This window comes from Ochlerotatus camptorhynchus, unplaced genomic scaffold (genome assembly GCF_037179485.1).
Source record: "Ochlerotatus camptorhynchus isolate MF236.1 unplaced genomic scaffold, CSIRO-AGI_Acam_v1.1 ptg000592l, whole genome shotgun sequence".
NCBI lineage: Eukaryota > Metazoa > Arthropoda > Insecta > Diptera > Culicidae > Ochlerotatus > Ochlerotatus camptorhynchus.
The window spans coordinates 75,629-219,807 of record NW_027041072.1 but is presented as its reverse complement, the minus strand read 5'-3'; the positions used below and the strand labels follow the sequence as shown (position 1 = coordinate 219,807).

The following is a 144,179-nucleotide window of genomic DNA, read 5'->3' as shown; positions in this document are numbered from 1 at the left end:
AATATTTTGCTGGAAGGATTGCTGGATTTCCAGCTCGGCAAAATCCAGCAAAATTTTGCTGGTTTATGGCAATAAAAAATGGGTGTGCAGCCCTGAAACTCAAGAACGTTATTTAACCCCCTGATGATAGGTAATGGCATTCATTCTATAGCTGCGAGTCAACAAAATATTTTAGTTTAAAATCGATTTCTCTGCGTGCAGCTTTGCTGAATTATTCATCAACTTTTCACATGCGCTTGTACCAAGCATCAATACAAAACTAACGATTTTAAATTGGCTCGTTACTTGATTAGCCCATTGGTCCTAAGTACGTCTATAAGTGTACCCCATTTCGTGCTAGAATCTGTCAACGTTTGTGTTTGTTTTGATTCGCCTTATACATTTGACAGGGTTTAATAAGGGGTTCGTGGATTTTCCTATGCTTCGAGTGACACTTCAATTAGCTTGACACTTACGTTGATTTTAGTGTATTCGAAGTTCATTTGACATTTATGTGACAGCATTTAGATCTAACAGAAGTCACGAGGAAATGATTTTAGAGGATGCTTAAATGTTTCTGTGATTTATCACGTAGGATAACCACCAAGGACACCAAGACGATGTAATGGAAACTTTCACTTTTATAACGTTTCTACTCTCGTTTTGCACTTTTGAGGTAGTGAAGATAATTTATGTTTAGGTTGCAACAAACAATATTGATAAACTCAGTGTCCCCCGCAAATACGACAAAATCAAGGCCGGATTATTAGATATTGACTCGATAATTTGACTGCCAAGTCCATACTAAGAACTAAAGCAGACAGAAAAGTGCACAGCATAAATGCGAAATTTGACAGCACAATGTATTCAAATACACATTTAACTTTTTTATCCGACACTTGCTGGACTAACAACATCCACATTATAACGTTTCGGATTAGAAGGGAGATATTACATTATACAGTGTTTAAAAACTATGCGAAACAGTGTTCAAAAACTACATCAGGTGACAGCATACAGTTTCTGGATTCCCGATTTAACAAAGGTATTTCCGACATTATCCCGGAGATTCTCGGTTGCCGTCTTTTTCACGTATTTACCGAATGGGTGGCCATCCTGACTATAAAATGGTGTGAATTAATTGCCGAGTTAAATGTAACTCGTGGTTAGAAATGACAAATAGAAAGTTATCGAATAACCCACGCTAAACTCATTACATGTACCCAACCGCACAATATATCACGCGCGATCGGGGTTATCCCGCCGGGTAACAAACGAAAATCAAGAACAATGATAAAAAGATTATAAGAAGGATTTTCAACTGGAACAAACTCACCAATTCATCCAATGGTGCGGACCCACCACTAGCCCGATTCAGAAATGCCAGAAAACGAACCGCAACTCGTCCAACAAACACGATATGTATATAACCACCGACAAACGGACATGAATGATCACCACTCCGCGCAAATACTCCTCCATCCGATTACTGCTGCACAATAGATATGATTATTTTTGTTCCATACCATTCTCACTCTGGCACCTTCATCAACAATTCGGATCAATCACTCCGCTCAGCCAAAGGCCAAGCTCAAACACTGCATCATCGAATGTGTTTTTGGCATCCATTCTTTTACACCACACCCTGTTAACAAAGCCGTGGCTCATCGTAAAAACCGAACAATAAATCAGCGCGGTCGAGGTCATATCGCGTAATAAAGGTAAATGTGAGATCACACTATGAACCATTGCATCAAGATGAAAAAAAAGTATTTCAGCTGCAAATAGGGGGCCTAGGTGTGAAAGATCGAGAGAAATATACAAGACGTACACAATGTTTCATACAAGACGCCGATTTCTCCGATTGTCTATACGATAATAAACCTCGCACGCTTCAAGATGTGAGACTGCTTGGGGACGCTTACCTCACAATTCTCCGCGGTATTATAGGTAAAAGATTTTTGTCGTTATACCTACCTAGCTGCAAAAGTCATTTGTCTCCATTATGCTAGGTTTCTGATTCTATAGATGCCTCTATTGACGTTAGCCTGCAGCAAAGCGAATGACAATGGAACTATTTCGGATGAGAAATTTCCACGCTTGTTTTTCTTACACTGAATTGTTTTTTTAATTAACTGTATCATTTTTCTGTGTTTTCCTGATATCGGGTGTTTTGACGACGTAATAAAATCTACAACACAACTGAAACCGTAAACAGTAGACAATATTGCTTTGCGGGAACCAAACGCAAAAATTGGGAGAACTTCGTGCGTACATTGTACAACCCGTGTTTAGCTCACGCTGAATTTGCTTACGAGTAATGGGCTATTGTTGTAAGTGTAGTAGCTGTTGTGTTTCATAAAACTACGGTTTGTCTAAAAACTAACCTGAAGTGAAACGTCAAGCCATGCCGACGCGCAGACCATTCGTGTCTGTGGTTGATTAGTTTCGCTATACGTCAGTCTTTTCTTTGCATCTACGCGGGATTACGATAGGCGGGGTTGTTTAGAGTTAAGCATCAAGCATGGGTATAGTCACTTCAAATTATTTTTTCGTTTCTTATATGTAGAATCTTAGGCTAGAAATTTTAGGGCATTGTAGCTTCAATTCGGCTTCCTTCCACATGGGGCTAAGGAAAGGTTGCCTTTGATTGTTTAAAAGGATATTCCATCTACAAGCGGAACGGTTTTAGTGTTCGATCTGACATGCAATGGTACAATACTCTGTGCCAAGCTAACACGAAAAAGGTTGAGAGAGTTCCATAATAGGATAGACATGTTTTTTTTTTAAATATATAAAAGTGACAAACAATCTTTAACTAAATACCAATAATCACCAATATATAATAATTTTACACATAAACATAATAACTACCTTTATTTTGTTGGTTACTCACTCACGTCCAGCAGTGGCGTTGTATTAGTCTTGGTCCGGTTCTAGGTCTGGCTTTTGTCGGAGTTTTTCCTGACACAGATCCAGTGCGGACTTAAAAGCTTCGGCCAAATCTTCGTTCTTGAATCGGGCCGCAAGTTGCTCCAGCTGGGGCCCTTCTTCGGCATGGTTCATGGTGGCCCAGACGAATGCCTTGCCTGAGTTGTTCATCGGTGTCACGTGCAAATCGCTGGTGATTACATGATTCAGCACTAGCTTGAAAATTTGCTCACGTCTCATCAGTAACCGATAGCTGTTACGACCTGGGTGATGCAAGATTTTCAGTTCTCCAACACCTACAAAGAAAAATCATTGAATAAATGTTGCTTCTTGCTCTAACGAGTCTATCGATTACCTCGTTCCTTCCATTCCTTGGTATCCGAATCGTATCGGTACAGTTTGGCTCTCTCCCCAAACAGCTTGATCTCTTCCTCTTCTCCCGTTCGGACTTCGATTTCATCTGGCAACTGAATGATAGGTTCATAGTGAGGGTCATAATTTTCATCTACACCTGCCGCTTCATCTTTATCGTCATTTTCGCCGGTACTGTGGTTCTTGCTCTTGTTTGCCATTCTGGTGAAGATATCTTCCTTTACCGTCAAACCGACGAAACCACTGTTGGATGCACTCTGTTTATTAAAGAAGCTTCCAGTCGTTCCAGAAGCAAGTGTTGCGAAACTAACACCCGCTTCCGACTTCATTAACAGGTCCGGTTCCGCACTCGATTTTTTGTCAAATTCTTTGGCAGCATCGGCGAAGCTGAAGCCACTAGTAACAGAAGCGAAAGGTGTCGACCCTCCCCCGCTGACTGACGTTAAATTTGTGGTAAGGGTTGTCGGTATGCTGGTCGCACTTCCAAATCCCCCAAACATGTTGGAGCTTCCTCCAAACACAGGCGTACTAGTTACGGTATTAGCCGGGATTGCCGAAGGCTCCGACTTTGCGACCGCTACAGAGCTTGGCGTTCCTCCGAAAATACTATTGGTGCTGGAGGTGTTTTGTCCGAAACCGGAACCGAAGAGTTGCACTCCTTCTGCCGACTTGTTCAGGCCACCGCCGGGAGCAGCTGAACCGAAGACCGAGGGCTGCAGTAGTGGAGACTTTGACTTGTCAGCTTGCGAAGGCAGAAGCGCTGTTTTAGGTGTGGTATTGAGAGAAGACGAGAAAATGGAACCGGTTGCTGGAGAGCTTGAGCTAGTTCCGGATGCGAGTGCTGCGGAATGGAGAAGGAATTATTGTTATTGGAATGGTTCTGAACATTTTTTGCTCTTGATGCGAAGAAATTTTGAAAAACTCGTGGACATCTTTTTTTCCATTACCCTGTTGGGAAGGTAAAGCAGCAGGTGTCGTCTAATATTTTATGACGGAATCAAAAACAAATGTTTCCTATGCATTTTTTTTTTGCAAAATGTAGATTATACTTTTAGTAAACAAATAGGGGAATTTACGTATTCTCGGCAACCTAAGCAGCGACCTTCTTTCTATAGCCTTTTTCTCTATGGAACGCACACATATGCAGTATTGGTTTGTTTACAATCTTTTGCTGCCAGCTGCTCTAACTATTTCAGTCGAAAGAATTGTCAAAAACTGTTTTGAAACGCTTTTACAAAGCTCCAATCTTCTCTAGTGAGAGCGAGTATTGTCGGCAACCAGTTTTTCTTCGGCAACCGTTTCATTTGAACTGCATGTAAATCTACTGTTCTATTATCGGCAACTCGAAATCAGCTACAATTTGTAGTGCGTGTGTTTCATTTCAAGAAAACCTTGCTAGATTGCTTTTTCTCAGTGGTAAAAATATAGTCAAATTGAAGCTGAAAGCATAAAGAATCGTTTGCATGCATTCAGCGAAGTGTTTTCGTAAGAAAATCCAGTGAAAATAGTGTTTCAATTTGGGTTGCCGAAAATAGTCTGTCATGCCGAAGCCGTCATTTCCCCTATCACATTTAAAATTGTAAAAAAATACTTTTTTTTAGACACAACATTAATTCTAGTTTACCTGTCTTGATCTTGACAAATGGTCGCGAACTACGACTCGTAAACTTTTTTGGCGTAGGATTACGTCTTTCGGCGACATATTGGGGTGCAATTTCAAACAACCAAAATCGACCGCGTTACGAAAAGTGGTGAGGTTTTGATCACTTATAACTCTGTCAATAGCGGTTGGATTTTAATTCTAAGCCAATCGATTGGAAATTTTTCTATGAAACTGCTATAGGATTTAATTAAAACGAATTTATTTGCTTCCGTATTCGATCGTAGCTAGCTTAACAATGTCTGCCTCGAGTGGGAGTCGCCTTCTCCGCGCTATTACTCAGACACTGAACTGAAATGTGTGAGGGGTATGAAAATGGAAATGAGGGGTAATAACTCCGTAATAACTACACTGAATGTTTTCTCTTCTACAGCTCGGCCATCCTGCGGACTTTTCTCCCACTGATACCTAGTCCCTATGCTGCGTTACAAATGATTGTTTGATCTTCGTTTTCCAGTCGTTATGCTATTCAAATTCATGTTCGTCCTGAAATAGATAAAAGCTAGCGTTAATCCTCTCTATCACTGCTTTCGGATTCAACTTCTTGATCTACATCCGAACTACTACCAGCTTCATGTGACTTATACATTCGCATATTCTGTGGATCAAAAATTCCCTCAAAATGTTTCGTCGACACTTGATACCCATCTATATCTGACACAATATATCTATTCTGATCAAGAACCTTTTTCACTCGGTAAGGCCCTTTGAATCGAGGCCTTAGCTTTTTGTTTTCCCCGACTACTGGTACACTTCTAATAACTACCAAATCGTTCTCCTTGAATGTAGTCCTGAGACTTCTACTATCATGACACTTCTTATTGTAATCCTGCACTTTTCGTATGCATTCGGCTGCCATGTTCCGTGCATCTTCCAGATTTAGCCGATCAGATGACTCCAGCAGGTCCTGGAAGTATTGAACGGCATCATGGTTAATTTTTCGGTGTTGTTGCACTCCATACAGCAGCTTAGATGGAATCGACCCAGTTCCTCGGTTGATCGAATTGTTGAGAAAATACTCAACATCGATGAGCACAGTATCCCAGGACGTCTTAGAGGACTCAGCAAGTTTAGCCAATACTGGAAGCAGTGTACGATTGTACCTCTCGACTTGGCCATTTGCCTGAGGACATGCTGTTGCTACAAGAGTATGCGAAAATCCATGGGAATCCGCAAATTGCTTGAACGGTTGCGATATAAAACAAGATCCACGGTCAGTGATAAGGATTCTTGGAGTACTGTAGTTGATGAAATATGATTTCAGATGTTTCATTACTTCTTTGGAGTTGGTTGTTTTTGTTGGGTACAGCTTCACGAACTTTGTGAATCCATCTACCACCGCCAAAATATACTTGTTCTTCCCTTTCGTCATCTCTAGCGGACCCAAATGATCTGCATGTAAAGTCCAAAATGGTCGGTTTCCTTTGGCGATGTTTTGAAGCACACCATCATTTTTCCTTGCCTTTGGATTAAAAAGTATACAGGATATACACTTTTTACAGTGTTCAGCTATTTTTTCTGACATATTTGGAAACCAGAATGCTCGCTTGATCAATTCTATAACTTTATCCTTTCCGAAATGCCTCATTGAGTCGTGGAATCGGTATACAACAGAATCTTCCATTGCTTGAGGCACGTACAATAATAAACGGTTTTTCTCCTTTCTGAACAACAAGTTATCTCGAACCTCGTATTTTTTTAAGTCTCCATTTGTTGCTGATGCTTTCAATGCGCAGATGACAGGATCTTGAATTTGAGCCACGTACAGAGCGTTCTCGAACGAATTATCTTCATTGATGTCCTTGGCCAAGTCAACTGTGTGAACGTACATCCTTGAAAGGGCGTCGACGTGCTGCATTTGCTCCCCAGAACGATGCACGACCTTGTAGTTGAACTCCTCGAGGAACATGGCCCATCTTGCAATTTTCGAGTTGATATCCTTTTTCTCCAGCGTTTGCTTCAGGGATTTACAGTCAGTTACTATTTCAAACGGAATACCAGTAACATAGTGTCTAAAGCGCTTCAACGCATATACTATTGCCAGGGTTTCTAGCTCAAAAGAATGGAGCTTGCTTTCTGCGGAATTTGTTTTACGACTGAAAAACATGACCGGGTGATATTTATTGTCAATCCGTTGACGCTGCATCAAAATACCTTCAAATCCTTGCGATGACGCATCTGTATGCAACTGCGTATCAGTATTTGGAGAATATATGCAAAGCACAGGACGCGATATCAACAACTTTTTAAGCTTTTCTACAGCTTCCAACTGCGGTGCTCCCAAAAAATACTCAGCATCTTTCTTAAGAAGATCGTAAAGAGGACTAGCTATCGTAGAAAATCCCTTGATAAATTTCCTGAAATAGCTCATCAATCCCAGAAAACGTTGCAAGCTCTTCGCGTTTTGAGGAACTGGTATTTCGCGAACTGCTTCCACATGCCGGTCACAAGGGCTGATTTGATTGAAGCTGATGCTGTATCCCAGGAAGTCAACACGAGTGACTAGAAAACGGCTTTTCTCCAGATTTAGTTTCACTCCGTTATCTTTGAGAGTAGCAAAAACTCGACGCAAAAGATCTAGATGCTGATGCACAGTTTTTGAGCAGAGCATTATGTCGTCCATAAACACTATCAGTTCTCCAGACTTGACAAAAGGATGCAGAATCTTAGCCACATAGCGCGAAAAAATGGCGGGTGCGTTTGTGTACCCAAATGGAAGCTTGTTGAACTCAAATTGTCCGTTTTCCGTGACAAAAGAAGTGTACTTTTTTGAATCCTCGGTAAGGTCCACATGGAAAAACCCATTTTTCATATCCATTGTAGAGAAATACTTCATTCCATCTAACTTTGCAATCTGGTCCTCGATTACCGGAAGAGGAAAATGATCTCGTTCAACTAACCGATTCAAAGATTTGAAATCGACGCACAGTCGGAAAGATCCGTTTTTCTTTTTCACCAGAACAATCCTACTGGAATAAGGAGAATCGCTTTCACGTATAATGCCTTTATCTAGCCATTCAGCCACTATTGACTCTACCACCTTTCGCTCTGCGTGACACAACCGTTGTGGTGAGACGTTATAATATTTCTCTTCCCGCAAACGAATTGATGCTGTAAATTGTACCGCTTTTCCGTAGTCCGACTTCTTGATGCAATAATTGGTCTGATAAGCACGCAAAATTTCTTCACGGAACTTCACAGTCTCCTCGTTATCACCAACAATCAAGCAAAGTTCTTCTTCGACCGACTGGTTTAGAGCATTCTCTCCGAATGCTGTGTTCATTAGTACACTGTCGTATTCACTTTTAGGTTTTTCTTCTGATTTCGAGAATCGTATAACCGATAGATTGTTTCGTTTCATAAAATCTCGACCTAGAATTGCACTAACTTCCATTGTCTCATCAGGAACAACATAGAAAGAAACGTCATAAACTAAGGACCTGAATAGAACTATTTTTGTTTTTAAACAACCTTCAACACATATTTTCGAACTATTCACACCTATTATTTCTCGATTGTTTGCTACCTCTTTATCCAATCTAACTAGAGCTGCCAGTGCTGAATGCTTAATTAGGCTTACCGCACTGCCGGAATCCACCAACAGCTTGAGTTGCTTGAGACGTCGTCCAATAATCGCTTCTCCTTCCATCATTCCGTCTTCATCCGTATCGATTCCTTCGTTTGCCGCCGGCTGATCCTGATTAGATGCAGAAATCATAGCGACTCTCAGCTTCGGTGCAAAAGTTGACGGCTTCTTGTCTGGACAAATATCCTCCTGATGACCAACCTTGGAGCAGCAAGCACACCGAGAACGACGTTGCGGTTTGGGGCAGTTAACGGATTTGTGCCCTGGCGCGTTGCAATTGAAACAAACCCAATCACTAGACCCAGCTTGTGATGTTACTGGTACCAGTGCTGCTGTTCTTCCGTCGTTACCTGTCGGACGGCTTGCTTGCGAAATGCGAGCCACGTTGTAGTTTGGTTTCTTCATCCGGAAATTTGCTTCGCACCACTTCAAACGCTTCAAGAGATCCATAACTGTTCGGTATTCCGCCGATACTATTTGCTCGTAAAGCTTATCACGAGACAGCCCACTAATGATGTATTTGATGAGCGAAGACTGTGACATTTGTCCTTTACTCGCAATGTTCTGCATTCTGAAGACGTAACCTTCGTAGCTTTCCTGGTTGCTTTTCATGGCTGCCATCAGCTCTCGATGGATATCGGCATCATCGACGTAGTTTGGGAACGTTGCAGCTATCATCTCTTTGAAATCATGGAAATTGAAAATGTCCTCCTCCACAGAGTTGTACCACAATTTTGCTGATCCAGTCAACCTTGTGGTAGCGTACAAAAGAGCAGCTGCATCGGTCCAATTGTAGAGTGTTTTGTAATGATCCAGTTTGCGTAGCCATGACGTAACAGCATTTTCGCCATTGAATTCGCTTATCAAAGCCTTCACTTCCTCCGGATGGAGCGGACGGGATTGAGCTTGCGGTGCGTTCCTCATCAGCCAGTTTTCTTCTTCCTCCTGTGAATCGTATTCTCGTTCGTCGACGCCATGTCGTCGTCTTCGTCTGGGCATCCTTCTCAGTCAGGTTTTTACGTCTTAGACAGAGAATTAGCCTCCTCGTAACCGCACACCGTTTAAAATCACGTAATCCAACTAGCGAATCGAAGCTCAACGTATAAAGCAGCGGTGTATCCCACTTCTGAAATTTCTATAGGATTTAATTAAAACGAATTTATTTGCTTCCGTATTCGATCGTAGCTAGCTTAACAATGTCTGCCTCGAGTGGGAGTCGCCTTCTCCGCGCTATTACTCAGACACTGAACTGAAATGTGTGAGGGGTATGAAAATGGAAATGAGGGGTAATAACTCCGTAATAACTACACTGAATGTTTTCTCTTCTACACTGCTAAATTGAATACTTATCAAGTTTCAATAGGTCACTATTAAAAATTACACAAATGTCCAAATGTTGCAATGGTGATCAAAATTATCACCGATTGCCTGCAAAAATTGGTTTCCCTAACACAGTTGCCAAATATTGATACCGAGCACGTAATCCTACGTCAAATCTACGATCGTGTGTTGGATACAACCTCTTACTTTTATAGGTAGGGGACCCATAACTCGTAAACAGTTTCAGGTGATAATCAGTTTAATTTTATGAGTGTTCCTCCATGAATTATCAATTTATGTTTATTTATCACATTGCCATTGAAAATACGGCGTTTATATCTTTTCTTGAGATTTAATGTGATAAATTATGAAAAAATTACGCAAAAAAAGTTTATCCACCCCCAAACGGATAATACGATTTAAGTGTGTTTTACAGAGTTTTAGTGTGTATTCTGCTACTTTCTCAAATGTAAACATTGTGTCTAGCTGTCATTTAGTGCTCTTGAAATTTTCGAGCTCAAAATTGCAGTTTCGTTTTCAAAATTGGAAGTTATTTGTTGCAAAATGCCCAAAAAAGCACAAATCTCGATCAGTATCCGAAATTTGATTATTGAACATCACAAAACTGGCAAAAGCTACCGTGATATTGCCGATATTGTCTAGCTTCACGAAGATACGGTCGCTAGAATTGTGCAGATGTACAAAAAGCGTGGTTCTATTTCACCAGCTAAGCGATCGGGGCGTCCTTCAAAGACAACTGGCCGAATTAACAGAGCTATCGTGAAGAAGGCGGAGCTAGACCGGGGACTATCAGCTCCGAAAATTGCGAAACAGATTGAAAGCGAGTTTTCCATCAGTTCCATCAGAGTTTGACATCACAATCCGTATGAAATCGTCTTCATAAGAAAGGTCTTAAGGGCAGAGTAGCTCTTAAGAAGCCATGGCTGTCCACAAAAAATATCAAAAAAAGACGGAATTGGGCCCAGGACCACATTTCATGGACCAGTGATGACTGGAATAAGGTGATCTGGTCAGACGAGATGAAAGTAATGCTATTTGGGTCTGATGGTATCAATGTTGAGTACTTGGCACTGATGAAGTCTGCAAGTAGTAAACGAAATACGCGTATCTGTAAAAAGTGTTACAAGTTCCCCGGTAGCGGTAGAGCAGAACTACCATACCCACGCTCTTTTGCGTGCTGTTTTCACGGGAATCTTTTCACTTCTGCCTTTCGCTGTGTTCGACGGATCCGGTACAGGCTGATGTGGATGTGTGTGTGCGTGCGGAAGTACAGTCAGCAGACTCAATGCTGAATCATTATTTACCAAAACAATTTGCGTTGCTCGTTCTTTGTCGAGCGATGTGACCTCTGCAGCATCTTTTGTTTATGCACGTTCGAATGTGTTTAAGCAGCAATTGTGTAAAATTACTCGTTTTTACCAAACACAGGAAAAAATTACAACTCAAATCTAAAACGTAACAAAAGATAAGCAATTATAACGGAATTTAAAGGAAATAAACCAACCCACTCAAAGCTCTTCATAAAGGGATTCCGTTAAGAGGTTCGACAAATTTAAAGGATAAATTGATAAATCATGGAGGAAAACTCAAAAAAAAAATGTAAATTGGTAGGGGGTGGATAAACTTTTTTTGCATACTGTAAGTACATCTATAAGCGGATCCCACTATCGATCTGTCAAAGTTTGGGTTTGTTTTGATTCGTCTTATTAAATTTGACAGAATTAGGGATTCGTAAATTTTTACGTTTCGAAGGGTGCTTCAATTAGCTTGGGACCGAAGGTCTGGTACTTCCTGAGCCAAAATATTAAGCATTTTTCTTCAGTGTCTTTGTGTTAGTTTATGGTAATATCGTATAATATAAATTATTATAAATTCCGTTATAATTGCTTATCTTTTGACAGATACGCGTATTTCGTCTACTACTTGCAGACTTCATCAGTGTAAAGTACTCAACACATTTTCAATGCTATAGCTCACCCATGAAACTAAGAATGGTGTTCGTATGCAGCATTATAGAAAGTTCTGTCCAAAATGAAGTCTTACAAAAATTACAAAACATCATTTTGTGCTGATGTGTCGAAAATCGAAATTATTAATAATAATTTGGTATAAGCCAAACAGTGGATTTATAGGAGTTTGTACACCGTATTGCAAGTTTATAACATTGCGCTGCATTGTCTTGTCCCGCCGTGGGTGTAGAGAATGACAATAACGGGATCAGAATGCGTTTAGTATGCATTTTTGGGGTGCAACCGATGTGCAATATATGTGATTTTTGGCGATGCTTGTACCGTCAAAATGGCACCCTAAACGGGTTCAGAAGTACTTGTAACCATTCTAGCATGCTGCATTGTCTTGTCCCGTGGGTGTAGAGAATGACAATAACGGGATCAGTCAGTCCCATCTGTAAAAACATGGAAATGAGAAAACATTTACAAGTTTTCTGATTTGACACTTATTTTAGAGGGATAAATTTAAAAATAAACGTACAATGTGATAGAATGCACCTATAAAATGCAAAATATTGGATAAAATTTCGAGAATTTTTTATTTTATGGCCAAAATCTGAGTGGGACTGACTTGCGATTACCTGTAATGTCAATGAGAAAAATAACCGCAAGTCAGTCACAATTCCATGACGATGCTGCATTAGTTTAGCACAGTATTGAACAGTAGTAAGATACCATGGTCCCATAGAACGCTGGTTCCAGAACAATGACCAATGCACTAAGTTGCTTTACTAAAGCTCTGATGTGCTTTCCAACTCTGCATTATCAGTTACGTGGACGTGAAGACTTTTTAGAGTGCAGTAAAAAATATGCGTAGTCTAAAAACAGTGAAGGGATGGAACTCGACGCTTCAAATTTTAAAAAGATTCGTAACTGAAAATATGTCACCTGGGTTTTTGTGTCACGGACTTACCTCCGAAGATGGACTTTGGGGTGCTCTGGTCTGAAACTGCTCCACCAAAAACCGTGGCAGCCGACGACTGCTTTTCGGCACTCACAAAACTACTGATGGTGAAAGGCAATTTGCTCTCCGATTTCGTTGCCGTCGTCGTCGTCGCCGTTGATAGCGATCCGAACAGATTACTCACTTTATGGTCTTCATTCGTCTCGGAAAAGCTCACTTTCTTAGGTGACCGGGTCAAATTCCTAGCAATTGGTAACTGCTTGACGTCGCTCACATTCACGGGCAGGGGTTTATCGTCCTGAAGATCTTTGTTCACCGTAAGATCATAGGTCGGAAATACGAAGCTGTCCGGATCACAGCCACGGCAACCGGTGCAAGTTTGCTTGGGGCTGTCGAAAAAGTTGGCCGGAAGCTTGAGCTTGTCGATAAGTTCCTTATCATCCAGCGATATATCGCTCAATTGGGAATAGTTGAGGTTGCTGGTTGGCGTTGAAATGGTAGAATCCAGTGTGGCGTTCAGTTTACTGTCCGTCTTGGCGGGCGATGACGATAGCTTGATCGCATCACCGGAAAGAGATAGATCAATAGCGTTCTTAAAATCGCTCGCAATTTCTGCATTCTTGAAACGCAGCGAGAAGTTCATCACTTCTAATGCACCTTCGGAAAAATCATTCGCCACGAATTGCCATGATTTGTCGTCCTTCTTTTGATACAGGACATCGTCATCCAGTACATGGTTCAGGCAGATCTTGAGGACTTGATCACGACGCATCACCACTCTGCGCGGAGAAGAGATTTAAATTTTAAATGAATCGAAAATGCAGTCTAGTAGAGAAACGGTTTTCTTACCTCAGTTTGCCATTGCTTTTGTGCCTCAATATTTTAACATCACCGATTCCGCGTTCTTTCCATTCCTTGTCCACAAAGCGATATAGTTTTGCCCTATGCGAATACAGAACCTCCTCGTCCTCCTCGCCGGTTTTGACATTAACCTGTTGAAAAAGATAAATATTAGCGACGATTGCCACATGGTGAGAGCAATGCAATCCTACCTTGTCTGGAAGCGGAATGACCGGCGTGAAGTAGGTGTTGTTCTCTTCCTCGGCACATTCCTCACCATCCGCGTCGCCTTCAGCATCATCGTTGGCGGACCCGGTGCTCAATGTACGACCAGGGCTTTTGGGTTTTCCGGGTGATTTGGGTTTGAAAACGAACTCGAATGTTGATTTTTCCGGAGCTGCCACCCTAGTCGATTTGTCTTCCGTGGGTTTTGTAGGTGAGGGTCCAAACGACATGGTAGGTTTCGGAAGTTCGAACTTGAAGGTGCTGGTCGTGGTCGTAGTGGTCACCGTAGCGCTGGTATCTGCTGAAACTGTACCAGATGTAGTAGTCGTGATCGGTTTGGCAAGTGGCGTTCCGAAAGAAAATCCAGAACCTGGTGCCGATCCGAAACTGAAACCTCCTGTAGTGGAGGTGGTGGTGTTTGTAGCGGCCACAGCAGGTGTTCCGAAAGAGAAGCCACCTCCCGAAGTGAAACTGAACTTTGGGGTGTCACCTCCCAGAACTCCTTTGTTCTCCTTCTTAGGCACGGTTGAATCTCGGGGCGTGTCACAAGCCACACAGTACAGATCATCTGCTTGATTGTTGATGTAACATCCAGAGCAAGACCACGAACCAGCTTTTGGTTTGAACTGGTCGCCAAAGCCGGAGGAGGCTTGGTCTTTATTGGCGGTGTCAGCGGGTTTGGCAGGTGCAGGGGTGCCTGCGGGTACACCAAAACTGAACTTGAGAGCATCGGCTGGCGGTTGCACACCGAACGTAAACTTGCTTGCGGTCGTTTTCGACAAATTGTCCAGCAAGTTGGTTTCCTTCTTCGGAACTGTGGAATCCTTGGGACTGTTGCAAGCCATACAGTAGAAGTCGTCCGTTTTGTTCGTTACATAGCAAGATTCACAGTTCCACGAGCCGGCTTTAGGTTTGAACTTATCGCCAAAACCTGTTTGTTCGGGTTTCTTGTCCTCTTTTGTTGCGGCCTTTGCCTCGACTGCCGCTTTGTCTTCCATGGCAGCCTGAACCTTCTTTATGATGCTGTGGAAATCTTTACGAATCTCGGCCGTCTTGAAACGGATGGCAAACGTTTCCACAAGCAGCTCACCTTCGGAGTAATCGTGCCCGATCCAGGTCAGTGTGTTGTTCTTATCATTCGGAGAGAATTTCATGTCTTTACTGATCAGTTGATTGCAGCACAGCTTCAGCACTTGTTCCCGCCGCATTAGCAACCGTGCGATGTTGTTATCGTTTTTATTGACCAGCACCCGAATGTTACCAATGCCACGTTCCTTCCATTCTTTAGCCGCCTTGTCCATGCGGAAGATTTTCGCCCGATGCTGGTACACGCAATCGAAATCTTCCTCGCCGGTTATTACTTCAACCAGTTCTGGCAGTGAAATAACGGGTTTGAAATCTGCCGTCGGAACAAAATCTTCCACGACGTCTTCACTGACCGACGTATTTGATGGATTCTCTGGAGTTTTTCCGGGAGCAGGAACAGTGGTGGATGTCACAACTGTCGGCGTAGAAAGTTTGTTCAAACTGCTGAAGATGTCGGTAAAGGATTTTTCGGTTAGCTCGATGGTTGTGGACGAAGTAGAAACAGCAGCAGCAATAGTTGGGTTCGCTCCACCGAAGCTAAACGAGGCAAACGGACTTGGCTTGGCAGGTTCTTTGGGTTTTTCCTCGGTGGTGACTGTGGCCGGTGTTTTCGGTGCAAAGTTGTTGGTAAATGTGAAGCCTTGGAAGGGTGAAGGGGTAGTGGTGGTGCTGGTTGATGTGGTAATGGGTGTAGCGGTTGAAGTGCTGGCTGCCGATCCAAAAAGTGGCTTGTTTGATGGCAAGGAACCGAACAGCGGATTGTTGATAGGAGTTGATGCGACGTCAACCTTAGGGGTACTGAATGCAAAGCTTGGTGTTGTGTTTGGAACGACAGGTGTTTCCTTCTGCATCTTCAGCCGAATGATTTCGTTCTTAGCCTCGTTAAACTTATCGTAGAATTCCTTGGCTATTTCGGCGCTGGCAAAGCGAGCGCAGAATGTTTCCTTCTTCGGTTCCTCGTCGGCAAAGTCCATAGCGGCCCAGGTGTAGCATTTGTTGTTTGTCTCAATTGGTTTGATAATCAGCTCCGGCGAGATCGAGTGATTGGCGGCGATCTTGTGAACCTGATCACGCCTCATAACGATCCTGTACTTGATCGGATCGGATTTACTCTTCAGAATCTTCAGATCGCCAAGACCCCTTTCCTTCCACTCTTTGTGAACCATGCGCAAGAGTTTGGAGCGACCGCAGAATATCTGTTCTTCGTCTTCCTCACCCGTTTTCACTACGATTTCGTCCGGTAGATCGATGATGGGTTTGAAATCCGGACGAGGATCGTACTCGCCGGAAACATTGGCAGCGGTGTCTTCATCGTCGTCCTCCTCTAAGGCTTCGGCAGTGGTGGCTGCACTGATGCTTTGGCTGAACATTCCAGGAGTAATGATTGGCAACATTGCCTTCGGAGCTGGAATTGGGAATTGTGTGTTAATCAGTTGTTGCCCCACCGGGGAGATATTGTCTATACCGGAAACTGTAGCGGTAGATGCCATTGGAGGGGCTACTGAGGCCACGGTTGAAGTATTGCTCATCACGCTATGTTTAATATGCTGTGGTGGAATCGTCACGCTGTAGGTAGGTTGCGTGGTGCCAACGGGAATGTTCGTCGGAAGGGGATCCGAGTTGGTTATTACCACATTGACTGGTGGTGCTTTTTCCAACGGGGCTGCTGTTACAACTACTGGAGCAATCGATGCTGATGGGATCATTGCATTGTAAGTGGAATTCCAGGTGTTTAGAAGAGTAGGTGTTTGAAGAGCTTGTTCGATCAGGGATGATCCTTTCGGAGTGACGACTGGAACCGGTTGCTGGGAAGGAAGAACAACTGATGGAAGGTTAGGTTGTTGTTGCTGCTGTTGGTAGTAAGCAGCCGGCGATGCCTGTACTAGAAGGTTATTGTCCTGGTAAGTGTGCATAGGCGACGCAATTGCTCCCATCTGTCCTCGTCCTTGCTGCTGTTGAGCGTACTGCTGCATGTACATCGGATAGGAAGTGTTGTAGAACTGTTGGTAGGCAGCTGCATTCGATTGTTGCATGGCAACTGCGGCGGCAGCGGCTGCGGCTGCAGGATGCGTCGGTAAACGGCCGTGAGATTGAGCCAGATTCGGCGTTAATTGTTGCAGTGGCGCATTGTAGGCTGCTTGACCTGCATAGGATGGATTTTGCAACTCGTCCAGAATGTACAGGTCATTCAATACGGAAGCAGTTCTGGTCGCTTCATCTTCAGCCGGTTTCTTGTAGATGTTTTCTTCGATTTTAACCAACCTTTCCTGCATGTCACCCACATCGTTCCTAATGTTCAGCACGTCTTCCTTAACGATGTTCAGGGTTTCCATCATTTTCCGGATTAAATTCTCCAGTTCATTTGTCTTGACAGCAAAGTTGGCCGCCTCACGCTCAGATCTGTTCAATCCGGTATTGGCTGAAGAGCTGAACGACTGGAAATGATCACTATCATCTACTCCAACAGCGCCAAACCCGTTAATAGAGGTATTCAGGCTACCATCCTCCAACGACTCGTTGAACTGCAGACGCTTAATTTCACTGTGAACCACAAAGTGCAGCGGGTGACTCTTTTCAATGTACGGCAGTTCCAGATACTTTTGCGTCTGCTTAATACAATCCCGCGCTCTTTCGCTGTAGAACTTTTTCGTCTTTAGGGGGGTTTTACTCGATTCGTCAAGCTTTTTGAACGCCTCAGCTCGGAAGTAAGCGGCAAATGGTAGCGGGATTCCACCAAAATCGTGAGTGAACTCTTCGTACCGTCCATGCTTGAAATAGACACCCGCCAGATAGGTGAGAGCGTCTTCGGCTAACTTGACCGCTTCCTGGCTACAGTCGAACGATTCAATGCCATATTTGAAGAAGACGTTTGTACTGCTGAACGAAGCTTCGTTACGCATTTTCCACAGCAGCACGCCCGCCTTGTACACGCATTCCGCCCTCAGTTCCAACTGGCGGCGCTCCTCTGGCAGCATCGATGCGCTTACTCGCTTGGCAAGAATCTTTCCCAACTTCAACAGCACAATCACGTCCGTTATCGGTGTTCCCGTACCTCGAACGGCTTGAATCCCATGCTGTAGGAGCTGTTTGTTCGATGTCATGTTTTCCATTTTGGTGTTCTTGAAAACTGCACATGCGGCATTCCACCAATCGGACTTGTTCTCTTCACAAAGCGTAGGAATCATGTTTGGCGCAGGTAGAATCAGCGGTTTACCAGTATCGATCTTATCCTGGTATTTCTTTTCGCCTTCCAGGCAGCTCTTGGCTACCAAAATCGAACAATAGAGAAACGAATCCACATCCAACTGGTTCAGGGTTTCAACGCCGCAGTTGTCCAAATTGTTGGTGGATAAGTTTAGCCCGTTGAATGACTTACATTTCAGTTCCGACAAATCTTCTATGCCCAGACCCAGATATATCTGATAGGCCAGCGACGACGGAAATAGGTACTGGGCAATCTCCAGATACATTTGCATGTGCTCCCGCTTCGGAAGCACATACTGCGGTTCACCAGTGGATCCGTACTGCATGAAGTAGGAAGAGGACATTTTAGACATCTGATCCCCGTTGTTACTATACAAGGCGCGGAATACGTTCTTCTTCCAGTTGACGTCGGAACAAAACTGACGGACCTTTTGAAAAAAAAAAATCATAAATAAATCACTCTAAAATATAATCAATTAGGACATCTCACCTGATTTACCAGATCTTCCGCCGTGTTCCAAATCTTGTTCTCCGTGACGCTTTGGATCTGTGCGATTACCGACGCGTCGACGCTCTCGTCAACGCACGACAAAATGGTACCCCCGGCCTGGCAGCATCGGAAGGCGGCTTGTTTGTTCCAGTACGCCATCAGCTGCCGGGTGGCGTCGTTGGTGTGCTTGAGCCACGGTTCGTCCGAATCCGGAACATCGCACTGGTACGCTAGAAACAACAACGGTAAACATTTGGCCGTTACATCGCGAGCCTTGCCGCCCTGTTTTTCATGTTTGAATAGCAACGACGACGAGTGCAGCAGCAACTGTCCACGGTAGTGTCGGAGAAATTCTGCAGCGAGATCTTTTTGCGGGCATGCGTTGCGTCCCTTGTCGGCAAATTTGTGCAATGTTAGATCAAGCTCGAATAGAAGAGAAGCTATTTCTTTCATGTTGCTTTGTTTGATTGATTGAAGCGAAGAATCGGCCAGCAAGTTGAGATAAATTTGACGATCGAGAGTCATCACCGACAGAAGCCAGTAGCTCCAGTTGGACTGGAATGAGGCAGCATTTACTTCCGCGTACTTGGTCAACATTGAAGAGATTGCATTGGCCCATTCGACCGATTGCTGGAACGTTTCAGTGAACTTGATTTCTATATCGTAGCAATACTTGAATGCATCATCTATTTTTTTCTCGTCGATAAAGTGCTTCACAAGACGTATTCTCAAACCAGGATCCAGTGGGCGGGCAAAAATCTCTTTCAAAATAATTTCCTTGACCAGTTTGTTGTCGGTGGCGACATCTTTGTTGGCCACTTTAAGCTTCAGATTCAGAACGGCTTCGTGGTTGATTCGTTCCGTTTCGGCCAGATCACACCAGTGTTTGGCTTTTGATAGATTTTTACTAAAGTTATCATCGGATAACAACAGTTTACATACTTCCGTTATCAATCCGGTTTGCTTGGAATCGAGCTGCAGCGATCGCTGGTAAGCGGTAATAGCCCTGTCAATTTTCTTCTGCTTCTCATAACACTGCCCAAGCAGTTTGTGCGCCTGGGCACTGTCTTCCTGAACTGACAAGAAACAGGAAAGCCAATGCTCGGCACTTCCGTATTCACCTAGCTTGAAATATTGACGGGCAATCGCCAGTCCGCGAAGGTATTTCTGGAATAAGTAAAGCCAAATTTCGTTAAATATCGGGAAAAGTCTAATTTTAGTTCAATCTGAATCCGTTGTTGTGATTACGATTACTATTTTTACCCCACCATTAACAAACATAACCTCAACACAGACGTCGAATGCCGCTACACTTTCAAGGTCTTTTTTGCTCGGTCCGTCATAATTGACAGTGTCGCAGTAAAATAAAAGTTAAACCAGACCTACAGCGAGCCAACTTTCGACGAATATTATTTCCAAAATTGCTCCCCAAAAAGCAAAATCCCTGCTCAAAACCTACCTCATGTTCCGGCAGCTTTGCGAGAGACGTTTTTACGTGTCGATCAATATCCTTCTTGGTGGAGAACATTTTCACCGATTTCAACACCGGGGGCCCCCTTCGATGTCAGCAAAATTCAAGTCGAAACGAAAAAAAAAAATTTCGCACTACTTTACAGTGAATGGACAAAGGGCTACTTTTCTTTCCACCGAAAATCACTATACGTATGGAATAATTCCTTTTTAATCACAAATTTACGAAACTGTACGCACGGAAGCGAAAAATCCTGCTAATTTCTTTCTTTTCCCGTGTTTTGCTCTGACGACGGTGTGGTTTTTTCGTCCGAGTTTTCTTGCGATGCCTCCTTCACTTATGGCGGTCGTTTTCGGTTTGAAAGTCGTCGTTTTCGTGAATAAAATGAACACTCACGAGGGAGAGCCGCCGGTTCGATCAGATAAATTCTCAACCAACAATTGAAAAAGGCATATCAGCATTTGTAAACAAAACTTTGTAAGTCCTTTTATTGCAAAGCGTAGGCTGCTTACGCAAAAACCAGCATCATCGGGTAGGGGCAACTTTTTCCTATAAGACGATGCCATTGATTTACGTGGGCGGCCTTCGATTAGCAAGGAAAGGGCTTACAAATTTTTGTTTTCAAAAAAATTATAGGCTCTTTTCAATTGTTGGATTTGACAGATAATCTGAAATGAATTTTCGAAGATTGAAGGAACGCGTTCGTGATTTGGATGCACTGTTAACACGCAAATTCAAACAACTCAAAAATGGGTGAAAATATACCTCGTTTAGTAATTATATATAAACACTCCACTGTTCCATTTGGTGAATTTTTATAAATTTGACGCTTCGAAAATCAATTAAGATGTTCAAAAATCCCTCTGTTGTTGATCTTCCTATTTTCGAGAAGGTGGTTGTCAAAATTTATTCTTGGTATGTCAGAAATAAGTCTTGCACAATAGTATATACAAAGAAGAATACTAATACCACAAACGAAGTTACAGACGACTTTCTCCGAAGAAATGAATTAAAATAATGTGGTTCTCTGTAATAGAATTTTAGTCCACCTTCCGCCCCTCACCGCCAGGTTCGCTAGTATTTTTGTTTTGAATTAATTCAAGTTGGTTTTGTGTGCAATGATCTGGCAACTCGTGTCCTTGCTCGTGTTGACGGGGTGCTGTTTTCTCACTCATCGAAGGAAATTTTGTTTAGAGTGAGAAAGTAAGGAACAGTCAGCGCGGGAGCCGTGTGCGTTACTATAGGTGCGGCAGAAGGAATGTAGTCGACTCTGTCGTTCTCACGGTGTTCTTACGCATGATCCAACGTTTCGTCACACTAGATTATGCATAAGAACGTCGTGATAATGCAAGTGCTGGCTTGTTTCCTTCTGCCTCACCAATCACATTGATCACAGCACATACGATTCTCCGTCGGTTCGTGGTGCATTGTGCATTCTTTGTGCCATACCACCAGTCCAAACACTAGAAGTTTTGGAAGGTTCTCCCTCAGTACCTGTAAGCAGTGTGATACCAGCTGACATTCGCATGGGTAGAGAAATCCGGAACATTTTCTCGCTTTTGAGCATCAACGTCAACCCGGTCTCGAATCGCATTTCCGCTTGAGGTGGCACCGTTGGCAGTAATCTATTGCGCCGTGGGAAAGACCTGCTTAGTGCACTAGTGCTGGAAGATTCTGCAAGTTCGTCATTAAAATTAAATCAACTTTTCTTCGCTGTAACGTACTCCGGACCTGGTGGAACGTTTTCGTGGGACGGTTTTCGACCCAAAAAGCTTCAGTTTGAACTGCTTTCCAAAAGATTTCTGGGCAGGCGTCTTGGGACGCACGATCTCCACAGAGGCATCCGTTAGCGTGTTCGTGTCGGAGCGGATGACATGTTTGATCGGCTGCAATTCTACCATCGATTTTCGGCCCTGCTTTTTGTTTAACTTCACACGATAGTTGAAATCGAACACGGTCGACGATCCGGCGGAGGATGCTTCGTCTTCATTCTCCGAAGAAGTCAACGATTTGATCTTTTCCGAGCTGAGCTTCTCGAGCCTTACGACCGGTTTGACTCGAAGTAATTTTTCGACAGAAGTTCGTCGTGGCAGTGGAATCTTCTTGACCAGTTCCTCCAGACTGATTTCTTCGTTTCGAAGAAACGAACGAGGAAGAACTAGATGAAGACGTGGACAGCCGTCATTTCGACGTTGGTTTCTTTCGTGTAGAAACCAGATCGGAATCGCTGTCGTCACTGTCTATTGCGGTTCGTCTTTTCTGAGATTTGCGTTTGGTCGTCAATGCAACTGACTCTTCAGAATCTGAATCATCCGATTCAATCTGACGTCTGCCACTAGATCGGCCCCTAGAACTCCCCTCTCTGCTATCGTTACCGGCTTCCCCCATCTTGCTGCTTCCACTCTTCGGGAAGCCTCGGCTAGCTTCAAAACCGCTTCCGGCGTCTTTCGGACAATCGGACGACAAAAGGTGAAAACATAGTTCTTCGAGGGAACCTCCATGCACTGATCTTGGCGACAAGTCGAACCGCACGTTGCACAAAGGATCAGATCCCAACGCTTGCAATCGTCGTAATCTCGCCCATACCGACAGCGACACTCTTCAGCGTCACACTCCGAAGGACGTTCCAACTGATCGTTGAATACATTCGGTTCCAGCTCCCACGAGGCATCCCTCGAACAATTAAAATAAAATATTCAGTATTCAAATACCGATTCACCCACCTCCGCCGCTTCGCTTAATTTTCCGGAATATAAATGCCACGCTGATGGATCTGCTGACTAAAGTCGTCCTTGTTGCACAAAGGGCAATTGAAAAAGTACCTCGCCGATTGGGCAAACTGTGCCACGTAGCTCCGATGGAACCAGCCATTCTGACAGCACAGGTCACGAATCGATTCCAGCTTCCTGTACGGTCCCATATCATCGTAGCAAATCCCACAGGCTTCGGTCTCGGAGTGTTTCACCTTATCCACCAGCGCTACGTGCTTATCGCACCACGACTGGAACGTTTCCACGTAATGCGACAGGCACTCATTCTGCATCCCACAAAGCGTATGGAATGAACGGAAGCACTTCTTCGCGCAACACCAAACGTTTGCATACCGTTCCTTGCAGATGTAACACTTTTGTCCTCGGATACGAGCTTCCTCATTTCTGATGTCCTCCTCCATGAATCCGAAGATTCCCTCCTCGTCTTCAGGTAACAAGGTACGCGTAGCAGGTATAATGACTAGTTTTGCCACGTCTAGTAGCCCGGTCCAGAATAGAGCATCGCACCATCGTACCGCAATCATGCTCAAACGCGTGACATACAGCATCTTTAGCCGAAATAAATAATAAATTGAACAAAATTGGTTTCATCCGATCCTCCTTCATTCTCACCATCTCACCTTCAGCACGGCGATCGATTCGATGGATTTCGGCATGATTTTGGAGTAAATTTTCCTTCTTCAGATCGCCCTCGTCGAGAGCTTTCAGTTCCTCTACGGAGGAGCAAATGCATACCGAGTATGGCCACCCGAAAAAAAAAAATATAATAAAATAACGAAATTACAATGATTTTTACGGTTGAATTTCGGGCACATTATAAATTTATTGTTAAATTATTGGACGGATGAAAAAATAAATTTCGTTTTAAAAGATACAATTCTCAATGAAAATTAATTTGATGAGATCAAATTTGTTCGAGAAAAATCAGTTTTTTTATTGTTAAGATGCTTAACAACCCCCCTTTTTTACTGTACATTTCTCATATACCGTGATTTTCGTTTTGATTTTATGATAATCAACAAAAATCTCCATTCAAAATCATTGTATTTTTATTGGATTTTTTTTTACGGGCGGGTCCTGTTTGGCGTCCAACAACGATATCTTCTCGGTCGCGAATGACCATGGCTTTGGTTAGGAGCACCGACTGATGAAATCTTTAGCAACAATTGCCGCCAAAAAGCGCGAGTCATTGACAGCTCAACATCGTTTATTTGTAAGCAAATGTTAACCCGATAGAGTTGCCGTGAGGTACACTCGAAAATTTCAAATGTAAGTGCGTCAAACCAAATTTCGAGCCGCTCCGTCTGTCACTTCGTTTGTGCTATTAGTCTGTTATTTGAAATTGGCATCTTCAACCACACACTTAGAAAATAGTACCGAACTCGGTTCAATAACAACCGAGTTTTTATCTGCTGAACGCTCGGTAGTCTTCTCGGTTCAAAAAGAAACAACCGAGTGTTCGTTAAAGTTTCTTTTCCCACAACCTGTCAAACTAACCGAAAAAACTCGGATGACAAAAAGTCAATTCAAGCAGGAATAACCGAACATCGGTTTACCCAAGTATTACCGAACGCTGTCAAACAAACCGACTAACCGGTTGCAATCACGGGATTCGTTTCTTTTTGACAGCGCTCAAATCCAAAAACTTACGATGTTTCGAATCAGAAATAAAACAAGTTTTTTTTAATGAGATGCATGATTTATATTATATTTGTCAGATGTTGTTTTAATGCATAAATATGCTTTGTATTAACTATTGACAACAAACTTGAGAATTATGGCTCAGCTGTGCGGGGGGAAAGAGAGGGTTAACCCCCTTGAGGGAAACAAAAAACTTCTCACACGTCGTGATAATGCCTCCTACATGGAATTCAATCAAACATGCAGTTCCTCCAGAAGTTTTTCCATTTTCAAATCAATTCACCGTGTGACACTAACGAAAAAACACGTCTTGCGAAAAAAAAAAACACAACGCGTACCCGCGAGAAAAAATGGCTGACGATATTTGGTTTAGCTGAAAACCGAGTTTCGGTTAAAATTTCCGTCGTGAAGTTGAACCGAAGTTGTGAGTTTAACGTTTGAGAAAGTTTAGCGAATATTCGGTTCAGTTTACCGAGTTTTCTCGGTTTTCAAGTACCGAACTGGTAAATATCGCTACTTTACCGTACTTTTCGGTTCAGTCTTCATTCCTATCTGTCAAATTTAACCGAAATTTGGGTTTGACTCGGAAAATACGCCTAAAAACATATTTTTACACGAATTCTTCGGTTCGTTGTTGGTAACCGATGTAGTTCGGTAGAAAATTAAACCGACTTCGGTATTATTTTCTAAGTGTATGTGCATGTATAGTAGTTTTGCCAGAATCATAGTTAATTTGTTAACATTCATACACTAATAAAAATTCAATGATTATTTTTATGTGTCCCACACATGAATTTTTGCAATGTGATAAACAAATGATATATATGTGTTGAACACATAGTTCTTAACATAAAATTCATGTGTAACCACACATAATATTCATTTGACTCATAAATTTCATATGTATTTCTGAGTGGATTCTGTTTATGTGTGGACACATGATAACCATGTGGAATTTTACACAGAAATTCGTCAATAAAAATGTGTGGAATTTTATGAGTGTAGTCAACTATACTGAATTCATAGAAGATTTAACGGTAATAAGCGTGATTATATTGAAAATAAGTGTTTTCTGCAAAATAGTATTCCTAACTATGGCCCTTAAGTTGTCTCACAGCTGTCTACAGCAGCAGTCGATTTTTTATTTCGGTGTGAACCACCCTGTTTTCGAGACTCGCTATTATATAGTTGCTCTTTGTTCGTTGCTAGCAGTTGCTATGGTGCAAGATGTGTGAAATAAAAAACACCATCAAGTTTAGCTTCAGCCATGATGATGCTAAACCAAACCTCGGAGAGATTTTAAATTTCACTAAAGCACTCGTCGCGGATCCGGCTGAAATGGAAGCTGTTTATCGCATTGGTGAGGAAAGGGGAGTCTTCATGAAGTTCAAATCAGAGGAAGCGATGCTCTATGCTCTGACATACAATTCGGAGGATTTAATCTTCCATTGTGCGAATGGAACGACGGCAAAGGTACGCATGTCGCTGCTGGTGAATTCATCCAATATGTGCGTGTGTATGACTTGCCACCAGAGGTACCCGAAACGAGCTGGATAAATTCCTGGGGAAATATGGAAAAATTAAGCGCATCATCCGGGAGAAAATTCCAACTGATCTGTGCTTTAAGGTATATACAAGAACAAAAATTGTTGCTATAAAAATAATGCAATTTCAATTTAAAAGTTTCGCAAAATTCGTAGTTTCAACTGCGAAAATATTCAAAATGAAAATTATTTTTTTGATTTAAAAGTGTTTCTTTCAATTTTGACTTGTAATTATAAAAGTGCATTTTTTTAAAATAAAAGTTGTAGTACTTTCAAAAATACTTCTTCAGAGCAAAGTTTTTGGCAACACTGGACTTATGTTTACCACCACTTTCGACTAAAAACAAGTAGATTCCCACACTTTACTTTCACCGGTTTCTCCTAGCCCCCGGAATCGCGTTTCTGGCATGCCTCTGCTAGCTTATTTTCGACGAATTGGAGGCAATTATCACGGCAGACGGAGGGAACCAATCCAAGCAATCCAGGAGGAAATAATCAAGGTGAGAAGTTTTGGAAATGGTTCGATGATGATTTTCATTCGTTTTACTTTTGCAGTACCGTAACCAGAATGCTGCTTCCGAAGACGGTTCGCAACAGTTCTGATCCTCCTAGAAGCTCTCGATGGATTTGCTGACAAATATAGCGAAGTTTAACGGATATCGGGCATCGGAATAGATTCAGAATCTAGTAATCATGCATTAATTTATTTCAGGAGTTTGATTTAAACATGTTTATAATTTTCAGTGGAACCGATCATCTTCTCATTCCTGGAAATGACCAGCACTCACCCCAGTAGAATGTTCTACCAAATATTCCTCGCTTAAGGCTGTTGCGATGCTATTGATGTCACACCAAATGCCCGTTACCGATTCCGTTACACCATCCTCAATGTCTGTTCCGGTGTTCCCCTCATGTGGATCGGAGGAGTAAAAATGGCGTGAACAAGTTGAGCATCAGCTCATCTTGGTATCGGGAAGAGACGACATACCTAATGAATTTATTTTTACTGTTATATCGAGTAAATTTTTTATTCAAGTTTTATATTTTTACTTCTTCACCAATGACATTTTAATAGATTTTGAAATGAAAAACGATGTTATTAAATTGAAAACACTGGTTTTTTTTAACTGAAAACGTTTATTTTTAACAATAATAATGCAACATTTCATTTCAAAAGGTTGAAAAAAAATTCAGTTTTAATTTTTACACTGTCATGCTTTTCATTTGACATTAGTACAATTCAGTTTGAAAGTTGAAACTTTTAAAAGTAGTGATCGAGAAACTTTTGATTTGATAATGTATTGACTTTCATTTTGAAAGCTAACCGCTTTCTACCAAAAAGAACCAATGCAAACTTTTATTTCTATCAATGGTTTTTTTAATTTTAGCAACGATTTTTCTTTGTGTGCAGGGAAACGCGGTACACTGAACGAATTTGACATATTCCTGTTATGTGGAAGTCTAATAAATTTGCGCTATAAGATAATCCATTGAATATGATATGATTGAAAATGTGTCAGGTAAATTCTATATGAATATCTGATACATTTACAATGCTGATAATTTGGTAACTTTTATATGATCGTCATATGATAAATGAAAATCGATTAAATTATAATAATTAACTGAAATGGATTTGAAACCCATAAACTATAATAGCTAATCTATACTTTTCACATAAGCTATACTTTTCACCACAATATAATATATGTGTCATAAATCAATCGAAGTAAAGTTTATGTGAAAATAACATGAAATTTACTTCTTCTTTTGACACATATATTTAATCGATTTCTAAAAATAAATTCGAAAAATAAACATCAGGCAGTGGGAGCACAGTTGTGCCTTTTTTTTATTGTAGCTGATTTGGGATTCGATCAAGATCTGTTGAGGTGTGATGCTTTCGGTGTCTGTGCTCGATTCCACTGGGCCACGGCTGACTTCAAGATTGAGCTCGTTCAAATAGCATGAAGTAAGAACAGCTCTCCCGACATGGAATGTAGTGCAACTTTATGCTCGTTTTGCTAGAGTGAAGACAAATAGCACTGACAAATTTATGTTCCGTTTCGGTGGTGTGGTTTGTTCAAATCTTTCTTAATGCACCTGTGTGCAATAAATCAACGACTAAATTATATGATTTGACAGAACTGGCTCATGAAGTTCGAGTACTACTTAGGGCTGGAATCTGAATTAGCCGTGTAGAAGGCTTACAATTAGAATCATAGCAAAGTAAATATTACAGTAGAATCATTTTTTTTTCAATCTCAATACATTCTTTTCTGGAACCAATAATCATATGAATGAGTGTACGTTAACATCGTTGAAAATTGTTTCAATAATTTATAAAGAACAATCATGTAAGATGTAATTATTGGGAGTGATATTCATCCCAGAAAAAAACATGCAAAAACAAATGCTTGCTGTTGGATTTCTTAAAAGGCATTTCTATATGACTATTTAATGATTGGTATAGATCTGTTTACAATCTTTAAACGTCAAAAATCAAAGCAAGCTATTACAATGAGATATACATGTTTTCCTATACTGCAAAGTTAAATGACAGTCCAATAGTTTCTACATGTCTATTTACACGCGACATATCAACAAACGTCAAAAATCAGTAAAAGCAACTCCAATAAAATATACATGATTATCTTATAAGATATATATTTTAGTGAGCAATATTCATCATGAAAACAGGTATATTTTACTGAATTTTCTCATAGTGCAAACTTATATGATTTTCCATTAGTTTCTAGATGTCTGTTCCCACTCATGACATATCAACAGTTTTTCACCATGAAATATATCAGACAATATTCATATACTTCTTACCTTCGCTAACCACGTTCGAAGCAAAGTATTATCAAGTACTAAGTATGTGAAATTACGATAGAAATCATTCCATATCGCAGTCATAGTTTTTAAGTGATAATCCAATGGAATCTATCAATCATCACATAGAATGAATAAATATGCTGACATTGCTATGTTATAAGATGGATCCAATAAACGGTACATGTCGATTTGTTTCAGTGTATATATGGATGTGAAGAAGGAAATCCCTCGGGAAATCCCCACGTCATTACATTTCTTCAATCGCAAAGGAAATATATTTTATGATGGCAACAAAGATTAATATTTTCTGTGCAAGGCGGATGGACACCGGAAGCTTTCCTGCCCCAAGGGGAAGGCTCGGAAGGAACCGAAGAAGCAAGGAAGAAAGAAAGCAGCAAATTGAAAGAAAACAAAACAGCAGCAGTACGTATGCTGGTGTAGTGGTGGAATGTGCGTCGTTAGCAGCGTTGCCAGGTAATTTTAGAAAAATCTGGACCAGGTAAAATATGAAATCTGGAAAAATCTGGAATGCTCCAAAAAATCCTCTTTTTAACATAATGCTGTTGATATCAAAGTGATGTGCCAATCTCCCGTAAAAATAGGTCAGTATGAGCATCTGGAATTTATTTAAAGTACTAGAATGGTTATAAATTACATGTTTAAATAAATTATGTAAAGCAAATAACTTTTTAGCATTGCTAAAATCAACCAAAAGTTGAAAAGTATTGACACGGTGTGCCTAAAAAGTTCAAATATCCATTACGCAGCATTTCAAAAATTGAGTTAAATGTGGGTAAAAAACAGCAGAAAATATGGGTCGAATTGTATTTTTAAACTACAACTTTTATAAAAAGAATGAGAAGCAAAGAATCAAGGAAATTTGATGGGATGGATTTTTTGAACTTAAAGTCGATGTAGTCCTTGCTAAGTGATGCAGTAACAGAATTTAAAAATTTTGTTAGTTCTAAATAATTCTAATAATTACTCTGCGGTTGATCAGATTTACAGTTTAATTCTTGAAATCATACAACACACAACGCAGACCAGTAGGAAATTTTATGTTGAAGCAAAATTCACCGGGCTGAAGTGGGAATCAAAGCCTAAGATCGTGGAACTTAACCAAAGTTTACCTAAACTACGGGTAACTCCACAATTCGCATGACCATTATGCCAAAGAATAATTTTATTATATTACTAAAAATTAAAGTCTGATAGCTTCATTTTTGAAGTCTCAGGATCTTGCAATGATTCTAAATTCAGGAATTTATATTTTTCCTGCGTCCCAGATCATGCATTTTTTGTTAGTCTGAATTTACTTGGAACTCTTCACAGGATATCTTCGCCTTTTTTTTTAGTTCAATTTGAATCATCCTAGAATTTCATCATATTTCTTTTCTATATCCCCCAAATTAATCTTGAAAATATCTAAACGTTTTCAATAACATTCTAAGAGTTCTTAGCATTACCTCTTGAAATCTCTTATAAATCACTCTCCAATTCCACAACTCCCTTAAATTGGTAATAATTCAAAAAGAATTGGCTCAATTCAATCCATTTTCTCTATGAAATTCTTAAAATATTCTTAACTATTTTCTTTGTGCACTCTTCAGAATGACCGTCACACTCTTCTCAGACTTATCCGATAAGTACTTTGCCAAAATGGTTTTGAAAGTCTCTCAAAAATTGCGCTTAAAATTTTAATAAAATTAATCTCCATAGAAACATTGAACAGAATCCCTGTTCCCGTAAGCGACAACAAGAGGCGGTAAACAAATTTCCGTAAACTTAACGAACTTTATTAACAGTTGTTAAATTTTCCCTGTAGGTTAAATTTTCATCAGTTTTAAGCATAACTACTACTACTGTTAGATGTGTTCTGTGACTTACGTTTAGTGTTTTCCTTTTAATTCCGCAACGTCCGGAAAGCTGTCTTGTACGGTAGTAGTTGTTTGGGGATCCTTGAACTAACGATTCTGCCCTGACCTTTGACCTCCAACTAATGGTTTTAAGTAATACGGCAAAATCTGTGCCATAGTGTAAGTTTCAGGTTAAATTTTGAACGAACTAATAAACAGCAATAAATATCTTTTTAAATTCATTTACCTTGATAAATCACTAAATCATTTATGCTAACCAGCTAACTAACTAATTAAATTCACTATTTAAGCTCCGACTAGCTTTCAGATTAGTTTTTAACTGCATAAATATAAAGAAGTGTAAGCACGCGTAACTATGTTCACTTCTGCTGGTGTTGTATATTCTTCGCTTTTTGACGGCTCTCCATTCCACCGAATCGTACCAGTGGCGGTGTGTTCCGATGGGGTTCTGCTGAGAGCGGAGGCGCGTTCGCATATTCCGTAACACTCCCCCCCAGTACGCAGGGTCCTGGTTCCTGCTTACTCGAATTTGCGCCGACGTCCAGAACTGCAAGTTTTACCACAGGTCGTTCGTATACGTTGAGTGTAGTCTTCACCGTTGCGCTTCGTACTTGTCCGTCCTTACATTTGACGTCTACAACGCGTCCTTTTGGCCACGAGTTTCGTGGTAAATCCGGATCCACGATTATCACAACGTCGTCGATCTGGATTGGTTTCACCGGATAATGCCATTTTATCCGACGGCATATTGACGGCAGGTACTCCCGTAACCATCTTTTCCAAAAGTGGTTGGCGTAGATTTGAGAAGTTTTCCAAGTGTTGGTTAGCGTAGCGATGCTGTCGTTGTATGGCACGAGAGGTTTCGAACCATTGGACGAACCCAACAAGAAATGATTGGGAGTTAGAGCTTCGTTTTCACCGTCTTCAATAGGCACGTATGTGAGGGGTTGCGAATTAATAATATTTTCCACCTCCAGCAAGCTGTTCCGAAGGACTTCGTCGGTGGGAGATCTTGGAAGCTGCATGTTATTCAAAACTTTTTTCACTGACTGCACCAGTCTCTCCCAGCTTCCACCCATGTGCGGACTGCTCGGAGGCAAGAAGGTCCACTTGGTAACTGGTGTCACGAATTCCTGCATAAGCTTATTTTGATCGAGAGACCGGAACGCTTCGGTAAGTTCCCGCTTGGCACTGACGAAATTCGTTCCCCTGTCGCTGAAGAATTCCAAAGGAGAGCCTCGTCTGGCCACGAAGTTCCGTATTGCCATGATGCAGGAGCTAGTGTTGAGATAATGTGCAATTTCAATGTGGATGGCACGTACCACTAGGCATGTAATCAGCACGCCCCACCTCTTTTCAGTTCGTCTACCAACGACGACTTGCATTGGTCCGAAGTAGTCGATCCCGACATAAGAGAACGGTCGGAAATAAGCTGCTAGACGAGCCGATGGAAGATCAGCCATGATCGGCGGCTGCGGTTGAGCTCGGGCGTTCTTGCAGAACTGACACTGTCGACGGATTTTGTTGCACACACTTCGTAGCTGCGGGATCCGATACTTTTGTCGTAGTTCGTTGACGATGCTTTCATGGTTGAGATGGTGATAGCGTTGGTGGACAAATTGTACGACGAGTGTCGTAACCGGATGCTTCTTTGGCAGCACGATAGGATGGGCAGCATCTGAATCGATGAATTGACAGGCAGCAGTTCTTCCTTGCATACGAAGTACTCCGTAGTCATCAAGGAACGGCGAAAGTTTGTAGAGTGAACTACTTTTAAGAATAGGAATCACCTTCTTCTCGCTTGCCTCCTTGTGACAGATCAGCGACGATACTTCCTCACCAAACGTGTCTAGCTGGGCTTGTCGGTAAATGCAACATTCCGCTTCAAATAGCTCCGATTGATTGAGGATTCCGGTAGATGGTGGTTGACGCTGTAGTCTAGCTCGAAGGTTTTTCATGAATCTGAGAACGTACGCGGAGACCCGTAGAAGTTTACGCCAGTTGGAGTATTTAGCGAAGTTAAGAACGGGTTCGCCGGCCACGTGGACGTTGACCGAAACTTTCATTTCGGAGGTGGTTTCTCCATGGTTTGCCGGCTGAACAGGCCAAGCGCTCCGCTGTTCCCACAGAAATGCTGGTCCCTTGAACCAGCGGCTTGATGGTGATAGGTCGGGAGTCCGCTGCCACTTAGTGCCATCATCGGCCACGTTCTGCTTTGTTGGTACCCAGAGCCACTCTGCCTGTTCAGTGCTTTCCAAAATTTCGCCAACTCTAGCACCGACGAATTTGCTGTACCTCCTGTGATCGGATCGTAACCAGCAGAGCACGTCCCTTGAGTCGGTCCAGAAGAACCGTTTTCGGATTCCAATGCGATGGGTTTCTCCTATAGACTTCGCCAGCCGGGTTCCGATCACCGCTGCTTGTAGCTCTAATCGAGGTATCGAGACATATTTTAAAGGAGCGACCCGAGTTTTCGCTTCAACGAAGGCGCACTCAACTGTGCTGTCCTCTTCGAAACGGAAGTAAGCAACCGCAGCGTAGCCATTCTCGCTCGCGTCTACGAAGACGTGTAGTTGAATTTCGTTGAACTCACTGGACGAAGTTGTCATCGTGCGATAGCACCGAGGAACGGAAACTGTATTCACCTTGTTCAATACACTGAGCCATGTTCTCCACTTTTCCAGCTGCTGGTCGGGTATCGGCTCGTCCCAACCAATATTAGAGCGCCAGATCTCTTGCAGCAAAACCTTCAGGTACATCAATACGTTGGCAAGAAGTCCTAGCGGGTCGTAGACTGACATGAGAATCCGCAGAACTTCCCGCTTCGTGGGAACTTGCTCTCCGGATAACAGCTCCTGTCTGCATCGGTTCGGGATTTTGAACGTTAACGTGTCATTGATCGTATTCCACCACATCCCTAGAACTTTCTCGGTCACCAGCTCTCCGGTCTTGTTTAGATCCTTTTCAGGAGCTCTCTGCTCGCCCATGGAATCTACTACTTTCTTGGAGTTTGACAGCCATCCTCGGATTTCGTACCCACCTTCTGCATGTATGTATCGCACATTTTGCGCGAGCTTTACCGCCTCTGCTTCAGATTCGACACTGCTGAGCATATCGTCCACATACGTTCCTTTGCATATTGCCTCCACCGTTCCGGAAATAGAGTCCTGAATCGTTCTGCATTTCGCTTCATAACGTACTGTGCACTACTAGGTGAACAGCTGGCACCGAATGTCATCACCTCCATCACGTAAGTCGAAGGACCTTCTCCGGGAACGTCATCATCCAACAGGAATCGCTGGCAATGCTGGTCTTTGGGTCTCATCCGCACTTGATGAAACATTTCACGAACATCCCCTGACACAGCCGTACGATATTCACGAAACCGCTGAAGCACATGTGGAAGGGGCGTGACTTGGTCAGGACCTTTTAGCAGAAATGAATTCAACGAGAGGTTACCCACTTTGGCGGCGGCATCCCAGACAATACGCAGCTTGCCGGGTTTGTTGGGGTTAACCACTGGAAAGATCGGCAGATACCACGAGCGTCCAGCGTACGTTGCTTCTTCCTGCGCCGAAAGCTTGCGGATATATCCTTTCGTTCGGTAATCCAGTATTTTTTCCTGAAGAGCTTTACCTAGCGCAGGTTCTCGAACCATGCGTTTACTCAAACAGTCATGTCGCTTCAGGGCCATGCCTTTGCTCTCCGGTAGCCGGACTTCTTCATAACGCCACAGTAGGCCAGTCTCGTATCTCTTATTCTGGAGAATCGTGTTTGTCTGCAGCAACATCATCGCTCGTTCGTCGTCCTTCGACATCAGCGGTTTCCCAGCAAGTTGAACCCCGAGGCTGTCCAGAGAGAAGTAATTTTTGACTGCAGAATGAAGCCCATCACACTGACAGATATGGTAACTGTAGGTCACGTCTTTTTTCGCCATCGTTTGCTCTGACACCGAGCACGGACCGTATACCAACCACCCTAGCCGTGTTAGTACCGCGGTCGGCTGATTCTCACTCCCTTCTCTGGAATCGAACGGATACTCCAACCTAGCGTTGTCGACACCCAACAAAATGCGTGGTTTGACTGCGACGTACGATTCGATTGGCAGGCCCGACAGATGCTGGAAATGTTTCGTTAGATCCTTCACCGACATTGACTGTGGAGGAAGGTCTAGGTTTCGCACCGTGTGCACTTCCGAAAGCTGGAAACTTTGGCCGGGAGTCTGAGCACCTGCGATCTCGGCGGAGAATTTCACCGAGTCTTCTTCGTATCTTCTTTGTCCGCCAGTCCATGACATGCACAATGGAGATTTCTCACCGTTCAGATTCAATTCCTCCCACAAGCTGTGCTCCATTAACGTCGAGGTCGATCCTGCGTCGAGGAATGCGTACGTCGTGATCGATTTACCCTTGCCATGCACCGTGACACGAATGTACTTCAACAGAACTCCTCCCAGCGAACTATGATGCGTGTTACAAGATGCGATCTGTGCTGGAATGATTGACGTCTGTTTCTTGTGTTTACTGTCATCATGCAATAGCTGGTGATGTAGGAAGCTGCACCCGTTCCGATTGCATGGAACCTTCCTCTCACAAGTTTTAAAGTGCTTAGTTAGACATTTCCGACAGATCTTCTTCTCATTTACCAACGCCCATCGTGCATTCGGTGTCATCTTGAGAAAACTACTGCACTTGTCGAGGGAACTGCACTCATTTCTGCACGCTAGGCAAGCTTTGCGGTCCACTTGCTCCGGTGAGTGCGTAGAATGCACATGTATATACGCTTCTTCTTTCCGACCTTTCCTCTCCGGCTTGTTCTCCAACTTCTGTGATTTAGTCCACACAGCCGGTCTGATCACCTGACTGAACGCCTCCACCATGTCTCCGAGCCAATCGTTGAAATCTACCAGTGTGGCAGCGCCCTTCTCCTTACGGTGAAATGCCCATTTCATTTTCAACGCTGACGGTAAATTATCTACAAGCTCCTGCAGCAAAGCGACATTGTACAACCGTTCGTCCATTTCGCACACTTGTATAGTTGCACACAAATTCTGAACTGCCACGCCGAAGTCAACAATAGTTTCCAGTTTATCAGCCTTCGGAGGCGGCATCGTCCGAATTCTCCGAACCATTGTCTCAACGATAGACTCCGGGTTGCCGAACAGTATTTTCAGCCGATTGATTATGACTGGAACGTTATCGGGATGTAGGAGCAGGCTTTTAACAGCATTGAGTGCCTTATCGTGCAGGCTCCTTTCGAGACGATCGAGTAACTCATCGTTCCTAAAGGCACACATCCTGACAGTTCGCTCGTACGCCGCGATGAAACGTGGCCAATCTTCTGGATCTCCACCGAACTTCGGCAGATCTTTTACCGTCTGTCTTGCTGCTAAATGGTCTCTGTTTAGCAGTACAGGATCACTACATGGTTGTTGCTGATACTGTTGCCGCGGGGTTGACGTTACCATCGGTGGTTGTCCAATGTTTTGAGACATGCCCGCTATATTCTGGAAGTTCTGAGCGCCTAGGTACGGATAGCTCATTGCCGGATTAGCTGTCGTCATTACCGGCTGCTGTGACGGTATAGTGTAGACTGGGGCCGACGGTTGACTGGATACTGGTGCTGAATATCCGCCAAATGTTGGATGATGACTCGCTGTTGCTCTTGGAAAGTTTTCGCCAGGTCGAGGCTGCTCGATGTACCTGCCACCATGACCGTAACTTCCACCAAAATGCTCCAAGACGCGTGGCTGAAACGAAGTAGGATTCCCCACAGGTTGCTGAAGACTAGATGGTGGAACTGGGCCGCAGCTGCTAGTGAGGCACGGTTGGGTTGAAGACACCACCGGTTTTCGCAGAGATTCGTCATACACCGGCAGAGGTGTTCCATTTATAGAATTTCCTACACCCTTCCCTACGTTGTCCGTTTTCTCCAGCCACTCGTTGATCTTGTCAAAACTCGTAATCGACTCTACCTCGGAATCAGTGACCTCCAACATCTCATACTCAAACGCCAGTCGCTCTTCTAGCTGCCTTATTTCCAACGCTTGTCTCGCTTCCAGGGCCTTCACTTGCAGTTCCCGTAATTTCGCTGAGCGTCTTGATAATTTCGAAGATGCCTTGTCACTACTGTCGGATGTTCTCTCATTATTGCCGGTCGAGCTTGCCAGCGGTTCTGTGTTGCACTGTTCATCCGCTATGAACCCTTTTGGAGCAACCTTCTCCACAAATTTGACCTGATGCTGTAACTGCTTCGGAATCGCACCAAGCAATCTCGAAGGTACTTCAAGTCTCGTTGCAGCATCTCCCGACAGCGAACTCTGCTGCTGCAACTGCAACATTCCCTTCTGCAACTGATCGAACTGCTCCTGCATTCGCAGCTGCCACTCTTCTGGTTTCTGCCGCTGCTCAATATGCTTTTGTTGTTCGTCAGTCTGCTGTAGGCGTTTTTGTTGCTCTTGTTGCCACTGCTTCTGTTGCTGTTCAAAGCGCTCCAACTTCTCACTCAAAGCATGCCTCTGCTTATCCAATGATCTCCGTACGCATGCGTTACAGCTCCAATCATCATCCTGGATCCTGTCGTCCACGTTCACGCAATCATAATGATACCAGACGTCGCACTCATCGCATTGCACCATCCGACTGGTATCGACTTCATGACACTTACCGCAGCTCGCCCCCTCACCACCAGGAGCATTACTTTTTCTCTTGGGAGACTTCCCAGCACTCGCTACGCTACCGTTCGACATTCCGGAAATTAAACGGAAAATTTAATTTGTTCCCGTAAGCGACAACAAGAGGCGGTAAACAAATTTCCGTAAACTTAACGAACTTTATTAACAGTTGTTAAATTTTCCCTGTAGGTTAAATTTTCTTCAGTTTTAAGCATAACTACTACTACTGTTAGATGTGTTCTGTGACTTACGTTTAGTGTTTTCCTTTTAATTCCGCAACGTCCGGAAAGCTGTCTTGTACGGTAGTAGTTGTTTGGGGATCCTTGAACTAACGATTCTGCCCTGACCTTTGACCTCCAACTAATGGTTTTAAGTAATACGGCAAAATCTGTGCCATAGTGTAAGTTTCAGGTTAAATTTTGAACGAACTAATAAACAGCAATAAATATCTTTTTAAATTCATTTACCTTGATAAATCACTAAATCATTTATGCTAACCACCCTAATAAAAATTGTATGGTTAATTTGCTTAACGACGTGTTCTGAGTATCATCCAAACCTTTTATTGAATAGTTAGATGATTTGGGTTATCGTTCGTTTATGGTTATTTTTTATTAGGGCAGCTAACTAACTAATTAAATTCACTATTTAAGCTCCGACTAGCTTTCAGATTAGTTTTTAACTGCATAAATATAAAGAAGTGTAAGCACGCGTAACTATGTTCACTTCTGCTGGTGTTGTATATTCTTCGCTTTTTGACGGCTCTCCATTCCACCGAATCGTACCAGTGGCGGTGTGTTCCGATGGGGTTCTGCTGACAGCGGAGGCGCGTTCGCATATTGCGTAACAATCCCATTGAAATTATTCTCACGATTCGTATCAGCATACTCCTTAAGTTTCATCATAAGAATTTCCTATGACTTCTCTTCCGGATTGCATTTCCTTTATTGACAAAATCTCCATGCAATTGTCATCAGAGTTGACAAGACAATTGACACCGTCTTCAACCAGAGGTTGCACAGACTGAATATTTAACACTAGACAACGGACAACACACCACACCCATTAGAACAGTAGGGAAATTTTCAGGTTGCCAAAATTTGCACCGGCTAGAGCGGGAATCGAACCCTCACTTCGTGGTACTCACAATACGCCTAAATGATGGGTGACGCCACACGACCCCAAAAGCCCACTTTAAAAAAGCAACATGTTTAAAAAATCTGGGAAAATCTGGAACATATTTAAAAAATCTGGAAATATACGTGGTCTGGCAAGACGACTAAAAATCTGGAAAATCCAGATAAATCTGGAATACTGGCAACGCTGGTCGTTAGTCATTAGCGACCATGAAACGGACACGAGGTTGGAGATGTTGAATGAAAATAACGAAATGGACGTGACAACCCCGACGACCGACGAGAGTAGCAGAGAGCATGCAACGGGAAACGACGTTCAGAAGCAGCAGCAGCGATCACGATTCGGGTTCAATGAACATGAGGAACAAATTCGGGAAAAAAAAAGAAGTTGAAAGAAGGATCGCTTTGTCGCCGCTTCGATCGCCACCCAGGAAAATCCTATAATAAAATGCATTTTTATATCTTTTTTGTATTTTGAGTATCAAAATTGGTATTCCATGTTACTCGGCTCCGCTAAGTTATTTTTATAACATTTGAGCCTGCCAAATGAACGTAATAAAAAAAACCATGGTCCTTGTGCCAGTGTAGTAGCATCAACAATCAATACGAAACTAACGATTTTAAATTGGCTCACCACTTTAGTAGCCTATTGGTCCCAAGCAAACGATTAACGTACCCTATTATAGTTGAAATTCTATTACTACACTATGTTTGTTTTGATTCGCTATGAAAGTTTGACAGATTACATCAGGGGTGTGTGGATTCATGCAGAACATGCAGGGGTGAGTGAAATAGCTTGGGACTGCTTGGGACCGTTGTTCTGGTACTGAGTGAGCCAAAAATAATAATGATTTTCTTCGGGACCCAGTGGTCTTAGAGTTACCTCTATGGTAGCATGTAGTAGTTTCCATATAACACCAGCAAAAAAATACTTACTCTTAAGTATATTGTACCCAAAATTAAGTTTAATTTACGTAAATTTGAGACTATGCAATTTACTCTAAATTATCTTATTGGGCTGAACTATATCATTGGGTCGAATCTCTTGTTCCTCTTTTGACAACAATAACATGGGTGGGACGTGCTGTCAAATCAGCCAACTGATCATTCTTGTATTAAATTGGTTCCAAACGTAAACAAACCCCGTAGGTTTCTTATGGCTTGTTTACGTTTGGAACCAGTTATGCGAGGTAGGCGACGATTGTTCGTATTTGCTACCTTCCCCCTTCATGAAACGAAAATCAATTATTTTAGTCATGTGTTTTACTTATACATTTTTGCCAAAAGATCAGCCTTATACATTCCATAAGACAAACCACATAGGTCCTATAAGAATGCGTAAAAGGTATGTGTGACCGCTTATACATTTCATTTGACACATGAGCTTCATTAACTTTTTGCTAGGCATCTGCTTATTAGTTGACTTATACATTTTATGAATAATCAGCAATAGAAATTTGCCAAAAAGTATAAGGAGATTTCTATCCGTGTTGAACAATAACGGGTGCGTGAGAGGTTCAACTGAAAATTAAGTAAAAAGAACTCAAATTTAGGGTGATATTTTTTCTTCGTGTTGACCCGCTAGCGTGCACGGGCACTTTGAAAGTGATCTAGTTCATGATTCATTCTTCTCAAAACAGTAAACAAAAATGTCAATTTTGACATCTTCCCGAGTGCAACATCGTGTTCCTCGTGCGCTTTATACTGTCGCGTAATCGAGCTCTAATCGGAACGTTCTTCCGCGGGTGCATTGTTATTTCATCATCCCGTAATTCCGTACTTTTCCTAGACGATTCGATCGGTTGCGGCAGCATTCAGTGCAGTTATACGTCTTGTTCGGGAGGAAGCAGCAATTGATTGAAAATGTCGTGGTTATTCGGGTACAAGAGCCAAGTACCGCAGGCGCCGCCACCGGGAGGCGAAGGTGGTGCCCCGCAGGATCCTAGCTCGGCAGGCCAAGCTGCTGGCGATGTGAATCTTTCCAAGGCAGAAAGAAAGGCTATGGAAGCATACCGGTTCGATTCGTCGGCTCTGGAGCGTGCTGCGGAAGCTGCCCGAACGCTGGAACGATCGAGTAAGTTACTAAGGCTGTTGCGTAATGTTTTCAGATTGGAAGGATTAGGGCTTGTGGCTGGGATTACTATAGTGTGAAATTTACGGAAATTGTCTTGTTTTGTGAATTTTCAGAACATGCTCGTGAAGCACTGGAGTTGTCGAAGTTACAAGAAGCAACTAGACAGCAGGAATTCATGACCAAGGCCAAGGAATATGAGGCACACATCGAAGCTTCCAAGGTGGAACACAAACGCGTAGATCATGAGGAGCGACGTAAGACACTGGCCGAAGAAACGAAGCACCAGCAGCAGCGAGCACAGTATCAGGATCAATTGGCTAGGAAACGATACGAAGAACAATTGGCCCAGCAACAACGGGTCCAGGATGAAAATCTCCGAAAGCAGGAGGAAAGTGTTGCAAAGCAGGAAGCGATGCGTAGGCAAACTATTGAACACGAAATGCAACTAAGGGAGAAGAATAAGATGAAGCTACTGGAGGCGGAATTGAGAGCTAAGGCAAAAGTTGATCGTGAGAATCGTGATTTGACTTTGGAACAGATTCGTCTCAAAGCGGAAGAGAATCGCATCACTGTCATGGAAGGAATCAAAACAGCTGGTTCCGTGCTAGGACAAGGTGCGACCGCTTTGCTTACGGATTGGAATAAGGTGGTCACAACTGTCGGAGGGTTGTCGCTACTCGCTCTTGGAGTATATTCTGCCAAAGGTGCAACGGGTGTCACTGCTCGTTTCGTGGAGGCAAGAATTGGTAAGCCTTCGTTGGTGAATGAAACATCCCGGTTCTCACTCTTGGAGGCCGTTCGTCATCCAATTAAGACATTTAACCGCTTTAAGACTAAGCCAACAGATGCTCTGCAAGGTGTCGTTCTTCAACCGAAGCTGGAAGAACGTCTGAGAGATATCGCCATTGCAACCAAGAATACGAAAACTAACAATGGACTTTTCCGCAACATCCTTTTCCATGGCCCGCCCGGAACGGGAAAGACCATGTTTGCCAAGAAGCTTGCTACCCATTCGGGTATGGATTATGCCATCATGACCGGTGGTGACGTGGGTCCAATGGGACGCGATGCCGTCACAGCCATTCACAAAGTGTTCGATTGGGCTAACACAAGTCGTCGTGGGCTGTTGCTCTTTATCGACGAAGCGGATGCCTTCTTGAGGAAACGATCATCCGAGCAGATTTCCGAGGAACTGCGGTCGGCTTTGAATGCTTTCCTCTACAGGACTGGTGAGCAGAATCCACGTTTCATGCTGGTCCTCGCGTCGAATACACCGGAACAATTCGATTATGCCATCAACGATCGTTTGGACGAGATGGTTGAATTCGTTTTGCCCGGAATTGAGGAACGCGAGCGTTTGATTCGGTTGTATTTTGACAAATTTGTGCTGCAACCGGCTTCCGAAGGAAAGAAGTAAGTGCTTGAATTGGAGAGTATCGCTCACAGCTGATTAATCGCTTGATAATTATTGCCTTTCAGACGTTTTAAGGTGGAGCAATGGGACTACAGTGCCGTGTGTAGTCAAATGGCTGAATTGTGCAAAGGAATGTCCGGTCGTGAGATTTCAAAACTGGGCGTCTCATGGCAGGCTGCATGTTACGCCTCGGAACAAGGTGTACTCACCGAAAAGATGGTTCTGGACCGATGTGAAGCAGCCGTCAGACAGCATAGGCAGAAGGTAAGTTTTGAAGGAACACTGCTATTCTAATCGGAAAGCAACATAACGATGTTTTTTTTTATCACTTTCAGATGGCGTGGTTATCGGAGCACGAAAAACTAGATCACAAATCCGTTACTGGTGGAAAGGGTTTTATAATGTAACGATAAGGTAAATCACAGGTTCTTTTTCTCGGTAGAGTTTAATTATCGGAATACTAGCTCCAGTAGTTCTTAGAGATTGTTTTTCAATTCAATGAGCTGGTCTCATTTTCCTCGGAAGTTGCCAAAAGTCACTCTTCTCATAGCTGAGATTGTTGTTGTATTCAGCTTCGGAAGTGTGATTTTATGCACTCCCCCAAAAAAAAAGGAACAGCCGACCAGTTCTATTGGAACGAGTTATGTATATTATTCAAAGTAAACAGAGACATTGAAGCAAGAACCAGCGCTTTCAAGGTGAGACCGTTCATCTCAGGGAAATTTATATTAAACTTCTTCGAACGGTCATGGCCAAACCTTGCGAGAATTATGATCGCAGACGAAATGAAACTTTTAAATGCATTTAGGCTACTCACGTGCATTGTCCCAACTGGAATGTGTTCAACGACGGCAGTTAACGCTTGCTTCTGCTCAATATTATCATTTTGTAACAGTTTTGAGCAATTTAGAAACTAATTTTCGTTTCATGTGGGATAACTTTTTGCTAGAAAAATCTTGTTCTATAGTTGCGGAGATGTGATTGAGTTGAAGATCCAAAAAGTTATATAAATTAAAGACGTATGACGTTAAGAAGTAATACATTTTGTTTTCTGTTGAGAAAAGTTGAGAAATCCCATTTAATAATTGTATTATTAGGTCGACGCACCTAATAATCACCCTGGGCATTGTCATAACCTTGAGGATTGCCTAACTGCAACGAAGTCTCAGGGCTTGTATGTATCTTTACATTTTGAAAGATGCACACTAAAGAGCCTAAATTTATAAAGAGGCGACATGTCAAAATTGGAACAATCGACTGTCTGTCAAAGTCATATGAAAAGTCATTCCAATCGAGCAGAAGACCTGTCAAATGGATAAGATGTCGTCTCTTTATAAATTCAGGCTCTTTAATGCACACTAGTGATGCCAGTTGTGATGAAGCGGACCAAAAGTTTGTTGGAATTTAATTGCTAGCCAAAATAAAATAATTGTGTAGTTTAGAATTATGATTTTAACTATGAATTGTTTTTTTTTTCTTAATAATTAAGTCTAATGCATTATCTTTTATTTATTTGGTTCAAAACTTTTGGAATGCTACATCATACAGGTACTACCTTTGAATTTGGCTTGATCGAGTGGCGATTTTGTTTTCTTTAGATCAAGACGATGAAGTTTTGAAGAAGACAACGATATTAACTATCTCCACGCTGGATCAACATATATCCATGATAGAGGGATAGAACATCATTTTATTTTCATAAAAACAACCATCATAACAGATTATCAGTAAAGCCCTTTAGTATGGGATCCTGGAGAAGAAGACAATTGGAAAACCAGCGCAAGGCACGATGCAGAAAGAAGCGACGGATTATTGGCAAGTGGTGGCTAATAACTGAAGCGAGTTTAAAACAGCCACGACAAGATTGTGCACTGAAATGGTGAAATCAAAATACGAAGACTCGGAAGATACTCTCAGTGATTCAAGTAGCGATGTTTAACTGATCATCCCGGATTTCAAAGGCTTCTCGACGACGAGGATGATGCTTTCCCAGGATTCGTCTAAGCAGGAATAATATACTATCGCTCTACTGTCAAACTCTGTGATGGTAAAATCAACTAACAACTTCCTTTTTTTTTTTTTTTTTTTTTTTTTTTTTTTCTTTATTTATTTAGGAGATTTTCAGCCGTAGGCTGGTTCATCTCCGAGAGACCCTGAAGTGGACTCCCCGAGTAACGTGGTTTAGATTTTTTCGGTGAACCCTGAGGGGGTTCTCCTGGGTATAGATGTGCTTAGGGTGTTCCCTTGGTACATAGTGGGTTTTACAGAGTTTGTTAACGTTTGTGTTTTGTGGTTGTTCAGCGTGATTGGCGGTTCATAAAAGGGATGGTCGTTGTGAAGGGTAATCAGATAATCGTTGTGTGGTATCCAGTCTAGAGTCAATCGGGTCCGTGTTCGGTGCGTTGTTATTTTGTATAGGGGGTCGGTGATTAAATTTTATCGAACAATCCAGCATCTTTAAGAAAGGTTATTAGAGCAGCTTCCGTGGATGGGTCGTTAGACAGGGCATTGCGTATGTTGTCCGGGATTCCGTTGTGGACCCGGATGTTCTGGAAGCAGGGACAGTTAACGATCAGGTGTTCGACAGTCATTATAGTGTTGCAGGTGTCGCAATACTTCTGAAAAGATGTAGCGCTGCCCATATTATGGGTTACTCGGGTGTGTCCAGTTTGGAGCCGAGATAGGATCTGTTGTTCCCGTCGACTCGTAGTGTCCTTCCATTTGAATATGTCGTCCTTTATTTTTCTTAAGAAAGGTCCCCTTTTTGTAACCCACTCTTGGTACCAGGCGTCTCGAAGGGTCGTTTTCACCCATGTTTTTATATCTGAACTGGGAACAGATGTGGTAGTCATCCGGCCGGTGCGCCCAGTGGCGGCGAGATGGTCTGCTTCGCAGTTACCGCCTATACCACAATGGCCAGGTACCCAGACAAATGAGGTGTTCGGTGGTGCGGTCTTTTGTATGCCTTGGATCCAGGGATGTTTTGATGTTGTTGAATTCAAGGCACATAAAACGCTGGCAGAATCTGTTAGAACGCAAATGGGTTTATCGGAGGGCGTAGTGATGGCTAAATAGATGGCCGCGGCCTCCGCCGAGAAGACGGAGCATTGATCGGGAAGTCGAAAGAATAAACTGTTGAACGTATCTGCTACTCCGTATCCTACTTTTCCCGCAGCCTTGGAGCCGTCCGTGAAGCGGTGTTGAAACTTGGCATACTTAGTTCTGAGTAACTCCGCTAGGTGGCTGTGCATAGCGTGAGAGTTGTTCCCTGCCTTAAAGTGCAGGGAAATCGAAAGGTCAACATGTAGGGTTGGTTCTGTCCATCCTCTGGCTCCGATCCTGGACACGGATGGGAGTTCCTGATGGACCAGGCTTCCTAGGGCTCTATTCCCCTCTCTGAGGAGAAAGACCTCGTGGTTCCCAGTGGTCTTTTCTAGGTAACTGGATGTTCTGCAGCTCAGCGTTTCGGCGATTTGATATTGGAACGGCAGTACACCAAGTTCAACGCATGCCGATTCAGCGGGTGTAGAGGGCAGAAGACCTGCGACGATCCGGATGGCCTTGTTGTAGGTTGGGGCTAGATGCGTGGTTAGAGAGTCTTTGGAGAGGCAGGTTAGTTCAATCCCATAAAATAGTCTACTGTTTACGGTGGCCTTGGCTACCTTTAGTAGGATCTCTCTGTTGCTGCTGTGGTGTGGTTTTGAGAGTGTTCGCAGGAGGTTTAGTCGCGTACGGCAATTGGCTTTAGTGTCAGTAAAGTGTGCGTTGAACCTCAGCTCTCGGTCCAGGCGCACTCCGAGAACCTGAATGGTCTTTTTGTTGGGTATCGGAATGTTGTTCGCTAAGATGTTCGTTGGTATCGGCCGATGGCGGGAGCGGCATAGATGGGAAACCATGCTCTTTTCTGGGGACAGTACGAAGCCGGCCTTGGAGGCCCATCTTGAGATGGCTGATACAGCAGCTTGCAATTTTCTTCGCAATGCTTTGAGGGTGCGTCCGATAGCTAGCAGAACGATGTCGTCTGCATACACAAAGATGAATATTCCTTTTGGCAGGTCACTAAAGACACCATTCATTGCAACCAAGAAGATGGTGACCGCAATGACGGAGCCCTGTGGGACTCCAGTCTCTTCCGCTCGGGGTGAGGAGCGGTGGTTTCCAATCAGAACCTGAAAAGTTCTACAACAAAGGAAGTTTTTTACGAAGTGAAGGATATGGCCACTTAGACCCCAGTCAACCAATTGTTTTATGACCTGAGGGGTCCATGCGCGGTTATATGCCTTGGCTAGATCCAAGGCCGCTATGTCGATGTGGAGTTCCTCCTCCATCGCTTCCTGAAGTACGTCTCCCAGGCCGGTAAAGTACGTTCCGGTCCCGTGGCCGGGTCTGAACGCATGCTGTCGGTGATCGAGATGGTTGTTGTCCTCAAGGAACCGTATTAGTCGGCGATTGACCATCCGTTCCATGACTTTGCTGGTACAGCACGTCAGTGAAATCGGACGGAAATTTCCCGGTGTTGAAGCAGCTTGTCCCTGCTTTGGTATGGGGACTACTAGGCTGTGAGACCATTCTTTAGGCAGGGTGTTGTCCGACCAAATTTTGTTTATTAGATTTAGCAGTTCGATTTTGGTGTTGGGTGGGAGGTGTTGCAGCATGGGATATCCGATGTCGTCTGGACCAGCAGATTTACTTTTGCTACGGGATAATGCTAGATTAAGTTCTTCGAACCGAAAGGGAGCGTTTATATTTGTTGGCATTGGGTCCTCCGGGATGGCAATGTCACGAATACTCTGTGTGGACGCATGGTTTTTTTGTATGAACGCCGTGTCGTAACGATTAATGGCCGAAAGTGAAGCGAAGTATTCTGCTAATTCGTTGGCGATGGTTTGTGGGTCTCGTGTGAGCCCACTTGGGAGACGAAGGGCCATCCCTCTGGCCTTTCTCTTTCCTTTGAGGGCGTTGACTCGACTCCACAGCTCTGACACCGCTTGGTTGGGGTTGATCCCCTCCAAAAATTCTTCCCAGCTACTTTTCTTAGCATCCCTGATGATTTGCCGGCATTCATTTCGCTTGGAGCGGTAGAGCTCGGTAGCTCGTTCCTTGTCTGGGTGATTCATGGGTAGGCGTTTGGCTGCACGAAGAGCTTTTCTTCTCGCTTTAATGGCAGACTTTGCTTCTGGACACCACCAGTGTAAGGGTTTCCGGCCGTGGTTTGAACTGGTCTTTGGAATGGAGATTTTTGCGGCCTCAGAAATGATCTCCATGAGTTCTTCAATGCTTGCCACTGGATGGTCGATGTGTGCCTGAGTCACGGTATCGTTGAAGAGTTCCCAGTTAGCTTGATCGTAGAGCCACCTGGGACACCTTGAGGTCTCTGGAGGTTCTCCCCCTAACAAGATGATGATAGGATAGTGGTCACTCCCTGCTGGATCATCCAGAGTTTTCCAGAGGAGGCGCCCGGTAATGGCTGGGCTGGCTGCAGAGATGTCGATCGCTGTTTCGCACTGGCCACGGACGAAGGTGTTCGATCCGTCGTTGAGGGTCACTAAGTCGAGGGACTCGATGAGTTCCGCTATGGTAGCACCACGGAGGTTTGCTTTAGAGCTCCCCCAAGATGGGTGGTGCCCATTGATATCGCCGAGGAGTATAAGAGGGCCATCAATTGGGGCCAAAACTCGTTGAAGTTTGTGTAGAAGGTCCGGAATTTTCCCGTTTGGTAGGTATAGGTTGATGACTGAGACCGGGAATGGGGATTCCAATTTGGCTCCTACGATTGGGAGGTCGGTATTAAGGTCGATAGGGATGAACGGAATGCCATCAGCAATTCCGAGGGCAACCGAGTGATAAATATTGCTTTGACTGCAATTGTTGATCCACCGGTATTTGCCTGCAAGTGTGCGGTCTAGCTGCATTATGTTGACTCTGTGGGTCTCCTGGAGAGCCAGAATCCTGGGTGAGATATTATGAACCAGAACTTCTAAGTCCCCAAGATTGTTAAAAAATCCGTTCATGTTCCATTGGATCGCTAAAGTAGTGCTGCGGGGTCTACCAGGGCCGATAGGACTAGTGGACAGTGAGGGCAGTTGCGCTTGTCCGGTGTGGAGCCGGCAGCATTGGAGCATGTCGAGGTTGGAGAGCTAGAGATGGACTCCAGCAATTCATCAACGGTAGACGTTGTCAGGATTGTTTCCGCTTCCGGTAGAGTTGTCTGGGTCACCGAAAGGAATGGATATCTGGATAACGGATCGACGGTCATAGGTCGTTCTTCACCAGTAGTGACCCGCGACGTTTGTCCGGGTCCAATGACTGACTTGGCATGGAATCGATTGGGTTCAGATGTGTGGATGTTTATCAGTGTTGAGGGCAGAATGGTGGACCCCAGCAGAGCTCCACTAACAGAAGCAGCCAGAACTGGCCCCGCTGCTGGCAAAGTCGTCTGAGCCATCGATACGAAGGACGGACTAGATGAGGAACCAGCGATCGGAAGGGGACTCCCTCCAATCCGGGTTCGCCATTTATCGTACTCGCGGGCATTTGATAGTGCTTGTTTGGGAATATCTCTCATGTTACTTAATTCATGCAGCGGTGTTTCAAATGTTCGGGGTGTATTTATGTCACTCAGCCTGCCGACTTGAGCCTTTTCGGATTCCACGTGGGGGAGAGTGAAGTTATCACGCGACCCACTGGTCCTTTCTCCTTCCATGCTATTCTCATCTTCCTTGGGATCATCGTTTATGCTTCGTTGGGGAATGTGATGTTATCACTCGACCCATTATTTCCACAATTTTTGACGTTGTGCAGCTTGTCCTTCTTGAATCCCTCGTCGTCCTTATTCATTACGGTTGCCTTTGGTCCCACGCTGTCCCAAGGGGGATAGGAGTGTCCTCCTTTTTCCGTCCCTCTTCCGGCGGTCACAGGGTGACGAGGGTTGTCCGTCGATTCCGGTGGGATAATGACTTCCGCATCGAGGGGGCCTCGACTGCTCCGTGACACGGCCGAGATGATGAAATTCCGGTGCTCGTCGGAGTTTGCCAACGAGTGTCGGGGGGTGTCTGCCAGTTCCGGTTGGTCCATAGCGTCCGCACTGACAGGGCCCCGACTACCCGAGGCCTTATCCGGTGTTTTCAATGTCGTTGTAATGTTTGTGGTGATTGAGATAGATGCAGTCCGCTTTGTTTCCTGATTGTTTCTAGCCTCAGTAGAGGGTGGTGTAGATGTAAAGTGCATGTTGATTGTTATGGGAATTCTTTTCCGGTTGATCAGGTAAGACGGACTGGGTTGTGGGGGTCTAGTCTTCCATTGGAGTTGAGTTGTCCTCGGTGGACATCACCTCGTCTTCCGAGGAGATAAGCTCGTTGTCGACAACCTTTTCTACAGATGGCGAAGGGTCGAGTTCAATTTCAGTATCAGAGATGTATGCCAGTGTTTTTGACCGTTTTGAGTCTACTTCGTCGCTTGTCTGTTTATTTTGCTTCTTCTTCGTTCCAGAGGGTTTTTCGTGTGGTGTATGTTGGGATTTTTGTTGTTGTTGCTCCTGTTTGGTGTTCTCTTTTGGGACAGATGGTGTCGGGAGTTTTGAGTGCGAGCTGGTATTTGTGATGAGCTTTTTATACTGCTGATTAACAAGGCGAAGATTGGCAACCTCCTTATCTTTTTGGGATACGGTGGTCTCGAGAGACTTGACTCTGGCTACTAAGTCTTCGATGGTCCCGTGTTTCTGTATGATGTTCAACCGACTTTCCGGTTTCAGGGCTGATTCTAGGGCTTGAATACGTTCGTCTTTACGTCGTACTTCGGTTTGCAAGTTCACGATCATCTGTCGGAGTTCATCAATATCCGTTTTGCTAGTGGTTGAAGAACTTTGGTTCTTTGCCTCCAATTCTGCAATCTTGCGATCCTTTTCCTCCATTTGGCTGAGGAGAAGGTCAAATTTAGCTGAGAGGTCAGCGAAATCGGAATCTTTACTCCTGTTGGTGACTCCAGCAAAGGATTTCTCTCCGGTGGCCACCTCGAAAATCCTTTTGGCCGCTGGGTATGGGATTCCCTTGTCAACACGGATACGTTGTATTGCGTCTTCCGTCTTATACACCGGGCAGTTCCGACTAGCTATGGAATGATCATTCGTGTTACACCTGGGACAGAACGAGATGGCAGAACAGCTTTCTCCCTGAACAGTAATGTGTTTTTTTGCGCATTGGCCACATGTCTTATCTGCTTGCTGACATCGTTTGCTTGTGTGCCCGAAAGCGAAGCATTGGAAACAGAGCATCGGTCCTGGGTAATAGGGCCGGGTTCTGCACCTTAGATACCCAACGTCAACGTGTTCTGGAATGCGGGTTCCATCGATTGTCAGAATAACAGTAGCTGTATTCTCTCTTTCGGTCCCGGTTCTTGCTTTCCTAGTAATCCGGCGAATTTGTGTGACTTTCTGATCCTTGAGATACGACAGAATGTCGGTATCGGTTACCTTTGCTATGCTTGGGCAATTGATTACGCAACGGGTGGTATTGAGACTGGCATGCTTGGTGATCCTGATCTTGGTTCCATCGGAGAGCTGATCCATGGCGAGGAGGCGTTCCATTTGGTTCTGCGAACGGACTTTGAGTGCGTATGTTTTACCTCTAGATTCAGGGAAAGCACCATCAATTTTTCCTTTTATCCACTTCTCGATAGACGAGCGAATCAAGAAAGGATGCTCCGGTAGTTTTCCGGATTCGGTATCGGATTCCATCCTTAACACCACAATTTCACCGTGCAAACCTAGTGGGTCCATGTAGGCCGGCAGTGTCGCACCCGTATATGATCCATAGATTGTGTTACTTGCCCCTTCTCCGGAGTCTGGGAGGGGGGGAAAGTCCCACGCCAGCGACATGGCTGGGGGGAATCGGTGACGGAAGTTGTTTGTCAGAACCGCTTTTTCGATGAAACTCTAGAGAAAATTAAGCTAAAATCGAGAGAAACACTTGCTCGAAAAATTTTTGTCTTCCACTCGCGCCACACAGAGAATATAACTCGCAACCAATTAATTAAATGTAATCAACCGTCACTTCAAATCACGACACAATCTTCTTGTGATTATATAAGAACTTGCATGCAAGATCTCTACATCACCTGATATGGGTCAATTGATAGCAATGGCTGTCGCCACTTTTGCGACTCTATACGCTTGTCCGATAATAATGGTTCACTATTTATTTCAATTTTACTCGCCGGTATGGTTTTATCGGGGTAAACCCCCACTGTGACACGACTTCCTGTCAATTTATCAAACTATTCGCACTCACTGAAGGAATAAACAATCTGTTAATAACTCGCAATCTCGCGAAAAAGCAACGGTGTAAAAAGCAACTTGACTGATCGTGGCGTATACGAACTGTCATCCTGGAACAACTTCCTTTACATTCACGCTCATTTTCAACTTCTATTCAATTTTAATTCTGCTGTAATCTAACGGAACTATCTACCTACACTCTTGTAAAGACCATACTCTAGCTAATAAATTATCACACTAAAGCTCCATGTTAGATAGCATTTCAATTAGTACATTATACTGTCATTATGATTGCAACTAATTCATTTAGACATATTCAATTGACCTGCATTGGGTTATTATTTTGCATGCAATGATATGGGAAAAGGGGGACTCACGACTCGGCATGGAGAGTATATAGGAGCCGTTCTAGGAGTTGTGTGGGGCATGTGGTTCATTTTAGACATTATAGTTTGACGTGATCACCATGATTCACTCACGTTCTGGAATGTGGCCTTGAGACTTGAAATTTGGCCTTCATAAGACCCCCTTCTGTCTCGCAAAATCAAAATTAAAATCAGGTCGGCACACCTATCCTACCTATTGAGGGCCTCCCTTAGCTCAGTCGGTAAAGGTGCCGCTATAAAGCAATACCATGCTGGATACGGCTGGGTTCGCTTCCCGGTCGGGTCTAGGAATTTTCCGGGTTGAAAAATTTCTCGACTTCCATGGGCATAGAGTATATGAAAGTGGCCAATCATTGAGCAACTACCGCCGGAAAATGAGGAAAATTGACGATAATTTTACTCAGTCTAGGAGTAGTAATATGTAATGAGATATGTAATGAGATAATCCAACCCTTTACTTTTCTAATATTCGGGATTTTTTTCTTGGAAAATCCTGTGAAAACATAAGACAAATTTACTCATCGCTGAATTCCTTGACTTTTTTTTGCGATTTATGAGTAAACTGAACTCAAATGTCGGTTGATCTCATTGGCCGTGTACGTTTCACTCGAGTGGACCTGGCAAGCATTTTGTCGTAGAATATGTAAGAAAGGAGGGACTCCGGATGTATGTAAATCTTATATATAGAGGTACCATAGATGTTTTGACCGCACTGCCCTTGGTTAATAATTAACGGAACTAAGTGTATGCGTAATTTTCGATAGATGTCACCATTAAGAACAGCAGTGACATCTGAAGGAAAATTAACGTAGAAGCATGGCAACATGATAACACATTTGGCAACATTTGACCATTTAGACCAGACTCTCCTTGCCCTTAGTTTTTGAAAATTGGTGTATTCGGTGTTTTTCAATAAATCATAGCACAAACCCGTTTCTTCTAATCGAAATGACTTTTGAGGTAAAACTGTAGCGGCTTGGAAGCTGCTAACTCTAGTAAAGAGCTGTGGAAAAAACTTAAACATTTGAACACATTTGAATGTTGCCAGAAACTCTAATAGCAGTGTGAAGTTTCATAATACTAGTGATGAAGTTAATGCCTTTTTTGGTGAAAATTTTACGATAGATCCTGAATTACCGACGATACCACCACTGAATCCTGAAGGTTTCCGTTTTTCTCCTTGCACTGATTTGGAAATTTTGTCTGCAATTTTATCAATTTCACCCAACGCGATTGGTATGGATGGTGTTCCTTTAAAGTTCATCAAATTGATTTTACCCTTCGTAATAAAGGGTGATACGGTCAAAATTTGGTCAATATCAACTTGACGTATTTCTTTCAATTTTGCATTTAAAAAACCTGAACACCCCTCATTTTGAAGGTGTGTGTGTGTAGAATGTTGCTCCTATTTTGATTTTGGAATTCACTCTTCAGTTGTCAAAATGCCGTCCAAGCAAGAAGAGCAGCGTATCAAAATTTTGCTCGCGCATCGCGAAAATCCGAGCTACTCGCACGCAAAGTTGGCAAAATCGCTAAAAGTTGTCCAATCAACCGTTACAAATGTAATTAAAGTGTTTGGGGAACGTTTGTCGACAGCCAGGAAGTCTGGATCGGGGGGAAATCGAAAACCGGAAGCCGCTGAGACGACAAAGAGAGTTGCCGGTAGTTTCAAGCGAAACCCTAACCTCTCTCTCCGAGATGCCGCAAATAAGCTGGGTGTATCGTCTACAACCGTGCATCGAGCCAAAAAACGAGCCGGACTATCGACTTACAAGAAGGTAGTGACTCCAAATCGCGATGATAAACAAAATACGACGGCCAAAGCGCGATCCCGGAGGCTGTACACGACGATGCTGACGAAGTTTGACTGCGTGGTAATGGACGACGAAACCTACGTCAAAGCCGACTACAAGCAGCTTTCGGGACGGGAGTTTTATACGGCAAAAGGAAGGGGAAAGGTAGCAGATGTTTTCAAGCACATGAAACTGTCAAAGTTCGCAAAGAAATATCTGGTTTGGCAAGCCATCTGTACCTGTGGCTTGAAAAGCAGCATTTTCATAGCTTCCGGGACTGTCAACCAAGAAATTTACGTGAAAGAGTGTTTGAATAAACGTCTGCTGCCTTTCCTGAAGAAACACGGTTGTTCCGTACTGTTTTGGCTGGATTTGGCATCTTGCCATTACGGTAAAAAGGCCATGGAGTGGTACGCCGCCAACAACGTGCAGGTGGTTCCCAAGGACAAGAACCCTCCCAACACGCCAGAGCTCCGCCCAATTGAGAAATACTGGGGTATTGTCAAGCGGAACCTAAAGAAGACCAAAAAACTGCTAAGGGCGAGCAGCAGTTCAAGGCAAACTGGCTTTCTGCGGCGAAGAAGGTGGACAAGGTGGCTGTACAAAATCTGATGGCAGGGGTCAAGCGTAAGGCCCGGCAATTCGGATTTGGAAAAGCGGAAGCCTAACTGAATATTTTTCCTGAATTTTATACTAATTGAACTTGAAAAAGAAATTTAATTTGATTTTTTAAATAAACGATTTCACCGATTTACACGCGTTTTCCCTTGACCAAATTTTGACCGTATCACCCTTTAACTCCGATTTCCTTCCTACCTGTTCAACTTGTTCATTTCGACCGCTAGATTTCCTCGTGCATGGAAAACCGCAAAAGTTATTCCAATTCGGAAAAAGCCTGCAGGCACTAGCTTGAATAACCTTCGCCCAATCAGTATCCTATGTTCATTATCTAAAGCCTTTGAAAAGATTCTTAAATCTCAGATTCAAGAGTATATTAACCGATTTAACTTACTCAGCCCTTACCAATCAGGTTTTAGGTCAGGGCACAGTACAACTTCATCACTTCTTAAGGTGCATGATGATATCCATAAATTAATTGATAAAAAAGGAGTTGCTTTTTTACTTTTGATTTATTTCTCTAAAGCTTTTGACAGGGTCTCACACGTCAAACTACTGAAGAAATTATCACACCAGTTCGGATTCTGTCGTGAAGCTGTTTCTTTGATCAATTCGTATTTAAGTGCTCGTACTCAAGTGGTGGATATTGAAGGTAATCTTTCGGCTCCCATTAATATATTATCAGGTGTACCCCAAGGGTCAGTATTGGGTCCTCTTTTATTTTCATTATTCATCAATGACCTTCCGTCAGTATTGCAAGTCTGTTTGATCCACATGTTTGCGGATGATGTTCAATTATACCTCTGTTCAATTATACCTCTGTTCAATTGATGCATCTGTAGAACAAATGGCTCGTCTAATCAATAATGATTTGAAGTGTGTATCGCTATGGTCTTCAAGAAATCTGCTTCTGATAAATTCATCTAAAACAAAAGCGATGTTTATTTCCAGACGGCAGAAACGCATTGAGTTACCAAATCTTTTTATAAATAATGATATTATTGACTTTGTTAACAAGGCTTCTAATCTCGGTATAATATTACAAAATGATTTAGAATGGGATTCTCAAGTAAATTCCCAATGTGGAAAGATTTATGCTGGATTACGACATTTAAGGCTAACGGCTGCTATGTTATCGGTATCAACCAAAATCAAGCTTTTCAGCTCTCTTTTGAAACCACATTTTTCGTATGGACTTGAACTGATTTTAAATGCTTCTGCTAATGCTTTGGATCGTTTAAGAGTTGCCTTAAATCACTGCGTACGTTGGGTTTTCAATTTGTCAAGATACGCTAGAGTAACACACTTACAACGGCAGCTTTTGGGCTGCCCATTTTATGAATTCTTTAAACTGAGAAGCTGTGCTACCTTATTCAAAATTATACATCATGGCCCAAACTATCTTCATGAAAAATTACAACCATTCAGAAGCGCTCGAGTAAGACACTTCGTAGTACCGCAGCATAACTCCTCTCATTACGGTAGTACCTTTTTTGTTCGTGCAATTATACTATGGAATCAGCTTCCTACTTACATTCAATCTATACAATCAGCTGCAGGATTCTACCGTGAGAGTTTGAACTGGTTCAGTGGAGGGAATTGAATGGAATGGAATGAGCAAAGGGTTGAGGTTTGGAATAGCATATATTTAAAAGTAGTTTTGTATTATATTAAGTTATGTTTTGAACCTTTTTGTTAAAGTGGATTGAATTGCATTTGTGGTGTGAACAACGAAGAAACCGATTGTAGAAATTTATAAGAGAAAACTCTTACTCTACAAGTATACAAGTAAATAAATAAATAAATAAAATAAATAGATGGACTTCCCACTGTACACGGTAAAATAAATCAGCAAATTTGGCAAAAACTCAAACTATTTCTTGATATTTTTTTAGAAGCTTACTAACTTTTCAGAAATTTTCATATTGCGCCAACTGACACAAATCGTACACCGACAATAGTTTTCACGTATTTTCCATTGGAAAAACGTATTAATTTTTTTGGGCGGCATGGTAAACTTCTTGTTGGTGCAATTTACGTTGGTGACTTTTTGCTATCTGAAATGATTGTTTCAAAAACAGGATTTGAATTAGGAAATGCTCCAAAGCAAATTTCATCTTAAAACCCTTGGAAATAGCCATGAAAAGAACACCCATATGTGTTAAATGCAGAAAAAAAATGCACATTTTTTTTACAGTCAACTCTGTCTTACTCGATATTTTCGCTAACTCGAAGAAATTGAAAGTACCTTAAAATTTGCATGTATTGCTCTGTCCCTAACTTGATATTCCCCTAACTCGATACCTCCTTTACTAGATGTGTTTTGATTAACTTCTCCGTGTATTTTCACCACCAGTAGTTAAATTGATCATTTTGAGATAAAAAAAAATCAGGAATAATTGTGATCTTCTTTCAAGATTTTTGGGTGAAATCTATTTGCATTTGCAAGTTACGAAATCTGAAAACTGAACTAATTTACAAACTACCTAAATAGTGTTAATGTCCCTAATGTCCACCCAAGTATCCCTAATATTATGCCTCTATCTCTGATCGTTCTAGTCTACGCTTTCACTACCACACCCTTATCAAGGCCAAGGTAGCTTAACCTATTTTCTTAGACACAAAGGTTGTTGGTAAAGGTATGTCTGATATACTGCAATCCCCCCTTAGAATAAAAATGCATTGTAGATTACCAATGTCTTCATTTATTGTTATATCCGTTTACAAACAACTTTATCCCTTCAGTGTGAGATATAATCCTCATATTTGCTTGGAAATTTCCTAATCCGTTTAATAGGTACTCCTTCAGATGTAGAATCACCCTCGGAATCACCAACCTGAGTCTGTGGGGCGACTGTTTAGAAGCGATCCCATTTGGGGAATACCCAAGATCATTGTCCTCAACTCGCTCGAACACCTTCTTCAAGTGGGCTAAACTGCGTCTGTATTCCTTACCGGATTTAGCTGATTTGATGATTGTATCAGTCCCTCGATCAGTCCCAACTTTGCTCTGAACGGTGAACTCCTCATTCCTGAAATTTATATCCAACTTGTTACCATTTCGCATTCGTTTAGCCAAATACAATATCACCCTTCTTTATTTCAGAATGCTTGGCATTCCTCTTTTTGACTGAATACTCTTTCCTCTTTTGTTTGACAATGCACAGTGGTCCAGAATGCAGATTTAGGTGGAATGATATGTTTTGAGCCTGAAATTGAAACTTTAGACTAAAAATCTCCTCTACAAAGTTGTTCCTTCTCCTCTATATAGTTAGGCCCCCATTTTTATGACAATGAATTCTAGGGTGATTCCTATTATCATTAAAATCAAAAATCTAACTTTTTTGTTTGAATAAATTAAGGTATACATTCTTGGGCAAAGTTATAGCTGAGCTAATTTCAAGCAACTTTGTTGTGAATAACTTTTTTGTATCTCTTAAATTGGCCGATTTAGAGCTATTTTCTTGAATTGAGTTAGGGTGGCTCTTAAAAAAAACAGTTTTTTGCTCTAGTTTTCAGATAACTTTTAGATCTTAAGAAGGCGCAAATTTTTGCTGCACAAAGCTTGTCAATATCTTTCGCCGATCAAGAGTTATTGACGTTTTTATACTAAAAATATGCACTTTTCAAATGTTAATATTTCTGGTTGGGGCAAACAAAAAAAAAGTTTTTTTACGGCATTTGAAAGGCCGTAAGTTATTCTCAATAATATGAAAAAAGTGGAGGTATGTTATTTTTTAAACTCGAATAAAATCAATTTGAATTTATTCATATTTTTTACTATATTTGAGTATATTTTTTTTTATTAGAAGAGATACAAGCAACAAATTCAGCTATAAAACATTCGTCTTAAAATCTTTTAAAAGTTTCTAGAAGATGACTTTCATGATACATTTCAAATAAGGAGGAACTTTTTACTTAAATTCCAAAATATCACATTATTCCCTTTCCCCGTTGTTGTAGCACAAGAACATGAGCCTATCCATGAAGCAGCAACAACTACGCATAAAACGTATAAAAAGGCGGAGGCACTATCTGCTACGCATGTGGAAATAACTATCATCGGAACACCAGTCTTGGGAATATCTTCTTCTTCTTCTGTGGAGGCGAACCAGCCCCAGGCTGAAAGCTTCCCTAATAAAGATAAATCAATCAATCGATCAATTCTTCTTCTTCTTCTTCATTCCTTTATTTAACGTCGGTCTCTGTTTCGCACTAGTGCCAATCACCGACGCCCAGACAACCAGAATGCACATATATTCAAAGTTGTTTTCGTGATATACAAACATATATACAAACAAACAATTCGTATAGAATGCAAATAAATGGCTTATACGTACAAAAGTAGAGGCCATATACGTGCATATTTGAATTTAATTTTAAACGAGTTGATTTTACATCATATACGATTTAATCTGTTATAACAAAGTCCTACGATGTAATCCGATTTAATTTGTGATACTGTACGACGGAAAAATGAGTCATCGCATATAGGTCGGAAATTTGCATTCTATACGATTTAACTTAAATATAATGCGAGGTATGCCATTCTTATATGAGATTTCGACTTAAACTGTAGCAATTTACGATACTGTGTGTACATTGTTATACGACTTCTGGTTGTCTGGGCGGACATCGATTGCTAACAATTGACGGCAATCGAATGTGCAAAAAGCCAGCTTCCACATTTGCGTAGGATATCGCACCCATTCAACACAAGGGCCGGGACCAACGGCTTACTTCCCTTCTAAAGGAAGACGTGACCACAGATTTTTATGCCTCAGAAAAATTCCACCGACCTCGGCTGGGATTGAAATCAGTTGAGAAATCATTGTCACGGGGTGAGAAATTTGGGGTGAGAAATCAGTCACGGTGGCTTACCACTACACCTCTGGCGCCGGCCTTGGGAATATCGAAATTTATTTATTTGTCTTGCCCCTTGAATACACCTTACTTACATAGCAAGAAAGCTAAATTTCACAATATTATCATATTCATTAACCGACACACGTTCATCGAAAAAAAAAAAACCAATAAATCTTACATGTACACTCAATACTACATGTCAAAAGAAAAGGAGCAAAACATCTTTTATTTTTATTGTGGCAGAGACTGCGCATGGAATCCACGTCACTTCCGATGTTTCCCTTTTCGGGAACAATGAAAACAAAAAAATCAATTCCGCAAAATCAAAAACTTACCCGCTAGGAACACTATTGTCCCCACCGGCTGCGCCATTGTCGTGAACCGACGCAATCCACAAAAGCCGGTTCCATCACACACTACACAGACACTACACATGCCACACAACACGCAGCGTTACTGTTGCGACGAAGAAGACAAACTCTTGAAAGCGAATACAGTTTTTATTGCTTCAAGCTGGATAATGAAAGGATTCTTAGTTCAACTCTAACTGACTGCTGTTTCATACTCATATACTCACATTTATAGTTTTTCTCTTCTATCTAGAGCAACAAATTACATCTTATCTCTTGGACGTTTAACTTGTAAATGATTCCTTGCTCCTAATATTCCAATGCCTACTTCTATTCATTCATCAATCGGGGTGAGTGCTTCCTGTTCAGCTGACCCCAAAGGAATGTAAGTAAGCGGCCTCGAATTCACCATTGCCTCAGCCTTATTTAAAAATGTGACAAACGTTTCATCATTGGGCTTTCGTGCTGTTGAAAGTGACGCCAACGCACTCTTTACCGATCGAACCATGCGTTCCCATGACCCCCCCATGTGCGCTGCAGCCGGAGGATTTAATCGCCATTGTGTTGTAGTATTTGTGAACGTTGGTGCCAGGTTTTGATTTAACTGACGGATTTCTCTGTCCAGTTCCCGGTTAGCGCCAATGAAGTTTGTTCCCTCATCACTGTAGATTTCCAGCGGAGCACCTCTCCGTGCGATGAATCGCCTTATCGCCATTTTGCAGCATTCTGTTGACAAGCTTGTGACAACCTCCAGATGAACTGCTCTAACCGTCAGACAAACAAACAGCGCCACCCACCTCTTGACTTCACTGCGACCTTGTTTAACAAGTAGAGGTCCAAAATAGTCGATGCCAACGTAACTGAATGCTCGATTAAACGGTGTCACTCTTGCTTCAGGGAGTGGGGCCATCATGGGAATATGTGGTGTTGCTTGATAAACCTTACACCACATGCAGTTTTTCTTGATTTTCCGGAACAGATCTCTCAATTTGGCTACGTGATATTTTTGCCGCATTTCGTTGACCGCAGTCTCGTTGCTACCATGCTTGTATTGACGATGATACCATTCCACCAACAGTTGTGTTCCATGATGTTCCTTGGGCAGAATGATAGGATACCTCATACTATCTGGAACGTGCACAGCATTTGGAATCCTACTATCCACGCGAATTACACTTCGATCATCCATCATCGGGGATAACTTGTAGAGTTGACTTCTTTTCGATATACGTTGATACTCTTCACGCCCCACCTTCAGGTTTTGCTCCATAATTGATATTTCTTCTCCATACGACTCTCTTTGTATTAATCGGAAGACAGTTTCTTCCGTTTTTTGAAGTTCATTTTGGTTTAACCATTGTGGTTTTGCAACCGATTGATTGCGAACCTTACAACGAAGATTGTCTATATATCTGTGGACATACGCAACTGGGCGCACAAGTCGCTCCCATTTTGAAAATCTCTTGAAGTTGAATAATTGTGGTGTTAAGTTGTGCACATTCACGCGAGCGGCACGGAGTTCTTCTTCATCTTCTTGAGGTTGTGTTGAGATTTCCGATTGCTCTGGCCATGTAGCCTCGTCTTCGTACAGGAATCCTGGGACATTAAACCAACGACTATCCTCGCTAAGGGTGGGGCCTTTTCCCCACTTGGTAGCTTCATCTGCAACATTTAGGTGTGAGGGAACCCACCGCCATTCATCCATTCGTGACGCATCTAGGATTTCATCAACTCGAAAAGCTACAAACTGCCGGTATTTTCGTTGATCCGATCGCAACCAGGATATTACAGTTCTCGAATCCGACCAAAATGTTCGTTTCGTAATTCGCAAAGTGTGGTTTTCTTCAGCTGATTTTGCCAATCTTGCTCCGAGTACAGCCGCCTGTAGCTCAAGACGAGGAATTGACATGAGTTTCAAAGGAGCTACTTTCGTTTTTGACAAGACCAGCGAACATCGAATTTGACCTCTGTCGATGATGCGAAAATATGCGATGGCAGCAAACGCGTCCTTGCTTGCATCCACGAACACATGCAATTCCAGGTTTCCGTAACTTTCAGGATCGTAGCCAGGGAAATAACACCTAGGCACTCGTACTTCATCCAGGTTCCTTAAGAGCTTTATCCATCGATTCCATAGCGGCAACAGGTCTTCCGACAGAACATCATCCCAATCGATGCCAGCTCTCCACACTTCTTGCAGCAATATTTTTACATGGATAACGAACACTGATATGAGCCCCAATGGATCGAACACGCTCATTACTAATCGCAACATCTGTCTCTTCGTTGGAATTATCTCACCTGTTACGATTGATTGATTATCTTGATTGAAAATTCCAGAAAAAGTGAAGACGTCTGATTCCGGCACCCAGATCATTCCTAGCACTCTCTCGAAACTTAAAGCAGGTTGTGTATTGCAATTCTTGACAGATTCTAGGCTCGAATCTCCGACCTGTTCCAGCACTTCTTTAGAGCTCGACAACCAGTTTCGCATCTCAAAACCTCCTTTGGCGTGGATAAGTTTTACCTCCAATGCTAGTTTCACCGCTCCCTCAACTGTATCAAGACTATCCAGGTAATCGTCTACATAGTGATTCTCAACGATAGCTGTAGCAGCAGTGGGATACTGTTCTGCGAAGTCTTGAGCGTTGAGATTTTTGACGTATTGTGCTACGCATGGAGAACAAGTTGAACCAAATGTAGTGATATCCATTACATAAACCTCCGGTATTTGGGAAGGATCATCACGCCACAGAAACAGCTGCATGTACTTATCTCCCACTCTTATTAGGATCTGATGAAACATCTCCTTTATATCCCCACTGATAGCAATTTCTCGTTGTCTGTATCTGCAAAGAACCGATAGGAGCGAAGTAAGGAGATCTGGTCCAGATAACATAACTGAATTGAAGCTGTGTCCTCCAACCTTCGTGGCGGCGTCCCATATCAGTCGCACTTTATTTGGTTTTTTTTTGATTGATGACAACTCCTAATGGCAAGTACCATATACGATTTCGATCAAGCGACTTCATTTCTTCAACAGTTAGCTTGTGGACATATCCTTTTGTTTCGTATTCCGCAATCAGCTTTCTCACTTTCTCATACATATCTGGTTGTTTTTTCAGACGCCGTTCGAGGCACTGCAAGCGACGTTCTGCCATTGGTCTGCTATTCGGTAGTTCGATATTGTCGTATTTCCATAATAGTCCTGTCTGGAACTGCCCGGATGGTAGTCGTACAGTAGTTTTCTTCAAAATTTCTTTAGCTCGCTTCTCTTCAGTGCCTTCTACTGGTGACAAGGTGGACACTCCCAACAGAAAATAATTGCTTCACCATCTCATGAAGTTCACTGTCCGATGACCGCGTGCAAATGTGCAAATGATGATTATAGTCCGTTGTTGATCCTGCAGGTACTTGTCCATATACTGCCCATCCCAATCTTGTTTTGGTAGCAACCGGTTCGTCTTTTTTACCTTCTCTAACCTTTAGCGCAAGCTTCAAGCGCGTATTGTCCAAGCCGATTAATATTGTTGGTACAGCGTCCTGGTAGTTATGTGCTGGTATTCCACGCAGATATAAATCTTGAAGATTTTGTTGCGACGAAGAAGACAAACTCTTGAAAGCGAATACAGTTTTTATTGCTTCAAGCTGGATAATGAAAGGATTCTTAGTTCAACTCTAACTGACTGCTGTTTCATACTCATATACTCACATTTATAGTTTTTCTCTTCTATCTAGAGCAACAAATTACATCTTGTCTCTTGGACGTTTAACTTGTAAATGATTCCTTACTCCTAATATTCCAATGCCTACTTCTATTCATTCATCAATCGGTATCTATGCAGCGCCTACCTGTTCTACAACAACAGTTACCTATAACATCTTTTACAAGACTGACTCAACCGAACCATGTACAAGGAGAAGCACTCAAGCCATAGACTTCTCTGACGTTTGTGAATTGCACAAGTATTAGTGCAGAACTTTGGGTAAATTCAAAGGTTTTCTTGCACTAATACTTATAACACAGACAAACAGACATAACACATTGAATATTCCTCACTGTAAAACATCGTCACTAAAACATTACCGCCATCTGTTGAGTACACTGTGGTGGGCACTACGCAGAACAGATGGCGGTAGTGTGTAAACGTCAAACGCAAGGGAATCGACTATGAGCGCCACAGGTGGCGGTGCTACCAACTACTATACTTTTAAATTGTCCGTTAAATGCATGTTCGATGAACAAATTGTGAGTGTTATGTCTGTTTGTCTGTGCTTATAATTTCACAAACGTCATAGACTTCTCTGACGTTTGTAAATTGCACAAGTATTAGTGCAGAACTTTGGGTAAATTCAAAGGTTTTCTTGCACTAATACTTATAATTTACCCCGAGTTCTGCACTAATACTTGTGCATTTAATGAACGTCAGAGAAGTCTATAGAGATTGCTAAATTTTCCGCTATGAAGTTTTTTTTTCCCGATGAAAACATTTTGCGTATACGTATACGTGACGTAGTGTGCGTACGATAAACGTCAGCAATCTCTATAGAAGTCTATAGTCTCGCTCGTTCAAACAAGCACGTGTGTGTGTGTGAGTGCGCGTTTATTTACATCATACTACACGCTGACTCACTGATTTCACTCAAGTTTAGAGCAGATCGAATAGACAAAAGTTAGGTTAAATTTTTTTTATATTGCTGATTGCATCTGAAACTGGAATGTCCCAAAAATGCAAAAATTGTGATAAAAGTGCACGTTTCCGTCAAATCGTTTTGATGTCTTCGGAGCACTTATTGCTTGCATCATAAGGAATAAATTGTGAATTAGACGTAAACTTGCAGTTTTATCACACTTTTTAATAAGTGAAAACGCGCTTATTAGCGAGGGGGCGACTCTATCTACGATGCAAATAAGATTGTGTTTTGCTGTGGCTAGCTGCACGCACGCTGAGTAGATAGAAAGAAGATTGATGACGATTCTGAAGATTTCCTGCAAAAAGATGATGCACGATGCAAGTAGATGCGACAAATGAAAGAAGATTTTTCGAAGATTGATTAGCTAGTGTGAGATTTGTTGAGCATCTAAACTTGAGTTTTAGATGTGTCGCCCCCCTCGCTTATTAGTCCAATATGGTGTGAAACGCGCAATATTTTGAAATACATGCTGTTGTCATTATAATGAAAATGCTTATATTGTAGTAGCATTTTTATTATAATTATTGATTCAAACTAACCATATCTATCACAGTGACCAATAAGGGATGGTATTCAGAATTTTGAATCCTGTTGACGCACAGAACTCTTTTATTTCCGCACAATCAGCACCAATCTGAGGAGCATTATCTACCTTAATGACCGAAGGGACTCCATACATACCGAACATAATAGTCAACTCTCTAACTACGTCGCTTGAAGTAGTGGATTGCATTTCGCAAACTTCAATGAACCGAGCATAATAATCGATGACCACAAACAAATTTGGTCCCTCCGGTAATGGACCAAGGAAATCAACGGCGAGAGTGTACTGTTTATTATTAATAATTATGGTTTCTTGGGAGCCCCGGTTAAACACTCAACTGAGAATTTGATTAGAGGCTGTCCACAGACCACATGGCCAGTTTTTGAGAGATTTGAGATCCGCCTACCCCTCCGTGGACAACGTACTGTGTTGCTCATCAGGTATCAAGTATGGTTCAATGTTACACCGCACGCCTTCATCTGATTTTGACATAACCTCCACATATTATTATTTTTCATTTAGTTTTTACGCTTCAGTTATCAATCTCCTAATATGGATATGGTGATATAATAATAAAAGTCTAAAACAATACAATGTAATAGAAAACATTCTATTTCATGACACAGTAATAGTAAAACCTTACGCTAATACAAAAAGTACAAACAACAGATTCGTTACTGTTTATGCCCGTAACGAAAAGTACACGGATCCATCCAGACACGAATGATCAACGACAAGCTAACGATTTCTGAAGCAATTTCGGATAAGTTTGCACATCGCGCGCAACCGTTTTGTACTGACTGATATATATAACTGTCGGCGCTGTTGCTGCATCTATATTATAGTATTTTATTTCTATTTTTTATGTTTTGTGTGTGTATGTTTTCCATGTAGTTTTTTTTATTTTGTTATAGTCGGTCGGAATAAATATTTATTAAAATTTCATCTTAAGTAGAATTACTTAAGTAAAATATTGTTTAAAATTCAATTTCAGCAGTTGAAATTATAAGTACTTTTCAACAAATCAACAAATGAATCAATAACTGACTGAGGGTTCCTACGATATCACGTTTGTTCGTTGAGAACAGTCAAAAGGTTAAAAAACTGAAACGGAGTAGAGATTGAGGAAACGGAAGGAACACAGGATTTGTTTTGAGGCCGTCCTAAAGCTGGAGAAAATTCAAGAACTCGAGAAACGAGCTAGCGTTGTGCGCTTTACCAGACTTCACATTTTTTCGTTGGATTCATAGGAGATCCAGCCGGACAGTTGAAATCTTTCGAGAATTCGACCATGTTGCTCATCGGTCCAAGTACTCGGAACTGGCCAGGTGAATGGACGCCGGTGGTGATGCGCATCTTCATGGTTTCCGGTCGGTATACTGAGCACCAGGTTTGAGCTGCAGATAACCAGAACATCTGTTCCGGCGTTAGGTCAATTCCCGGTAGACGCGGCTCAGGACCGTTCTTCTCAGCCCACTTCTTGTATGCGTAGTAAGCTTCCTTGATGCCACCGTTGTCCGCAATGTTCTCACCTTGTGTGTTAATACCGTTCAGACTCAGCTTCACATTCGGTTCCGTGTAGTTGCCGTACTGTTCGATAATGCAGCGAGCCTTTTCCAGATAGGCTTTCTTAGTATCTGTTTGCCACCAGTCTACAAGGTTACCGCGTTTGTCGAACTGCCGTCCCTGGTCGTCGAAACCGTGCGTAATTTCGTGTCCAATGACGAACCCAATGGCTCCGTAGTTCATGTATTTCGGGCGTTCGTACGAAAAGAACTGACCTTGCAGGATACCCGCTGGGAATTCTGTTTGAAGGTGTGAGGTATTAGTGAAATGCTTTTATTATGGTGTAAACTTGCTAATACTTACGGATACTGTTCTCGATGGAGGAGTAGAAAGCGTTGACGACTGCTGGTCTTGAGTGAGTAATCCAATCGGTTTTGTTAACAGCTTGACGAAGCTTCTTGAAGGCTTTAGTCGTTCCGAATTGATTCATATAGAGAATAGTATTCAGGTAGTTGTCTTCTGGTTTGAATTTCAGATCTTTGTAGTAATCAGTGATTTTACTGTCATCCATCAGCTCATCTGGGTAGCCAATGTGGGTAACCATTGAGTCGACCTTTTCCAGGGCAGATTTTCGAGTGATTTCGTCCATCCAGTCGACCTTCTTCAGAATGTCCACAAAGATATTCTTGATTCCGTTCACCATATCCAAGGCAGCACGCTTGGAATCTTCCTTGAAGTACTTCCTGATGTAGAGAGCTCCGACTGAGATTGGCAGACTTCCTGCAGTGATATCTACGCATTCCTTCCAGCGAGGTTCCTGTTCTTGTTTACCGCTGAGTGCTGTGCTGTACTGTAGCTGTCGTTTTCGTAGTTTCTCCGTAAGGAAGAATGAAGAGAATCCACTGACGCGCCACATTACATAGTTTGCCATAGTTCGTTTTGGAGTATTTTGTAGAAGTGGACCTAGCTGTTCCATAAATCCGGGAACACTGACAATAATTATTTCATTCTCGTCAATCACGATGCCTGTATCCTTGAGAATGACATTGAAATACTCGACCCAATTGGTGTACGGATATTTATTCTGGAACTCCTTCACCGACATTGGATTGTACAGGGCCGTAGCGTTACGACGTTTCTCAGTTGGCAGTGAGATATTCGCCAAGGCTATTTCAAAGTTCAGCGAATCCATAAGTTCTCGTTTGGCGCGTTCTTCTTCAGCTCCCAACAATACCGCCATGTCGACCATGTAGCTGTAGTATGCAGAAACGATTGGGTTGTCCATGCCTTTGACTAGATATTCGCGACTGATGCCCAGGGCAGCTTGATCCGTCTGTAAGCAGAGATTGGTATTGAGTTAAGTGTCATTCAATTTCCCATTAGCAAAACATGTCCTTACATCAATAACCCTACGAGTAGAGTTTTTTAAATCGGTTCCAACCGAAAAATCGAAGAAGTAATCAGTGCTGTAACCTTGCATGCGGAAGTCCTTTACCGATTTCACCCAGGACCAGGAAGAATCCGTATTCCAATCGTCACCATTCAGGACCGGCCACCCTCCTAACGTTTCCAAAATATCCAACAGCGGTTTGATGCCCTTATTTTCGATTCGCGCTGGAAATGCGAAATCACACTCAGTAAATTTGTCATAGTTAACAGAGTAACACTACTCACTCTTATTCATACACAGTTTGTACATATTCTTGGCAAGCTTGAAAGGCGTGCCCTCATTCTCATGGATTTCCTCACTAACGAGCGAACGCAGCTGCTCCTGCAGACGATCACCAATCACCGAGAAAGTATTGACCGACACCTTCTCATCGGGAATGTTGGTGTCCTGTAGAAATTTGCCGCAAGCGTAGTTGTAGAAATCGTCACACGGTTCCACACTGGTATCCATCTGGTCCAATGCTTTCGAGGCTGTTGAAACGAAGTTAAATGATCAAAATTGAGAAATCAAATTTTATTGCCTACTAAGAAACGTGTTTGCGTACTCACCTGAGTGGATGCATCCTGGCGTGAGGCAGAGATAGTCAGCGCCTTTGGCTTCATTTGGGCCGACTTTCATATATTTGCCCCGACGTGAACCGGTAAGAGCCAGTGGGGACTGCGAAGAACCGTTGTCCGCTGTAACGGTGAAAAGGAAGAGAAAGGATTGAAAGAGGATATATTTAAGCAGCTAAAGTGGATTAATGTGTGGAAATTTAAATTAATTATGACCTAAACAAGGTCATGATCACCACTCGATGCAGAAGTTACTTTAAAGCCGTTATGAGACTACGATTAACGATGATGCAGAGCTCAATCGCTTAATCGAAAGCAATCCGATAGTCCGATTCCATGCGATTCAATTTACGTAGTGTTTCTTCATTTATTGTAGTATATTCTATTGATGTGAGTGAAACTAGGGTGGTTTCTACGGTTAGTGAGTAGTATTGACTTATTAGTTATTCAAGATAGGCAAAAAGTTCGACAAAGTTATAGAGCAATGTATTTGAAACAACTTTGCAACTTTGTTTCCAATTTGGTGTCTTGGGTGCACTTATTCCTTATGATGCAAGCAATAAGTGCTCCGAAGACATCAAAACGATTTGACGGAAACGTGCATTTTTGGCACAGTCCAGTTTCAGATGCAATCAGCAATATTGCCGCTATAACCAACTTTTTATCAACCTCAATGAGCATGACGAGCATGAGCATGATTGACCGCCCACGGTTGCTACTCTGTTATTGCAAGATCAGCTGTAATTACACAGAGAACCAATGTCTAGAAATTGGTGATCTCAAACTAGGCAATATCAGCGCCGGCCTCGCCCGTACGTAGATCAAGAAAGGAATGGGTAGGAATGTGTTGACGTGACACTCGTTTTGATGGAAGCCGAGCTCACCTCTGCACAACCACGAGGAATCACTGGGATAGTGGGTAAGAGCGTTGGGATTGCAGCAGGGTTCGTTTTGGTAAACGGTAAGCTGAATTGATGTCCTAACGATCATATAACGCAATAGGAGCTTGGGATTGAACGCACGGTCTTCTGCCCAGTAAGCAGCAAAAACGTTTTACCACTAGGTAAACGAGCTCCTTTTTAATCATCGAGTTGCTGTTATTTCCATGTAGTCATATTAACAAATAAAACGATTTACTAATCTTGAATATTGCTGGGCCTGAGATTAGATTTTATGATGTTCTGCTCAGTAAGCAAAAACTGTCGCTCTACGGCCACTGAGCCCCTAATATCAAATCATAGCGTTACTCGAGTTGTTGTAACCATTCAAACCCGGCACCGACGACGACGACAAATTTCGCAAAATACACGATAAACAAGCGATTCGACCATAATGCAACCGACGATCCTGGGATTGATCCTACGATTTTCTGCTCAGTAAGCAGAAATACTATAACTATTAAACCTTACGATGGCACTCCTTCCACCAGAATAAGACACGAAGCTACCGAAAAACACTGAGGACTTCACTAAATTATACTTTTTAGCGAAGTTCATTGTTTCCATTTGGTTCTTACGTAAAAATCTAATGCATCCATATTTTCCTGTGACTTTTTTCAGATTTTTGAAACGAGTTGCGCTTAATTTAATGCAGTTAAGAACTGGATCAAAACTGAATGAAGAGAAAGGAAAAACTCGCACCATTTCAGGCCGAAATATTTGTTTGAAATTTACATGACGATGACGATGACGAATTTCGGTCCGCAAATCGTTTGATCGATAGTGTCGATAATACAGGAATGTTCGAGGTTGATTTTCGAACCGTCACTTAGAAAGTGAACGACCACCGATGAACCGACATGATGCCGGAGCACAAACTTAATGAAGCCTCTCAAACTCACATGAGGTTCGCTACGTATGATTAGGTAGCCCAAATCCTGAGTGACTACAGAGTTGCCAAAGCTTCAACGCTGTTCCCATATCTCTCTAAAGAAGCTTTCAGGAAATTTCTGCGACATTCAAGGAAACAGTAGAGAAGTTTAGTGAACTTAAGGGAACAGAAGTGAACTTTAAGAAAGTATTGTGTAAACTTTAAAGACGTTCTGTGAACTTCTGCGCAGTTTTGTAAACCTCAGTGCCGATTTTCTAACTTTAGGACAGTATTGCGAATTTCAGGAAAAATCTGCGAGCTTCAAAAACAATTTGCAAACAGTCGGAAACTTCTACGAGCTGCATGAATAATCTACGAACTTTAATGATGTTCTGCAAACTCCAGGGGAGTTATGCAAAATCCAGTAAAGTTCTGCAAACTAAGAAGTTCTAAAAATTTCAAGGAACTGCTTCAAACTTTGGTGACGTTCTGCACTGTTTCGGTAAGTTCTTTGAACATAAGTGAAATTCTAAAGTTCTGCAAACCTTAAGGGCGTTCTGCAAGCTTCTGGATATTTCTGCAAGTACATGTACATAAGTTTTACAAACTCCAGGAAACTTATACGTACTTCAATGAAGATCTCCGAACTCTAGGAAGACTTTATTGTCGTTACAGTTAAAGACTGGAAAAACCCACTAGTGAAAATCAATTTTATTCTCGTTCTATGCCTTATACATACACACTTAGAAATACTTAATCTTACACGTGACGTAATCCATCTTTGACATAAAGAATGAGACGTACACAAATATGTCAGGAGACTGAAAAACTTGAAAGTACGTTTGATTGAACTGAATTTCGCGTCTATTACGACTCAATATATAGTATGTCAGTCTCAGAGGACCTAAATTTACATCAATTTTTCTAAGTGTGAAGTTTCGGAAGTAGTGCGTATTATACTGCCCATAAAAGCATAACAGTCCCATAAGAATTTTTGTCAGAAATGAGTTATCCATTAGAATCGATTGTAAACTACCGGCATTTTACACTTTGCACTAAAAGTTACATATTTTGTTTCGAAAATACCGTGAAAAATACCAAAACTAGGTTGTCTCATCCATAAGAGCCTACGGAGAAATAAATTTTCAACAGCGTTTTTCTCGGCTTGCTGTTTTTTGCAGATGAGACTGATATGCTTTTATAGGCAATATAGCGCATCATTGTGCGTTTACAGCGCACTACTTCAGACACTATGTATGAACGAGAGTAAAATCTTTTTTCGTTAGTGGGTTTTTCCAGTAATTTCTATAAAGTTCTGCGAATTCCAGAAAATTCTTGCAAACTCCAGAGAAACAGAAAAGTTCAACAACCTTCAGAAAAGTGCATTGAACTTCAGGGAAGTTCTACAAATTTCAGTAGAATTTGTGAAAACCTTAAGACAAGTACTGCAAACTTGAAGGAAATACTTCGATCTTCAGAGAAGTTCTATAAACTTCCGAAAAATTCTAAGACCTTGAGAGACATTGTGTAAGCTTCATGAAAATTCAATGTCCTCCTGGTAAGTTCCAAGAACTTCAATAGAGTTCTGTGAACTCTAGCAAAAATATATGAACTTCAATGTAGTTCTAAAAAAATAAGAAAAGTTCCTCAACTGTCAGGAAAGTTCTGCAAACGGCAGGAAAAATTTAATAACGTTAGGAAAGTACTGTAAAGTTATAGAAATATCTGTGAATTTCAGAAAAAAATGGCAAATTTTGAGACTTTTTGTGAATTTCAAAGAAATTTTAAAAACAACAGGAAAGTTTAAAGAAGTTCATCGGACCTCTACGAAATCCAGAAAAAAAAATATAAACAGGGATTTTAAGTTGAAGGTAGAATTTGAATTCTTCCGGGATAACCGTGAAACCCCCTCGCTTCCTATAAAATCTTATAAGCACATACCTATATCTTTGTTCCCTGCAGTAAAAGGATGGGCATACTAATGGCTACAGAAGTTTGTCAGTCACTGAAGATGTTCTCCAAGTCACTCGGGCCCATGCCTGATATATCCCGAATCTTTTTTTGAAGCCCAATGTAAACACTTTTGAAAACCTCTCGGTATGTCCCGATGTTCATCGCATAGAAATGAACTTCCATCGACTTCACCCTGAAAGCTTCCTCGGTGTATCGAAGTTTGTTTTGCCGAAAACGGAAAATTCCAAAAAACGGAACGGGACAAAAATTGAATAGGGTGATTTACGTATTCTCGGCAATCTAAGCAGCGTCCGCACTTTTATTAGTAATTTCTCAGCGTCACACACACATATGACGTGTGTGTTTGTTCACATTTATCTGCTGCTTGCTATTCTACCTTTATATACCAAAGTATCATTGACCAAAGCTGTTTAATAACACTTTTACAACGCTCCAAACTTCTCTGGTGAGTGTGACTATTGTCGGCAATCTCTTTTTATTCGGCGACCTTTCCATTTTAACTGCGTGTTAACCAGTTGTTCTATATTTCATTTGAAGAACAATCTGACATAACAGGTTTGCTCAGAAGCTGAAAGACTAGGGAATCGCTTAAATACATTCAGCGAAGTGTTTTAATGAGAAAATGCAGCGAAATTAATGTTTAAATTTTGGTTGCCGAAAACAGACTGTAATTGAAAATCGTTACAGTTACTACTAGTAGGATAAATGATGGCATCGGCAATGGAGCAAAAAGATTTTCATGATTGCAGTCACATTTTATAAAACGAACTTTAATTTATTTACGGTTGAAACAATTGTGAGGGTATTTTTTGTTTAACTAATTTATTTAACTTTTGAAAAAGTCATATTTTGTACTAAAGTTGTTTCTAAGTTTTCAAACACAAGAGATGGCAACGTGGTTCATGTTGCCGTCTCTTGTGTTTGGAGTGCCTGGAATAAGTTATTTGCGAGGAATGAATGTATACAAATATTAATAAATACAAATTTCTAGAGTTTACCGTAAGTTACGTATTCTTCTTCTTTTCTTTATTGAACGTCGGTATTTTTTCCTTGATTTGTTTTCCGTCGATCTTGTTTTCCGTGCTGAGCACCGACGCCAGGGAGGCAGCTCTCACACCTAGACCCTATCGACCCATCTACTCATGAACCGGGGACCAACGGCTTTACTTCCCGAAGGAAGGCGTGATCAGAGATGTTATGTCACAGAACATCCCGGCGGCGCCGACTGGGATTGAACCCAGGCCTGCTGGGGTGAGAGGCAATCACGTTTACCACTACACCACCGGCACCGCTAACGTCGGTATCTTTTCGGGATCAACGGCTTTGCTTCCCTTCCGAAGGATTTCTTCGCCCCTGAAAATCTCAACGACCTCGGCTGGGATTGAACCTAGACACACTGGGGTGATAAGCAGTTTTGCTTACTAGTCAACTATCGGCGCCGTCATCACCATTATGACATCATTGGCTCTATGGAGTTTCCCGTTTTATCCCGCCCACATTTAAGCATTCAGATTTCAATGTTCCTGCTTACCCCGCGATCCCGCTTGTTCCGGTGTACCTTAATTCATTCCGTTGTTACCTGGGATTACTTTTCCTTTACTGTACAGCAGCTCTGTATTCTAAGCAGCAGCTAAATCAGGTCGCCGATTAAAGATTCATCTTGGAAAATTACTCAAAGATCCCATTAGACTGAACACTGCTAGCAAGAATACGCTCATGAACGTCGTTTTGAAGATGGGTATGTTTGCATGTTAAGCAAGAACAAGTAACTCTTAAACAACATTTAATTTCAATGAACACAGCTTGTTATTTTGAACTGTAAGATTAAATTCAAATTTTACCAACAAAAAATATCCTTTTGGCATATCCAGCTGACGATGTTTTTCAATCATATTGAAACGCGAAACATTATGTTGAAACTTGCGAGGAACGAAGCTGTTAGTACAACGCTGCTTTAGGTTATAATTTAAAAACTAGTAAATTCATATAACATTTGTACCCGTTGTGCTACAAAAGCTTAAATCAATATTTTTGAAATGGGGTGAGCAAATAAATGATTATTCCCAGGAAACCGGCGACACAGAATCACAGGTTCTGGTAGACGAAAACTCCCTCTACCAAACACATCAATTCTGTAGTTCAAGAAGTGAATCGAAGTGAAGTGTCGATCACCAAATTAATCGATTCAGATAAAATTACTAATTGGAATCATTACTCGAACTTGAACTTTTCTTCTTTTTTTCACGGACCACCATTGCTCGGACTCTAATTAACAAGCTGAAATTTAATTCTCAGTTCAACAAAGGTCGACTGACAACGGCTGAAGAAAGCACCGTCATACCAGACCATAGCCAAACATTCAACTCATTACAGCCAACGATAGATCAGGTAGTCGCAGAACACACTTGATCCCCTGTTTTAATTTTGGATGTATCTCAGTGGAAAAATAAAATATTGATCCGTTTTTTTTCACATGCTCTTAGGGAAACATCTTATGTCACTTTATAAATACTCTAAAGCCTCCGGTGGTGTAGTGGTAAGCGTGATTGCCTCTCACCCAAAAGGGCCTGGATTCAATCCCAGTCGGCGCCGCCGGGATTTTCTGAAGCTTAAAATCTCTGATAACGCCTTTCTTCGGAAAGGAAGTAAAGCCGTTGATCCACGGTCCATGACTTGATGGGTCGATAGGTAGGGTCCAGGTGTGGGAGCTGCCTTCCTGGCATTGGTAGCATTGAAAAAAAAAGTGATACATACATTCTCAAAAGCACGTGCTCTCTGAAAGATGTAATACTCTCGAGCCTCTGACATGATTAATACATTCCTAAAAGTACGTTTTTCTAAAATTTGCCAGAAATCTCAGTTTTAAAAATATGCATTTTAATATTAATTTTTGCTCACCTTACGAGATGAAATGTGTTTAAATTCTGGAGGTTCAAGTATGTATTATCAAATCGAGTTTTATTTTTTACACGCATATTCCAGGATTCCTACTTTAAATCAAACTGAACAAAAGATCAAAAGAAACAGCATCAATTCAATGATTCCAAATGATTCTAGTTAGTCAAAGTTTTAAGCTCTTCAAATTTGCGCCTTTTCAGCAATCAAAATAGGTCTTCTTAGTGAGAAAAACAAGCGATGATTCGGATATTTGACAATGCATAGGAGCCCTGATCCAAACGTTTGTTTCCAACCTCAAAACCGTGGTTCATATCCATCAATAAGGAAAGCTTAGGGCCAGAATTCAATGTGGTAGATCTTACATCCCGTAACCTACAACGAAAAGGTGATCTATCCACATTCCGGGGCAAGCTCGTATTTGAATCATGACATATTTTTACTTGTTCAGTACTCTTTAAATAATATTTTCTGAAAATTTAAAATTATTTGGTATAATAGTTAAAAAGTTACATCTGTTTGTGTGCCATTTTTTCGAATACACCCTTTAGTCCTACGATGCTGAGTTGTTGTCGTTAGAAAATTAACTTCACGACATCGATTTAAGGTGATACGATCCAGAAGCTCGGGCTCTGATGTCACTTCGCATTTTCCAGGGGACACCGGAAAACATACAATAATAAAACTGCTTCCCCATGTTTGCTGCGACGCAGCAAATATGGTGATGCAAATTTAATGCCTGAAATCGCAATAGTGGCCGAGATTAACTCTCTAGAAAACTCGACGTGGCTGTGTGTGCAACTGCCTAGGGTTTGTGGATGCAGGATTGTATCCCCCTCAAGGCTGTGTTCCATTTGGGGAATTTTCACTTAAAATTGATACTTCGAAAATAAATTATAGTGTTCGAAAATCTCTCTGTTGTTGATCGAACACTTAAATTTGACAGATAGAAAATTTTCAAATAACCCTGCTATTCCACTTTTCATCCACTAGTCGATGAAGTCCTCGTGACTATTTACTATTTCGCTGCGTGCACCTGACATAAACAATCATTAAAATAACAGAAATGATGACCAAAATAATCATGGAAACCATGGAAACGTAAGGTAATCATTATCTTCGATAGGGGCTCAAAAATTAGGGCCCGTAGTTTGGAAGCAATATACCTAGGGATGTCGAACCCATGGGCGTGATCTTTTGTTCGTTTGGTGACGCCAATAAACGAGCACCCTTCATGCACGATATCAACCACTACATGCAACTATATCTATTCTCATAGTGGTTACCATATCACATAAGATTGGGATGATAACTCGAATAGGTTGTTAGGTACTTCTTTAAGTTGTTATCTATACTGGGTGCATGATGAGCCAGGCTTTTTTTTCACACGTGAGTGCGGTGCGTTTTGATAGATGCCGCGGCCGCGATCGAACACTTGGCTAATTGGATTTTGTTGTTGGAGGCAAAGGTGACTAATCCTAAGTGCTTTTCGCGGTCTCTTTAAAAGGTATTAACTTGATCGTCATACAGTCGCCCACGACTTGTACGGTCGCATTTTTCTACACTGTGCTATTCTAAAAGTGCAGTAGGGTTTATACTCTTGATTTTATGATTTATGTGTGATTTTGTTACATTGTACATATATTACATTGCATTGGGGACAAGAGAACGTAAAAAATCGCCATTAAACTTGATGGAATATGGTCGGAACGGTATGACAAAACTGGATATTTCCAGTAAAATATGACATTTGTGGGATCCGGGTTCGAACTCATAGTTTGTTTTCTTGAATTGCCACGCGATGGAAGGAAAAAGAAGAGCATTAATTCTGCACACAAGATATGAAAACCCTACATAGTCGGGTACAAGGATCGCAAAGGAGTTTAAAAATGTCTAAAACCACCGTCTGTGCAGTGCTGAAACGTTTCAAGGACCGTTTGTCTGTTTCCCGGAAGGTACCTGAAACAACGTCAGAACGTCATGAAGACTTTCAAAGCGAATCCAGGACTTTCGGACGAGGATGTGGCCAACAAACTCGCTGCTGTTCGCAGTACATTTCGGAATATACGCATTCGGTAAGGTTTCTTCAAGTATCGGGCTATTAAGCAACCGAACCGGACCGTAAAGCAGAACATTACGGTCAAAACGCGGGCTCGAAAGCTGTATGATCAGGTGACCAAATTCGATGGATGCATCCTTATGGACGATTGAACGTTTGTAAAGTTGGACTTCAAACAGCTTCCGGGACATACGTTTTATGTTGCCAGGGGTCGCGGAGATGTTCCCAAGAAATATAAATTTGTTTTTGCGGACAAGTTTACCGGTAAGCTGATGATCTGACAGAGAATCTGCAGCTGTGACCATAAGACTCCGATTTTCATCACAACCAACAATATGAACGGACAGTTATACATCAACTAATACCTGAAAGACGTGTATTGCAGTTCATTAGATCCCGCCGGGGCCCCGTCAAGTTTTGGCCAGATTTGGCGAGTTGCCATTACAGTAGGAATGCGCAACAGTGGTATCGTGATATTGGAGTAGACGTCATTGAGAAAGGTATGAACCTCCCAAACTGCCTCAACGCTAAACTGAAGAGAAGTGGAAAATGGCTAAGGATGCTACTTCAATGGCCAGATACTGAAAAAAAAAACAGCCAGTGAGGTTGACCAGCAGCTTGTGTGATGGCACGTCTCAAGCTCAAAGTTCAAATTATCATTCGAGAGATATAAAAATCGTAAAATTTTGTTTCTTTAAACTAAAATAAATACCTAAAATTTTCTTATAATAACGTTTTATGCTAAACCAAACAGATTCTAAGATACATCCGATTAAAATTGTACCGACTTCTAAATTGGCAGGGCTTTACATTATTGAAACTGCGGAATATGTACATTTAGAATTGTTAACACAACCCATTGTGCATTAATTATATGTGCAATTTTGCTAGTTCTTGAGTAGCATGTATGGAATTTACGGTCATCTAAGCTCTAGCTCAAGGTGTAAGATCTACCACCGAATCGTAGTACTGTCTACTTGAAACTAGTGGAAAATTGTTTTTTTTTTACTTATCAAAGGAACAACATCTAGTCTTTGTTAAGTTTTACCAGGGGTTTGTTGTGGCCGTCGAATTCAATATGTAACGCATCTACCTCACATTGATTTAGGTACTTTGTAGTTTGGTACCCACTTTTTGGTTAGTTTATCGTGAAATTCATTTAGATAAATGAATTAGTTTTGGAATTTCGATATGAAAACCAATGTTTCTATCGGTTTTCAGTGTTTTTTTTCAAGGCAATGAGTACGGGAGTGTGGTACGGGATAACGATTTTGCTCCACAAAACTCAATCAATGCTTAACCAGATCCCACTCACCCAAAAATTTGAGCTTATTTAGATGCGAACTCATACTGCACTGGCCCTTTGAAAGTTACATGGGAATTACTATGGGAAAAGTGAACTTTTTGTTCACAATGTCCTAGACCTGAAAACCACAAACTCCATAGTACAGTTCCAGGTCAAATAACAAAACAAAACTAATGTAAGACTTGACCTCCTCCAATTTTCCTGATTTGTTATGCGGGAATCCATTCGGCTCTTTTTCTTCCAAAAAATTTCAAAATGGCGTATTCGATGGTTTTCACGAAAACGTCACTTATAAATATACACGGTTCAATAAAAAAACTTGTATGCATAACATAAAACTTACCTTATCGATATTTTTTGAATATATTTTTAAAAGTGAATGAACTGCTCGGAAAAATGCTAACCTTTGGGACATTTTCAGGTTGAATACATTTAAATTGACAAAAATCATAAAACCACTTGCTTCAAATGGTTTATTCTCAGTCTTAATTTCGTTAAAACGACTGCGATTTAATCTGCCCGACGTTTCGGCCATGGGTTGTGGCCTTTTTCAAGGGAAATTATTGTCTGTCGATATCGGCAATGATTTAGAGCTTTTGAGTGCACACTTAGAAAAGTTCATATAAATTTAGATGCTCTGAGAGCGTCAATTTCGACATAAATTTGAGTCATAACAGACTCGAAACATAGCTCAATCAAACGTACTTTTCGTCGAGCAACGAATTTTTCAGTCTCGGAGCACTCAATATTACATGACATGTTTGTTTACGTCTCATCTTTTATGTCAAAGACGGATTCCGTCACGTGTAAAATTAGTTATTTCTAAGTGTGTGGGTTGAGTGATTTCCTTTTAACGTTATAATTTCATATCTTTTGACGTCTTGTAGGTTGAATTTGTTTTGGTTAATATGACATGACTTTTTTTTGTAAACAAAAGTACCTACATATTAGTATATAAGCAGGGATGCTTCCACTCACTTGCTATAAAAAATGTTTTTCGGAATTATGAAATTATCATATATCATATCATACTGATATTTTGTACTGTAAATTTCGCTATCAGAACGTCACAATCAGCAATTTTATGATTCGTGAGCGTACACTCAGAGTGAGCGCTCGCGAATCATAAAATCGCTGATTGTGATGTTCTGATAGCAATCTTGACAGGTTTTATGTGTTAAACACATACTTTCCATCCTCTTCTAGTAACTTACAAGTACTTATTATCATTATAACATCTAATGACTTTTAATAATTCCGAACAACATTTTTTATAGCAAGTGAGTAGAAGCAACCCTGTAAATAAGTTGTTTAGATGTAATAAATTTATCAGAGGTTCTTGAGTAGTTGCGATAGATAGAGAAGGATTGGTATTGCACATAGACGCGTACATTCATCAGGATTCAGATGGAGGAGGATGTTCGGTTTTTGGGTGAGATCAATCTGTTTTGTCTGTTTTACTTTTTTTCAATAATTCCCTTATATGTTAAATGAGCGTTTCCAGAGAGCGAGATAAGGCGTTATAACCTTGGCATTAAATCTAGGTTAGCATTTGGGGTGGGCGGAGCGACCATTTGACTGTTCTGATGCTTGAGGAGTTTTGCGTTTGGGGCCGTCGTTTTACAGATGGTTGTTCTGCCCAGGCATGGAAAATCATTTGCATTCATTTCGTGTATTCATTTACATTCATTTGCCCCTAACTTTTTTCATCAACAGAATTCCGCAAAATGATGTATGGAGCTTTTGTAGGTTTTGTTATTACACAGCAAAAGAATGTAATATCGATCAATGTAATTCAAGCTGATGTATGAAATAATGATGTAATAGCAAAAAGCAGATACAATATTACATCAATGGATGTAATATTGTTCGCAAAATCGATGTACATCGTACAACGTTATATTACACAACCGATGGATTGACCTGGTTGCAGCAGTTTGGATGTAATATTCAACAACTTTTTTTCTGTATAGCTACAACTTTTGTTAAAACCCAAATCCGTATCTCTTATGCATGACGAACCAGAGCAAACAGAATCCACTACTGTTTTTCAGTGAACGTATTTTACATTCACTGAAAAACAGTAACGACTTCTGCCCGCTCTTATTCGTGATGCATAAGAGATACAGATTTGAGTTACTGGCAAAAGTTTTAGCTAATAACAAAACCTACAAAAGCTCCATGTATCATTTTGCGGAATTCTGTTGATGAAAAAAATTAGGGATAAATGAATGTAAATGAATGCATGAAATGAATGTAAATGATTTTCCATGCCTGGTTCTGCCTATTTAAAATGTTAATCTAGAAATAGCCTGACGTTTGGTTCAAAAGCTAAAAGTTCATCCACAGACGCTAGGAGCATAAATTAACTTTTATAGCAGTTATGCTCCTAATGAAAACAAATAACAACTACTATTCAGTTGTAACTGAAGCGTTTGGCACGGGAGTTCCACGCTTCTTTCCTTTTCCTTGATTTCAAGTTGTGGAGTGGTTTCAGATACTTATTTCTGACATCGTTTGACTCCTTGAAATCCTCTCTGCAGTTCATGCTGCGCAGTTGGCCTGGCCCGTTGACAAGAAAAATGACGGATACATGAAGTCGTAATTTTCCAGGATCCTTTCAAAGTATTTGCTGCGTTAGTGTGAGATTAGATTATATTAGATTAGAACCTCAGCACAAATGTAAACAAGGAAACAGTTATGCAAAGTTTCTTGCAAATTGGAGAAGGTCGTGTTTGATCGATTCGTCATTTGACGTGGAACTGCCTCAACTGGCACACCTCCCCTAATCAGCATTAAATACACATGTTCAACGCATCTAAAAGAATCGTGCACTGATGATTTCTGATTTCTGTTATTGAAATGTAAACCTATTTTAACGCAAATGTAGATATGGTTAAATAATTGAAGTACGTATGCTAATCAGTTTGCTATAAACCAAAGCCAATATAAAAACAAGCAAATAAACACTTAGCACCAGTTTACATCCATGACTGTTTTATGAAAAATGTAAACCCGTGAATCATCCATCAGTTTCTACCTAAACAACATATTCAGTCACATCAATCCTGTCCAAATGTATTTTGAAGATGGTGATTACTAGATCGATATGATTTTAGTTGTCGTGATGTCGATATTAAAAGCTATTGAAAGTAATGTTATATTGTTTTGCCATCGGTTTCACTTACCAATCTTTTTGAAAGTATAGCGGTCAACCACAAATTATGCAATGAAATAAGATTTAATAGTTTAAAGAGAATAATTTGATCTTACCGTTTTATTACAAATACCTTAACATCATTAAATATACATTTCAGATCGTGCTCCGCCAAACCTATACTAGTGAGTGAAGCTTTTATGAAATCTGAAATTTGGTTGAGTGAAGTGAATAATTCCATCAATATTATGAAAATATAATGAATTCAAGCAAAATGTGAGATCTTTAAACTGTCTTCATTATCAAACTTTAAAGTCGATTTCGTTATTTTAAATCCCTAAAATTAGACAGATGTCTAACGATTCTGAGTTGCTATCTGATATTCAAAATGACGGTTCATTAAAATATGTTTTATTAGGCTTTACATTGAAGGCTGCACTCCAGCAACTGTCGTTGGAATCGAAGTTAATGAAAAGTTTTATTGGTGATTAACAAAGTGGTTATTTCTTAAGACATGATACAAGACACTTTGGAAATTTGACGGTTGATACAAAGCGAAATAGCTCATATGCAATCATAATGTCAAATAACAGCCACTTTGGAGTAGAATTCATGAATCTTACAGTGTTCGGAAAATCATACTCAAATCTCATTTATTGAGCCTCCCTGAGCGAATAAACTCGCGTGCGAATCTGGCAAACAAATCTCATGCTTGAGATTCTCATGATTTTTTTCCGGACTCACAATCACAACGTCAAAAAATCGCACGCACTCACAATCAAACGTCAATTGACAGCATGCTCATGTTGTGTTAGTTTTCCTTCTACTGATGAAAATACTACAGTAATAAGAATGAATATCGCAAAAATATCGAGTAATAAATGTTTGAACCTGAAAACTGATCGGTGATTTTTGCGAAGTTGAATTTTGCATGGCAAAACTCATTAGCGAATAAACTCACACATGAGATTTGAGTTTTTGAGTTTTCCGAACACTGATCCTAGATCAATTTGGAATCCAGTAGCCCAAAGTTGTCCGCATCTTTTCTTAATCTACAAACTTTGAACGTTCTTTACTTGGTTCACTCGGCTGTCAACAAAAGCAGACCACTCTCGATGTGTGCCACGCGATCGTCTGTTTTCTGGGCAGCAACCATTGTGTGGTCGCCCTCATTGTTCTTCATCAGCAGTTCTTTCGGTCGATGCGTCGTCGACTTTGGAAATCAACCGTTTAGTGATGAGTGTGTGAGTGTTGACCACGTTTTGCGTCCATTGGTGCAATTGATGCGCTTTGCCGTATGGCGTAACTGTCATACAATGAAACCACTGGAAGCGGCTCCAGTTCTGATGGAGGAGGCTTTTTGGATAGCGGAAGATAAAGTGTTTATTGTGTTGTACCTTTTGATTATAGTTTTAAGATGTATTGTATAGTGACCAAGAATCCTCGGCTCTGTAAAGTTAATTCGTTTGAGCCTTATCAAATAAATCAATAAACAACAAACGTTCTTAACTACAAACATAGGAAAATTCATGCAAATTTAGGTGCTCTGAGACTGACATATACGAGTGTCAATTTTGACATAACATTGAGTCATAATAAGATGCGAAATTCAGCTCAATCAAACGTACTTTTCGTCGAGTAACGAACTTTTCAGTCTCGAAGCACTTAATTTTACATGAAACAAGTTATATAAAATTCAGAGCGTAAAATTATTGACTGCCTAGGCTGAGTGTGAAAGCACTGCACTATTCAATCCATTGCTCTGTGCAGAACGTTTGTACCAAACGGTAAAGGACGAGGCAATGAAAGAGCCAACAAAAACATTCAGTGACTGAGTTGGTAACGGTCAGTTTGGTCAGTGACGTTTGACGAAAACCAAAAATAAATTGTCGCGGTACAAAAACCATCATTTCCATACATCCTTCGTCATTGACGTACACGGCGAATGAGAACGACTTAAATTTGAGTTTAGTTCACTCATAATCGCCAAAAGTGCAGGAACTCAGCGATGAGTTAATTTGCCTCATGTTTTCCCAGGTTTTTCCAGGATTTTCCAGGGAAAAATTCCCGAATTTGAGAAAAGTAAAGATTGGATTCACTCAGTCTATTGGTACTACTCCGAGACTGAATAAAATTTTCGTCAATTTCCTCATTTTCCGGCATATTTTTTAGGTTTTCCACAGTAAACCATGAGACAAATTTTACTCATCGCTGAGTTCCTGCACTTTTGGCGATTATGAGTGAACTAAACTCAAATTTGAGTCGTTCACATTCGCCGTGTAGAGAAGCCGACAGTAATCCCTTTGAACAAATCCTATCGCATCTTTTACCTTCACTTCTCTTTTTTGTATCATGCATGGACAAAAAAAAGCAAATACCGTCGAACGTGCATGCGAGCAGACAAATAACTACACTATGAGCGCTTCTTGTTTTCCTTTAGCCTTTCATTCTCCTAAGCGTTGATAGACCATTGGTAAAGACACAAGCCTGTTAATCTCAACGTTGGTGGTTCGAATCCGTTTTGTACCCATTCTAAGTTTTTTGCGTTGCTTCCAACGTTGTCAAACAATAAAAAACGGCTGACTAAAACGTGCAGTTTTTAATCCTCTCCGAGTAACCGACCGACCTAAGAGAGAGAGAACGTACTGAGCTAGTTTTTTTTCACGACGTAAATGAAAGAGGACTATCTTCATACGGAATTTGTCATGCGCTGCTTGGAGTGCGACGAAGATAGTAATACAGTATTTTTCATCACTGACTTTGCTCTCTCTACGTTGATGAAAGACAGCCCTGAATTCAGTCACTCACGAGCAGGCGACGCACACCGCTTGCCTTCGCTCACACAGCATGTAATTGAGTCATTTTTCCATATAAAATGTACGCTCAGTCATTCAAAACAAATATTGCACACTACGAAAATATCATGTAAATTTAGGTTCCCTAAGACCGACACATGTAAGCGGCCCTTTTGACATAAGAATCAGTTGAAAGAAACAAGAAAATCAATTCAATGAAACGTTCTTTTCGTCGATTTGCTAATGTTTCGGTTTGAGAACACTTAATTTTACATGAAATGTTTGTTTACGTTCCATCATTTACGTCCAATATGGATTACGTCCCGTGTAAAATTAGTTATTTCTAAGTGTGTGGGTACCATCACGGCAGAATAAACGTTTTGACTGAGTGCTCGGCTGTCAGCGACTCGTTTACCTCTCAATCGTTCAGACTCTCACGAGGCAGTGAATGATGAGGCAGATGGCAGTTCAAATACATATCAACATGACTCAATGAACCTGACTGTTTTGCGCACTGATAAAATTACGTTTACGTGTCATCCTTTATGTCAAAGATGGATTCCGTCACGTGTAAAATTAGGTATTTCTACGTGTGTAGCTTTGACTTTTGTGTAGTAATGCAGGACGGATATTGATTTAAAAAAAAAAAAAATCGCATTGTGAAAGATATTCAACAAAATGACAGGTCGTCAAAATATCCAATGGTGATGACAGTTAAATGGTAGGGAAAAATGACCCTTGATGTTAGTCCCACTAGCATAAACATGCAGCTGCACATTTTCATTTTGGTTGAGTTACACACTTATTAAAATTAATGTAAATTTAGATGCTCTGAGGCTGACGTATACGAGCGTCAATTTTGACATGACATTTAGTCATAATAGATGTGAAATTCAGTTCAATCAAACGTACTTTCGAACTTTTCAGTCTCGGCGCACTTAATTTTGCATGACATGTTTGTTTACGTCTCATCCTTTATGTCAAAGATGGATTCCGTCACGTGTAAGATTAGGTATTTCTAAGTGTGTAATTCTAAAGCGAAACTTGGAAATATTAGTTAAAATATGCATTAGTAGATACTTTTACATGCAATTAATTCATTATTCGATAAAAATAATGCCTAAAATCTTACGGACGAGACTAACATGCGTCTATTTGCTCATGAACGAGTCAGAATAAACGCATAACATTATCGCAGCTTGCTATGATGCATTGGCGTTGACGGCGACTGCTAAGGCTCTGAACCATTTGGCGATTTTTTTTTAACTTTTGGTTAAAATTTGACAGATGAAAAGTTATCGATTAACCCTGCTATCCGAGCATGGTTATTTCTGACAGACAAGAAGTTAAATTTTGACAACCGTGGCTCGAAAACCGGTCAATCGACAGCACGGGGATTTTCGAACATGGAAAATAACTTTCGAAGTGTCACTTTTAAGCACGACTTAAATTTAACTCAGCAAATGGTTCACAGCCTAAGAGGAAGAGGAGACAATAGGGGGCCTTTTTGAACCAATTTTATGTCAAACGCAAATCAGCGTCTGATTGGTCGCGTAAACTTATAGAAACGCGAGAATTTTTAGAACAGGAAATCTAATTTCTTCATATCTCCTCTTCCTCTTAGGGCGACTGCAACTCTTTATACTGCTATGGTCGAATTCCATAAGCTGTGCGTGAAATATGGCACACTTTGACTTATCTTTTCACTCTACTGAAAAATCCCATAACAATCTGCCGTCATCAACGCCAAAATTTAATGGGTTTTCTTTGTTCAATTGTTTAGAAATGACTGCTCTTGATTATATAAAACTATATGGATGTGTGGATACCCGTAAAAAAAAAGAACGATAGAGGTACAATGAAATGTATTGTAACCATACAATAGAATTTATTGTACTTAAAATAAATTGTATTGTCCACAACGATAAAATAATCATAGAATTTATTGTTTCCACAATAGAATCTATGATAAATGGGGAAATCTACAATAGAACAAGGGGGTTTTTATGTACACTGGAGTCGCTTTTTACGCGGTTTTTTTTTACACGGTTTTTTTTTACGCGGTTTTTTTTTACGCGGATTTCGGAATTTACGCGGTTTTTTTTTACGCGGATTCCGGAATTTACGCGGTTTTTTTTTACGCGGATTTTGGTTTTTTTTTACGCGGATTTCAGAATTTACGCGGTATATCGCTTTTTACGCGGTTTTTTCTTACACGATTTTTTTTTACTCGGTTTTTTTTTACGCGGATTTCGGAATTTACGCGGTTTTTTTTTACGCGGATTCCGGAATTTACGCGGTTTTTTTTTACGCGGTTTTTTTTTACGCGGGACATATCACCCGCGTAAAAAGCGACTCCAGTGTATCTTAACCGTACAAAAAATTACTTTTTCCCGAAAAAAATGGAGCCATTTATCATTAATTTGTTTGTTTTTCTATTGTTTAAAATTCATACTATATGGGACGTATTGTAGATCTACTGTTATTACAATATTTTAAATTTACTTGTATTATATATACCGTGCCGATTCAAATTTCGGACACTTAAACTCGAATTTCGGACACTTTTAAAAGTTGATTATCTCGGTCGAATATGATCCACATGTCTTGTAAATTTAAAATTTTTTTGACTAGTGCCCTCCACGATCATCTAACATTATTACTTTGTTTCTAACTGGATGTAATATTTAATTAAACATGAAAGTGTCCGAAATTTGAATCGGAACGGTACACACAATTAGATCGATTGTTGACAATAGATTTTGTTGTTAATTTATTTTATGGTGATTGTATGGTTATTTTTTTCGGGTAGTTCTGCCGGTTACAAGTATAAATTCGATTACCAGTGGCAAATTAATTCAAGGTAATGTAATCTCGGAACATGAATTTCCTGGTTTGAGGTAAACTAAGAGCGACTAAGAAATTTCGTGGATCGTGGATGCAATTCATGAAATCTTTAGAAGACCCTGATCAGGATACTGGATTGGAAAAGAAAGAGTGTGAGGTATGTGTTATTGTAGCACAACACCACAAGACGTCAGGAGATCCTAAACGTTTTCGATTGTTCGACCTGCATTTTCTATGACGAGCATTAAAGGATTACCAAAATGCCACATGAAGCCTAAATACGGAGAATCTGTGCTGTCATATACTGTGGTTCTAGCCGTAGATTTTCAGAAGGTAATGTATTTTAGGTTGTACAAAAATATTCAGGTTAAGCGTGGATGACTTCAGGTTAAGCGTGGATGACTATGAAGAAGAATAAAAAATTTTAATTTCCTCGAATTGTAAAACATTTGGGAAAAAAAAAATTAATGTTGTCTCGATTTTGTTCTCCTATATTGTAATACCAGTTTTCTTAAAGTAATAGGTTAACGAATTAAGTAACTAGTTGCTGAAAAAAAAATTAATTGCATATTTTCAACTCTGAGTCTGTTATGCATTTATAAGCGACATGGAGCTCACAAGGTTTGGTGATTTATCCAACATTTCAGGAACAAACATAGCTTTTTGTTTCGAATTATTGAAAGTACATTTAATTTAAAGATGTTTCATGAATTTATCTTAAAAGTGGCGTAAAATCACGTGGAACTGGTCTGCGTTTATGGGCAGTACAATTTAAAAGAATCTCGCCAATTGTATATGTTTTGTTTTGAGAATTCGAAAGCCATTCAAGAGTCGAAAAATTCTAAATATTTTTACCCAACATTCTTTCAAAATAGTATGATTTTTATCTCAAAAAGTGCTCCGTTGCTTGAAAAGCTTGAAAATCTCTATCTAACTGTTTGATTTGCGATGGTATCATTTTCGAGAAAATCGAAATCGCTAGCCTTAATTGCCTATAGCCCCCAAATGTGTACTTACATTCTTGAACCCGATCGCTCAGCAGCACCGAAAGGAGTGAGATCAGTAGTGCTACGACGGCAATCCCGCAAACGATGCTGATCAGCGTTAGAACTTTTTCCAGCGCCGTCCGGCGTCTCCACCAACTGGGATTTCTGTAATTGTAAGAGAAAAAAAACAAGCACATCGATCAGAGAAACGGAAAGAAGCTGCTAAATGGTTACTGTCAATAGTACTGCGTCATTAACTACACAGTGAATAAGGCTACTTGTATTGAATAAGAGGGAAATCGGCACGGCATTGCCAACGACTGTTTGGGTTGTAGTTCGTCATGCTGGGGTAAACAACTTTCCTTGCTGATTCGTCAGTGTATTGTTCCCATTGATTACAACAGGGACACTGCCGGTGGGTTCGCATGATTCGCGTTTCTCTGTTTATGCTGATAATGAGGCTAAATACTGCCATTTAGGCGTCTATTAATGAACGATTAACACAGTATGTGTTTTTTACTCGCAGAGTGTTATTTACAATTTTGATACACTTTGCTGACCTCCTAGTACGGCTCGCTGCCTGCAAATACTACTATCTGCTAGACGCGTGTTCTCGCGTTAGACTGTATGATGCCAGTGCAAAAATCCGCTGGTTTTCATATTTTAGCGCAGTAAAAAAGGGCTTGCCCGTGAAACTAGAATCAGAAATGGTAAATATGTGTGTTTTTTGTGTGGGTATATTAAGGAAGTCACGTCTCTAAAAAAGTGCTGGCTTGGTGTTCGTCAGGGTTTTCAATGTTACAACGCTGCGTCTTGTAAAACATGCTAATGTTTTCTGCTGAGAGTGAATATTATGAAAATTTTAGCATCAATGTGCTAACTGGGTGGCGTTGGCACATTCTACCAGTGTGTTTTCACGATTATGCCTGTTTTTTGACAAATTTTGTGATGTAACCGAAAATACTTAAAAGACATCCCCAAATATTATCGCAGATTAGGATAGTACGATAAATTTTCTATATACCGTTCTGAGCCACTTAAATCAGAATCGTTTGAACAATTCTTAGACAAAATGTAATGCACTTGCTAAATCTGCAATAATATGAAGGGATTACTTTTCATTGTTTTCAGTTACAGAGCAAAAAATTTGTCAACACTGTTGTAACGTCACGAAGAGTGTGTCCATTATATCCTTGTAATTTCGAGTTACTAGCTTTGACAAAACTTATCGTTACATGATATTTGATATTAAATATCAAATTTTGTGTAAAGCGCAAACAACATATTGCATTTTTTGAAATGGCCTCCAACAGTCGACGATACGACTAGAATGGGAACAGTCAAGATACCTTTGCTTCCTCAATAGTACGTATTTGGTTAATCTTCATACTTTCTTCATTCGCGTGCTTACTTACAGGGTAAGATCAAATCAACTTACTTTCTCAATCGTTCCAACATCGACGAAACTGCATCGGCGCTAATCAACGAACACCGGCTGGTACTGATGCGCCGAAAATCTGCCACTGTGGGAACTGTTGCCATTGCCATCATCGCGATCGAATCATTAAGGTAAGAATGTCTTTTCGTTGTTGCTTCAGAAAAGAAAATTGAGTTTAGCTACCACTCATATACCTAATGCATGAAAGAATCAGCGTAGAAGCGCACATGTGCTTCTGCATCTTATACCATCCGTTCGCCGACTAATTGCTCATCTCTAATGGAGATTCGTTACATTTCAACGGGCGCATACGAGAGGAACTCGTTTACCTGTATGCATCCGCACAAAGTTATGTATGCTACCGTAAATACATGAGTGACTTGCGGCGGCATGCAATGCGGAAATTCGAAAATGAGTAAAAGTAAAGCGCCAATCTTATTGACCGCCGTTTTCGACGACGATCACGCTGGGTTGAAAATAGCTAGGTACCTATAAGAGTAGTCGACGTGACGCTCAAACTATTGTCGGGCGTTGGAATTTGTTCCACTTGTGGTCGCATACGGTGTGACCGATGATGGTTCGACAGTTTGTACAGCGTAATAGAGGTCGATATTATGGCAGTACGTGCTTTTAGGAAGTTTTACCCCCAATGGCCGAGTTTATACCGTAGGGTGGGTAATGGAGTCCATATGTTATGGGATAGCTGTGGGACCGGTGTTGAGTAATTAAATCTCTACTTGTCGTCACTAATTATTGGAATGTACAGTTAACATACATAATATGTGTGCGAAAACTTTGCCTGATCAGCTGATTTGCATGCCAGCCAGGAACAGTCTTATTAGGCCTAATGTCTCTAACGGGTTGCAGTGACTTGAGCAACGTTCGAACCAAAAGTCGAGGACCGGTTTTGGTAAGTGACTCGGAAAAAACCGCCAATCAGCGTTACTTCCGATACGTTAAGCTACATCATTTTGCATTTCTTGCTGAACCGTGCGCATGTTAAATCATATAACGTCATTCCTACAATGATGCATAATGATCGACGACGGCATCAGAAGTAATTGCAGTGGAGACCGGTCTTGATGCTGCGGTCAAACTGATGTAGGCCGACTGTCCAACTGATCGATTGACGGCGGATGCAAATTTTATATGTTACGCAGTCACTTGGTCATTACCATAATGCTTTCCGTGTGAGCGTTTACGGTAGTTTACGACGAACGTTATTATACAAACCCTGTCGTTGATGGATTTTTGGTTCTGGTTCAAACCATCATTTAAAACCTTTGCAGATCATCACGCCCTTGGGAAATCCTATCGTTTGTCAACACGAAGGTCATTCTCTGCTGGGGTTTTTATCTAATTCTACGATAAGGTAACATTCCGCAACCATTGTACTGTACCTATGACTGTCTGTCAATACCGTATCATTGTTGTTTACCTCCGTGAAATGTACGTGCATTCATGCGACGCTCCAAAGCTTCAAACGTCTGTTGCTGCGGTGCGGTGACAATGTATCGACCTCATGGTTCATAATTGAAAAAGCATTATATTGCATAAGTTTAGAGTTTTTTTTTGTTTGCACCATGCTGAAGGGTTAACAGACAGTTTCTCTCGGTTGCGGTCAGTTGTTTGTCGATATTAACCTCAATGTTCATTCAAACTTGGCCATTTTTCGCACGTCGCCTATCGAGTTGATTGATATAGGATATCAAAAAACCAACGCAAAAACGTTTCCATTATCCACGGGAAAGAATTGAATCACAAAGCTTGATCTAAATTGAGCCAAAATTGGCAATGGCTGCCTGTGTACACTTTCTACCGTGACAAATTGTTTGGCTAAACCGTGTCGGCGTGTAATGATGCATCACACCAGCGTCGTTTGTCGGTTTGAACAGATGCTTCACTGTATGGAAATGATTAGATGATTTGTTGATGGTACACGTGATGTAAAATCTTTTACACGTATATTTGAATGTGCCTATGCGTTTTGAGTGCTTATATAAATTGTCGAAAATTTGTAAATTATATAGAACGGTTGCAAATTCTCATTTCACATAAAAACATGTTTTTCGGAATAATGAAATCAAAAGATGTTATGATCACATGTTTCCCCAGTAAGCTACTAGAAGAGGTGGCAAAGTATGTATTTGACACATAAAACCTGTCAATTTTGCTAACATATCACTATCAGCGATCGCTGAGTGAGTGAGTGAAAATTGATAAAATCGCTGATTGCGACTCTCAGGAAGCGAAATTTACAGGTTTTACTGTTCAACCTCTTCTTGCATTTTACTTCACAGCTCCAGGCAAAACAGCCAAAAAATAATTCTTCTCAGATTTGCATGAAACTTAGTATAATTGTATGTTATGGACTCACATTTTTGCAAAAATTCGACCATTTTGGATCAAAAAATTACGTCTTTGACATTTTTCAATAAATTGTAGCACGAAAACGTCACTTCTGATCGAAATGACGTCTGAGACAAAGCTGCAGGGAAAGTAAATTATGTTTAGTAATTGTGAGCAAAAACATCTCAAAGTATACCATCAATTTTTAAAAACGAATACAAGATCCAAAATGGCATTTTTTTTGGAAAAATGTGAATGATTGTCCATAACACACAATTATGCAAAGTTTTATGCAGATCGGAGAAGGTCGAGTTTTTCCGACTCGCCATTTGGCGTGGAATAGCTCTATAGCAACATTTCATTGTTCTGTTTTGTCCCGGCAAACCTACATTTTTTACTCTTCGTCTATTCCATTAAGGAAAACTGCAATAAAATCATGCAAATTTGTTTTAGGATCTTACTATTGCTTGTTAGAAATAAACAATCTTTGCTCTGCGTAGGCAATGATGCAAATAAGTAAACATGCACGTGTCAACGTGTTTGTCTTTCCTAGAGCAAGAGCTATTAGAATCTAATTGTTTACCAATCCCATGATGTGAGTATTTTTAATGCATACTACTCCCATTCTACGTGGTAAGATGGAAGATGGAAGACTACGTACCGTACCGGTGTATTTTATAATGCGGGTTATGTTGGTAGGATAATAATATTATGATTAAATTTACTATCTGCACTATTTACGAATTTGTTTCCATTTTTTAGCTTAGGATATTTCTTATGATTTCGTGTAGCATTTTGATATAGGTAGTTTTCCTGTTTCAGAATTTTTTCCTGTTTCAGAACAAAAAAAAACAATTTTCTTGTTTATCGCCTTATTGAAAAGGCACTTAAGGGGTATTCAACTCTGGACTCCGTAATTTGTGCCGCGAGATTGTGCCGAACGTGCCGAAGTGTACCAATCAAGGTGTCAATATCTCATGAGTGTGGCAACCCTGAAGTTATAATGACTTTTGTGATTGTGTTTACATTTTCAATTTATTTTATGGTTTACTGCAAACATTAAGCTTCACTCTCATTTAAACGTGATCGGAGCGGGCAGCGGAAGACGAACTGGAGGCCATCCAACCAAATTCGACACGTCTAAAAGAAACAAGTGCAGAAACGAAGATGTAATTTGATTGAAGGTGAACCAAATTTCCTCCAGCTATCTGTTAAATGCTCCCCGACAAAATTAAACCCAGAACTCGAACGGGCGTAAATTCAATCTCTAGAAACAATATCCTCGAACCAATTCATTTGATCAACTCAGAAGTATACGTGACCTCGAAGAAATCACCGTCGCTGATTATGATGTCCACCCAATTAATCATGTTTTGTTGTTTTTGACATCATCCACATCCAGAGGGCCAGTCACTTTCGAAAGTATGGGAATGGTAGGAAACCATTTGGAAATGCATGAAAATTTTCAGTTTTTATTCATTTCCGTCTTTATGGGCAGTTTTAGATGCACAAAAATTGCACGAGTACTTTACTATGGTGATAAGGTAAACACTCATTTATTTGTTTCCTTCTGTGAAAGCATGTTTAGTCACAAATCGTGGATTTTCTGATATTCTCCATACTGCAAAAATGATTTTCCTACAACTGAAGGGGCGACATCTCTCGAATCTTCAGTATAGCTACTACTCAAATTATATGATTAATTACACACGTTCAAGCTTACCAAGTTCACGATCTTATGTAGTTATGGTACCTTCCGTAATGTACTACCAACGAAAACCAATGGCCAATGTACCACCGATGAAAACCATCAAATATCCACCCCCCTCCAGATCAGTCATACCTCGGAAATGGTTTACGATCCAGATAAGCTTCGCATCTGCAGTTCTGCTGCAGGCAGGATCCTGTGTTTAGAATGCGGGAACCGCTTGGTTGACCCCACCGAAACCCCCTCTACTGCGAATTAAATTTTAGAAATCTAGCATGGCCTTATTGGCCTTACAAGAACTGATCGGTAGCCTACTCGTCGTACCGGGGCCTCTTGAGACAAACTAGTTCAACAGATGGATGATGACAGAGATGTATCTGCAAGGCCGTACATAGGTCCAGATTTGCTGGAACATTTGAGGGTAATACGTGACATCTCCCAACAGTACAGGAACTTTTATGGAGGTAAGAATATCGAGGAATAACTCAGATGGAACGACCTGAACTACAACACCGCCCCCCCTCCTCCCTGCCCCACCCAAGTCACATTGCCACAGTCATCGTACAGAGGATTTTCGTCCATACAGTTCGCCGTTCGCATTCATTCTATGCCGTACCGTCGTATTGGACGACCACATCTTCCTCTCATTTGACAAACCGTTGCTGACCCATTTCGGCTGTCTTGACTGTCGTATCGACAAGATAATGTAGAAGGACTCTGTTGGCGTGAGGTCCGAATAGAAGCTGTTCTGGACGAAACCACTAGCTGCTAGGAGTTTCGCTACGAATCGGATGAGATTAGTTGGTTTTGAAGAGATTCGTGGTGCAGAAATTATAGGTTTTTCCTTGGAATTTTTCGAACTCATTGTGAGGCCTACTGGACTTAACAATGTAGTCAACCTTAGCAAGATTGGCAAAACGTCAATACTAGACAGTGATGCCGTTTTATATTATATTGTTTGTGTCATATTTGTCAATGTGTGCCCTAGCGTGCCGAACAGTATACCATGCTGTGTTTCGGCACAATGTGCGAGTTGATTACCCCTTGACTCAAGCACGTATTAAATTTATTTCCGATATAACATCCACAAATTCAATATTGTCTTCTTATTGGTAATGATGTTTCTAATTATGTACTCATTCAAAGTTTCATATTTCTTGAATTAAATTGTTTGATATGCACCCACACGGATAGAAATCTCCTTATACCTTTTGGCAAATTTCTATTGCTGATTATTCATAAAATGTATAAGTCAACTAATAAGCAGACGCCTTGCAAAAAGTTAATGAAGCTCATGTGTCAAATGAAATGTATAAGCGGTCACACATACCTTTTATGCATTCTTGTAGGACCTATGTGGTTTGTCTTATGGAATGTATAAGGCTGATGCTTTGGCAAAAATGTATAAGTGAAACAGATGAATAAAATAATTAATTTTCGTTTCGTGCATGTTTTTCTACATCCATTGAGTAGCATCAAAGTAACCCCAAAACAAACAAAAACTGATGTTCGGTCACTCAAAAAATAGTTCAAATGTAATAATTTCCCTTAAACATATTGCTTACGAATTTACTCTAGGATCCCCAGTACTTGTTTAAAAAAAAAATATTTGAAAAAAACATTAATTGTTGCAAAACATACTTAGAATATACTTCAAAAAACTTTCAAACTTATCCAAACATATTTAGTTCAAACCTCTCGAAAAAGTGCACACATACACTAATGAATATAATTTTTAACCCACAAATTAGTAACTGTTACCCATAAATATAAAATTGTAGTTAATAGTAGCTCAAAAGGACTGTTCAGTTTAAAACAGACAACTAAACTTGGCTATAGTTTTTTTTCATTTAATGATAACAAACGCATGTATTCAGAATTAACAATCAAAACAAGGTTTAAAAAAATATTTCCAAATACTTCAAAAACAATATTTTGTTGATCCATCTTTTAGTTTTCTTGCATAAACAAACAAGGTTTTTTTTTATTTTTTTTCACACACTCACGTGAACCCTTAAGTTAAAAAATCTCGTCGTTACGTCGTTTGTCAGACACTTAATTAGAACACAATATGATAAAAAGTGTATTGATAGAGTTAATAGTCAAAACTAAATTTGTTTTGAGTGTTTCAAATTTATATATTCAATTAAAATTTGATAGAAACTGTCACTGAATAGCTTAAACTTACAGTATTAGAAAGGATCAGAATTTTTGAGACATAATTGTTAATTTTAAGAAGTTGTAAACAGTGAACAAACAATGACACTGACAGCAAAATCGCACAAACACTTTGTTCTACGAAATTGATATTTATTTTAGTTGGTGTGTATCATCTTTTAGAAGATCTCAAATAAAAAATATCTGGCTAGACACAATTGAAAAATGTATCCTGGTGTTCAAGTTACTTTTTCGTATATTTTTCGTAATTTGTTAAAATTTCGTAAAAAATTACAGACTTCCTCAAATACATTAATTATTACTTTTGCCATGCTACTTATAAGTAGAGCTTAAAACTTGCCGAAGAAAGTCCGTTTTATAAATTGAACAGTATTAAGTGGGTTACGATTCTATCAACCTAACAATACCTAACTTCCGGTAGGGATAAATACAATTGAAAATATCCTTAGTTCGGCCATAAAAACAAACGAACAATTGGACAGCAGTAAATTATTCGCGTCCGTTCGGAAGCAGGGAATACTTCGATCGTGCTGACTTCTTCAGTATCTTGTACTAATACTCGTAGTGTAGTGGAATTAAATGGAAATTACTAATTCTTCTGTCTTTCTTTATACAGGTATCATCCGTTTTAATGCCAATGTACATCACCCATGTAGTAGAAACGTTATAATAGCATTCAGAATGATTAGGGGTTAACTGAGATGATCGATCCTCCTCGTTAATGTTTTCTTTGAACTAGGTACTACAATTGAGTGAACCAGTTTTCCGATTTTTCCCCAATACAATGTCGTAAAATCCAACCGAATTTTTAACAAAAGAGAAAATCGATGAAGAGAATCGATCATTGCAGTTAGGTGCTTATAATTCTGAACGCTAGATATGTAAAGAGACAATATTACTGGGCAATAACGTTCTTGGATCCATTTTACCGACTTGAAAATGACGTCTTACTCACTCAGAATAGTGAGAACAAAAGTTGTAACGAATTTCGAAGACACTATATAATCTGTATGAAAACGTTAATGTGGCAGTTTTATTTTTACACTCAATTATGTAGACGGTAAAAAACGCACACTTTTGCAAAATTGAACCGAAACGAGCTCGAAAAATTATCGAACTGAGACCTGAATTGTATGCAAGTACAGCCTTGTGATTTCCCTTACAAAGACATCAATTTCAAGTAATCGATGTTAATTGACCATAGAGAATGTGTCGGTGCTGAAAGAAATCTTCCCTAACATAGACTTAAAAGTAGCAAATCATGTTTTTCTAGTAAGTTCTAGTACATACCTCAATTTTTTGGTACATTGAGTCGATGTACAATTACACGAATTTTTCAACATAGATGATGTGCACAGTTTTTGATGCGATAATACAACATATTTTTTACTGTGCTTACAAGTTTGGTAGTTTTACTCTGCTGTTTGTGACAATACTAGAAATACTGAAGGAGATTGATATCTCAAATGTATGTAAGAGTGGGTATTTTTGTTTTACCCTAATTTATGGTTTACAACTTTCCGGTTTGATAAATCAGTACATCAGTCGGGAAATGTTTACAAACTTGATAATCGTTTTTGAGAAGAATTATATTGAAGTGATCCATGATGTGTGAGACATGCAAAAATCACAATTACATATTGTCATAACTTACCGAATAATTCCTATGGAGGAACTTCCGATAGTGAACGATTTATCGGTTCAAGTGTATTGCACATTGAATAACACTACTGTTCAGTGTTCGGAAAAACTCAAAAACTTAAATCTCACGCATGAGTTTATGCGCCTCAGAGTTTTGCCTTGCAAAATTCAACGTCGCAAAAATCACCGATGAGTTTTCAGGTTCAAATATTAATTTCTTGAAAGTTTGGCGTTATTTATTATTATTACACTATTGTTTGTGCATCAGGGATTGTAAAACTAACACAACATGCATAAGCATGCTATCAATTGGCGTTTGAGTGGTTTTTATGAGTTTAAAGCTAAAATGATTTTTCGGCGTTGTGAGTGTGATTGTGTGAATATGCATGAGAATCTGAAACATGAATTTTGTTTGCTGCAATCGCACGCGAGTTTATTCTCCCAGGGACGCTCAGATTTGAGAATGATTTTCCAAACATTACTGTTCAAAACAGATGGATAAAATCCCAAATCAGACCCATTAAAAAAAGGCATATGTAAGCTCCGCTCTCTGGCAGCTTGTTTATAATATGTGTTGAATAATTTGTTTTATTGTCGGTAAAGCAGAAGTGGATAAAGTAGAATATTGTGGAGCATTGAACTATGATGTGCAAAGCTATTGATATCACCATGTTGAGGCACATGGAACCCAAGTGCGTCACAATTCTAATCAATGGTATTCAGGCATGGTTCACAGCATAAGATTCACACATGAAATGAAATTGCTATATTAAGTATAAGGCCCATTATGGTGACGTGTGGATTTTTTTAATTGTATTCGGCGACTCAACGACACTAGAACTCTCACCATATTCGGTCGAAAGCCAGACGACGCACTACCATTCGTACTGGCGACAACGCTCTGATGAGACAACGAAATCTCACCCAAGCTCCTTCCCTGATCCTATTCTTCGACCATGTACCCCTCTAACCTCGGGTAAGCCGCGATTATTCGGCCCAACTCCTACTAGATATAGAAATAATTTAATTTTGTTGCAAACAATAAACAAATAATTAACAGCTCCGTAAAGTTAACGCGGTTGATGGAAGGCTCAATAAACGAACTAGATAAAAAACACTGGAACTCTAGGCTCGCCAACGCAAACTAACACCACCTTGTTGAGGATGCTTAACAAGACAGGACATCTGGATTCTTTTTATTTATTTTCACAGGTTCTTCATTCGATCCTGCAATACCTGTTGAAGATTATCCATACTAAATCAATACAAACAGTTCTGACAGTAGTTTTGTACACATTTAAAACAAAAACAAAACAATCCTAAACTTGAAAATCAACCAATTAGCGACTGGATTAAATCTATACCCCAGTTGTATTCCCCTAGCTTAACCCTACTAGATAGTGGTGTTAATTTGCGTGGGCGAGTAAAGAGTTTCGAAAAATTGACGTTTGAATCTTTGTTTACAAAGGCAGATACGACTATTTAAAAATTCACCCTTGATATTATAAGTTGTTAACTAAGATAAGAGGCAAAATCTCTGATGCTTTTCATAACAAGCCGTTGTTTGATGGCCTTGCAGTCTTGTCGCGTATATTTACTTATTGTACTAGCAAACCCAGCCAACATTCAAATTAGTTATTCAAATACTGCCATCGACAGGGACTGTGTAGCAAGTGTTGAAAGTGTGATGATCGTTTTCGAATAAGATCTGGTGCATACATTCATCTGGACAGGGAAAACATAAACCCAAAAATATCCTTGACCGGATCCGGGAATCGAATCTGCGCCTTCAGTGACTAGCCTACCGGGAGGCCCCAATACACCTTTTCCGCTACTTATTTGCTGTAGTGACGGTCACACACTATGAACCGACGACAGAAGCTTGACATGGTCTTCGATCAAATGGAAAGTAAACCGTCACTTTTACTTTTCCCTAACATTAACATTATAACTATCAATACAAGTTTGTGCGGAATGTTTAGGAACGGTGACAAATTGGCTTGTTTAATAGTACTGAAAATTTCAAAAAGATTTGTTGACATATAATGTAAATGTTTGAATGGTGGTAACATTTCTATTTGAATCTATTGTTCTAGCACGCACTGTATCAAATATTTGCGGAAGCAATTTAAACACTTAACCCTTCTTTCTACATGCCCCCATTTTATTAAAACGCATTTAACAAGTCGCAACTGTTGATGGTTGACAATTGATTATGTGTAGTTTACGAGATTGACTTGTTCGATGAACTTGCACCACCGTCCCATCGATTTTCTCGTTTGAACCCACCCGGCGCATCAATTGATCCCGAGCAACAAACAATCACTTTATCGCTGCCGCACTTAAATATTCTCTCGTCATAACCAGTAGTGAGTGTGCCCACCGATGATTAAGATTTACGATCTCAATTTGATTAGTTCTGATTCAATACGACTGCGACACGTGAAGATACAATGGTGCTGAAAGACCACCTAATGGCTTCGCTGGAATTGACTGCTCACTAGTTTTGTTATCTATATAGAAACACTTCGCGACCGTTGCGCTTTGTTCGGAATTTATCCGATTCACTAGCGCGACAAAACACTAATTGCTGTGAGGATTTATTAGCATTTTTTATGTCGAAAGACGTAATTTCTCGCAATGGCCGTACGAATGTCGTTCGAATGTTACGAGCGAATCTTGGAAACTAAAGTGCAACCATAACAAGTGCATTGTTAGTACAAAGTCATATATACGGAGTGCTTTTATATTTGTAATTGCCAAGGGCATACACACGCACGCGGCTAAGCAATTTATTAGTATTTTATTGGCGCATATTGGTCACAAACTCGACCGTCGCCTATTAGCTTCGGTTGAATCTGGGAAAACTTAATGTTTTACAGATTATTCGTGCCAGAATTACATTCTTCAACATTTTAATTTGTTCCAGGCAAATGTTCTCGAAGAAAACAACTTCCAATTATTCTTCCTCAAAACCCATTGCTGACTCCGACACATGGATAGATTAGTGTATAATTGCAACTTCTTCATAACTATTCTACCTGTATGTCACACTTACTACCAGGCGGTGAGGAGTAGCACTCTTAACTGCATTTCGGTGCAAGTGACGTCGGTTGAAATTACTCAGAACGTGACGTCGTCATGTCATTTGATATCGTTGATGCATGCAACCTTGAACCTAGGAGTTGTGTTCACCCATGCTGGTGACAACGAAGGCTTGAAGTAACCGTGTTAACATCAAAACGCATGTTTCGATGTGCAATGGCTAATGTGACTTGCTAGACAGATATGATTCTGATAAATTTTCACGTATCATATTTAATTTTTTTAGCGTTTCGCGATTAAATGGTTTTCTTGTGGTGGATGGTTTTCTTAACATGATCTCGTAAATTAATTAAATGCAGCTTCACTGGATATACCCCGTATGCGATAAAATATTTGCATTATCCCTCGAATCTTTAAAATATGAAAAAACCAAATATGAAGGTATACACCGATATTTTGAGTAAGTACGACCTTCCGTGGATTACAAAAGAATACGGACCAGTGCTAGTCATATGGGTAGCATTGGAAAAGTTCATGATATTTTACAAAGCTTTTCAAGGGAAAAGTTCGTGATTCATAGTTTTTTTTTTTAATTATTATTATTATAATAATATATAGTCACTTTAACACATTTTAGTTCCTCCGGGACTTTTCCGGGGATGAAATTTTGAACACGTGAGAGGCATGTATGTATGCTAACCACTACGCCGTTCATGTACATTAGGATTTTTCGTGAACTTTTTACAGTGATTTTTAGGGGGGGGGGGTCAACTTTACAGCCTCCACTGCTTTTTCAATGCGTATTGAGGTCCCCAACAACTGTGCAAAATTTGTACGACTTAGATTAAGAATAATATACAAAACAATTTTGTTCGAGACTGCAAATCGATTAGATCTTTGTACAAACTGTTACTGTAGGCATGCGCGGAGTAATAGGTATAAACTGGGTGATGCAAAGACGGACCCAAAATCGAACCAATTTCGAGCTGTCAAATCGAACCAAATTCTTACTCTCTCGGTGTGATGAAACGAATATAAGTATTGTAATTCATCAATATTAAAAATGTTTAAGCTTATCTCAAATAATTCTATTGATAATGGGATGAAGTAATGTAAGCAACATTTTTTTTCAAATACATCAAAATAAGTTTTAAACTGGCCGTAAACCGGGAGCTTTGGGTCCAAAAAGGACCCGAAGATCACCAAGCTTTCGTCAATAAGAAAAGTGCCTCTGTTCGAGATTTGGCAAAAAAAAAATTAGAAACGGGCTGAAAACGTTCGAGAAGCAGAAGAAGACGAAATGGAGTCAGAAACAAGTCGCATCCGTCAAACTGCTGGCTTGGAAGCTATATGATAGCCTGTTGTGTGGAAAATTGGCGTGTGTTATCATGGACGATGAAACATGCGTCAAATTTGACTACAAGACGCTTCCGGAAGACCAAAATTATCACCAAGGAATCTGTGCTGAAGCTCATAGGCAGCGTCAGATAAAAAGTTCGCTTCTTGGCATAACATTAAACGAACTGCGGATTATTTTCATCCAATTGAAAGAGAATACTATAGAGAACATATGTATGAAATAAATATTTGAGTTCATTAACATAACGCTATTTTATTCAAATAATAAACTGTGTTTATACTTTCTGGGACACCCTATAAATAGGAGGCTCACATGCGCACTGGCACCGCGTATTGACATTCTGAACTTATTATTTCAGTATTCGGAAGTTCCCAGTCGCTCGAACAAATTGTGTTCATAATCAAAAACTAATGTGTGAAAAGAGTTTATATATGGATAGAGCTTCGATATAATTTGGGCCTACTAAGCACAACCTGCCCTTTTCCTCTATTTTTCGAGTGGATTTTTTTTTTCTCACAAAATGAAATGTTTTCACTGAAGATGAATTCTAAATTTATTAACCTTTCCGATTGAGATATTGTATAAAAAATCTAACACTGCTTCTTGACCCCAAACTCGGCCTAAGGATTATAAATTAGGCCTAATGAATTGAAACGCCATTCAAACGCCATTGAATTCCCTTCGGCCTATCGGATGAAGATAATAATTGATTCGGTCGGTACGCTTCTTTTGTTTTTGAGAAGAATGGGTCTAAACATTCATATCACCCGTTCTCATTGACTTCGTTCGGTAGCTTTTTTTTTTATTAGAGTGACTTTCAGCTATCGGTAGCTTTTGAACTAAAGTATCGTACCAAACGCAAAATAAACAATGGATTTATTTGATGTTTTCTGCTCGATAGGCCCAAATCAAAACGGACAAAAGTATACATTGAACAGTTCCACGCCAAATGACGAATCGGTCAGACTCGACTTTCTTCGGTTTGCATAATTGTTTGTTAGGGTCTGTTCATAAACTACGTAGACAGTTTTTTGGGATTCTTGACCCCCCCTCCCCCTGCGTAGACAATTATCCATACAAAAAAAATAAAATTTGTATGGGCCGTGGATAATTCTCAACCCCCCCCCCCAAACTGTCTACGTAGTTTATGACCAGCCCCTTATAGGCAATCATTCACATTTGTGCTAAAATATGGCCATTTTGGATCTCGTACATGTTTTAAAATGGCGTCTTTGACATTTTTCAGTAAATTGTAGCACGTAAACGTCACCTCTGACCGAAATGACGCCTGACACAAAGTTGTCGGGAAAAATAATAATTTATAGGAAAAAAATACGAGGTAAATTATGTTTAGTGATTTTGAGAAACAATTAAAAAATATGATTAAACACTTAAATATCTCAAAAAATCCTTGTTCAATTTTTAAAGAAGCTTATGAAGAATGCAAAAATTTGAAATTTTCAAAATTTCGTAAACTTCACGAATGAAGTAACATAAAAACACTCTGAATGTAACAACTTTTAGTCAAATTTGTTGTATGCTTTTTCATGTATTTGTTGCGAGCGGGACATTTCGCCGATGGACGGTTTGCCGAAGCTCATTTCACCGAATGGGTCATTTCGCCGAATGGGTTATTTTGCCGAAGAGCAAGTCATTTTCTACGGTTTTGAACTTTTCTCAAAGCTCAGTAAATTTTGAAATCAGTCTCGAAAAAAAGGTTAAGAAGGTTAGACTTTTTCAACCTGGCAAGCTATTCAAATGTAATACTTCCTTCTTTTGAACATGTGCTGTGTTTGTTCACATCGATTGATACTGAGTGGTTGCGGTACAAGCACATATCGTCGATAATAGACGATAGTTGTGTATCAGAGAACGCTTGTGCAAAAAGACTAGGGTGTGAAACGGATTTGAAACTCAAATGTCATTAGCCAAATACATCTGTAGACTATATAGGCCCCCCGTTGTATAATTGGCAATGCATCCGTGTACAGAATGGGAATTGTGGGTTCGAATCCCACCGGTGCCCTTAGGTTTTTTTCGCAAATTTTATCACACACACTAAGATTTTGTTTCCGTGTTCGGTAAATTTTACCGAAATCAGAACAGCTTAACGTTCTGAAAAACTTTGACCTTCATTTTAAAGGTTATTGAATTTGAAAGTAATATCAAAACATGTTCAACCTTGTTTAAATGATCAAATCTTGTCATTTTAGTGGAGATTTAGTTTCAAAGTAGCTGAAAATCAATTAAATTGAATTGCATAAATTTTACGGAAAAGTTCAGCAGCTCAGATTTCGGTAAAAATTACCGAAGTTGGCGATAATTTCTAAGTGTGCACACACGTCTCTTACCGATGATATGTGCTTACCTCACAGTATGTTCAAATTTTCTCATAAACAATTAAATTGACTGCTAAGTTCGTCGAAACTGTACATCAAAGCCGTTTTTTTGAGTTGTACTATCTTCAGAAATGTTTAAACAATCAATATTTGTGATTGATAGGAATGCTTCCTTCTTTTAAATATGAGCAGTTCTTTCGAGTTGTACTGATTTCAAAAAATTTTAAGAAATCATTATTTTTGATTTATAGATATGCATCCTTCTTTAAAACATGATCAATTCTTTCGAGTTGTACTGATTTCGTAAATAATCAATTTTTTAGATTTGTAGAAATGTTTCCTTCCTTTAAAATTTTTTAAAATAATTTTTGAATAATCAATATTTTTGATTTATACGAATGCTTCCTTCTTTTAAACATGAGCAGTTCTTTTGAGTTGTAAAATCCGACCCATTCGGTGAAATGTCCTTCGGCGAAATGACACAGCCCCATAATTATGCAAAATTTCATTCAAATCGGAGAAGACTGAGTAAAACATTAATGCTTTTGCTATTTGACTTGGAGCAGTTCTGCAAAAATTTTCGAACGGTGAAATCAAATCAAACTGTTAAAACTATTTTTGTACTGAATGGATTTTAGTAAAACGCTAATTTTCATTCAAATTATATTCATACTGCATATTGTCATTGTACTTCCCGAAGTTCCATTTAAAAAAAGGCTACTTCAAAAAGAACCTTTTTACTAACAATGTGCAAACTTCTTACAGATTCAATCAATCACACTCAAAACTGTTCCGATACATTTCAAATACTTGACCACATAGCACAGCTACATAGCCACGATTTCAAAAAATTTCATGAACATCCGAAAAAGCTACAGTTTTTTGCCAGAGAAAAAAAAAATCGCGATTACTTATATGTTCGGTACTGTATTAAGTTGCTAAGGCCATTGACTCAAATTGATTTATATTTTTTTAAAAGAATTATAAGTTTAAATATTGTTGTGTTTTAAATGTTGTTGTGTTTCAAAATCATTTAATAGTTTCTTGCCATTGTGGGTTCTACTGGCGTTTTAGGGCTTTTTTTATCATTTAATGTTCGAACTATGTTGGCTTCCCCCAATCAAAAATAACAATAAAATAGTGCTCAACGACATGTTCGGGGTATCATCCAAACCATTTGTGTAATAGTTCTAGCATTTGGGTTATATTTTTTTCTTGATTTGTTTTCCGTCGATCTTGTTTTCCTCGCTGAGCACCAATGCTACCGACGCCAGGGAGGCAGCTCCCACACCTGGACCCTGTCTATCGACCCATATCAAGCCATATCAACTCATGAACCAGGGACCAACGGCTTTATTTCCCGTGATCAAAGATGTTGTTGCCTCAGAACATCCCGGCGGCGCCGACTGGGATTGAAGCCAGGCCTGCTGGGGTGAGAGGTAATCACGCTTACCACTACACCACCGGCGCCGCTCATTTGGGTTATCGTTCGCTTATAGTTTTTGAGTATTAGGGTTCACAATTACCATTTTGTCGTTGTTTTTCGTTTAAAGTTCAATTTAGCTTCTCTAGACGATGTTTGACGTTTCTGTGGCAGATTTAAAATTATTTGGTCGTTTTTGATGCCATTTTTTTGTTTTTTTTTGGGTTTTTCTAACGTATCCAAGCCATTCTTGATGTTTTCAAGGTCATTTTTGGTGTTTAAGACATTTTGCGTTTTAAAGCCATTTTGGCGTTTCTAGACATTTATGGTGTTTTTAAGGCCATCTTGGCAATTATAGATCATGATTGGTGTTCACAGGGTCTTTTTGATGGTTCTAAAGTAATTTTTGCGATTTAAGATTACCAGTTTTGTAATTCAAATTTTTCTCGGATTTTTGCCTCCTTTATGACTGATTTTTTGTCATAAGTGATCCAAAGTAAAATTTACATTAATTTGTCGAAGTGTTTCGTAGTTAATTTGCAAATAAATGAAGTAAACAGCTGTTTCTTAACAGAGGTAAAATTCTATCCATTGAAATTATCTATTTAGGCAGTGGAAAACATGCTTTTGAATAAAATTTTCATCACAACAAAACAAAAATGAAGGACCTTCCGAAGCTAGATTTGTTACTATCGAAAAAAAAAAATCGTCGGCACAACACCAGAACGTTCAGACAAACAATGTTCATACGGAGTGCTGGTATTGCCCAGCGCGACCGTCGGTGGCAATAGTATAAATTAGTCAAAATTAGTGTCCAGCATCTGACGGCAATTATTTGCAAACCAAACGGCTCTTTTCTCCCTGTCTGGCACGTGTAAATACGGTTCAAGAGTCTGGTGCGCAACTCAACAGCAAACCACAACCGTGGGATCACGATGATTGGTGGTGACAAATTTTTGTCGCATAAATTAACAAAAGGTAAACATTCGCTCACGATGAAGAAGACGCTTATATCTCATAACACCGCCGTCAACGATTTGACTGGTGGAAGAAAATATGATTGAATAACGCGCGCGCGTGCGCTCTGACAGTAGATCCGTTATGGTTACTTTCGGATGAATTATGGAGATGAATTTATTACTATTCCTTGATATTACTCACATAAATTTGGCATTTCGCATTCATCCTTTTGAAACTTACCTGGAAAGAAAAGATAATAAATTGTTTAGAGACGCAATAAAAGATCGACTTTCTATTTAACTGGCAGAATTTAGATGGAAAGACATTTTTCAATTCACACTTTTCGAAAGTGTAACCACATTGAAACATTTGTTTAAACCGTGCTTGATTGTTCGGATGATGCAGTTTATATGTACAATGTATTTTATTACATCCAAGTGAAGTTACAACTGCATTGTAACTGTAGGGAATGAAAGTACTAGATACAACTTATTAGAAACCTCTGGCAACACTGCTTTAGGGGAGGGTTGTGAATGGAGAGAATCATCATTGAAATATCAAGGTAGTTAAACGAACGATTGCCCAAATAATAGAACTATTCCACAAATAGTTTGGATGATACCCGGAACACGTCGTTAAGCAAAATAACAATAACAATTGTATTAGGGAGGCTCGTACGGACAGTTATTCTGGAAGCGTTCAGAAAGGCATTCTAAAATGCGTAGTCGAATCACGACGCATTTTAGAATGGTGGTTTTGTTTTAACATTCTCTGTACATGACTCTTGCGTGAAATGCAAGAGGAACAATAATTCTATTTTGGCATCTACATATGCTATGATTTATTATAAATTTTGAATATTTTCCATACACTGTACACCCAACCGGGAAATGTAAGATTCTATAACAGATTTGCATGAAAAGTATGCTGAATTTGCAATGCTCAACCGCATCAACAGATTCTGTAATGTGTTCGCCGGAAGGTTTTTTAAATAATTTTGCATTTTTTATGTTTGCTTAATTTTCTAACACAATTTGTTTTCCCAAATGCATTCCGTCTTAAAAATCATCCTGTAAAGGTTTTATAGGAAAATATGCATTCGGGAAAAACTTGCTTGTACGCTGCAGTCCATTGCAAGAACTGCCATTATTTGTTGTATGAAACATATGCAGAGGATGTAGTAAATCCAACCTTACATTTGAGCTAAGAGAAATTTGTTTGGCGTGTGGTAACCAGTAACTTTTAGCAAACGGTTACATCTAACATTATTGTCGAATCGGTGTAACTGCCTAATTAAAACAACATGCGAAAATATTAAAACATGAACTTTTACGTAGGCCTATGTCGACGCGAATGAGCAAATGATTGTCATCGATTTTGTTTTCCCCTATAACGGGGCAGTTTTACAGCCATGGTTGAACGGGAAAAGCGGTTTGGCGCTTGCTGCTGTGGCTAACCCCTATACCAACCGGAGAGGTAATCTCCGACTAGATTGGCGCACCCGGAAGTACCAATGTGATAAGCAATAAAATTACGGGTTTGCACTCGGCTGATGCCGCTGAGGTGCGTTGAGGTACTGGGTACATAACCCGGTACTCGATGATGAGGATGTATTAAAGTTTCGAGCTATATTCAAGCAACAGCATGCGACATGACTAATGGAGTTTTTATACCTTGGCAGTTTAAAGGAGCATTGGTGTGCAGTTTTTAGCTTGTAACACAAATAGTCGAAATGCGAAGTTTTTCCCGATTTACTTAGGAACTTGAAACATTCCACAGAAGGAAACGTATTATTATGTGTTTAGTTTTGTTCAATTTTCCCCTAAATATTGTTTAAATTCTTATGTTATGTTTGCTAACAAGATTTGCCTTGTTTTCACAATATGCAAGATTTTTTCATAGAATTTTACAGATTTTTCATTTGGTATTGTAGTTTTACTAACATCGCTATCACACTTAAAAATAACTAATTTTACACGAGACGTTATCCATCTTTGACGTAAATTATGGAACGTAAACAAACATGTCATGTAAATTCAAAGTGTTTTTTTTTTATGTTACTTCATACGCGAAGTTAACGATTTTCAGAGTTGGTTGGAAATGCTAACATGAAGCTTTAGTGTGATGATTTATTAGCTAGAGAATGATCTTTAGAAGAGGGTAGGTGGATAGTTCCGTTAGAGTACGGCAGTATGAAAATTGAATAGAAGTTGAAAATGAGCGAAGGGCCATTAAAGCTTCATGTTAGCATTTCCAACCAACTCTGAATGTCATGTAAAATTAAGTGTTCACAAACCGAAGCATACGCAACTCGACGAAAAGTACGATTGATTGAATTTATTTTCTCGTTTCTTTCAACTGGTTCTTATGTCATTTGGGCCGCTTGTATGTGTCGGTCTCAAGGCACGGAAATTTACATGACTTTTTGGTAGTGTGTATATGTATAGCATGAACATTTTGTTGACTTATCAGTTCTGATGTCCAGGCATGGACAATCATTTACATTCATTTCGTACATTAATTTACATTCATTTGCCTCCAACTTTTTTACTAACAGAATTCCGTAAAATAATGTATGGAGCTTTTGTAGGTTTTGATATTAGCTACAACTTTTGTCAACATCTCAAATCTGTATCTCTTATGTATGACGAACCAGAGCGAACACCATTGTTTTTAGTGAATGTAAATTACATTCACTGAAAACCAATACCAAGTTCACAGCTACAACATGCATTTTTGTTAGGGTAAGTGGACTCAGGGACCATATGACCCTCTGGAATGATGTATGCATTACTAAAAGTACGTTTTTCGGTGGGAAAACTCTGGGAGGTAAGGTCTCCCCAAACAGAGTTTTATGTGTTTCCTACTCATATCTCAGGATTAAGTCTGTCTAATCCTTGGGGTCTCCTCAAACTGCGTTTTCAACTTCAATTCAAATTGACCAAAAAATAAATTGAAACAGCAACAATTGTTTTTACTTATTCAAAGCTTTGAACTGCTCTCAGCTATAAATTATCCATCTTCAATGTTTTAGTCGTAATGTTATTAATAATTAATACTAGTAAAGGTTGAACACGAAAAAATCCGGACACATTAAAAACGCTGCCATGAAGGTATTTTTTGGGTATTTTTTTTAATTTCACTGAATCAAGCTAAGAGTGTATAGAGTCACAGTAGGCATTGGTTTTCAGGATAAGTTCATTTTTTTTGCATCGTGGTTTCACCGGAGCAAGCACGTCGTGATTCGATCCTGCACGGTCGAAACGAAAATCCCGGTCTAACCGCTCCTGGCAGTTTTCGATCTAATTCCTGGGCAGGAATTTTATATCTTGGTTGACCGGAAGAGTGCCCCGGAAGAATGTAAAATAAAAAAGGAATAGAAATTCCCCAAAAAGTCCCTTGTCTGGCAAGCAGTTGTGGACTGAAAAGCGAAACTTTCTTACTTCTGGGACCATGAAAAAGCAAATTTACCAGGAGGAGTGCCTACGGAAGAAACTACTGCCTTTTCTAGAGCAGTATGAAGTGGATTGCCTATTCTGGCCGGACTTTTCAAGCTGCCACTACTCAAATTCCACCAAACAGTGGTACAGCGAAAGTGGCGTCACAGTGGTTCCCAAGGAGATTAATCCGGCCAATACTCCGGAACTAAGTCCAATTGAGCAATACTGGTCAATTGTGAAGCACATACTGAAGAAAAAAGCTTGAACTGCAAATGACTTGAAGGATTTCAAGCGGAAATTGAATTTGGCAGCCATACAAGTGGGAACAGGGCTTGTGCAAAAGATGATGGGCCGTGTACGAAGAAAAGTTCGAGCAATGTTAAGATGGAAGGCTGAAACAATGGTCTTACAATAAGCATAATACCGACTTATGTATAGCTGTTACATTGAACTATGAAAAATGAAACGCATTTTTAAACCCCAACCGTGTTAAACCTTTATATTAAATAACAATATATTTTTGGAAAAGTTGGTTCACAAACGTACTTCATACAATTTACATGGATGTCTCGTAATTTCATTTGGCTGCCGCACACGCCTTCAACCGGTTAGGTAGATTGACCGACGATGGACGTTCGTTAAGGCCCAAGCGCAATGACAGCGGAAACTGAACGGCAGCGGCAGTGGAAAAGCCTGATCTGAGTAAGATATACTTGTCGGATTGAAAACTAGTTAGAACAAAATCGACTTTGGTTAGGCATCTTGATGACACTTGTGACAACTGTCAAACTTTCCGTTTCCGTTCCGCTTCCGTCCACATTGAGTTTGGGCCTTTACTCTACAGAATAGCATTCCAGGCCTTGGTCAGACTGGTTTACAATCGTTCCAATGGTGTTTGTGACAAATTTTGAAACTCAGCTAAGGGGGCTTCCTTCTGGATCCTCCACTCTTCAAAACTCTATAACTAGGAGACTCCCTTCAGGAGCTCCCACCCTCTTTTTACAAAGAGACGAACCAGCCAGGTGCTGAAAGTCTCCATAATTAAGCTAAACTCATTAATGGGTAACAAATGCTCGTTAAATGGGTAAAAAAAATAACCAATTATGAGCTAAACCATCTTTCTTCAAAATGGGTATTTTTTACCCATTAATTGGTACTTTCAAGTTAACGTGTACAATGAACCAAGTCCCAAATTAGCACAGGTGTGTTTATCAAATACGGGCTGTACACTGAGAAAAAAGAGGCGGCGACCGGCACTTGTTATTTTGTGTTTACGGAATTTAATGTTATAGAGCTATTATATCATGTATCACGTATAAGTTATGTTACCATTAGAAAAACACGAGTCTGTTCGATGTAACTACAGAGAAAATAGATAGTTTTCTTTAAATAATGAATAATTACAGAAGCTATTACAGCTTGACTTGTATTGGGGTAAGACGGCTACTTTTGGATGGGATGTGGTATACCTTATGTTTGGAACTGAATGCAGTAAATAAAAATATCTCGTTTCAGAAATACATTAGGATTTTTCGAGAACATTTGTATGTGTTATCTTGATATACTGACCATCTAGGAAGTTGCTGTTTTCGGCAAACTTGTTCAAGTGATCAACGCAAATTAGTTCACAATTTTTTCACTACGAAGTATGAATGTGAACTTTCAGTATGTGGTTTATTTTGAAAACATGACTATCTAGAAAGTTGTCGTCTTCGGCAATGTTGGTCAGATGACGAAGGTTTTCCTGATGATAACCATACAAGGGGCGTGCAATGAAAAAAAAGTGAAACAACCTGTCTCACATCCAGATGGTTACAATTACCTGTGCATATTTTTCGAAGGCAAGAATTCTTAGATCTTATAAAAACATATTTTTACCAACACTTAATATCAAGTTTTGAGATTTGACATAATCAGTTTCTGTTTTGTAAAACAGCTGTCTAGCCTAGGAGCGTCTGAACAACATATGGTGCTTGTAGTGTCATTTTTCGCATTACTTACAGTTCTATTTCACAAGTCAAAATATTAAACTTCTCGTTGTTCTCTGCAGAGAAGCAAGCAGTATCTGAAATTTACTGATTTTAAAACCTGCGAAAAGTGATCAGAAAAAGGACTCTACAAGGAAACAACTTAAATTATGGCTACATTCATATTTGACTGGAAGAACACTTCGAGTGTGACGAGGTTTTCTTGGGTCACTTCAACGTTTAGCAGTACCTCCGAAGCTCCAAGCTTTGTTAGGTCTATTTGTAGAATTATGTCGTTGAAATAAGCCCATTATCAGTGTTCCATAGTCTGCTGCAGTAGAAAATTTGTTTGGTATTTTTTTTTTTTGATATTTTACTTATTTCAGGATAATCCATACCAATTTAAGGTATCGAGAGATTCGTTCCTGCTTGTTGACACATAGAATGGCTCGGAAGACTCAACCATGATTTTTAATCAGGATCGAGAATTATGGCACGAACATGACCGTACTTTATTGCGCTTTAAATTTTTTTTTTCATCACATTTCGCTAGACCGCCTAACCATGCGCCACTCTTTCGCATCACAACCATCGACAGGATCTGACCAAGACACGGGGCATCATGTAGGGGTTGACATATCTTTACCAGACGGCACTCAAGTGTGTCCCTTTCACATTTGACTCTCCTTTATGTCTTACAAGCACTTAAGTGAGATGCTGGTCGAAATCAAACCCAATCTTAACCGCCATGACAACTTGTCAAAGAGGACGCGTACGCACACGACAACACATCAAAATATGATTTGTCAAGTTCCACGTTTGCATGTTCGATCGCGATCGTGACATTTATTTACTCCCTCATAACTAATCATGTCAACCAAGCAACAGATTATGCGCGATCGATGCCATCCCGACGGATAGCAAATGGCAATCAATAACAATTTTTCGGAATGAACTCACCGAATCATAAAATGATCGATGTCTGGGTACCCATTTCTCAAGCTGCACGATAATTAGAAATGATTAAGTTACCTTTCATATCGTTTTCAATTTTTGGTTTGTGTCACTCCAATCAGCAAAGAGCTAAGCTCAAACATTCATAATGAATGTTCAGCTTTTTGGCATAGTAACGGTATTGGATTATTTTTATATCTTCTAACTATTAAAGCTTATATTAAAAAAATGTCAATTCTGTCAGCAACTGTTCAAAATGTTGAGACCCTCCCTTCCTCTCATATTCCCTTGCATAATTTGTGGATAATCCCTAAATGCAGATATTGACAATCAGTTGGTCAACATTTTAACCAGTCCTACCCAATTTTTTTGGACAGAGATATTTGTGCGATCATAAATATGCTCTCATTTAATTTGCAAACTCCTGTGGGATAAAATGACGTCAGCGAAGCTCTGGTTGACGTCAATCCAACTTTACTTCGCGTTATCGTTCTTTGAATAAGAAATCGTTTAACTCCAATTTAAAGCTGCCATTAAAACAGGTCCACACTAAATTGTGGGTTTGGGTGCTTTCATTCCTTCAAATATAATCTTATTCGCTTTCACTCATGTGCACATAATTCACATAGAATCACGGTTATTATTCTGAGGAAGTGAGGAATAGAAGTGGAAACTGGATACCCATCTTATTTTTGCTGTGGTGTTATTATTGTGAATCATTAAATCCAATTGATATAAATCTCAGATTTCATACAGAAACCACCCTTAACCCATAGCCAAACAAAGAGCCACAACCTCATTTAGTACATAAATTTTACACCTACAAATCGGTTTTGGTCCTTGCACACGAAAGAGAATCCATCAGATGTAGATGATTGATTGAGGAAATGATTTATCGACAGGAGGGTTAATCGGCGGTAGCCTGGTGGAAATGGAACGTTCAGTAGCTGAAGGTTGTGAAAGAGGGAAGCTTCTAGTTCCGGTGTCGCTACATTTATCTCTGCTGCTGTTTTGTCTGGTAGAGTAAAGTGGGGCAAGAGTACGCACTTAGTTTTAAAATTCATGCGTATCATAACATATAATAAATTAGTTTATAAGCGTGAGTCGATTCCTTGACTATTTGGCCACAATCCCTCATGGATAGCTATTCGAAAAGCCGTGACATTTTGTTAAATTGTTGATTAAGTAAAAGTCTTCCGACTGCGTAATTCTGCCCCACTGGTGGGGTAAGAGTGCGCTTTTTACTAACTAAATATTAAACAATCGTTTATTTTAATTTAACGAATGCTTTCTAAATCAATAACAATTCCAAAATTGGACCCTTGTTCGTCATCTTTACGCATATATATTTTTTTTTCTTTGATCAGTTTACAACTTTTTAACGGTGTAAATTAGCATAAAATCGTTGAAATCTGATGTAATTAAAATATTCGGCAATATTAATGCACTACAGCATACTAATTAAAGATTAGGAACAGATTTTATCAAAACATTTCAAAATCTAAACGATTTGACCACCATTCTAAGCCATTCGTTCCACTTGAAGTCAGTAATGTAAATGGTTTCCCATAAATTAAGTCTTTCCTATATTGTCTACTGATACATACCGTAAAATACATATCATATAGATCAATCATAATACTGGAATATTTAGGCTATAATCTTCTTCCGTGATAACTTCTAAGAGGATTATTCAAGATCAGTGCGTCACAATATCAGCTTCAATCGACAAAATCGATGCCATGAAGAGACTGCTAGCTTTCTTTTTCTGTTGATACCGAGCAGCATCGTAGCATTCTGTCTCTCTTTCTCCCGTCGCTTCCTTCGCCTTTATTTCAAGCTACGGTGAAGCGGACGAGTGAAAGAGCGCTCGACTTTGATAGTTGCGTCTTTCGTGAAACACATCAGCCGAGGTTTCATAGAATATATGACGGAAAATGAAAATATATATTTAAAGCATTTCTCACGTGAAAACACATGAAGATTACACGTAATATGTTTAATTTATCATCCATCCACATATTTATCTAAAAAAGTAAAGAAAATGGAACATAACGCATATTAAACAAATTGACAGAGTAGGTGACAGAGTGTCGGTGAAAGGGATTGAAAGCAATACTGAGTCCTTAGTTTAGTGCATGTCGTGTTACTCCATCACTATTGAGAAATGATGAAGTATTCGATTTTAACCACTTCAAACTAGGGAACAACGAATAGAAGATTAGGAATCACATAGATGAAGACAACTAACTCATTTTTTTCCTTGTTTCAAGATCATCCTCGGTAGACAAAGCCGAGTCTTGTCACTATCAACAAGGCATAAAAAGTAACAAGGACTAAGATGTGTTCGTTGGATTACTAAAAAATCCTGTTCCCCTAGTTTGAAGTAGTCAGGACTAGGAATCGGTGGTAGATCTTACATCCCGTAACGTACCACGAAAAGGTGATCTACCCACGTTACGGGGCAGAATATGGAGTGAATCAGACCTGAAAAGCTTGGAATCACTTGAATATGAAGTGAATTAAACCCGAACAGTTTAGATCTACTTGAATGTGAAATGAATCAGACCTGAAAAATTTGAAATAACTTAAAACCGCAGTGAATTCAATCAAAAGTTTAAAAAATAAATAAATAAAGCGATTCAAAACTAATAATTCGTAGTGTTCCCCTACTAGAAGCAAAATGAACAATTAACCTTTTGAACGGAAAAAAAAATCTTTGAAATGATTATGATGTTAATGATGAAATGGATTAAAATTTGTATGACTTATTGTTTCAAGTTTTTAAAGCTTTAGTGTTCGATACAAATACAAAACTATCATATTCTTGTGAAGGATATGATTGATGTCTCTGAGCCTGGACCCCCTCCAAATTGGGGACCCTGGCTTTAGCTCACCATCATCCTACCGTTAATGCGGCACTGCAGTCAAGATAGACAATATTTTTCTAGTAAGCTTGTATTCCGTAGAGGTTTCAATCCTACTCACAATCATTTGTCCATCATTGCGTACTTTTGCCCCACGTTGCTCTACGGTGCTACTATTCAAGGTCAAAATCCTGATAAAAATACCTTCCCGGTTCTTCAGAGTGCGGGTGTTTATGTCGGATGTCTTACTTGCTCGGTTAAACTGGGGTTTGATTTTCAAACTACAGCGGTAATTAACGTTGGTAGTTACCGTACCTTATACTAATTGCAATTTTGATATTTTAAGTTCATTTGATTATTAATTAGTTTCGAAGTTAAAGGTCTACAGACATGATTATTCAACTGAAGATGCAGGGAGCATTGGTGTACTTTGTGCGAAGAAAATAATATGATCCATAAATCCTGGTTAGTATGTCGCAATTCAATATGCAGTATTGCCCGAGTTCTAATAGGAAAAAAACATCGGTTTCTAAATCAATTTAAAACTGACGTTAATTTCAATAGAGGTCTTTAAAAAAGTTCAAAATGTCCTATGAGTGCAAATAGCAGGATATACATCGTTTGAAAAGAATGAGGAATTCTAGATAAACTACTCATTTGAAAATATATTCACGTTTACCACTCATCCCAACGTTTCAGCATTTATTGTAGCCTTTTTCAACCTGCTGAAACGTTGACATGAACTGCAAACTAGTTCGAAATTATTTAGAATTTTGGACTTTTCCTTAGAGCTTGAAAAATCAAGACACAAAGTTTTATTGTGTAATAAAGAATGGAATAAAAAAAAATACAACACACCTTCACGCCAAACGCGGACAATCGATTACAAAACTATCAACCTAAAACAAAATAACAAAAAAGCCCCAAAAGCGACTAAGGAAATTGAATGGGCAAAACAAATTTCATGGCTTCTAAATCCACATCATTGCTCTTGGAGCAGAAAACAAAATTAATCATTCCATCTAGATAGGTATGTTGCGTCCGTTAGTTTTCGTGAATTCCAGTTTTCCGAAGTAGGCTGATCCGCTGTGAAAAAACCACAGCCAAATGCATGCCATATAAACGCACTGGTTACAGATTCCACCGTAAAACACCGATACATATTCCAAGCAGGTACGCACTGCTCTTGTAGGTCAATTATTATTACCGCCATTGATTTGCCGTTCGTTCTGCCCCACGGTGGAATAAATTAAGAATTTTAAGTCGCAGCACCGCGACTAAATTTTGTGGGTACCAATCGCATCAGATCATCGCTTTCCTTGATCGGCAATAAAAAGAGCAATTCCACTCGATTGACTTTTACGTACGGTTAGGTGGTACTGGAAAAGACAGAGGAAAAATAACACGAAATGTAAATAGCGGCAAAATAAGTAAATAAAAGTTCCAGTTCAATAACATTACCATACCGGCTGTATACTAAAAAAAAAAAATTAGAGAAACCCCCAGTTTGCGCTAATTGGCAACTTTGAAATACGAACCTTTGCTAATCCTGATCGCCCGGCAGCAATGGACTTTGAATGTCTCGTCCAGTAAGCTCGATACGTGGCATTGGCCTTGAAGAAGGTGCGTAATGCTTTGTTTTTATTTACACTTTGAAGCAAGCAAGCAAGCAGCAAATTGCCTTTTTTATTGTTGACGCTTTTTCATCGCGTCACTGGATTATATTTACTGTACCTACAGTTCAATCGCACCCCATCGTCCTTCTATAGCAGACTGTGCCTCGCCCTGTATGTCGCCGTCTTCGTCGCGAGTTTGCGAGGTGATACATTGACATCGACCGCTAAATGGATGATCGACAAGAATTGCGCTACCAGAAAATGCCATTATGAAATGTCTGGTCAGGAATACCAATACAGGTATCACCATAAGGCACCTGCTTACTCGAGCCAAGTCGATGACAAATGGAAATGTTAGCTCAAAAACGCAAATTGTTGCCATCCTTTCTGCAGTCCATCGGCGTACGCGGATATTAAACTGGGTGAACACTCTGTACCCTGTTGATACGGGAAGGGTGGACGAACGAGTGAGAGCGAACGAACGATGATGACAAGAATCGCTCCTATACTAACGACGCGGGGGTAACAAATTCGAACGTGACATGCAATATTGTAATTCAAGACCGCGGGAAAGCATTGAGCTTGCAAGGAATCAGTGTCAAGGAGCTACCTGCTGCTACTACTGCTCCTTTGTAAATTAACGACGAAACAGCTTTTTCCTTGATGCATTTACTGCGGTTGAAACGATGTGCTAGCTCAGTACGCTTGGAGTATTCACAAACTTATCGAGATGTCCTTTCCGATGGGTGGTACTACTTTTTGGTCAGATCATGACCTATAAAGGATACTGGCTGCATTCAAAATTACCTGATTTTTATCCAGAAGGGCAAAGGTAATCGCATAATGTACTGAAAAGAATAGTGTAGTAACCGTTTAAACCGCACAACCATTCTGATGCCCGGAGGTGAATATGTTACGAAATAATTACTGGCTGCCTTATCAGTAGATGTAACTAACCAGACTTATGAATAATCCATGATAAACCTGATAAAGTTTTCAATATAGTTCTTTTGGTATTATTTAAAAAATTTTAGTTGATCCTGAAAACCTGCAACCGGCTTTAAAGTAAATTGAAGGACTTTACATATTAATTCAAGAGGTCAGGGTAATCAGGAACGGTTTTGAAGATCTACTGTAGGTCTGATCAACCTGACTCATTGAGAGAATATCTGAAGAATTTCATTTAATTTTCTGATCAGTTGAGCATGTTTGACTGCCTACGGTATGTTATTGCCGTATCACCTTACAAAGAGAATCAACAGATGATGGGACTTGTTATTCATCCTCATTGTGTAAAAACGTGTGATCTACAACTTTCTAATAGGCAATACCAGCGCCGTCCGCGACTGCACTGGATTTGCCAGAGAATTTTAAATTTTGTATAGGAAAAAGGAAGAAGAATACAGTGACGGTGTCTTTAACCTTAAGGCTTTTTAGCAAATCCTGAGACCAGTTCCGAAATTACCGGAGTATTTGGAATACAATAAAAAGCTCAAAGACATTGCGATTTCATGTTCAGAACATATATATGTACCTTAACAAAATTAAAGTTTGCTATACCGAAACCTTAAATCATTACATGGAATTTATTCAGCATTTAACAAGCGGAAAATACCAATATGTATATATCATGATATAATTAATCTCATTTTCATATCCAGTGGTTCGTTTATTTTGTGAAGGAAAATAATAATTATGAAAGTTTTCCTAATGAAGTAAAATTTCTATTTATAACAAAAAAGAAAGGAGAAGTCACGAATGGATGTTATAATACATAAAAAATAATTGATATCGATTCAGAAGGAGAAGATGTAGATGATGATGATGATGAAGATGAAGAAAAGATCTGATTTTTTTTATTTGTATTACCGTTTCATTGCTAATAAAAAAAATCAAAACTGATTGATTCAATCCCAGTTGCGTTGCTAAATATGCGTGCCAATCAATCCTATTATATGGATTTGTTTTGATCATGTTATTTGAGAGTGGTGCTGGTGGAAGTTTAGTTTAAAGTGATTAATTCCTTCGAAATTAGTTAGCCAGTTTATGTTTATTTTAATTGGCATATATTTACGCCTGGAAACCTAAGAGAATCACAAGAAATTGCTAAATTGCCGTAACTACTTTTGACTGCAAACGTCAGGATGGTAAAATTTTCATCAATCTGGTGACTGCGTTAATTTTCAGTCAAAAGGCTTCAATCGGAGATGAACTAGTCCGGGGCTAAAAATCTCCTTAAAAAGATATAAAAAAAAGTTGAAAGGCTTAGTAGTTGTCATTCGCTCGCAGGCAAACAATTTTCCTATTTTTGGGTTTTATTTTCAAACTCCACCTCAAACTACATTGCATTGAGTTTTTTTTCCTTGATTCGTTTTCCGTCGATCTTGTTTTCCGTGCTGAGCACCAATGCTACCGACACCAGGAAGGCAGCTTCCACACCTGGATCCTACCTATCGACCCATCAATTCATGAACCGGGGACCAACGGCTTTACTTCCCATCCGAAGGAAGGCGTGATCAGAGATGTTATGCCTCAGAACATCCCGGCGGCGCCGACTGGGATTGAACCCAGGCCTGCTGGGGTAAGAGGTAATCACGCTACCACTACACCACCGGCGCCGCTACATTGCATTAATTTCTACATCAGTTTCTCAACACAAGCACGTTCTAAGAATATCAAATGAACCTATTTAAAATTATACGAGAAACCCACCTAACAGCTGTAGGAAGATGAATAGGGGCTTTTGTTCTTATCTCCGGAAGCGATACAATTCAATAGGGTTCTGCGTGAGTCTGGTTCTAACAAAATAAATCATCCTGATAAATGTGGGCTTCTTTAGTGGAACGCCTGTAGAATGAATGAGAGAAGGATTAGTAATTTCTATTTAATTCCATTACATTAATTGCTGTTACAAGTATTAGAACAAAACACTGAAGAATTTGGCACATTGTAAATAAAATAAACGTATCTGTCAAGGATAAGCATTTATTGTAGTGGAATTAAATGGAAATGACTAATCCTTCTCACATTATCAGGATTATTTATTTTGTTCCTTTAATCCTTCTCTCGTTCTTTATAAAATTAAACCTGTTACACTGAAATCGGTTCGGCCAGTCCGGAAAAAACTGAGTATTACCATAGAGGTATCTATAACCTGTAACACCTGCTGGTGTCCCGAAGAAACGTGCTCAACTTTTTGGCTCAGCTCTGGTACTCTCTTTGGTCCCAAGCTAATCGATGCACCCCTCGAAACATAGGAAAATCCACGAACCCCTCATTTTATCTGTTAAACTTTCATAGCGAATCATAACAAACATAGTGTAGTACTAGAATTTCGACTAGAATGGAGTTCGCTTATAGATTTACTTGAGACCAATAGGCTAGTCAAGTTGGGAGCCAATTTTAAATCGATAGTTTCCACCGGTTGGTATTACGGTTTTCTTGCAAAATGTTGGTCATATCTCCGGAACTAAATGTCCGATCGGCTAGAAATTTAATAGGATTTTATTGGAAATAGATACCAACAAAATGAAACCAGTTGCACTTGAATCGGTTGTGGCCATCGCCGAGAAAAGTGAGTGAGTATTACCAATGGTATTTACCATAGAAGTAACTCTAAGACCAGAAGTACACAGCAAAAAAATAATGTTGATATCAAGTCCGCATCGTGCTCTCTTGCCGTGCGGATCTATTTGCTTTTTGCTGAAGGAAGTGTTACTACTACCTAAAGCTACAACAAATTTAAACAGCACTTTTCAGTGCTCAACCTGTAAAAATTTTCTACCTTGTTCAACTCTTATTCCTCTTCGATCCTTGTTTGGACCCTACCCGAGGTAATCCTTCTTGGATATCGATTTGGAAAATTCCTCTTCGATCCTTCAGATTCTTATAGTAATCTGCTTGGAAGTCGATTTGGATAAAAATTTACTGCCGCCATGGCGCCTAAACGCAAAAGAAAGGGGCAAACTCTTGACCCCCCTTCTGATGAAATTAATTTGAGTAATCAATTTGATTTGCTCACGGATGATGAGAATGATCCATCATCCAAGAAAAATTCTAGTAAACTTTCCCGGCTTAATGCCAAGAAGGAAAAGATTCCCCCTATTGTGATAACCACTACCGATTTCCATGCTCTTCGCATGGAACTTTTGAATTTCGTGAAAGTTAAGTTTTCACTACAAATTGGACGTCGGGGTGAATGCCGTGTATTGGCTGAAACCTTGGACGGATTTAAATGTCTTCTCAAGTATCTTACTGAGAAGAAGCACAAATGTTTTACTTACGACACCAAAACTGAACGTGTGTTCAAGGTTGTCATGAAAGGACTGCCCAGTGGTGAATCCCTGGATCAGATCAAAGATGAACTGGCAAAATTACTTGGAGTTGTGCCACTCCAAGTAATCAAAATGAAAATGAAATCCCATCCTGGCGATTCGCGCAACGGGATTTCTAATGATTTTTATTTAGTTCACTTCAAGTCTAGTGAACTAAACAACCTTAAGGCCTTAGAAAAAGCTAGCCTTATGCTCCATGTCCGAGTGAAGTGGGAACACTTCAGGAAGACTGGAGGAAATTTCCAAAACCTCACCCAGTGCCGTAAGTGCCAGGGATGGGGTCACGGAACTAAAAATTGCTACATGCCAGCTAAATGCATGAATTGTGGTGATTCCTCTCACGCAAAGGACGACTGTCCTGTGAAGGAAGATCCTAAGAAATTTAAATGTTCAAATTGTGGTGAAAACCACAAATCCAATTTTTGGGAATGTAAGACTCGCAAAGCGATCCTACAATCTCGTTCTAACCGTCAGGTAGGAAACGCTCCACGTTTCCGACCAGGTACCTGTAGTACGAATGTAGAATTTGTTCCTCTGCTGTTAACAACGGTCAGCGAGGAACAAATTCTACATTCGTACCCGTAGGTACAAATATCTCCCCTGCTTCAAATGTTTCATCTGTACCTACTCCCCTCGCTGCTAACAATGTTCAGCGAGTTAATGGAGCTACCTATGCTGCTATTGCAACGGGTAGAAATCAAAATACTAACCAACGTTCTAACGGAAATTTTGACAATTTTGACTTAGGAAGCATTACTGCCCCCAAAATGGAATTTTTACAGAATTCATTAATTGACATGATTTCTGATATGCTTAAATCTAACTCCATGTTTGATGCTATTCAAACTGGAGTAAAATTTGCAAATAATATTGTCATGACTTTAAAATTCAGTAATGGATTTTAAAGCATTAAATATTGTAAATTGGAATGCTCGATCTCTTAAAGATTATGAAGACGAGCTATTTAACTTTTTGATAGTTCATAACGTGCATATTGCCGTTATAACTGAAACGTTCCTTAAACCTGCCCATAAGGTTAAGAAGGACGCAAATTACTTGATTTATAGAAATGATCGTCTTGATGGACCCTGTGGTGGCGTTGCCATCATTATTCATAGACGAATCAAACATAAAATTCTTTCTTCATTTGAAACCAAAGTTTTTGAAACTTTGGGAGTTTCTGTTGAAACAAAATTTGGACAACTTACGTTTATAGCTGCCTATTTGCCATTCCAATGCGTAGGCCAGCAAAAGAATTTTCTCAAGGGTGACCTCCAGAAACTTACCCGTCATAGGTCTAAATTCTTTATTATTGGTGATTTTAATGCAAAACACCGCTCATGGAATAATGCTCAAAGCAATTCCAATGGTAATATTCTGTTTGATGATTGTTCTGCAGGTTATTACACTATTCAATATCCAAACAGCGCAACATGCTTTTCTTCAGCAAGAAATCCCTCCACTATTGATTTGGTCTTAACTGATTCATGTCAACTTTGTAGCCAATTGGTTACCCATGCTGACTTCGGTTCTGATCACCTTCCAGTAACTTTTGAAATATCCCAAGAAATAATTTGTAATCCCAACAGCTCTACTTTCAATTACCATAGAGCTGATTGGGAGCAGTATCGAACATTTATGGAATATAACTTCGATCCAAACATTCCTTTGCAAACCAAAGATGAAATTAATTATGCTCTTGAATCTCTGACTACTTCTATAGTTGAAGCAAGAGCTGCCTCAGTACCAAAATGCGAGGTTAAATTCGATTCAATTATAATAGACGATGATCTTCAGCTCTTGATCCGTCTTAAAAATGTCCGTAGGAGACAATATCAAAGAACACGCGATCCTGCCATGAAAGTTATCTGGCGGGATTTGCAAAAACAAATTAAAAAGCGATTATCTGCCCTGAGGAACAAAACTTTTGAAAATAATATTTCTAAATTAGACCCGAGTTCCAAACCCTTTTGGAAACTCACAAAAATTTTGAAAAAACCTCAAAAGCCTATTCCAGCGCTTAAAGAAGGTGGTAAAATGTTGATCACAAATTTGGAAAAAGCTCAGAAACTTGCTAAGCAATTCGAGAGTTCCCATAATTTCAGTTTGGGTCTTACTAGTCCTATTGAGAATCAGGTTGCTCGGGATTTTCTGAATATTTTCTCTCGGGAAAATATTTTTGATGATTCCTGGGGGACTGATTTGGACGAAGTAAGGTCTATAACTAAAAATTTTCAAAATATGAAAGCTCCAGGTGATGATGGAATTTTCTATATCCTCATCAAAAAACTCCCAGAGAGTACCTTGTCTTTCTTGGTAAAATTATTTAACAGATGTTTCCATTTGGCATACTTTCCTGATAAATGGAAAAATGCAAAAGTTGTTCCAATTTTGAAGCCGGATAAAAATCCAGCTGAAGCTTCTAGCTACCGTCCAATAAGTTTGCTTTCTTCAATAAGTAAACTTTTTGAAAAGATAATTTTGAATAGAATGATGCTTCACATCAATACGAACTCAATTTTTGCAGATGAGCAGTTTGGATTTCGCCATGGGCATTCAACTACTCATCAACTCTTAAGAGTTAACAATTTAATTCGTTCAAACAAATCTGAAGGCCACTCAACTGGAGTTGCTCTTCTAGACATAGAAAAAGCATTCGACAGTGTTTGGCATGAAGGTTTGATTGCTAAATTGAAAAAGTTTAATTTTCCACTTTATATTATGAAATTAGTTCAAAATTATTTAACTGACAGAACTCTTCAAGTAAATTATCAAAATTCCAAATCTAATCGACTACCTGTTAGGGCAGGAGTTCCTCAGGGTAGCATTCTTGGGCCTATATTGTATAACATTTTCACTTCGGACCTCCCTGATTTGCCTCAGGGTTGCCACAAATCTTTGTTCGCTGATGACACAGGCATTTCCGCTAAAGGAAGAAGTCTTCGTGTTATTTGCAGCAGACTGCAGAAAAGTTTAGATATTTTCTCTTCTTATTTACAAAAATGGAAGATTTCTCCCAACGCTTCCAAAACTCAACTTATAATATTTCCACATAAGCCTAGAGCTTCGTTTTTGAAACCTAGTAGTAGTCACATAGTCACTATGAACGGAGTTCCAATTTCCTGGTCAAACCAAGTGAAATATCTTGGATTAATACTTGACCAAAAATTAACTTTTAAAGATCACATTGAGGGCATTCAAGCCAAATGTAACAAATATATTAAATGTTTGTATCCCCTAATAAAAATAACCATAAAAGAGAGCTTAACGACGTGTTCGGGGTATCATCCAAACCATTTGTGGGATAGATTACCCATCCGGGATACAGTTCTTTTATGGTATTTGTTTATTAGGGTCCTCTTATAAACAGGAAATCCAAACTTTGCCTGACGAATAAACTTCTAATATTTAAACAAGTTTTTAGACCGGCCATGCTTTACGCTGTGCCAATATGGTCTAGTTGCTGCACTACCAGGAAAAAAGCACTTCAAAGGATTCAGAACAAAATTCTGAAAATGATTTTGAAGTTGCCTCCCTGGTACAGTACAACCGAAGTACATAGAATTTCGAATGTTGAGACTTTAGCACAAATGTCCAACAAAATAATTAATAATTTCAGGCAAAAATCGTTGCAATCCTCAATTGCAACGATTAATTCCCTTTATACTTAGATAAGATTTAGTTTTAGTTTTTAGTTTTAAGATATCAATTGTTATACTGACATGCAGGTTAAAAAACCTGTTTAAAATACTGAATTGCCAAGACATGAACAATGTTAAAAAAAATAAGATATATATCATAACAATTAAGGCTGGTACGTTACTGCAGTAACTGGAGCACCTAGGTTAAAATGAAATGTAATTTATTTTGAATTTGGAACAAATAAAGAGTTAAAAAAAAAAAAAAAAAAAAAATGTTGATATCACATCAAAGTGGATGCACTACAATCATGTCGAAAATTTCATGTAATTTTTATGACCACATAAATAAACAAATGCAGTAAAAGCAGCGTAATGTCAGTTCATGCATTGTATTAATGATAATTTTGTCCTTTTTAGCAAGTAATATTACACCATATTTTCGACATGATTGTAGTGCATCCACTTTGACGTGATATCAAAATTATTTTTTTGCTGTGTAAATGACCACGAGTGACGATGAGTTATGTTGCGCGTACGCTTTTCTGTATCGGGTTTTTCGAAACTACACAGTTCGAAAAAGTAGTATAAATTTCTGTCACTATGATGCACATAAATGGAGCGTCACATATCATACAAATTCACATTACAGATCGTGTAATTTTTTTAAGTTTAATATACAAAGAACCACATGTAAAGGTATTTTGCTAAGATATATTAGTGAAAGTTCGATCATTGTTAGCAAAATTTCATTCCAACAACGTTTGTTATTTATGGGAACTTTATAACCTATCTAGATTTCGGATCGATCCTAAATCAAGAACCAGTTGACTGGTATTGGGAAAATCAGCTGCCCGTGCGCACTACGATGACCTTACTAAACGAAGTAGAATAAATTTAACTTTTCTGGACCGGTTTTCGACAACTACCAGTTTTGGTATTCGGACTGATTGGGGAATATAACTTGATTTATGATGCACATAAATGAAGCGTCACATATCATACAAATTCACATTACAGATCGTGTAAGTTTATGAGTAATTTAATGAAATATTCTAAATATTGCATGCAACCATCCATCTTTGTAAGCAATATTTCTTGCAAGTTGCTAGTTTACGTTAAAAGGAAGTTTACATGCTTCAATTCTAGCATGCATGGATATTTACATCACCATTAAAATTCATAATTTTTTGGTGTATAGTTTGATTTTTCAGTTTGCTTTGGTGCAGGGATTTGGCAACCATTTTTGCTTACTGAGCATAAGATCGTGGATTCAATCCCAGTCCCCTTTGGATTACTGAGAGATTTTAAAAGATTGCATTAGTTTTCAATGTGGATCCAGATCCATAGCCCCACATTACCTGCACAGCAAAAAAAATAATTTTGATATCACATCAAAGTGGATGCACTACAATCATGTCGAAAATTTCATGTAATTTTTATGACCACATAAATAAACAAATGCAGTAAAAGCAGCGTAATGTCAGTTCATGCATTGTATTAATGATAATTTTGTCCTTTTTAGCAAGTAATATTACACCATATTTTCGACATGATTGTAGTGCATCCACTTTGACGTGATATCAAAATTATTTTTTTGCTGTGTGTGACATAAAATTCGTTAATAAAAGGTGTGAATTAAACATCGGCCATATCAATGATCTTAAAATACACACACTGAAATTATATCCTTTTCTCTTAGCTTCCAACTGTAAAACTTTAATTTTACAGGGCGTAAAACTGTTTGATTATTTACGTTTGATATAAATTACATCTCGTGAAAAATCAGCAAAAATTCATGGAAAATTATATGACAATCCTGATGAAACATTTACTTGTTTATAAATCATCTCGAACACAGTAGAGTTAAACACATAAATAAATGGGTTCAATTCTCCGATCTTTGTTGTTATCGCAAAAGAAAAACTTGCACGGTTGATTGCATAACCAATCGCTGGAATTCACCTGTATTGCCGTTTCTTCTTTGGCGTCGATCGCCACCGCGCACACGGGGCGGCATTCACCGCCGTCGTGATCTGTGGTGTTGAACAAATTACTAATTCTCAACCTATTTGAGTTTGAACCACAAATACGCACGAAGCTTTCATCATGAGCCATACACAAGCTGTGCGCCGGTTTTGTGTCCAGCTGTGTATGATGATGGACCGGACCACGGAGGACGGTCACACTATCGACCGAAACCAGTTCCGTGACCGATCCGATGCTATGCTGTAGGTTAGTTATATACATATATGTGCTCATCTGCAGCAATCTTCTCTGACAGCGACATGTTTGGACGGACTACATAGATCGTCTGTATAGGCATTTTGGCTACCTGCAAGTTTCCTTAGAAGCCGCTTTACTACCGTTTGAACGCATAAAGAATTAGGTTTTCCCAGAAGAGAGAAAAACATGCTTCATTGACGAGTTCAGTTTGCAACTGTTATATGTTTAGATGTTGGTTGGTATTTAATTTTTCGAATCAATAAAATTACAAGATTCGAATGCAAATTTACAAAAATGTGCTAGTCTGTTTCTTGAAAATATTTTAATATACAAAGAACCGCATGTAAAGGTATTTTGCTAAGATATATTAGTGAAAGTTCGATCATTGTTAGCAAAATTTCATTCCAACAACGTTTGTGATTTATGGGAACTTTATCACCTATCTAGATTTCGGATCGATCCTAAATCAAGAACCAGTTGACTGGTATTCGGAAAATCAGCTGCCCGTTCGCACTACGATGACCTTTATAAACGAAGTAGAATAAATTTAACTTTTCTGGACCGGTTTTTGACAACTACCAGCTTTGGTATTCGGACTGATATTACAGTGTTACCCAAGTAGCATAATTATGTTGCGAAAAGTTGCAGCAACCTGTTTATGACTAAAATTTGTACTAGGGCTACTAGGATAATTATGCAATCTAATAATCAATTGTGATAATTTTGATAATGAAATAGTTGTAAATGAATTTCTGTCTGTCTGTCTGACCCTTATAGACTCTTAAACTACTGAACCGATCGGCGTTTGTATGCAGGGGTTTTTTGGTTCCCAGAAAGGTTCTTTTGATTGTTTGAGACCCCTTGCTTGTTTTAGTCGGCGCATAAACTCAAGCTAATATTGAATCCCAAGGGCACAGTCAGCTAGAAACCATATAAATGAAATCAAAATTCAAAAAAATCGGGGTGTCCAGCTTTTTCCGGAAAACTTCAGTTGAAGTTTTCTGGTTTTCCTGGATATCATGTATTTTGAAAATTCATAACTCATGAACCAAGCATCGTAGAACAAATGTATTATAATTAAATGATAAGGAAATTATTTCATATAAAATATAATTTGCAAAATGTTTTCCACCAACATTTTCACGATCAAGGAAAATCACAATGAAAAGCAGGAAAATCCATTTACTGAATGAAACAAGTTTTTCAACTATCTTTTTCAAGCTTAGAAAAAAAAACTTTTCACTGGTGCTGGTGCTATTAACAAAAAACTTACTGTCAGGAAAATTTTATTTCAAGTTTTCCAATTTTCCCGATTACTTTTAAAATTTATAACTCAAAAAATGGTAAGAGATACCACTCTGAAATTTTTACCGGTGATATATAAGAAACTTTCAAGATTTTTTTTTAGGAATATCTTCGTTACTTGGAAAATGATTTTATTTTTATCGGTATCGTAATGCACTTAGTATCAGCTGATCGTTAATCTGTACAATTAATTTATTATTAAATATTACGTCTACTTTGCATTATAATAAATATGTGTAATGATTCCAAGCGATACTAAAAGACCATTGTAAACGTAAAATTTACAAGGTTAACTTTTACAAAAGGAGTTTTTTTTTCAGGTATCTAAATATAACGGGTGATACCCAAAAAATGAGAATAGCTTTAACTCTCTCATACCAAACAACAAATGTCCATGAAAAATGGAAATCAATGCTCTCTCTCTCTCTCCACAAAATGTTAGAATTTTTTATTCTATTTTTTAAATGCTCATTTGTGTTCAAAATGGCATCAAACCAAGAAGCACTTCGTGAGCGCATCGTACAGTACTTCAAAACACACTAAAATCGTGGGAAAAAAGTTTTCGGTGAATCATTTCAAATCAGAGAATGTACCAATTTCTACTGTTTATCGTATTCTGGCATCCTTGACCACACTTCGGAAGAGAAGTAGCCAGCCAAAATAATGAACAAAAAGGACTGCAATCGCTACACAATACGTTCAACAACAAAGATTAAATCAAGTGCACGCAACCTCACATCTGTAAAACGTTGAAAAGGGTAGGAATAGTTTGTCAAAAGAAATTAAGAGCTCCAGAATACATCGATCAACAAATTTCGAAAGTTGAAACCCAATGCCGTTGGATGGCAATAAATTACTCAGGAAAATATCTCGTTTTGGCTGATGCAAATTACTTTCGTCTCTCAAAATCTCGCATTCCTGTACAACATCTCCAAAAGTAAGATTCAAGTTCAATCACAAGTTTGAACAGAAAGTGAAGAAGTGTACCAAAATCAATGTTTGAAGAAAATATGACGCAGACGGAAACTACGTGTTTTGGCCGGATAAAGCATCATCGCATTATGCTATGAAAATACTAACCTTCTTGGAAAATCAAAATATCCCGTATGTACCAGCAAACCAACCAACTTGCCTCAGTGTCGCCCAATTGATTTTTTTTTAAATGTGAGGTCTTTGGTGTACAAAAACAATTCGAGGTCCAAGAATTGCTACCAGCTGATAAACCGAATCAAAAGTTGCATTCGTAAAATCGATTCAAATGCTGTACAACGCTCATGTTCTCACTTCATGACAAAGATACGTCAAACAACTGATTTCCCCGAAAGCCTTTGTGTTGCTGAGTTTAGCGACTGCCCCCCCCCCCTGCCCCCATCTGGCTACGCCTATGACCGCCATTTATGCGGTGGATGGTACCGTCAATCATAAACTAGTTATCTACTGAAAATCACCTGAAATGGTTGAAGGACACCCACCGTATAAAGTCTGGTCCACTTAGAATCAGGACACTTTATTTATTCTATAGCAGCGACTCTTGTGGTCGGATTTGGAATGTTTGTAACAGCGATTTGTTTTAAAAATACACGTTTTTCAGTGGTGACAGTTTCAACTCGATACGTGCAGCATTAAAAAATTTGAGCTACATAGATGGAAGACGAGAAAAGAAAATTGATCCTGCACACCCACGTCGAAAACCCGACGTGGTCAATTCGAAATATCGCGAAAAAGTTGAAAATTTCCGATTTCAGACAGGTTCCCCGACTTAGACATGAATGCACTATGCAAGTGTAAAATGTCTCTAATAATAAAAAAAAAAAACAGGTTCCCCGACAAAAGTTGTCACTGGCCACAGCACGATGTCCTCAGTAAATTCAAGTTTGTTTTTGCATATAAATTCGCCTGGAAACTGATGATCTGGCAAGGAATTTGCAGCTGCGGACTCAAAACTAAGCTTTTCATCACCAACAAAACTATAGACTCGAAGCTATATAAGCAAGAGTGCCTGAAGAAATGTACACTACCTTTCATTAAGGCTCACAAAGGTCCAGTGATGTTCTGGCCAGATTCGGCAAGCTGCCACCACAGCCAGGAGGTGTTACAGTGGTACCACGACAATAAGGTGGATTTCGTCGACAAGGATATCAATCCACCCAACTGCCCGTAAATCCATCCAATCGAAAAGTATTGAGCAATTATCAAGCGGAAGTTAAAGAAAACTGAAATAATGACTCAGGACGCTGCACAGATGGCTCGACGTTGGAAAAAAAATGGCCACTGAGATTGACCTGTCCAGTGTGCGTCAGATGATAGCAGGAATTCCGATGAAGGAATTTCGCATTTTTTTTATGAAAGAACTATAAAATACCTTAATTTTGATTAAATTACAATCTTCATCACAAATCAATCCCGAGAAACACCTGGTTTTATGTGTCTGGATTCTAAGTAGACCAGGCTTTAAATGGCGGGATTACTATATTATTTTACAGAAGAGATGCAGTACTGAAAAATTTCGCCCCAGGTAGGAGACACACATACATAATTCAAAGAGCTTCCTTATGTTCACGATATGCTCACCTAACATTTTTCCTCAATGGGAGTTTAAAAGATTGTTTACGAAAAAACATAAACAAACCACTGCAATCTGTCAAATTCCTATACCTCATCAATAATAATAAGTAAGATTCCCTTAAAAAAATATAAAAAATTAACCGGATTTGTAAGGAATCACCGCATGAACAGATTCTGCAGTGTGGTTGTCGGAAGACTTTTCAAATAATTGTGTAAACTTAAACTTAGCCAATTTTATGAAGTAAATACATTGCCAGCAATACATTATAACAAAAAATTATATTATGAAGATTTTGAAAAAAAAAAAATCATTCTGGAAAGTTGCTGGTTCACTACAGGTGTGTTAATTCGGTAATGTCGGTAATGGGGTCGGCAATAGAGCTCGTCAGCTTCCAAATCCGAAGCAAAACACATCCAATACCTTTCTTTATCTATCAATCCCACTTACTTTGAACCACATTTGGATACTTTGACTATATGTTTAGTATTACTTCTGCGTGAAGTCAACGATTTACATAGTTGAAGATGCTAATTTCAAATAACAGACTGTAGTGGTAATTTTTATACAATAGATGGAGTAGATGAAAGTATAGAGTTGATAGTTCCGTTAGAGTACGGCAGTGTGAAAATTGCATATAGATAGTAGAATAGAAAGCTAGGACAACTTTTAAGCAAGGTACAAATTGGTTTTTTCATATCTCTTTACCAAACTCCCCCTTTAGAGAGGGATGGTGAGGGGTGTCCCCCCGCCACCACTGGCAAAAAGAGATGAAAGCCGACCGCTCAAGTACCAACGATGTGTTTGAAACAGTTCTACCGATTTTTACCGCACTTCAGTTGTTATTTGAAGGAAGGCATCCAGTCGTAGGTTTGGAAATTGCAACTATTGTTTACCCCTACCACGATATGTGCTCCTGTCATCGTCGACTTGACGATCTCGAGGGGACACGGGTGGGGTAGGTGCTGCTACTGTACCTTTCGACCAATGACAGTAATTGATGGTATGCTCCCATCCAGAGTTATGTACTTTGACTATATGTTTAGTATTACTTCTGCGTGAAGTCAACGATTTACATAGTTGAAGATGCTAATTTCAAATAACAGACTGTAGTGGTAATTTTTATACGATAGATGGAGTAGATGAAGGTATAGAGTTGATAGTTCCGTTAGAGTACGGCAGTGTGAAAATTGCATATAGATAGTAGAATAGCACCATCCCTCTCCAAAGGGGGAGTTTGGTAAAGAGAGATGAAAAAACCGATTTGTACCTTCCTTAAAAGTTGTCCTAGCTCGCTATTCTAGGTCATAGGTTATTTTAACCAAAATTTTGACAAGAACTCCAAACGAATTTAGGAATGTGTTCCAAGGGAATTGCGAGTAGAACTCCTTTGCCATCTGAATCTGAAGTTCCAGAAGAATTCTTAAGAGAATATCGATTTTATGATAAAATTCAAAAAGGAGATCACTAATTGTAATTGTAATTTAATTAGTCATACGTCATCCTGGTGGATGAACCAGGTAGTAGTATTAGTTATTAGTAGAAACCAGTAACGCTGGTAGATCACTTTTTCGTGGTGCATTACTGGTATAAGATCTACCACTAAACCCTAGTCCTGACAACTTCAAACTGGATAATTTTAATTTGTTGATTGTATTATTATTTTAATTTTCTATTTATTTTACAGAATATTTAAATTGTGCGTATGGTAGACGGGCTCCGGGTCGTTTGCAGCCATTTCTGAACCAAGTGACGTATGCTTGATCCGGTTCGAAAGACATTGTTAACTGCTTTTGGGGATGTCACTTCATGTTAATAGCTTCTTGTAACCGATAATGAACGATCGTCTTAGCTTGTTGGTATTTAAGGGGCACGATGGCCTTAGAGTGACCGTTTTTGCTTACTAAACAGAAGATCATGGGTTAGCACCCAAGCCCCTTTACATTACTGAGTTGATAGGGTCGCGTCATTTGCTTACCAGGCTTTAAAAGATCGCATCACTTTCCAATGTAAACCCAGTTCTAATTCACCCTTCCCACTAACAAAAACATTCTTCCCGTGACAACGGGTTTCGAAATAACAATCCTTTCCCTCCCCGATGGCCGTAAGGCGCCGTTATTGATCTAAAAAATAATATTAATAAAGATTCACCGGATTTTACACACTGAGAATGGATCGCCAATCCCAAGCTCCATTCATATGGTTCTTTGTGCAAATTTCGATAAATCTGTTCAATTACGGAGTAGCAACTACTGCTATTTATGGTCGTCAATGCTCATGCTCATGCTCAGAATTCCAAGGTAGGTCACTTGCAAATTCTCATTACAGCTAAAATGCTATTTTCAGAGTTATACAACTATGATATATAATAATAACAATTGTTATATGTAAGATGCAAGAAGAGGACGTAAAGTTTGTGTATTTACATAAAACCTGTCAATTTTGCGTTCAGAGGGCCACAATTAGCGATTTTAGCTGTAATGTGTAATCGCGATGAATGAGCAATCAACGTGGCACTCTGAAAGCGAAATTGACAGGTTTTGTGTGTCAAACTTCACCTCCTCTTCCTGCATCTTACAAATAAAAGATATCATTATAATATTTAATAGTTTCATAATTCCGAATAATAGCATTTTTGCTGTAATGAGCAATTGCAAGCTTGGGTCAAACTCAGAGCTTTTGAGGAGCTTTTTTAAGAGAATTTCATCAGAATATTGAGATCAATTTCAATGGAAATTTAAGATAAACTTCAACGGGTAAACTGGATATGGAATGAAAGTAACCATCCGAAGCAAAGTAGCTTCGACTCAAGTGGTTATTCTTCTTCTACCTGTCTTTGACCCTCTTAAACGAGCAACTTAGTGTTCTTGATGCACTTCCACAATTATTAATTGAGAGCTTTCTATGCCAACCAATGCATGAATTTGTAGTCGGGGAAGTCGAGTGTGGTGAGGATGTTAATTCTTTAAAATATTAAGGTACATACAATCTCTGTTCCAGTTAAGTTAAGCCGCCGTTTTCACGTGATTTTGAACTATTAAATCAGAACTTTTTCATTCATAAAGTGCCTCAATCTACAGCAGATTGCTTAAATGCGTACTCTTCATCCGGTGTAATCATTAAAATAATAACACATCTCAAATGGCAGAGATTTTACATACATTAGGAACTGGTTTATTCCCGACGAAGCTTGTAATGATGCAAAAATTGTTGACAGCAAGCAATTAAATCATCCAGCAGTTTGCTGTAGGAAGATATTTAGACTGATGGTCAGAGATAGCTTAAGCTCAGTTAAAACTGTATATACATCCATCCCATTTCGTTCGGCGATCTTCCCTACCATCACACCTTATCAGAACTGTGTACGTTCACCAATTACCTTCCATATGAATATGAATAAGCGAGTATGAATATGAATGCGATTAAAATAAAACACAAGCAATGAAAGCCGGCTCAAAGCCAGGTCAGGCCGAGATATACGTACTTGATTACGGTTTGCATTGTTGTGCTGGTCATATCGGCACGGGAAAAGAGAAACCCACCGCAGCCGATCAACTATGTACTGGCGGTTACTTAATACACGGATTCACTCACTAATAACTTGGGTTTGTTTTCTTTTTCTCGGCTTTTGAATGGGTAATTTTCAGTTGCTTAAACAATGCTAATTTCTATTCATTCAATCTATTCCACTTCACTACCGCCGCTTCCTTCTCTTACACGGAACAGAAATTGATTTCGCAAGCTTCCCTTCCTTTTGCCTACATCATCTATGGGTTTCCTGTAAAAAGTCAATCAAAATTCTGCCTTAATAATTCGTATAACACTATCAATTTCACGCACTTCGTCGGCAAATAATTCAGTGTTTAGCGATCGCTAGGATGGCAGACAGAGAAAGTATAACACATGCGATATTACTGCTCATTAAAATCGTACTTTGCCATCTGCAGTGAGCGCCAGTTAGGTCTAGCTATTGATTTAAAAAATGCCTCGTGCTAATCAGTAATCAAATCACTGTCAACACGCAATCATTGTGCCCGAGTGGATGAGCCGGAACATTATAAGTACACTGATTTTCAACTGAAAAACGCTCGACCGTTGTGGAAGTTCCAACAATTGGCCAATGGTCACCCCGCTGAAGACCCACTGAAAGACGTTATGATCATACACATAGCTTTAAACCGTGGATTTCACACTTTTTTTTATTTTCTTCTCCCAAACGTCTTTCTCGTTGAATGACTTTCGAATTCTGCACGCCAGTTCACACGATCTTTCCTCAGGGTCTTCGGCCGGGTTATCTGCGTATAATACGTACAATAATTGTCTCGATTCTCGTCTCTTCACGAATTTTGTACCAAAATAATCGCGTATTTGTCCTATACTACAATCACATTTTTTATTCAACACAACCAGCTGATCGACGAAAGCACCTATGACCCTATATTAAATACCTCGCTAGTGAGAGTTATGCGATGAGAGTGCACTTCCGAAAGTAACAGACAGCTTCAGAGTGAGATTAGCCTATACGGCAAGCTCAAAGTGATAAATCGCGACAATCAATGGGACGACGACGAAAAAAAAGCTCGACCGTCTAGTGGGTCGGCTACGGAAGAACTAAACATTCACGTTGGCTGTTGCACAGTTTTATACCACGCGCACCATCAGGCATCACTTTGCTCGCGACCAGCAGCAACAGACATAAGAGCAGCGATGATGATGACGACGACGACCGACGACGACCAAGTGTGTAAAAAGCCCATGAACTAGCAAATGGTGCGTTTGTTCGCTGGATTGTGGTTCACTCATTTTCTCTGGTGGGTGCGCTCATTTTCTCATCTCAACGGTGTGATCTTTCCCGGATCGGAAAAACGTGCTTGGTACACTTCCTGATCCTGGATATAAATCTCATGGGAGCTAGCAAATTTAGCAATACCTACACTTTGGACTACTTATTTACTAAGACGACTTGCTTTTAAAAAATATATATTTTACATAGGGTAGAGAACTACTTTATACCTTGGGCGCTTATACCGCCCATTTCCGTCCTCAAATATATCAATGATTTAAACGTGAACGAATCAATCATACGATACGATAGTTTAATTAAAAATCTACAAAACAAAGTCTATAAGAACCCATAATATGAATATTTACATCCATTCTTTTCAAAAACAAAAGAAGCGCTCCTTTCCATTTTTTTTTCTGCCTTCATCCGTATGCCAAAGTGAATCCAATGAAGTTTCAATGTGTTTGGACAGAATTGAAACTCGTAGGGGAAATGTTGGCTTCGGCAATACCTTGACCTATTATCGTCAGGGGGGTAAACAACGTCCTTGAGAGCTCAATTTTGGCATAGGGATACATTGTGTTTCAGAGCATCTATTGGCCAAATTTGAGTGCTCTAGGACTTTGTTTACCCCCTGACGATAATAGGTTAAGGTATTGCCGAAGTCAACATTTCCCCTATGACGGAATTGGAATCAAGAAGCAGTGTTAGATTTTTAACAATATCTCAACTATGTGTGACTCTTTTTCAAATCTAACGGTACGTATGGAAAGGTACATACATTAAGAAGTTATCTATGGTATAATCATTCCATAACGGCGCCGGTGGTGCAGTGGTAAGCGTGATTACCTCTCACCCCAGCAGGCCTGGGATCAATCCCAGTCGGCGCCGCCGAGATGTTCTGAGGCATAACATCTCTGATCACGGGAAGTAAAGCCGTTGGTCCCCGGCTCATGAGTTGATGGGTCGATAGGTAGGATCCAGGTGTGGGAGCTGCCTCCCTGGCGTCGGTAACATTGGTGCTCAGCACGGAAAACAAGATCGACGGAAAACAAAGCAAAAGAAAAAAAAAAGAATCATTCCAATTTTTTTTTGTTTTTCCAAAAAAGTGTGGGTTGTGCTTAATATGACGGAAATATTAGAACATAACCAACCAGTGAGAAATTTCAATGTGAATTTAACATAGTTTTCAAATGATCTCATAATTGGAAATTGTACAACAAAATTACATGAACCTTACGTGTGCAATGGAATGTATACGATAACTCACAGATAATTTATTATGTTTTGTGATATTCAGATAAAAATTATTAATTTTGTTATTGGAAAAATATTATGTGCGTTACCAATAGAAACTATGTGAACACTTTTTTTCAGTGAATGCAAGGCTCTATCTGAATTATCGTACATACATTTTTGTACGCGAAAAAAGTTGAGACCTCCTTGTTTATTTTGATACCGGAATTTACTGCCACAAGCTTAGTTAAATTTTAGCTAAACAAATAGTCAATTTTTGGAACTACAAAAATCGCTGCACGAAATAGTTGTGAAAAAGCTATAAAAAACACATTTGAAAATTAAATCGTAGGGTAGGTGTACCAGTTATGGCCATACGTTCCTATTATGGTGTGTTCCAGTTATGGCCTATGGAATTCCCATAGGCCATAATTGGAACACACCATAATAGGAACGTATGCCATAACTGGTACATCTACCCTACGTGTTACCCCGTTGGCCTCAGTGCTGACACGAAATACAAAGAACCAGTGCGTTGAAGTTAAAATGCAATTAAAAATACTTTATGTAATTAATGCGTTTTGAAGTAGTATTGACAGTAATTAAAATTAACTATCCGTACTTAATGTAATTAAAAAGTATAGAGTTCTCTACCACCGTTAGTATTAGTGAGCAGTTTCACTTATACATGCGTTTTACTGGTTGAAAATAAAAAACAAACCGCTGTCAAGTCGAACACTTTGACAGCTGATTTCGTGGTTGAAAATAATAAACAAATCGATTTTACACGCCTGTAATTAATGGACTTAAAAAGTAGTTAATGTTCTACACAGTGTAGTTAATGTAATTAATATATTACTTGCTCGTTTTTGCGTAAAATAATCAATATTTATTTTACTTGTAATTACCTTTGAAAGTTTTTTTTTCAAGTTTTTTTTTGATCTGAAAATTAACCCAGTTTGGTTAGAAGTTTCGAAGCTAACGCATGTCCACAGGCCTAATAGAAAGATAGGCAGAAAAAGTGTATCATGAAGAATGGTTGCATGCAGGGTTGCTTCAACTCATTTGCTATAGATGAGTGATTTTCGGAGTTTTGAATTCGTTAGATGTTGTAATGGAGATTTGTGTTGTTGGATGCGGGAGGAGATTGGAGGGCGGGTGTTTGACGCATAGAGCCTGTCAATTTCGCTTTCAGAGTTATGATTCGTGAGCGCTCGCGATTCGTAGAATCGTTGATTGTGACTGCAAGTGGATTTGACGGGTTTTGTGTGTCGGACGCTTGCTTTTTGGCCTCTTCTTGTGTCTAACATGTGCAGAGTATCATTATAACGTCTAATGGTTTTGAGATTCCTGGTGGCGTGAAATATATTTGTGAGAATATCTTTTTGAGATTTTAGCAGTCACGTTTTGTTTGTAGTTTATATTTTATTTATTTCATGTAATTATCGTAAATAATAGTTATTCAAAGCGCTGTGGATTATAAGATGCTCGATGACCCTCGAGGGATCGATTTTGCTTACTGAGCAGAAAATCATGGATTTAACCCCAAGCTCTTCCACAGCACAATAAATCGCCAAAATCATTTGTATATTTGATATTGAACATTAACCTCGGAAACTATTTGCATATCAAGCGAAAACGTAGTCCTGTATTGTCGCGAAGCGTTATGGTTCTGAGATGCTCGATGACCCTGGAGGGATCGTTTTTGTTTACTGAGCAGAAAATCATGGGTTTAATCCCAAGCTCTCCATCATGACTCTTAAAATTCATTATCACTAAACAAAATTAATATGTTCTTTCGATAGCCGGCTATCGAGAGATTAAATAAACAACAAATAAACAATACATACTTTTGGTTGCATCGCCAACTTGAGGTGAATCCTAACCGAATACCCTACCCAACCATCCAACTCCGTAGCACTTATGAGGGTGTCACTAAGTCGGTGGCCTCTCGTTAATTAAGTACTACATCAACATTTCCTTCCCTGTCCCTAGTTATGGTAAAGATGGGCGTGGCCGAGAATAGCGACAGTCATGCTTCTGTTACTCTTGTTTAGATTGGAACCAATGTTTACTCCTCAGCATTATTCCTGAAAGTAGTCTAACTGAGAATTTCAGAAGAGACGTGAGTGTCGCTAGTATCCAATCTACGAAGTATATCATAACAACGCTAACGCTAACGCTAACACGGTGTAGTTAATGTAATTAAAGCAGTAGTTAATGGAATTAATTTAATTACAGTAGTTGCCTACGTCGGAGTTAAAGGTTATTGCGTGCCCCTCGGTTAATTGTTCGAAATTCAACATATATTGTTTTTTCCAAGTTCAATGACATTCATGCGAATTTTACTATATATTACATTTGATGAAGATCACTTGACCACTATGTTAGGATAGACCACTTGATCACAATGGAGCATTTCCTAATCTAATCTTATCTAATCTAACACCAACACAGCCAGTTCATGAAAGCATCCTGGAAAATGCTAGATATAGGGTAGATGTACCAGTTATGGCATACGTTCCTATTATGGTGTGTTCCAATTATGGCCTATGGGAATTCCATAGGCCATAACTGGAACACACCATAATAGGAACGTATGGCCATAACTGGTACACCTACCCTACCTTCATAATTTTTCTTGTCTAATTGGTAGGGTAGATGCACCAGTTATGGCTATACGTTTCTATTATGATGTGTTCCAAATATGGCATATAGGAATTCCATAGGCCATAACTGGAACACACCATAATAGGAACGTATAGCCATAACTGGTACACCTACTCTATATGTTGCACATTATAGATGCGAAAAATATATTAAAACAGCTCAGAATTTAAGGGGCAAGATGATTCAGAAACATTGGGCCTGTTAAATGCTTCATAATCCAATAAATGGATGAAACGTGGACATACATATTTATTAATGATTGGTCGTTGGGAGCTTCTAGTCTAATAAGGGACATGAACACCAACTTATGGCTTATGGTTATAGGGTAGGGGGCTAAATTTTGAAAAAAAAGTAATGAGTTTCTGATTGGCCACCCTCCACTTTGATTAATAACCCCAAATATAAGCCTGTTCAAAAAATGGTAAAGATTTATCGGGTCGAGGTCTAGAGGTCGCGCAAATTATTTGAAGTTTGGAGATTTCGGTGAGTTAGTTTGGAAAATTATTGATTTTCACTTACATTGCTCTAACTGTGGTTGCAGTTGTCCAAATATTGAAAAAAAAAAGTATGTGATTATAATGAGAGAGAGAAGGATTAGTAATTTCCATTTAATTCCACTAGGGTTAACTACCCCATTTCCGGCCTATTAAGCACAACCCGCACTTAGTATTTCTTAATCTAGCGCAGTTTAGCACCAAACGGAATGTTATTATTACTGATGCCTTCAAAATTTATTAACCTTTCTGTATGTACCAATCGATTTGATAAAGAGAAACCAATCGTTGAGATATTGTCAAAAGTCTAACACTGCTTCTTGACGCCAAACTCGGCCTACGAATTCTAAACTCGTCCTAATGCATTGAAACGCCATTGAAACGCCACTTCGGCCTATCGGATGAAGATAAAAATTGATTCGGTTGGAGCGCTTCTTTTGTTTTTGGGAATAATGAATACAAACCTTGATATCACGCGTTCTCATTGAATTCGTTCCGTAGCTTATTAACTAAAGTATCGTACCAAACGCATAATTGACTTGTTAACTCTGAAATCATGGATTTATTTGATGTTTTCTGCTCGATAGGCCCAAAATGGGCGATTAGGCCGAAGTAGTTCTCTACCCTACCTTATTTGCTTATCCTTGACAGATACGCGTATTTCGTCTACAATGTGCAGACTTCTTCAGTGTCTTGTACTAATACTCGACTCGTATGTCATGACACCGATCAACAAGCCTATTGTTGTTGGGATGGCATTGGCGTTTTTGTCTTGCTCACATCAATTTATACTATTTCGTAATTTTTCGCATTTCTATCTTTTTGGATATGGTGTAAAACTGATCGTAAGAACAAAATAACAAACCTCTAAACCTTCATCAATCTTTACCATTTTTTTGCACAGGTTTATATTTCTGGGCAATGATACGAGCTGTACAGTGGCCTATCACTTTTTTTTTCAAAATGAAGCACCCTATAGGGTCATTTCTAGCTTAAGAATAGAAGAAAAGGACCTAAAATAAGTGAAAAGGAGGAGGGAACTTTAGTTCGGTACCTTCCCTTGTATGAAAAATGAGAAAAGCGGCAATGTTAGCGAAAACTCACAATGACTCACGAACTTTTCTTTTTGTGAGCTTCATAAAATCTCGCGAAATTTTCCAACGCGGAACACGAAGAGGTGAGAGCTAGATATTAGTAGAGAGCAATATAACGCGAATACATTATAAACTTAAGTAGAGGAATTTATGTATTTTCGTCAATCCAATCAGCGTCCATGCTTCTATGGGCTTTTTCTCTATTTAACGCACACATTTGCCGTGTTTGATTGTTTACATTCAGCTACTGCATGCTGCTTTATACATTCCAATCGGTAGAATTGCCCAAAGCTGTTTAATAACACTTTCACAACGCTCCAAACTTCTCTGGTGAGTTTAACTATTGCCGGCAGCCTCTTTTTCTTCGGCAAGCTTTCCATTTGATCTGCTTGTTAATCTTAAAACTGGAAGAATGCGTTTGCTCAGCCATAAAAACCATATCATCACCGCAAAAAAATAATTTTATTATCTCATCAAAGTGGATGCACTTCAATCGTATCGAAAATATGTTGTAATATTACTGGCCAAAAAGGACAAAATTATCATTAATACAGTGCATGAACTGACCTGACATTACAATGCTTTTACTGCATTTGTTTTTTTTTTTGTGGCCATAAAAATTACATGAGATTTTTTACATGATTGAAGTGCATGGGATGTAATATTAAAATTTAGTTTTTGCTGTGTATTGAAGGCGAAAATCTAAGGAATCCTTTAAATACATGCAACGAAGTGTTTTGGTGAGAAACTCTTCACACCCTTCATAACAAAAAACACCCTTCAAGTACAAAAAAAACATCACTGAAGACATCGAAAACAAACAAAAGCACTAGGAGCTCAAATCAATGATATTTTGCTCCATTATCACGCGTGATAATGAGAACGGAAAAATATTAATTTGCTAATGATCATTAGACTGATGCAAAATTTGAAATTTTCGCTCCACAGAGCTCAAAAAGTTCCAAATTGGGTCTTGATTGAAATTTGATCTTATTTAGTAAAAAACTGACTTGGCACAATCCATTTGAAGATTATATAGAAATTACTATGGGAAAACCAATTATTTAGTTCATATCTATCTAATAATTCGCTCTGCTTTAGAAAATGGTAGCTGTGCTTGTTAAAAATTCTCAGGCACAAGTTTGTTGAAGACCACTTTTCGATAAAATGTAAGGCACAAAAGTTATCAATAATTCAAGTCAGGCTATAAAAAAAATATTGTCGGAATTTTGAAAACATTAAATGTTATAATAATATTTTGTATTTGTTAAATTCAAAAAGAGGATGAAAGGCAAAGGTTTGACACATAAAACCCGCAAATTCGCTTTCAGATAGCCACAATCAGTGATTTTACGACTCGCGAGCGTTCACTCTGAGAAGCAACCCTGATTCAAGTCACTAATGTCTTATGATTATGCTCAATCAGCTGTTCAGCAGTTGATGTTTCTGGCGCGTAGAAAAGAGAACAAAAATCATGTCTACTAAGTCATACTACAGAATACAGTCACATAATACAGTGTTACCCACAAAACAGCTGCTTCGTGTCTCGTGTCATAAGAGTATCAGCAATCAGTCTCTTAAATAATTAATAACTATTAGCGTTTGGCTGAAAATGTATTTTCTGCAAAGTAGTAGCTGACAAAATTTTTTATAAGAATAGTTTAAGAACTTTTTAACAGAGCAATATGGAAATATACTAGAAAACAACGATCATTGGTTTTGCCATACTAATATCCATATAAACTTCAAATACAGTGTTACCCACAAAACAGCTGCTTTATCGTGTCGAGTATCAGCAATCAGTCTCTTAAAAAATTAATAACTATTAGCGTTTGGCTGAAAATGTATTTTCTGCAAAGTAGTAGCTGACAAAATTTCTTATAAGAATAGTTTAAGAACTTTTTAACAGAGCAATATGGAAATATACTAGAAGTCAACGATCAAAAAGATTGATTTTGCCATACTAATTTCCATATAAACTTCAAATGGTTTGTGCCGAGTCAGTTTCTAACCAAATGAGTTCAAATTTTGAACCACTTGAGCATTGTGGAGCGAGAATTAAAAAGTTTGCATAAGTCTAATGATCATGCCATCACTGCTCTCAAAGATGACTTTCATGAGAATTTTTTAATTAAAATTTTAGTGTCAAGATATTTTTTTTCGGAAACGCCCAATATCAATTTCAAGATATTTACTCTAAAACGAGATAGAATATATAGATAGATAGATTGTTCACTCCTGATCATACGTTTGCTCCCCCCCCCCCCCCCCTCCAAAAAACATCAAAGTGTATTTTGGTCTATATCTCTGCCTTTTTGCGTCCAATTTTATTCTCTAACGTGCAATTGAAAGGTATTGAATGAAACTTACTTGGTATTTTACAACATAGAAGTTGAAATTTTTTTTCCTAAAAGTTCATCTAAATTATACTAAATTTACAGCATTCCAAAATTCACACTGCATAATCATGATTGCTTTTCTCCGAATTTGGTCGGCCAAATTTTGAAATGAAAGTGGTAGAAAAACACAGACAAACAGACATAACACTCGCAAGTTGTTCATCGAACAAGCATTTAACGGACAATTTAAAAGTATCGTAGTTGGTAGTACCGCCACCTGTGGCG

At 39.7% G+C, this 144,179-nt stretch overlaps 4 protein-coding genes and 1 pseudogene across 6 annotated transcripts; 1 reads left to right on the top strand and 4 right to left on the bottom strand.

The window, feature by feature from the left end:
• Positions 1–2,095: 2,095 nt before the first annotated feature.
• On the bottom strand, positions 2,096–20,440 carry Nup358 (Nucleoporin 358kD). Of its 2 annotated transcripts, XM_065237101.1 has the most exons (8): positions 20,087–20,440; positions 18,628–19,794; positions 16,399–18,565; positions 13,835–16,338; positions 13,632–13,774; positions 12,792–13,561; positions 3,266–4,123; positions 2,097–3,206 (listed from the first exon to the last, which is right to left on the bottom strand). In XM_065237101.1, the coding sequence occupies exons 1-8, from the start codon at positions 20,153–20,155 to the stop codon at positions 2,899–2,901; spliced, it is 7,986 nt and encodes a 2,661-aa protein (XP_065093173.1). In that variant the 5' UTR covers positions 20,156–20,440; the 3' UTR covers positions 2,097–2,898. The 2 variants fall into 2 exon arrangements, with proteins under 2 accessions (XP_065093172.1, XP_065093173.1); XM_065237100.1 differs by having other exon boundaries at positions 2,096–3,206; positions 13,835–18,565.
• Positions 20,441–21,792: 1,352 nt separating this feature from the next.
• LOC135713915 (pineapple eye protein-like) lies at positions 21,793–23,393 on the bottom strand (annotated as a pseudogene).
• Positions 23,394–31,128: 7,735 nt separating this feature from the next.
• On the bottom strand, positions 31,129–33,756 carry LOC135713914 (uncharacterized). Its single transcript, XM_065237135.1, has one exon. The coding sequence runs from the start codon at positions 33,754–33,756 to the stop codon at positions 31,129–31,131; it is 2,628 nt and encodes an 875-aa protein (XP_065093207.1).
• Positions 33,757–40,248: 6,492 nt separating this feature from the next.
• bor (ATPase family AAA domain containing bor) lies at positions 40,249–43,083 on the top strand. Its single transcript, XM_065237105.1, has 4 exons — positions 40,249–40,652; positions 40,766–42,065; positions 42,132–42,330; positions 42,402–43,083. The coding sequence occupies exons 1-4, from the start codon at positions 40,442–40,444 to the stop codon at positions 42,471–42,473; spliced, it is 1,782 nt and encodes a 593-aa protein (XP_065093177.1). The 5' UTR covers positions 40,249–40,441; the 3' UTR covers positions 42,474–43,083.
• A 22,102-nt stretch (positions 43,084–65,185) lies between these two features.
• On the bottom strand, positions 65,186–135,904 carry Nep2 (Neprilysin 2). 2 transcript variants are annotated; one of them, XM_065237111.1, is made up of 8 exons: positions 135,727–135,904; positions 134,763–135,056; positions 87,959–88,092; positions 68,094–68,222; positions 67,770–68,015; positions 67,495–67,709; positions 66,459–67,428; positions 65,186–66,394 (listed from the first exon to the last, which is right to left on the bottom strand). In XM_065237111.1, the coding sequence occupies exons 2-8, from the start codon at positions 134,792–134,794 to the stop codon at positions 65,805–65,807; spliced, it is 2,316 nt and encodes a 771-aa protein (XP_065093183.1). In that variant the 5' UTR covers positions 134,795–135,056; positions 135,727–135,904; the 3' UTR covers positions 65,186–65,804. The 2 variants fall into 2 exon arrangements, with proteins under 2 accessions (XP_065093183.1, XP_065093184.1); XM_065237112.1 differs by lacking the exons at positions 134,763–135,056; positions 135,727–135,904 and adding an exon at positions 89,366–89,493.
• Positions 135,905–144,179: the final 8,275 nt, after the last annotated feature.

Bases quoted from the DNA above. Each gene is read 5' to 3' on its own strand.
- Nup358 (XM_065237100.1), bottom strand. From the start codon at position 20,155: ATGTTCTCCACCAAGAAGGATATTGATCGACACGTAAAAACGTCTCTC. The intron at 13,562-13,631 runs GTAAGAAAACCG...TTCTCCGCGCAG, and splicing joins AAAAGCAATGGCAAACTGAG to AGTGGTGATGCGTCGTGATC. The intron at 3,207-3,265 runs GTAATCGATAGA...TTTTCTTTGTAG, and splicing joins CAAGGAATGGAAGGAACGAG to GTGTTGGAGAACTGAAAATC.
- LOC135713914 (XM_065237135.1), bottom strand. From the start codon at position 33,756: ATGGGCGAGCAGAGAGCTCCTGAAAAGGATCTAAACAAGACCGGAGAG.
- bor (XM_065237105.1), top strand. From the start codon at position 40,442: ATGTCGTGGTTATTCGGGTACAAGAGCCAAGTACCGCAGGCGCCGCCA. The intron at 40,653-40,765 runs GTAAGTTACTAA...GTGAATTTTCAG, and splicing joins CCGAACGCTGGAACGATCGA to AACATGCTCGTGAAGCACTG. The intron at 42,066-42,131 runs GTAAGTGCTTGA...ATTGCCTTTCAG, and splicing joins CCGGCTTCCGAAGGAAAGAA to ACGTTTTAAGGTGGAGCAAT.
- Nep2 (XM_065237112.1), bottom strand. From the start codon at position 89,478: ATGATGGCAATGGCAACAGTTCCCACAGTGGCAGATTTTCGGCGCATC. The intron at 68,016-68,093 runs GTGAGTACGCAA...TCGTTTCAACAG, and splicing joins GCCAGGATGCATCCACTCAG to CCTCGAAAGCATTGGACCAG. The intron at 67,429-67,494 runs GTAAGGACATGT...CTCTGCTTACAG, and splicing joins CTACTCGTAGGGTTATTGAT to ACGGATCAAGCTGCCCTGGG.